We start from the raw sequence: 120,376 nt of genomic DNA on the forward strand, positions 1-120,376 counted from the left end.
AGAACATAACAAGATTCTTCTTAAATCAAAAGCAATGTCGATTGTTCTACCTTCAATCACCCACTTGAGTGAACGGGAATCTGCGAAATGTATTCAACTTGGACAATCAGCAATATTCCACACAGATATGGATAGATGCATGATACACAGTAATGATATGGCAAGACAGTTTGCAGGTGGTAATAATCGACTATTTTCTACAACAGTTGCTGAAACATTTGCTTTCTGAATGAAAGTGTTTTGAATAGTTCCAGAAATGAACATGGAAATTACCGTTAACATTTAAGCTCTAGAACATTTTAATGTGGAAGGCAAAAAAAGTGGACGTACTTTCTGTACTTACTTTGATTCTGCCATTGAGAAGAACGTTGGAAAATATCAGTATAACATGTCAAGGAAAGAAAAATGCAAAGGAAACGTGAAAGTGAGGACAAAAAGAGCTAGTTCATGCTATGCATGCAGTACCACAATTCCTTAACACAGGGGATAACACTGAAACATTTATTTTTCATGAAAAAAACATTAGATCTATTTTTTTAGTTATGAGTTACTGGTGTAAATAGTAATATTAAACAGTTTAAATGCACATCTGATTATTTTCTATTTATGTTGAATTTCTAAGGCATGATACTACCACTGTATGTGTCACCTTATACTTATATGTTTTAAATGTATTGCAATACTTCTGTCAAAATCTCGTTAAAGAAAAAGGGAGAATGTTTGGTACCATAAAAATGTTTAATTCCGCAGCAAATGTTTGCATCTGTCATAATTCAGGAATCTGATGTGCAGTAGTTGTCGTTTGTTTATGTAATTTTATATACGTGTTTCTCGTTTCTCGTTTTTTTATAGATTATACCGTTGGTTTTACCGTTTGAATGGTTTTAAACGAGTAATTTGGGGGCTCTTTATAACCTGTTGTTCGGTGTGAGCTAAGGCTCCGTGTTGAAAGCCGTATATTGACCTGTAATGGTTTACTTTTATAAATTGTTACTTGGATTGAGAGTTGTCTCATTTACACTCATACCAGAATCTTCCTATATCTACTGACATTTTTGGGTAAAAAATGTCCACAATAAGGGTACATAAGTCACTGCTGTATAATCTTAATCGGTATAAAACAAACAGATATGTTAACAAAGAAAAGCAACATGGCATATAGGCAAACACATTAGCAAAAAAAATATACACACATGCATACAAAAATTTACCACAGCACTATAACACAATGATTGGAACTACAGAGAAACGTCAAATAAATATTACCGAAATAGACTAAAAAGTAAAACAAATAATTTAAAAGCAAAAGAAAAGAATAACATAACATAACATAACAAGTTAGTATATGATAAACAAAGTCCGTATATAGAATTTATACTTCAAGATCATCGTGTATTATTTATAAAGTTGATACGGATTATTTATCAACAAGGTATTTGTATCTTCCGAAAAAATTATCTAAAAAAAAGAACGAGACGCTTTTTTTGGCAGACCCTTGGTTCATTTAAAACTTTCTACTCAGACACTGGTGACGTTTTACAAAGTATGAGTAGGAGCTGCAAGCTGTTGGATACAAAATATATTGTGAAATGTAAATTCCCTATACAGGTGAAGATGTTATATTCCTAATAAGAGGGGGAATTGATATTTTCAAATTAAAATCGTCTCTTTCGTCATAGATTTTGGTACTGAGATGACTGTGTAGGTCAAATTTGAGATAGAAGTCTAAAATAAGGCGGATGCAGCCGTGTCTGTTGTTTCTATAATCTAGTTCTGGAGGATATTCTAATTGAACCCGATCTGAAAATGTCGGCTTGTTAATGGAAAGAACATCATCAATATATCTGAATGTGAAATTTAAAAACCTGACTTCTTTGATATATTTTTTTTACAAACGTCTAAATGAACTTTATTTCATATGAAAATAAGAAGAGGTCGGCAAGAGATATGAGTCACTCTTTGAAAGGAAACTTTCAACCACTGTGTGTCTTTTCAGTTTTAAGTGAAGATATTCATAATCAAATTTGCAGTAAAACAAATGATTAATCTTTCTGTTTTGTATTCAAAAAGGAATATGAGCAGACAAGATTAAACCAAAAATGTGTTCATTTAGTCCAGTCTAGTGGCCATTACATAGTCTCTAATTTGTAAGTATTTTGATAATAACTAATTTATATGACTCTTTTACCTGGCTTAAATATACTCACAATACCGTTGCAACGAATACAAATATATCAGTTTCTCCCTCTACCTTCTTTTTCATGTACGTTTCCTCAAAATAATGGAAAGGCAATAGGAAAATAATTACTTTTGAAAGTAAAAGTTTAATCTGATTCCCGAGGCTGATCTTGATCATTAAATGTGGTCATTTGTATAATGTTTAATGACTATATTTTTATTGATCAACATGTTATGATTTCTCTAATAAAGATTAACATTTAGAATAAGAACACATTTCATTATGCAGAATAAATTCATATAAATGTCAAGTTTTTTTAGGCATAGCTAAAGTCAATATGATATAAGTGAGAAACAAACAAGTATTGTGAGTCTTTATGAAAATGTTAAAAGTTCACTAATACATTAATTGTATTTGACACTACTCCTCAATAAATACAGCGGTACGTGTGTTGACTACTCTTTCTTGAACATAATAAAGTAATTTTGTAAAAACTGATATTCTGTAAAAATAAAACTGAGAAATAATTGTATTTACTATGTATGTTTTGTTTGGTATCAAAACTTCTTGTATGTCGAATATTCGTTGGTGTATAGTCAATGTACTTTCTGTTTAATAATGAATCAATAAATCAATTATCTAATGGTTGACAATTGAATTATTCATGTACAAAATGTTGAACCGTTTGAAGTAAATGTCGTAGTTTCTGTAACAATTGAATCGTGTTAGTTCAAATTGATTTGAATTTCTCCATTTTGTATCAAATAGGAAATTTGATAGTACTTTTTGTTTGTTGGTGACATTTATATGTCTTCAATAAGTTTCTAAAGATTACTCTTTTTGTTAAACCTGAGGAGCAGTTTACCAATAAATCTTTGTCCTAATTAAGGAATGACTGTAATGTTTTTTCTGTCTTTAAAGAAATAACATCAAAAATGTGGTGCACGCTGAAAAAAACGCATATGGGCTTATTTTAAAGTATGCACCAATGTTTGTATGTTATTTCGAATAGACGTACTAAATTTGCAATGATGACATTCCTGGATGCTTTAACTTTATGTCACACAACATACAAGGTAAAATTTAAAAAGAAGATGTGGTATGATGCCAATGAAACAAGAGACCAAATGACAAGGAAGTTGACAACTATAGGTCACAATAATACCTGCAACAGTGAGCAAAACCCATACAACAAAGACTGATATGAAAGATCCTGAAGTGACAATATTATTGTTAAACTATTCAAACAAGACAACTAAGGGCATAAGTTGTGCACCAAACAAACGAATATGTAAAATACAACAAACGGCAACCACACGGAAATGATGAAAACGGAATATCATGTTTCATATAAGTTTACACTTTATTTTGTCCAATTAAATCATTTCTGGAGATTTTACTTCTTTGAAAAGAATTATCTGGATATCTGAATTAATACTTCACGGTGTTTATATATCACAACTCGCTCGCTATGTAAATCATATAATAAATCCACTATTTAAACTCAATATTGGTGAATTATATTCGAATTTTGGTCATTGGTATCTACCCTTATCTCCGGAAATATCATTTCCACACGTTTTCAACATTCATTTAAACTATTTTAAAGTATGCTCACAATATGCCTGGAAAAGTTTGACGCTATAACTTGGTGTTCAGATAATAGAATATTTTAAACCTGTAACAGCAGATACCGACCAAGTTGCATCAAATTTAAATGCACATTTGGCCACGTTTCATGCTGACTGTAAATTTTCTAAAAACGGTTGTTATTTTTTTTCCAAAATGTACATGTACTACTATAAAATGCAAAGGGAGAGAGATACATAAGGGCATGATTTTTTGTTTTTTATGGTGGAAAGTCGGAATTTATCGAAATCGTAAATAAACTGACAACGCCGGGCTAAAAATGAAAATGACAAACAGACAAATAATAGAACACACGACACAACATAGAAAACTAAAGAATAAGCAACACCAACCCCACCAAAAAATAGGGGTGATCTCAAGTGCTCCGGAAGAGTAAGCAGATCCTGCTCTACATGTGTCACCCATCGTTTAGCTTATGTGATAGCAAATCCGATACAATCATCAAAGGGAAGGGGGTTGTAGCTACGACAAAAGGAACATATCCGATATCATTTGTTAAACGGTTATTGCATAACGGTCAACCAACTTGTGATGGCGTCCGTAAAATTTACGATGTGAGGATTTTAATTTCACAATTTGGAACTCTTGGTTTAATAGCTTCCTTGTTAGCAACAACCCTGTATCAAGAAAATCATGATAGGCAATGCAACCATTGGAATATCTTTACAATTGGGAGATATATACACCGAATGCAGGTGCTGCTGGAATGTTGCTTTTTAGAAATGGATAGTCTACAATTTGAAAGCTAAAAATCATCTCTTTTGTCGTAAAGTTTTGTTTTAACCGACGCTCATTGTCAATTTTAAGATGTAAGTCAAGATATGAGACCGACTTAACTGTATCGGTTGTATCCTTTTTTTCTAGTTCGATGGGATAGATGCGTTCAACATAGTCACCAGATTTTGAAATATTTAGTGAAAGAACGTCATCTATATAGCGGAAAGTAGAGTTAACCTATGAATAACTATATTTTATATTGGACAAACCGGTTATGATTTTTCTTATCAAAACATTTTGAATTAGAACACCTTTTTTCATAGAGAATGCATCTATGTTAATGTCAATTTTCTTTTAGCATACCTAAAGCCATTGTGACATAAGTGAGAAACAAACAATCTTTAAATGTTAAAAGTTCACTATTACATTAATTTTATTTGACACTAATTTCAATATTTATAAGAGTACGAGTGTTGACTCTTCTTTTTAGAAAATAAATAACTTATTTTGTAACAACAGCTATTCAGTAAAAACAAAACTGCGAATTTTTTGGTTTACGATTAATGTCCTGTTAGGTATCAATACTTTAATGTATGTCGAATATTCGTTAGTGTACTATCAATAATGAAGCAACCAATTAGTTTTCCAATGCTCAACATTGAAAATAATCATATATTAAATTTTTCAGTCAATTAAAACAAATGAACACTTTTGTAACTATTGAATCGTGCTCTTCAAATTTATCTGAATTTCTACATTTTGAATCAATTGTTCAATTGGATGTCATTTATTTGTCTGCTGGTGATATTTAAATGTCTACTATAACTTTCTTCTTGCTAAAGTTTTCTATCCTTTTTTCAAATATGAGAACATTGAGGACCAAACATTCCTAAATGTTTTGCAAAATACGTGTATGTGAAATTTAGGAGAAAAAATTCAACATTCCAATCAAACAAATGAAATACAAAATACTTAAAAAAAAACTCATTGCTGTCCATTTTGTTTAATGTGTTAAACAATACACGATGAATTACAGCAACAACTTAAGGGAAATTTATGAATTTTATGAATTATTTTCTGAAAGAGGAGCGAAAGATACCAGAGGAACTCATTAATCAAAAAATAAACTGACAACTACATGGCTAGAAATGAAAAAGACAAACAGAAAAATAAAAGTACACATGACGGTCACACAACATAAATAAACTAAAGATTGAGCACCAAAAACTGGGATGATATCAGGTGCTCTGGAAGGGTAAGCAGATCATAAAAATATACACAATTTGCAGAAACAGTTTACCAGTAGGAACGCAACTATGTTAAGTATTATAATTGGATCGGTATTTCTTTGTAAATGACTAAACATCATTCACATTATCTATTATATCTTTTAATTTATTGTTATCTTTAATATTTTTGTTCTAATATAAATGTTAAAACCGTAATTTCCTGAAAACTAGTTAGTTCGTAAATTTGACGGTAGCTTTTGTTAAAAGTTGTATAATTTCCTGTCTAAATTTGGTAGAGGAATAAGCGTCGTGAGTCGAAATCATTGTTTTATTTGGGTGTGACATCATTGTATGGAAATTTCAAATACAAAAATATGGATAATATGGTTATTGTGTTGTATTTGTAGAAACGTTATTTCAAACTGTAATTATAAACTGTCATCGCCATTTTAACGTCTATTTAACTTACATATTCAAATGTCACTTTGAAAACAGCTGAAAGTATTGAGTGTCCTTTTCGTTAGGAGTACATAAATACTTCTACGTTCAAACATTGATTAAACAGTTTTCACTGCTCCAGTTCATAATTTCTCCTCTTCTCTAAAGCAGACAATCAGATAAACAATAAAAACTCATGCAGTTATGTTGATACCCTGTTAAACTTGTTGGCATTTATTTTCAGGCAGGTGACATCTTCGGAAAAGACCCATCTACGCTGTTACATGTGTACGATATTGTAATCATACGAATAGTCTTTGTTTATGTATACAAAATGAATCTGGGTAGATTATTTATTACTATTGTCATGAACGGAAATAGTTAATAGTATTCACTATACTACTAAATAGTCAGTATTTCGGTACTGACATTATTAAACAAACTTTACTTAAATTGTTCGTTTATAAATTATTTAGAAATTAAAAGATTTCAACTCCCTCAGGCAAAGTTGACTTTAAATGAATTTGACTATTTATTTAGGTATTTTTGACATATAGCTCTTCAACGGTTTCGGTACTTATACATCTTCGGATTTCAAATGTTTGGCTTTGAGCGTTCCTGATGAAGGTAAATCCAGAAAAGCGATTCGAATCTTTGAAACAGCTATTTTAGTTTTTTTACGAATATCCGTTAGTTTTCAGCACCGTTAGGCCAAAGCATCCATAAGTAGTCCGGGCTGGGTTTTTATATTTCAAATATAAATAACAAGTGAAACTGCGAGCTACTGCTCACTGATGATACCCCCGCCGCAAGTGGATAATATTAATAGTGTAAAAATATGCAAGTGTTCGGTAAACAGGAAGTTGACGAGTGATGAATCTGAAAACGCATCATACGGTATAGCTAACTTACATAAATCCTGAAACCAATTTCAAAAATCCTTGTATTGTAGTTCCTGAGAAAAATGTGACGAAAATTTTCAACTTGGCTATCATGTGTTAAATCATACAAGTGTTCGGTAAACAGGAAGTTGTCAAGTGGTCAATCTGAAAACGCATCACACGGTATAGCTGACTTAGTTGAACCCTGAAACCAAATTTCAGAAATCCTTGTATTGTAGTTCCTGAAAAAAAAAAAGGCGACGAAAAATGTTCATGGGACGGACGGACTGACTGACGGACTGACGGAAGGAAAGACAGAAGTAAAACAGTATATACCCCCCCCCCCCCATTTTTTAAAGCGGGGGTATAATAATAATTTATAATTCAACTTGCACAACATACTAAGGTTTTCATTTCATAACATTAATCACGTTGAAAATATTATAAATTATTTGAAGATACACGGCTTGATGTACTAGTGTAAACGCTGCATTTTAAAGTAATGATATATAAGTTTTTAATTTGATACACTATTAGCTTAATATGTTTACAGTTCTATTCCATTCAATCATTAAGTTAGTTGATAGAGGTTTGGCCCCCGCAAACATGTCTAACTCTGCCATATTCTGTATGTGTCTCTCCCAAGTAAGAAGCCTATAATGCTATGGCTGTCGTTTGTTGATGTATATCACATTTATTTTTCGTTCATTGTTTTGTACATGAGGGTCATAAGGTTTTTTATTAGAAATGTTTTACATTTGTCATTTCGGAGGTTAATAGCTGACTACTATGCAGTATAAGTTTTACTAATTGGTGATGGCCGTATGGGAACCTTTTTGTGATAACTTCTATGCATGTAGTCTCTGGTGGAGAGTTGTGTCATTGGCAATCATACCACATTTTACGTGAATTATAGATATACAGTCAAGAAATGTAAGCTCTTCTGTTCTCATGTCTAATGACTGTTTCCAAAAATATCCGATTAGTTTCATACATAAAATACCATATCATTTGTCCGTTTATAAGAACTTGTCCTCTTTTGAACGATAGAGTTGTTTTTTTATAGTTATTTGGGGGCGCTGCATATAATTTATCACATAATGGTAATGGTCTATCATTATGTTTAAATCAGTCAATCTTTTATCCTTTCTTTCCTGTTTTCAATCTTTGGTAACCATATAACCTGAATTTTCCATAATCTTTTATAGGAACACCAAATAAAATACAGAATGATGCACTAAAACACCAAAGATGAGTAAATGATTCAGGAATATGTTTCCTGCAATCAGGGCAATATTGGTTCTACCCACATTCGTATTCAACCGGTTGTGATTTACTATGATTTGGTAGTATTACACTAAAAAGAAAAATCACAAAAATTATGAACTCTGAGAAAAATTCAAAAAGGAAAGTCCCTAATCAAATAACAAAATCGGAAGCGCAAAAACATGAAACGAATTGATACCAACTGTCATATTCTCGACAGGGTACAGACATTTTCCTATGTTGAAAATAGTGGATTAAACCTGGTTGAGCAAATTATATCTGATAGAAATTAATATAACATACTTCTAAAGTATAACGTAAGATACAATTCTTTGCTAATACATTTTAAATTAATACACCAACTTAAATAATGGCAAATAGTTTTCTTCATAAACTAAGAAAGATTACATATGTGTTGGTACTCCAAACTGCGATGATGACGCTGTAGTGCGATGGTGCACGCTGTAGTGCGATGGGGCACGCTGAAGTGCATTGGTTTACACGCTGAAGTGTGGTGGTGACATTGTGACGCTAACTTATTGATAGCTACGCTGAAAATCGTTGGTGATTACGCTGAAGTGCGATGAAATTGATTTGTAGGAAAAAATGCAAGGGTTTTGACTAGCGAATTGCCATTTCGTATATATTAAAGTGATGATGAGTGCTTCGCGTGGTACACTCGCATTTGGAGGTTTATTTTAATTTGTGGTTGGCTGAAACCAAATACTTTGAAATTTAAATTTTCTTATTCTAGTTATAATCATTTTTTATAATGGATTCAAGTGCGAGTACATGTCTTTATAGAAAGTGTTCAAGAGCGATTAAAAGGGAACCGTGTCGGTCTAAAAAGTTATAAACACGATCCATCTCGTTTATCAAATGTAACCTTTTCTGTTCATGTCATAACAGTTTTCATAGGGAGAACATTTATGCTTGAATTATGATGAGAAGTGAAACAAATATTAAAATATCTGAGTTATGCTCAACAGGAGAAATTATGAATAATAAGTAGGGACCAGTCGAGTTTATATATTTAAGTGTAACCACAATAAAATTAGGCAAAAATTTCAGTGTTCTTACAAAGCAGAGTTTATCTCAGGCATAAACTAGAATAATATCAACTTGATAGAAAAAAAAACCATTACAAATGATAATTTTGATGTTTGATTGTTCCATGACATTTTGTGGTGCATACTCGAAATTAAGTCAAAATTAATATTTAGATCAATATATTTTATTTGTAGCACAAACAGTTTGCCGCATACATCAGAACACTGGTTAGCCCATATGCGACCAAGTTAATCTGTCAGCCACTTGGCACCCCTCGATTTGATGCCAGACTTGGTTTTACAGTTTTTGTAACCTTTATCGACATTGTTAAACACTGGTCGGAACTTGAATCGTTAGTTGTTATCTTTTACCTTTTTTTAACTTTCATTTATTAGCATGTAACCTCCCATCACAAAATTGTATCGTCCTGCCCACGAATTTATTTACAGTAACATCGTATTTGTGTGTGTATGCCTACATATCTAAGCGACATGCAAAACCATCGCACTTTAGCGCTAACCATCGAACTTTAGCGTCCCCATTGCACATTGAGTCCTACATATTTAAAATTTTTAAAAAAATATCTGAAAAAAACAACTTAGACAAAAGCACTATAAAGTAAAAGAAACAGTTTTCTGTTCCAATTATTTTATTGGTGAATATGTTGATACAAAGAATGTATTTTACACTTTTCAACAAAATAAGGTCATTACTGTTATTTTATCATTCAATTATATTCTTCTATGAAAAAAAAAAAAAGTATGTGGTGTAAAGTCTAGCTACCGTTAGATAATGCATTTAAACAAGTTTGGTCCTAATTTATGAATCTGACAGTCAAATGCATTGTTCTTTGAATATGCCATCACAGTATGAAAATGTCATCTAATAGCAGTGATTATATGGTTATTTTCAAGAACTTGTTTAATTTAAACTTCCATTTTTAATCAGTTTCGTTATTTACATTAGAAATAACAATTTTTGCCAAAGGCCACTTATCACTTACCTCTATTGAAAAACATAAGTGTTATGCGAAAATAGCGATAACATTACTGAAATCAAAGGTACAGGCTTATATTTTGATTTATAATTTGAATAACATACTTTTAAAACTGCTAAAATATCCATTATTATTCCTTTGTCTGCTCTAAAAAGGAGAGTGATAGATATTTATATAAAATAAAAAAAAACAATTACTGGGTAGTTATTGTGTATAAACGATGATCCTGGTACTATATTCGTTCCATCAAGTACTTTGTAATAAAATTTCCTCTTATTATGTATTCGGGTTGATTTTTTTTTTTTTTGGTTAGTTTTCCACTTCAGCCTTATATTAAATATCAAGATGTTGTAACAATGGAAATAGATAATAAATTAGAATGCTGTGCATAAGGTAAAATAAACAATTACTGATAAAAAAAAAAGTAGAATTTAGTCAATGTATCTTCGCCAAAAAGTAAGCTTCAATATTCATTTGTTATCACAAAGTAAATGTAGTCTAAGAGTCATGGTTGTATTAGCAGTCTGGTTTAAAAGAGGGACGAAAGATACCAGAGGGACAGTCAAACTCATAAATTGAAAATAAACTGACAACGCTATGGCTAAAAATGAAAGAAAACAAATATCGGGGCCTTTTAAAGCTGACTATGCGGTATGTGTTTTGCTCATTGTTGAAGGCCGTACGGTTACCTATAGTTGTTTATGTTTGTGTCATGTTGATCTTTTGTGGATAGTTGTCTCATTGGCAATAATACCACATCTTCTTTTTTATAATTCGGTATGTCACATTCATGAAAGGGAAGGGGATTGTAGATACGACGTAAGGAACAATTTAAACTATGTGATAACTAATGTATCATGTATGGTATTATTTCAAATTTAACAGCAACGCCTGAAAGAAACTCAGGGAAGCCGATTTTCTATTTAGTGAACAATCAATATCCTGATATCAGTGATTACGAACCCCTTGTTTGACAATATAACAACGGTGAATTCCCTGGACTTTTCAAAAGAGGTGAAATATACAAAATGGAAGTTCCGTTGTCGACAATAAACTGATAACACCATGTAAAATACGAAAAACAACAAAACGACAAACAACAGAAGGCAAAACACAATACAGAACAGTGACTGATTAACAAATAGCCCGCCGAGGACCATGACAACAATCATAAAACAATTTTAAAGTGTACTTACAGTCATTCTGCATGATAACTTAACGATCGCTATTCTAAAATATTTCAATTTATAAAACCTGATGTCAACAAAACAATTAACATCGAATCTATGCGAAGCAATATATATTCAGATGGCATTTCTTTTATAAACAATCTCGATAATTTTACTTGACTGTGAGTTTCTTTCGAAATTTCTTCCTCATCAACATTAAGCAAATTGTTCTGTTGTGGGCAGCAAAACTTGTAACAAATTACTCCTCTCGATCCCTTCTTATTTTAATATATTCATATTGTACAAAAAATAGAAATACCTCTGTAGTAAAACATCAATAATGATTGTAACAATTTACCCCCTAGACCCCTCCCTATTTTAATATCTTCACATTGAACAGAAAATAGGAAGACCTCTGCAGTAAAAATCAATAATAATTTCAATCGAAATTCAATTAAAATAGATATAATATAACTTTGGCAGTTCTAAAAATGTTTTCAACATTTGCACTTTGTCAAAGTATATTATGCAATTAAAGTCACTTAACACTGTAAGTATTTTTCCAAAGTGACATTTCAACGTATTACTTTTAAAATTAAACAGTCGATATCAGTTGGTAATTGCTGTTTGAAATGACATTTCTGTAAATAATCATGTTATCGTTTCTTTTAAATGTCATTTTCATGCCATGATCTTATTCCCAAAAAGATATTCTTCCGACTGCATGAAGATTGCTACGCTTCAAAACTTTTGCGGAAAATAACAAATCAACGGAAGCCTTCTATATCTTTGGAACATGTACGACATCAATGAAAAAAATACCGGTAATTCCATTAAAAACGCTACGTACATACAAAATAAGGCCAGTTTCACAAACATTAACACAAATATATAAATGATTTAAAATAACTAAATGATAGAATATTTAATGAAATAGCGTAATGTCGTTTCAAAAAATTAAAACGGTAACATGTACACATACCGATGTTGCGTTGCTACTTGGAATCTATTTCTGCAAATAGCGTACATTATTCAGACTATAATTATTGTATTCATGTACGAATAATCTAAATATGTTCTTAATGGAATATTGCATTTTGTTTTTGCATATTAAAGTTTTTTACCCTCTAAATTTCATATTTTAAAATTGGTTAATTTTTACATCATGTTTATCAGGTTAACCATGTGTAATCCACCATTTTATGCAGAAATGGATGTCTGTACCAAGTCAGGAACATTCACATAAAGTGTACCTTATACAAAAATCAATCTTGAGATTGTAACCTCTCGTCAATCCATATAATAATATTAGTTCACTGTAATTGTTACAGTTATATCAAATTACAGTCTAAAAAAGTCGGCATTTCTAACCTGTTTCCAATGCATTCTTTCGATTGAACCTGTGATAAGATTTTAAAATCGTACCAACAGAAAATATTGACCTGTTGTCGACATTTGGACATAATATACTTGTATGATCTAAGTCATAACGTTGATAATGTAACTTCATCTCAAAAGAGAAAGTGTAAGGATGTGTTTCTTTTCTAGAAATAAATAACCATAGCTTTATTGGTCAACACCTTTTAAACGTTTTGTTCTTTAACGCTCTTCAATTCTGTAATTTATTTGATCCTGTTTTACTAATATTTGTTTGAGCGTCAGTGACGAGTCTTTGAAAGACAAAACGTGCGTATAACGTACACATACTAGTATGTTATTGTGTGATAAATGGTGTATATATTTACAATACTGATTTAATACTGGTACAAAACATTTGCTAATTATTGTCTCTTCAAATTGATTGATTTATTGTTATGATAACCTTTATATGTTGTACATAGTTATCAAAAGTACCAGGATTATAATTTAGTATGACAGACGCGCGTTTCGTCTACATAAGACTCATCAGTGATGCTCAAATCGAAATATTTATAAAGCCAAACAAGTACAAAGTTGAAGAGCATTGATGATCCAAAATTCCAAAACGTTGTGCCAAATACGGCTAAGGTAATCTATGCCAGAAATAATCAAATCCTTAGATTTTCGAAAATTGTACATTTTGAATTATACTCTCTTTTGCATTGCAACGAGTGGTCACTAATGGTACAGACCTTAATGGTGTTATAGACCAACTTATTATCGTTTTATCATTTTTGAGAATATAATTTGATTTAGCTAGCTTAGTTTGCAATTATTTATGATAGTGTGTCATATCATTGGAGATTCATTTTATACGATGGATACATATCTCTTAAAATCAACATAAATATACGAAATCAATTTGGTGGTTAAATATTTTATTATTATTATTTACATCAGTTAATCATAACTCATTGTACACATCATGCTGTTGTTTTTCATTTAAACGTTCTAGTTACATTATATTTCTAATGTTACTGCTCATACATCCTAGCAAAACGATTGCTTTTGCTTTGTGTCCGTCCTTTCCTTTCCGTTCACAATACATTGAACTTTCCTTTACTAAAGTCATCCAATATTACTAATATTTATCCACTTTCTTATCAATAGAAAAGTCGACTTGGCTTACAAAATACGTCTAATATTTTGCCTTTCAGATAAATGTTCAAGATAATACCAATATTTTGCTGTTGTCTGGTTCATTTTCAGAAATATTCAAAATGCATTCGATCCGAGAAAACAGAACTCAGCAAATAAGACATCATAGCCACCATCAAAATGTCCTTCCATATATTGACTGTGTTCCACACATATATCTCTGTGTATTCCTTTTGGTTGATTATACTGCATACACTTCTCAACTTCACGTTCACTCAAGTGAAGGCATGAAGGTAGAACGATTGACATTACTACTACTTTGATAATAAGCTTGTTATGTTCTTGAATCAAATACAATGTGTTTGATAACTTGTCTACCACAGAGATCTTTTATACGAAACGCCAAGAAGTGTTAATTGTATTGCTGCCCTTTTTTTTCGGAATGAACCAATCGAAACAATTCAAAATGAAATAAATTAGGTTTCTTTATTGTTTCAAACTTTATTGGCCAGAAAATATTTAACAGGAGTCGTCTTGAACTTGCATTGAAATGTGATAATTTGCTATGTTTTGAAGGTCAAATTACGGATTTACGACAATCGCTGTGTGAAAGATTCTTTGTCATAAATTGGCGTTTTTTCATTGCAATAATCATGTATGTTATAACCTAGCCTGATCAGATCCTTTTGTATAAAAAAAATAAAGATTATTCATAAAAAAGCACACAATTATATAGTGAGTGCTATATTACTTATTAAGTTTAAAGTGTCTTTGTGCACCTGCTTGAGAATAAAAACTTATGTTTTGAAAATATTTTATCGAAAATTCCGACCTTCATGGTGAATTTATATGCGAGATCTCTATAAAATCTGACCAAATCAAACGTTCTACTATATCAACCAATGAAAACAGCTGTCCAGACATAGGTATATGCATTTGCCGAACAAAACATTGTGAAAAATCATATAAACGGTCATTTCATGTAAATTAACTGTTGATTTATGTTTAGAGCTATTCGAAAAACTAACATTTTACGACTCCTGGTATATTGCCTTGGCTGTATTTGGCATAACGTTTTGAAGTTTTGATAGAAGTATTCATTGATATTAAAACCTATTTGGCCTTATAACAATTTTGATTTGAGTGCTACTGATGAGTGCTCCTGATCCGTCTTTATAATGACGACACGCGCAACGACTTTCTTTATCCCACATTATGATTCTTCGTCGGTGTTTAGTAAATGGTTGTTTATGAATCAATTTTTAAGGGTGTTATTACTATGAGGCACTTGATTTTCTTGTTTTTTTGTTTTCTGGTTACTCCAGCCAAGTTATTATAATTTAGTAGTAACTCAGTTGTTATGCATGATAGTGCGAAGAGGAGTGACACTTTCTGTTCAAGACCGTACTTTTACCAATAATTATTCTTTTTAATTAATTGATTGTACTATGCATTGTGACTTGGAGAGTTGTCTCATAGGCAATCATACAAAATCTTCTTATAGTGTGTGCACCTCTAGATGGATATTATGACAAAACGTTGTTCCCCTAGATTAAAATAGATGCAAAAGATACTAAAGTGACATTAAAAATTATAAGTCGAAAACAATTTGACAACGTTATGGTGAAAACAAACGGAAAAAAGAAGAACAACAGTTTAGAAGCAATCCACCATATAACTTTGGCAGTTATTAAAACGGTTTCAACATTTGCACTTTTGATACTTGTCAAAATATATTAATCATGTTATCTTAACGAAGAGGACACTTAACACTTTTATCTGTTTTCAAAGTGACATTTTAAAATATTAGCTATATAAAGTTAAACTGGCGATAACAGTTCTTTTAATTGCATTTTGAAATGATAGTTCTACAAATAACCATATTTTCATTTCTTTCAAATGCCATTTTAATGCAATGATGTCATAGCCAACCAAAAAAGGATTTCGACTGCATGAAACTTATTTATCGATAAAACTTATTAAGGAAAATGTAACATCTAAGTGAAAAAAAAACATCTTCAGGTACATCAGAAAAGCGCTTATGAAGCACAAAATGATAAAGTATTATCTTTATCAACAACATCACCAACCTATAGGTGACCAAATATTATCAAATGGTATAATAGTAAATAAAATCCTGTAAATTCATTTCAAAAACGAACCTTACACAACAGTGAATCATAACACTGATACGTTTCTATATGGAAAATATTTCTTCAAATTTTGTACATTCTCAAGAATATAATTGATGTATAAGTTGTACGAACAACCTGAATAAGTTCTTTTTTACTGTCCTTGTTATATCAAACTAGAGGCTAAATTGTCGATAGCGAAACCCTGCTTGCTATGCATTCTATCGATTGAAATTGTAATACTATTTGAAATCATATCAAAGAAAAGAAATTTGCCTCAGAGAAATTTGCTTTAGTTCATTTTTTCCCCAGACAATAGTATTTAATACTCTGAAACTGAAAAATGACTCCAACATCAGGAAATTTGTGATTAGAAGACGTTAAAGGTACTCAATTTACAATGCTATGTTGTCAAACTTAAACGATAATACATAATTGCATGATCTAAGAGGCAATATTAAAAGAAAGAAATCTTATCAACAGAGATAATTTTTAAAAAAATATTTAAAAGTAGTCAACACTTCTGCGTTTACATAAATTCTCATTGATATGGACAATCTTATAACATGTATAAATTAAGTGTTGAGTTTATAATTTTGAATATTTATTAATTTTAGGAATTTCATTCAGCCCCAGAAATAAATGATCTTAGTTGTATTTTGCAATACCTTTCGAAATTTTGTATCCTGAATGCTTTATCTTCATACATTATTTGACCTTTTTAATTTTTTTTGTATTATCGTTACTGATGAGTGTTTGGAAGAAAAAAACGCGCGTCGAAGGTACACAATTTTAACTTGATACCAAAGATGCATTCATTTATTATTATTATTTTAGTATCCAATGTTTATTTTACGAGTTAACCCCCATGTAATAGCGAAGTCGAAATTGATTCTTAAAAACACAACTATTTATTATTTGATCAAACATATTGGGTAATGCAATACATCATTCATGTTTTCTCTAAAAAAATATAACTGTCTTACATATAAGTAACATTTTTGCCTCAAAATTTGCTGATTTCGGCAAAGCCTTAGAGTGATAGTGTACCGCTATTGCACAATCCAAGATGGCGGTTTACTGTTATTCTACCTTAAAAGTCAGTTGTAACTGAACTATCTTTATTTGAATTTACCAATGAAAACACTTTTAGGGGACGGGGTTTGCCTGCGCATGAGTAAACAGTCATATTTTGACATGCATAAAAGCACTTTTAATTAAAATAACCATATTAAGAAATAACACTTACAAAAATCTTGTCGTTCGCTTAAATTTGACAGCCGTTTTTTGCTAGCCTTTTATTTGGTAGATCTTTTAACTTCTGTTTAGGTCAAATGAAAAATGTTGATGTTTATGTAATCTAATTTCAAATATACCAATTTTCCATTAGAACGAATAAGTATTGGTTCAGAAAATGTGGTGTTCAACTTAGTTGAAAATAATTAATTGGGAAGTACACGTAGGGACCAGTCATGTTAATTCCGGTTAGTTTGCGGTATAATTCCGAACACTGGTTCGCCCATTTGCTGATCAAATTTTTCTTTCAAACGCCTCTTTGCTCCAAGTGAATTGCCTACACATGTAAGGCAAAAAAAACTTTGCGTGACTTGAAGTCCTTACTTTCTTTTTCCCTACCTTTCCTCATTTAGCATGACACATTTATTTACAACCCTATGGCCCTGTCTCTCGGGGTCCACTTCCTATATACAAGGTGATCGGACGTGCCGCTTGTATCTCACCTTTTCAAGCTTGGGAATATGTGAATAGGTCGGGAAAATTATCAGAACAAAATAAGATCAATAAAGTTCCCATAGCCTGTCATATATATGTCTTGGTGTTCCCGTCTTTGTTTTATCAAGTAATCTTATATTTTTGGCCTTTTTGTATTCAATTGAAACATAACACACAAAATAAAAACCAAATAATATGGGAAAAGGTAACATTTTTACCTACACAATATATGAAAAGGTATACATTTTCCAAATCTAAATTATATGAAAAGGATGGGGTAACAGAAACCAAGCGGCACCCCTATTAATTTAGTATTGTAGTGGCCCAAGAGTCGCCTTCGAATACATGTTGTATGTCAAAATATATTCAAACGTCATGCTAAACAATCGCACCGCAGCGTACGGACCATCGTACTTCGACGTGGACCATCGCACTTCGGCGTGACTATCGCACTTCAGCGTCCCCATCGCACCTACATATAAAATAATATATATATATAATATAATTCCAGTTGGTCGTGTGGTCTAGCGGGACAGCTGCAGTGCAGGCGATTTGGTGTCACGATATCACAGTAGCATGGTTTCGCATCCCGGCGAGGGAAGAACCAAAAATTGGCGAAAGCAAATATACAGATCTGACATTGTTGGGCTGATGTTTAGACGAGTTGTATATAATATAATTCCTACATATATATCAGTGGCGGGTCCAGCTATTTTGAAAAGAGGGGGTCCCAATCATCGTTAAATCGGGGTACAACCATGGGTCCCCATTCAAAAAAGGGGGGTTGGAAACCTCCATGGATCTGCCAAATATATATACTAGGTATAACATGAATCCCGAGAAAACCGGTATTAGAATCATTAATCAATTTAAATATGTGTTGGTAATCTTTCTGCAAACAAACGTATGAAAGTCTAAGATCCCGTCATTAAAATGTTTCAAGCAAATAACACAAAATTAACAAAGAGTCAACAATGAAGGTAGATATAAAGCATCATTTCTTCAGATGCTCTTTTTTATAAACACTCAATAAACGTCGGTGTAACTAGGATTTGTAGGTGAAATATTTTTGACTTGTCATGTTGTTTTCATTCGAAATGTCTTCCGCATTTAAAAGTGGACTTTTTTGTCTATCTGATGAATTAAGCCTTTTTCAACTGATTTTTATAGTTCGTTCTTATGTTGTATTGTTATACCACTGTCCCAGGTAAGGGGAGGGTTGGGATCCCGCTAACATTTTCCCCGCCACATTATTTATGCATGTGCCTGTCCCAAGTCAGGAGCCTGTAATTCAGTGGTTGTCGTTTGTTTATGTGTTACATATTTGTTTTTCGTTCATTTTTTTTTTACATAAATAAGCCGTTAGTTTTCTCGTTTGAATTGTTTTACATTGTCTTATCGGGGTATTTTATAGCTGACTATGCGGTATGGGCTTTGCTCATTGTTGAAGGCCGTAAGGTGACCTATAGTTGCTAATGTTTGTGTCATTTTAGTCTTTTGGGGATAGTTTTCTCATTGGCAATCATACCACATCTTCTTTTTTATATTTTGATTTTTTTAAAGTGGGTTTTTATGTTGTGGTCAGCAAAACTTTTACAGTTCTTTTCTACATCGACCCCTCCCAATTTTATTATCTTCAAATTAAACAGAAAATAGAAAGCCCTTTGCAGTAAAAAAAATAATTTTCACCAAAATAGAAGCAATATAACTTTGGCATTCAAATTTGTTAACAATTGTATTTTTAATACCTGTCAACGTAAAGTATATACATAATCTTACCAAAAAAGACACTTAACACTTTCATCCCTTTTCAAAGTGACATTTCAACATATAAGTTATATAAAATAATAAAAGCGAAATCTCTTTATAATTGCTGTTTTAAATGATATTTCTACATATAACTATATTATCATATCTTCTAAATGGCATTTCCATGCAATGATGTCATAGCCAAACAGAAATGCTTTAGATTGCACGTAGCATATTTTCCTACCAAACTTATTTAGGAAACTTTACCAATTAACGTAGGAATTCTGTGTCTTTGAAAATTTAATACAAGTAATTCTTTACAGGAACAGGAACATCCAAAACTGAGCTACGGATGCACGAAAATTATATGAGTGTAATTTTCATCAACAACACCAAAATATTTTATTAGTGATAAAATATAATTAAATGTTATAATAGTAAATGAATTAGTGAAAAGTCATTTCGAAACTTAAAATACCTATCATACATAACAATGATGCGTTCCTATATGGAAAATGTTGCTGCAAATTGTGAACCTTATTTTGAATATGATTATTGTATTTATGACATAATGTACGAATAATCTAGATATGTTGCTCTTATTGACTATTTCATTCTTTAGTATTAATACAATTGATGAACGGGGGAAATTAATAAAAGGGAAAAATGCGTCACGGTCTTTCTGCCAAATATTTATTGCTTTAATTGTTCAAGTGAAATGTTCAAGTTTGTTCATCTGAGCTTCAGACACAAATCATATAAATGTTATTTGACTACAAGTCTCTTTAGTCTGATCAATATCTAATAGTTTAATTAAGATTGTAACCCCTTATGAATTTCTCCATATAATTTATTAAATTTACTGTGCGTTTTAAAGTTATATATATAACAAAAAAAAGTCTAAAACAATATAAAAAAGAAGATGTGGTATGTGATATCCACAAAAGACCAAAATGACACAAACATTAACAATTATAGGTCACCGTACGGCCTTCAACAATGAACAAAGCCCATACCGCATATAGTCAGCTATAAAGGGCCCCGATAAGACAATGCAAAACAATTCAAGCGAGAAAACTAACGGACTTATTTATGTAAAAAAAATGAACGAAAAACAAATATGTAACACATAAGCTGGTTTCCTATGTATTCTATCGATTATAGTTACTGAAAGATTTTTAATTTATAAAAAAAAAAAAAAAAACTGCATGTAAATTAAGCTTTGTATCGCTTTTTTTTTTGTCTGAAACTAAAATAAAAAGATATATATCAAAGTCAATACGTAACGATCGTACAGGTTCACAATACATGCAGGTACTTCCTTTCCTATCGTTAATTATCCATTTTAAGATGGTGACGTTCCCTCGTCACCATCTTACGGTGTTTATTTATCTCAACTTGTACGATTCGCTTGGGTATGTAACAATGTTTAAGATTTTAACGAGAGAAATTTATGTATTACTGAAAAATCATTGCACCAGGGTTTTTGATATCACAAACTAGTCAAAACATTTACTAAATTTTATTATCGGTATAGGGACATAATTCGTTAATATAGCTCAACATGCAGACTTCTTATACGTTTAGGTATTTCACATCCAATTTTTTATGAAAATATTCTTTATAAAGCAGAAAAATGTCAGTATTCACCGCAGAAACTAACAAAACCTTTAAATAGACTTATTAAAAGGGAATATAGTTACGATACTGTTGTCAGGTCATTAAAGATTGCATATTTTGGCGTTAATATTGATTCACTTATAGGGTCTTTGCAGCGGAACTAAACACGTTTATTCAAAAATAAGTTGGTGGCATGACACGGGTTATGTCCTTCTCATATATGTTATGCTGGTCTGATACTAAACCCCTAACGGGAAGGATTGTGCCTGATATTCATATTATGAAATCATAATCTTTCAATCAGCTTACTTAGTAATTGGAGTCTGGAGCTGGCATGTCAGTTAACTTTTAGTAGTCTGTTGTTATTTGTGTATAATTGTCATTTTGTTTATTTTCTTTGGTGTCATCTTCTGACTTCAGACTCGGACTTCTATTGAATTGAATTTTAAATGTACGTATTGTTATGCGTTTACTTTTCTACATTGGCTAGAGGTATAGGGGGAGGGTTGAGATCTCATAAACATGTTTAACCCCGCCGCATTTGTGCGTCTGTCCCAACTCAGGAGCATCTGGTCTTTGTTAGTCTTGTAATTTTAATTTTAGTTTCTTGTGTACAATTTGGAAATTAGTATGGCGTTCATTATCACTGAACTAGTATATATTTGTTTAGGAGCCAGTTGAAGGACGCCTCCGGGTGCGGGAATTTCTCGTTACATTGAAGACCTGTTGGTGACCTTCTGCTGTTTTTTCTATGGTCGGGTTGTTGTGTCTTTGATACATTCCCCATTTCCATTCCTAATTTTACTTTATCATATAACAGGGCCACTATGAGGGAAATCGACTGAAATCGACAATTCATACGTTTACAGTGATTATCACGAATTTGTTGATGAATATAGTGTATCAACTATCTTGTGAGTTGAACAAACAAAAAATTGAAAACAACACGTTAAATAATGTTTTGCGTCCGAAGCGCTTTTCTGGATTTACCTTCATCAGGAACGCTCAAAGCCAACAGTTGAAATCCGAAGATATGCAAATTCGGCGGCGAAATCTCAAAAGGCACCTAACACTACAGGGAGATAACTCTGTAAAATCAGCTAAACGTTTTAATTACGTTGTGTTGTTAAAGGGATATTAAGCTTCTCAACGATCAAAATGAGTGTTTATCAAAATGCTATATAACCAGTGTAATTTTTCTGATACAACGGTTGGTTCAAAAAATTTTAAATTTCTATATTTTTTTCAAAGGGTCAAAGTAAATACTTTGTCAAAATTTTAAGAAAATTAAACGAGCCAAATTAATTTTAGTTCAAGTGTTGGGTACCACCTTAATGCCCAAAAAAACTCTGATCTGGAAGTGTTTGAAAATAAAAGAATAATGTTATACTTATTTTTTAAACAAGCCATAAGAAACTGTATGGAGTGATGACCAGCGACAGCCGTTCGGAAAGCTTCTGGATAAAGGAACAATTAAAAAGGAGGACGAAGGATACCAGAGGGACAGTCAAACTCATAAATCGAAAATAAACTGACAATGATATGGCTAAAAATGAAAAAGACAAACTGACAAACAAAAGTACACATGACACAACATAGAAAACTAAAGAATTAGCAACACGAACCCCACCTTAAACTAGGGGTGATCCCAGGTGCTCCTGAAGGGTAAGCAGATCCTGCTCCACATGTGGCACCCGTCGTGTTGCTCTAAATGTACTTTATCCTTACGATATCAACAGGAAGTTAAAGCAGTTTGACAAATAGCTATAACTAGGGCTCTTCTATTACTTTGTATTTTCTTTATATAAAATACTGCATCCTGACAATTTGGAATGTGTAGATACACAGCTGCGTTTATACTTTATTATAGTATTCCAATTTGTTGTGTTTTATGAATTCAAGATTTTGCATTTGGTATTTATAGTCGCACATCCCTTGTCGTAGTTTCCCTGTCGTACCAAACCGGTTTATATCAAATTTTAAATCTGATTCGTACTAGCTATGATCATCTATTTTACACAGATTGAGTTTTTTAAATAACACCACTTGTTGTTTAGTAGAAATAGTTTGATATCAGTTATAATAATTTGTCTGAATTCCCAATCCACTAAATAAATAAATGATATACAGCTCACTCATGAGATCTGCTGGAGGAACTGCCCTTCCAGTTATCAACCAAACTTGCAAACTGACCCAATAGCATTTCTTCCCTCATCTTATTTAGAAATTCGTTCCAGAGTTTGGCTCCCGATATCTTAATGAGTGTAGCTCATGGGTAGTTGTCCTAAACCCTTGGATGATCTGCTATGTTGTTATTTCTAAAAGAGTAATTACATTTTTTTTTTTAATTTCAATAAGTTCATGAACAGTCTATGAAAGAAGCGAATCGATAAAAGCGTTTCTTATATCACATAGCGATATTGTCTAATCTCAATTGTAAATATGGAGACATTCTACGCGGAAAATGTTGTGCTCGGCAACGAAAAATTAAGAAAATACTAACTTTAAAACGTATTGTTCAAATATAAACAACAATTGAGTCTAAATATACATTTAGAAGTTAGTTAGAAGCAAAGGTTTAAGTCCGTGTAAAATTTGAAGTGCTGTGTGTTTCTTATTTACATAAATAAACAAATGCTATTAACTCTAATATCAATGTGATACTTTTAAAATATCATAGCAGTGTTTTTGATATATCAATATTAGTACGTATTAGTATTAATATTACACTGCTGTACCCATGTGTTGACAATTTACCTATTATGTCTGTTTAGTTCACGCAACGTTGTAAATATGACAGAATTTGATAAGACTGTCATACACATGAGAGGTTTGTTGTTCATTCGTTTTGGTGTGCGCATGTTTTATTAGTGATTTAGTCCAGTCAAAAAAGGTGAAATTTTATTACGTCTGAAGCTGTCAAACTGAATTTTACACCCCCTTAACACAGAATTGTCAATATTTTGAGTTGGAGCTAATAGAAGTTTCTATAATTTTTATATATTATTTGTTCCACCAGTAGTACACTACACTGTAAAAATCTTTTTGAGATAGAGAATGTGCGATGTTTCTAATTTGAATTTATTGTTTGAAAGAAATTCACTACGAAATAACTGTGTTCTCGGGCGATAAAGGAAGAAGTTTATTTGCAAGTCCTCTGAAAATTAAATAAAATTGAGAATGCAAAAAAACGTTATAGAGTACTGAACATCGGATGACCGTAAGTTCTTTTGGATGGTCACATGCACTTGTTTTAGAAAATAGCCATATATTACCTGAAAGTATCTGAATTTGTTCAATTTATAGTCTGAGGCTACTCAGTTGGTATCTTCAAAGTTCGGGACATCAACATTTGTAAATTTTAATTTGTTTGAAATATTTATTTTACCATTTGAATATTTTTTGTTAAGTGTAATTGGAAACTGTATTGGATTGGATTGTTTGAATGAATGCTTTTCTTATCCTTTTAAGTAATGATATGTTTTGTCTATTTCGATATTACCCATGTGAATAGGCTATAGCAGTGTCATCTATTACAATCTAATAGGTCGGTAGACTATATACATCCGTATTTAAATTACGCCATTGCATCATCACTTCCATTAGAATTAGTCGGTTAAATCGTGTGGTTGAATACAATGGACTGAACAGGTTGTTAACACTGTCAACTATCAATAAGGTCCGTGAAGCATCATTTTTGAAATGATAAGCGTTAATTTTGTTACAGGTACGAACTTTTAGTGATATTGATCCTCACACATTAAAGCGGTCATGTACTAAGTTTGTGAACTATGTTGGCAGTTTTCTTGACATGCATTATTATCGTGTTATCGTATTCATTTTATATTAGAAAACTATAGCCGTTACGCATTAATATTTTTTTTTTATATTAAAAACATATCGCTATTATATTAGACAAACATCGCATTGGTATAACAAAATATTGCAGTATCTTTGACTTAAAGGTGATTTTGGCTTAGTAAACAATTGAATTTATCTCAAATGCATTCCACTGGATTTGCTACATGATATTTATTGAATGTGTACATCTACAATTGATAAATCGTGCATTTATTCAACAATTCAATGTTCTCGTTTTCGAAATGTCACGGTGGGTATGGTTGTCCTGCGAGAGAACGTACTGTGCTGGTGATTTGGTCCTGACGGGTGCTGGTGGGGTCCTGATTCTGTGCTGGTGGGTTTGTTTACATTGTATCAGAACGGCAATAAAACGACTGTTTTGTTGCTTAATTTTTCTCAGATGTGTCATAAGTACCATGCAAAGTATATTACAACAATATTATATTGCAAAAGTCGTGCAAGTTCGTTAAACGGAATTGTCCTGACGCTGTGCTGGTGATAAGAAAAACGGTCCTGGTTCTGTGCTCCTATGTCCTGGTTCTGTGCTTTTATATTTTAGTTAAAAGTGGCATATATTCAAGATCATTGATGCTGTACTGTTATTGACTTATTGGCTGTTGTCTGCTTTCTTGAAATTGACATTGTTGTGAATCTGTTTACTGTTATTATGAGAGAAAAAATACCCCTATTTTTTTTTTTTTTTTTAAATTAACTGTAATCTTATTTATTGGCCTGTTAATGGAACCCTTCTTGCCCCCTTTTAAGATAAGAAAATATGTTTACGATTTTCGGGATTACGATCATTTTGCAACATCACCAAAATACGTTGTAATTTATACAATACTTATATAAAGTAGATGATGTGGTATGTTTGTTGTCAATGGACAAATTTCCATAAGAAACCAAAGGAAGTATGTGTTAACAACCATACGTCATCGTACGACCTTCAACAATAACCCATAAAATAAAAATGTAAAAGGTTTTGCATAAAGGGATGGGGATAAGTTAGAGCGAGGTTACAGTGAAAGCTTGGAATAGTTTCCCGTAAGATTTAAAAGTTGTATTGTAAAAGATAAATGTATCTTATAGCTATTAAGAATCACTTGCTGTAAGATTTTTCCAACATTTTTTTTTTGTCTAAACGGTTATCAGGTATTTTTTTTTTCGAAAGTTCGATAGAACACTAAAACAAATCACTATTTTATGAAAGGGCAGGCTAGAATATGTCAGAGAATGTAGACGAGATAACCTAGAGAACACTAATAAAATTAAGATTTCTTAGCTTTTGTCATTTCAAAATAAATATTTTTGATAAAGAATTACGGGGGAGGAAGTGAACAATGTGTCCTTCTTTTCTATATATAAATATTTTTCATGAATAAAAATAAAATGTGCCTTGATTATAATTGAAAATGAGTAAATGGAAAAAATACCCAACTAAAATACACTTTTATTTTGATATTGGTAATATCACTAAGCTTTTAAGTTTGTGTGTCAAACACACCATCTCTGTACTAATGACTCCTTACTAAGATATTTCACTTCATTCATTTTTTTTCTGCATTTTTTTATATTGTGAATTCATAGAATTATTATATTAATTTTTTTAATTTATATTTAAAAATAAAATGAATCTAAAGCCATTTATATTAAACATTTTTGTTTCCATCTATCCGTTTTCAGGACTTTAACAATTAACAATAACACGCCTGGAAAGTAAAATGCGTACTCGGTTGTCTGTAATCGACCATTTTTAGACACTCCAGGCTCCTAAAAAAAACAAGCCGGGGTGGGAGTTCAAAGATGCAAATTAAGTACTTATATCAATATTTTATCTTTTCGTGTACGGTTTATGACCCCTCCTGTGGCCTGTCAATTCCGAAATGTGCAAACTGCAATAGTGTCAAATGACAATGAATAATAGAGATATAATTTTGTACATATATCAAGGGGAAACTTCATGCAAAGCATTATTATTTATAGTTCATTATTATATTTAGTAGAAAAGGAGAATTTAGTGAAAATAAAATCACTATATTTGTAGAAAATTCACAGACCTTTGTACAGAGATTTTTGTTATGTTTAGCATGGGATCAACACAATGGTTCATTACCGAGTAAAAAAAATCAAAATGTCTATCTACCTTGCACATTTCAGAAAATTCAGATCAGATAACGAAACTGGTTCCAGCAACATTTATAAGCAATTTAAAATTGTGACCCTCACAGTTTCCATTCACCACATATATTCTCGTTACAACGAATCATTTTAAATACAAAAAAACGTGTTGCATGCAGCCTTTTGTTTATCTATTAATATATGTATACGGATAAAGTTATGAAAGGCAACAGGGTCATCAGGGTGAGGAGTCCATGTCATCTGAAATAAATGCTAAGCATAGATCTAGAAAGCGACATATAATCATGACATTAAAAAAAGTCTCTTCTTTTCGACTTTTTTCAAACAAATTGACACATAAAATGAATTATATAGTATTGTGGAATTTTTAACTTATTTTAGATACTATATATTGTTATCTGATATTTGACGAAAGATGTTGCCCTTTTATGTTATTATGTAATACAAGTTCAGATCATTTGAAAACACATATTAAACAGCCAAATGGATGCACAAGAGCTAAAATATGAGTCATAGATCCTAGTGGCAACAATTATCTGGCTAATTTTATTGATTTTGTAACATTTGTTTCAAATATGACCAACTTCTTATCCAAAATCACCAGCACCGTATCAGGACCCACCAGCACAATGACAGGACCAACCAGCACAGTATCAGGACATGAATAAATTGAGAAAATGCTAAATTTTAATAAATAGCAATGTTTTTTTCACAAAATTGTTTTGTCGTGTGGATTGCGGTATAGAAAGCGGACTCTATGAGCATTTTTGTTTTATTTTTTCAGTTCGAGATTTTCTGAAAATGAGCATTTTTGTGTTACGCTTACTGAAACAGTTTAGAGGGTCATTTTTTTAATGGTTTATATATGAACCCATAAGAAACGAAATTGAAAAATCTCAACTGTTTTCTTCCATTTTTTATGAGTGAAAACGTCAAAAATCATCATTTTCGTCTTTGTTTACATTTTTCCATTGATCACCAGCACCCGTCAGGACCGAATCACCAACACAGTACGTTCTCTCGCAGGACAACCATACCCACCGTGAATGTGAGACCAAAGGCTGCAAAACTTGTACAATTTGAATGACAGATGTCGTCTACGGATTAGAGTGCTACCTTTGCGGATTGGTATACATCGGTGAAACGAAAGGAAGGCTAAACAAACGTATGTGCGGTCATATATCAGACATTAACCTCAATGCTAACGATACATTATATACCAGCATTTCGAAAAGATATACCATAGCTCTAACAATCCTAATCTTTCAACGACTCTCCGTAGACAAAAAGAGGACTACTCGATTAGACAATTGGGAACTGCGACACCTTATGGTTGCAATGACAAAATTGATGGTATAGGTATTCTATCTAGTCCTTCGTGTAACTGGGTGAATGTGATGAATATTTTCAACTCGACTCCTCGACGTAGACGAAGTCATCGTCATCGTCATTATACATCACCTTCTCTGTATGATGTGTCTATTAATGACTTGCTGCCATTTATACAAAAGCCGTTGGGTATTCATCGCATTCGGACGAAACGTTATTCGTTACCTCTTTCAAACCTTCATTCTCTGTTCAAAGTATGTTTGGAATCCACTGTTACAAACCTTCATTCAAACCAATACAAACTTGAAGCTATAATTTCGGATATTGCAAGTCACAGACTTTTCAAGTTAGTCCGCACTGGAAAAGATGAAAAAAAGAAAAGATCTTTCCTTAATCTTTCCTTTGCCAACAAAGGTCACGATGGCGTCAACTTAGGCAATATCCTTAATTAGTTCAATCGAAAATACCTCCTTATTCCAAAGACCAGTCTGTACCAATCATTTCTTATACCTATACCAAACCTATTGCAACTAAAATTTTCAATTACAAACACGTTTTGCAGGATCTCGATATTGACGACTTCAAGTCTAAACCTCCTGAATGCACTTGTGCTATTTCCCAATATTCACATATATAATCATGCTGGCCACGTTATTACCTGTGACCTCAACATTGTTAATAACACGTCTCTACAAAATGTGTTATCGAAAGGTCCTAAATATCGTGAGCCTAAATCCATCAATTGGAAATTTAACTTTAAAATTTTGATGGATTCAGTCGAGGATTATGCCAGGCAATGGGCTAAGCGCGAGAAGGAAGACGCAGACACTCTTTCCGAATGGATTAAGGCAGTTAGGTCGTTGATACAAATCAGAATTAAGAAACTGAATGGGTCTATCCATGCCCATACTACGTCAATCTTAAAAGACCCAAATGTTAATTGCAAAACATCTATCCTACCTCCATGACAAATATGTTGTTGTCCCCGCAGACAAAGCCCCAAACAACATTACATTAACTGCTTGATAAACGAATTAGGTATTGACAATTCACTTGGAAACTCAACATATACCCTCACGACACTTACCAAAGAGGAAATCCAGGATAATCATAGGTCTGTTCTATGTTCCTTTGGAATTTCAACCAAAGATGAAGAACTGGATCTTCCATCACTGTATTGGATACCTAAACTACATAAGTGTCCTTACAAAGAACGGTATAAAGCTGGGTCTTCCAAGTGCTCCACGAAACCTCTTTCTAAATTATTTACATCTATGTCATCAGCAATCAAAGACGGGCTTCAAAGTTATTGTGAAACTGCCTATTCTAGAGGTGGCGTGAATCAGATGTGGATACTTAAAAATTCCAAAGATCTTTTAGAGTACATACAATCTAACTCTCTTTCATCTTGTAACAGTATTAAAACATTTGACTTTCTACTCTTTACACAAGTATTACACATTCCAAACTAAAAGACAAATTGAAAGCCTGAGTTGGTTTTGCCGTTTGCTTCATAAAAAAGACTGGCCAACGTTGACACAAGTATCTTGTCTTAGGGAGGGATAAATCATACTTTGTAAAGGATCACTCTGATTCAAACAAAAAAATAAAATGTTTCGGACTTTTATTCAGTTTGTGAGTTAACCGTCCCGGTTTACACATCAATAACCTCTAGAAAAAATGTGTTTAATCCTATAATGTAGATATAATGGACATTGTTTATTCATGATACATTTCATACACCTCTATTGCTATCATAACGTAATTCTTCTGATTTATAAACCTGGTAATTTTGATTTAATTAACAGTTGTTGATAAGTACTACAATAGTCTTCATACAAATGTATATAAATCTTAGGGCACGATCTTGTATTTTCTCTATTTTTCTGGTATTACAATCACCAAAGAAGTGCCATATTACAGGACAATAATTAAATTTTGACATGATAAATGAACAATATATAGATAGTCTACCTATTAGCTCTAAGCTTTCTTTTTTCTAAAATACAGTGTCTAATTATCAGAATGTGAATGTGACAAAGTAGGCCGAAACTTGTCGAGGCCGAAACTTCTTCCTTCTATTTTAGAGTTATTATTCTTGTTTCTACTACTGGTTCCTCATTGACAATAAGATCATGATGTTCATAACATAACAGAAATATTTTGTTTTTTGGGAACCAGTCATCTTCATGCAAATGGCCACGGGCCAACATCAAATCAAAATTATCTTCCTAAATCCTCAAATACTACACAATAGAGAAAGAACATGATAATGTCAAATTATAAAAGAATATACTACGAATTGGTAATTTAATTTTTTTTAAAATAATTTGTAACCTGTGGCTGTGCGTATGGCATCAAGGGCAAGGGACATGAAGGATCTATCAGTTTATAATTTTATTTACTTAACAGAATATTATCCTTGGCTGTATAACCCAGTCACAGGCACATGTTTTCTATTCATGGCAAGATCTACTATACCTATATATGTCGGGGCATACCCGTAGTCAGGGGGTTCTCAATTCCAAATTGAAAATGAATATCACACCTTTTTAACTAAATTAACAGACATTATGTTCATGTATAATAATATGATCCTGAGAAATCAGTGGCGCTGCATGCTGCAAGTGTTGCAATATATACACAAATTAGAAGATTGACAAACCAGTACATGCATAGGCATAAGAAATTTAAATTCAGATAATTATTGAAATGATATAAGGCCAATTAAAATTAATTGCTAGATTTTCATCCCCGCCCGCACCTCTGAAATCGTCCCGCCCCGATTTTTTTTATTTAACAAAAATACGATGTCCGGATTTTGTTCATGAGAACCATCGATAACTTCTTTTCATTCAAAACTTCCTGTTTGAAATTTCGTTTTGTATTTCTTTGAGTAATCTAACGAAAATGATTAAGTCGACATATTCTGCTGCTCTATAATGACAACATCATCTACCAAGAATAGAGATTGATAACGAGAAGGGCATGAGATATTCGAGTTACGAGTAAAACGCCTTGTCCTTGAATGCAAATTGCGGCAGAAGTCACAAGTGAATTGAAAACCGTGTTTCTTCTTTATTTATACAATGACTTTGTGTCAGGAAATTTGGACTGTGAATGATATCCAAAGCGCAAGAATCATAGAACAAATTGGTACAAAAAACATGACTAGATTAAAGAATTGACACAAGCACGAACTTCATGAACTTGTTTGATTTATGACTGTATATCATGGTATATTGAGAAAAAAAGTCGACAAACACGCATTTGAATTATAATACCCATGGCTATTGTTTTTGTTGAAAAACAGCAAACACCCTCTGTAACTGTCCCAATACCCTCAATTTAGTCATTAAACAACAACTACTTTTTTGTTAAGTTCGTGTTTACAACGCTGAGTTTACATTTCATTCTGTACTCATAATATACTTGAGTTGTATACATTTTATTGATTTTATGGGGACAACAAACCATTGCTTAGAAAACAAAATAAATTTGGTGTAGGTATAGTCCAACTTAAGAGATAATTTCTCTTCTTTTTGATGTATACTATAAATAGTTTTCTAAAGCGGCAATTACATGTATAACAATGGTTGCCAAACAGGGATTTTTATTTAAGAGTTTGAAAAATAGTGTAGGATTCCTTATACAGCATGTATATACATTATACAAGCTTGTTTTCCACTAGTTTATACCCCGCGGTATGAAGAACTTGAGACGATGGTTTTATTTGAAATAAAATTTTAAAAATAAAATCCTCCCACCCGCCCCATTTTTTTCAAAAATTTGGATGAAAATCTACTAATTAATTTTAGTTGGCCTAAAAACAAAACAATCTGTCATAACATGTTTAAAGCTGCTGAAGTTATCATGGTCATGTACAAATGATGTAAGTATTGATACACATGATACAAGGCTACTTATTAAATCCCTTTCATGGAACTAACTTTTTTTAAATTGGCTTATTAATTTTAATTTTTAGCTAGATGTACATTTTTTATACAACTACAAATGTTGTGTTATTCCTTTTGTTAAGTTTAAAAATTTAATGTCATGAATGTTAAGCATCAAACAATAAAATTACAATATTTAAATTCAAAATTTGTCAAACACATTTATTTACCTTGGACACATGTACATTATCCTGATTATACACACCTTAATATTTTTATCTTAAAATTACAATCAGTACTCTCCATTTGGGACATTAATATATAAAGTATTCGGAATTTCCCTCTCTTCAATTTTAACAAATTATACCTGGATTACATGTAACCATGGTAACCTTGATAAATTAGTTATGTGCTGTTACAAGATACATAATCCAACATTTGTTCTATGTATACACAATAATTATGGGAACTCCAACATGAATTTCTTAATATTTTACCTATAAACATGATAACCTTCAGAATGTTGAATTAGCCAGAATAAACCGGTTTATTCCTTTAATGCATTTTATTTTATTGTTAAGGAAAATCAGGTTTACAAACATGTTCTTGGTTTTAAGGAATAGTGTATGTCTTAATAAAATTCATTGTTTTTAAAAAGAAACCAGTAATTTGACTTAGGCAGGTAAGTGGAGTCTTCTAATTTCCCTAAATATTAAGATAATATCATGGGATTGCCATTTTTCTGTTTATGAATAATATTTTTCAAGTAATAACTCTTTTAAAAGGGGTCAAAATCATTTATTTTTTTTGAATATAGGATTTCGCTATATTTTTCTATAAATGAACTTTATTTTATACTCAGTAGAAAAATGAAATAAAAAATTGGGGTCACTGTTTATTTATGCTCACAATCTGCCTCGAAAGAAGCATCATTTTTGTTTTAAACTGTCCTTTTTTTTCTGTTGAACTAATAGGAGAAAAAGCGTTAATATCGAAATTAAAAAAGAACTAAATTACAGAAATCGCTTAAATTTTACAATTATTCAGTTTATGAACAGCTTATTCGAAAACAACAATAAGAAATATAGGTCACCAATGATTTAAAAAAGATAATTTAATTTGATGTCAAAAAATGGCATTTTTGCACTAAAGGGAGATAATTTGAAGCTTTTTCAATGATATCTACATTTTAAAAGTCACCTGGGGCCAACACAAATTGATTTTTTGGAACGATTTTTTCTACAATATGTTAAAGTAACAACTACTGAAGGTTATTAATAAAATTTGTAATGAAAAGTAAATGTTTGATTTTTTTCTGAAAATTGTATACCTGCGCAGGATGCAAATTATCATGTAATGCAGAACATGGACATGAAAGATTTAGACCTCAAAAACATGCATATCATGTACTCAAAATCACATATATAAATGTGTTGGTTTTGCCTATTTTTATGCCCCATTTATGGGCATAATGTTTTCTTGGTCTGCGCTTCCGTTTCGTCTGTTTGTTAGCTTGTCTGTCTGTTCTGCTCCAGGTAAAAGTGTTTTGTCGAGTTGTTTTTTGATCAAGTTGAAGTCCAATCAACTTGAAACTTACAATACATGTTCCTTATAGTATAACCTTTCTAATTTTAATGCCAAATTAACTTTTTGACCCCAATTTCATGGTCCACTGAACATATAAAATAATAGTGCGATTGGGGCATCAGTGTTCTATGGACACATTCTTGTTACTTACTTAATTAATTTAAGTCCATGAGAATGATGAGATGAAGGGGAGACATAAGTTTTAGACTATTTTAAACAGGTTTTCTGTCCTGCTAGCTATATACATGTTTAGTAAAACCCAAAATGTATACTAAGAATTAATAGTACAAATTTAAACATGTACATGCAGTCACAAAATTAACACATGATTAAGATAGGTGTAAGTGTTTTATCCTGTTACATTGTAATTACTTAATCATGAATAATGTCATGTTTTTTTTTCTCGTTTTAGGTACATTTACAATATGCAAACATTCCTGTTCTGGTATGGATTTAAATAACAGACGCTTATTTTAGGAAAGGATAAAATTATAGATATATAAACCTACCTGCTTTTATTTGAAATCAACTACCATACATTGTCAGCATGCAGATGTCCGTGACTTTTGAGGTGACATTTTGTGTGCGAGCTGACACACATCCAGGAGAAACAGTATGTATCATTGGTGATTGTGACATGCTGGGGAACTGGAATCCCCACCGAGCTGTAAAACTAACTAGAGTTTCAAGTCCTAGACCTTCCAGGAAAGCTGATAGCAATGATAAAAATAACACCAATGGAATGTAAGTATATGAGAGGAGAACCTGTACAAATATACATGCAGTGTATATCTGAAATATTCTAGTTTTTAGTGTTTTTCCACTATATTGTATATAGATTTACATAAATGTATTTCAATTTCTTTATTATGCACTGATTTACTTCCTGTTGTACATGTTGTATGGATATGTGAGCAAAATTATCCCTGATATCATAAGGTGTGAAAAATTTAAACAAGAAAACCAACATGACCAAAGGCCTGATTTAATATGTATTGGTGTATATTTCATAATAACCTTATTTGAAATTTAGGCAAACAATGTTAGATCTGCAAATTTACATCAGCAAATGTTTGTCCTTCTCTCAGCTGGATTTCAATCTGCTTCTATGACGTTGTCATGTTTGTGGCAGAGATCTACCCTTATAGGTGATTGTAAATTCACTGCAACATATATACTATGTATTCCATGCATATTCATAACTTTTATTAATATGTTTATCTAGGGTAGAATACACAAATACATGTAAGCCCTAAACAGTTAATTTTACTGGTTTCTGACTTTATTTGAAAACTTTTGCTCTCTTACATTTTTATTTTATTAATATGCATTTTTATGTTTACAATTGCAGGAATATATGGAAAAGAAAAGTTAGATTGACAAATGGGATGCATGATTATAAATACCGGTACTTTATTGCAAGAATTGTTGAATCTGATAGTGAGGACTGTGAAACAACAGTAGATGTCAGTAAATGGGAAACTAATATAAGACAAAGAGTTTTCTCTCCTAGAGGTACATATATATTGTATGTTCATGCTGCGTTGTGCATAATTTAATGTTCTTAGATTTAAAATACATGTACATTGTCCTTATATTATCATGTCTATTGAAAAAACATTTTAGAAGTTGAAGCGAAAAAATGAAAAAAAATAACACTACATTTTACTCATCTTAATCATTTTCTGGATAAACCTTTATCAGGAACACTGAAAGCAATATTTTTTAAAGCTTAGGTTGTAAAAGTACCAAAACATGTGAAAGCTGTTTGACCAAAAGTGACCTGAAAATAAGTTTGCAACAGTAGAAATATATTTTCATTTACTCTCAGTTTTTGTAATTAAATTCTAATTCGTAAACTTAAACGAACATAAAATATTTATCAAATAACCACAAACTCTTACATGGGAGATACCACTTGCAGAGACAAGTGCACATTTTATTATAAATATAAGTATAATATTGTTGAAAGTTCATATAAATATATAGCTATTAACATGATTAATCAGCTTGTTCTGGTTTCTCCATACTTGTGGTCCACAAATCTGAAAATAAATAATATGATTAATAATATTATTTATTTTGCAAAATGCTACTGTACACTATGACTGCAATGACTTGAATGACTTTAGACCACCTGAGTTCACTCGTGCATGAACTCAATATCCAAATCGAACCGACCTTACTATATTTAACCAAACACATGTTAACTATAAACAAACAACATTTGACATGTTTTCGATTTTGTACAACTTTGATAAATACATATATTAAAAAAGAAGGTGTGATATGAACCTTGTGTATTCAGCAACTGACCACTCAGTTGGTCAGATTTTTATTATTATTTTGCATATGAACAAAATTGAAAAAAATAACATGTTTTCTCTTGTGTGAACATGTTTTACTCTTTTGGATAACATAATTTTTCCATGTGTCGATAGGCTAACAATTTTCAGAGTTTTGAATCTTAACTCAAATTTGAGTAAATCAAAATGTCTCATCAATTGATGGCAAATTTTATTTTTTGCATCCTTACAGTGAAGATTTTGACATTCATATGGTATCTGCATGTCAATAATATGACTACAGACTCAGTAAGGGAGGACATCGAATGTTCAATGTAGGATAAAAAAAACTTAACTCAGATAGTTTTTTTTTACTGACCCCCTACCCCCCTCTTAACTTAATTTGGGAAAAATTGATTGACCCATATGGATATATGTAAAAATTGATGGAGGATAAACAAAACTTGCAGCAAGTTTAACCTCCCACCCCAAACTATTTGAATTAAGTTTTTTATCCTTCATTGATATTTTTATGTCGTCCCTAACTGACCACACTTGATAATGTAATATAATGTCTTCCTATTTATGTCTGTTTTAAATTTTATTACTGCAGTTGACACAAAATGCTTACATTTCTTCCTATTTTTAGCGTACATGGATGAACCTACAAAATATGAAAATACGATTGATACCTTTGGAGAATATGGTATTTATAGTTATAATATTCTGAAGTACATAGTGCATTAGATAAAGCTTTAGGTTAAGGAACAACATAAACATGATAAATCACTCAATTGTATAAAGAAAGGTCTTTCCTTCTTTTACACCTCTCTCTAAAAAATTTGTTCTGATCCACAACTTAAAATCTTTGTTTAAGAAAACTAAACTGACGGACACATTTTCAGTATCATTATTCATCATCATGTGCCTCATTTCGAGTCAGTATCTGATGCTTGACCATTCTAAGCTACTAAGACTCGAGGAAATAAAATAAATTCAATTAGGTTAAATACAATGTATAGAACAGTATGCATATTTCATAGAAATTGAAAAATGAACAAATAAAGAAAGGAAACCTCTGGTACAATTGGAATGTGTTAAAGAGACAACAACCTGACCAAAGAGCAGAAAATAGCTGATAGTTCATGTTAGTTGCATTTGAAGGCAACTACAATGTATATAAAAAAGAAGATGTGGAATGATTGCCAATGAGACAACTGTCCACAATAGACCAAAATGACACAGACATTAACAACTATAGCTCAGCGTACGGCCTTCAACAATAAGCAAAGCCCATACCACATAGTCAGCTATAAAAGTCTGGAAACCTTTTATCTTATTTTATTTTTACTTGCAGGACAGAATAAGTATGTGACAAATGGCTGGCTGATTGACAAGACAGAAATACACATACGACTACACAGCAACCCAATATATATGTGGAAAGCTCGTCACAGAACACAGTGCTACAGTATCAAATGTACTCCTTTAGACCATCGATTTAGAGATGTATGTTAAACTAAAATGATATGTGTTGTGCAGTTTATATTCTATATTTAGTCTACAAAATTTATATGATTTTTCATAACAGTTACTATGATTACAAAAATACATTTTTCCTGTAAAGTTGTGTAAATTTTTAGTATGACTCTTGATGATCATGCATTCAGGAATTAAAATATGAAGATGATCTTGATAGTACCAATTTTATTTTTAGACAATAGATGAAGATGAAGAAGATGATTACCAACCACATACTATGCCTCCACAGACTTTTACTAAAGTGTTAGTTTCTGTAAGTATTTAGGTCATTTGAATACAAATTTTTGTTTTTGTTTCTGTAAGTATATAGGCATATTTGTTCACTATATTTAAGGGCTGATAATCCAATGTTTATAGTATTTACCTTTATTTACAAAAACCCACTCATATACATTTATGTTTAAAAAACAAGTTACAAAGATGTTCATAATAAAACACTAGCTACATTGATGTAGTGAAGAATTAAGTTTTTATCCTACATTGAACTTTTAATGTCGTAAATTGCTTTCTTGATGAAAGAAATAAATAAGCTATCAAAGTACAGTATATATTAATTTTTTAGCATACTCATATTGATTTTTTTTCAATGTTTTTTTTTTAAAGACTTTGAAAAATGAAAAGGAAAAACCTCGTGCACAAGAGTCTCATGGAGAAATATACTGTCCCAGTGACTTCATGATATTTTCAGCCAGAACAATAGACCCAGAATACTTGGTATGTTATAACTTTGGTTTGACATAGGTTTATTTATAATTCATGTTTAAAAGAATTAAGGAACATTATACAACATTAGTTATACATGTCAAGAAAATTAAATAACTTTTGAAAGTTGCAGGAATCTAATATCTGTTCGAAAAATATCAATAAAAAAAAATGGAACTATCTTTCTTTGTCCAGAAATGTAGCTGAATCAACTACAACCAATGCTTTATACAATACAATATTTAATTTTACTTCTTACTTATAAATCAAAGCAATCTTGACCCTTCAGTGATTACAACCTCTTTTATTTATATTTTATAAACCTTTCCTGTTGCAGTAATAATAAAAACATTGCAAAAGTTTATAAATTAATGATAACTACTTTGAATTAGGTATCACAGATATAATTGATTGAAAGCATGCTTCATTTATGTTGAACATGTAAATTTCTTTCATGATTCTGTAAATTAAGAAATTATTGCATGCATTTTTTATTGTGATTTTGTCAAGAATGGATAATAATGTGATTTTAATTATTCGATTTTAAAAACATCTGCATACAGGGGTAGAAGGGGCGCAATTCATTTGCGCCAATTTTTAAAAAATCCAATCTTTCATTTGTGCCACAAGGTTATATTTTATTTGCACCAAAATATGAAAATTTCATTTGCATCATTTCACAGATGATACAGGTAACATAGACGGGAAAAATTAAATATTCATTGCTGTATCGTGGATCAAATTAGTTTCTACATTATTTCTATTATGTATTTGTTCATAATTATTTTTGATACAAAACTGAGATTTTTAGAATTATAAAGTGTTCTCATGTTTGAGGTGTAAAGATGGACATTGTCAGTTCAGTGACAAACAGAGGAAATAAGCCTGTTTTTCTATGATCACACATATGGTATATAGCTTATCATATTCATCATATTTAAAACCATTTATGCAAACAACAACTGTCTTTATCATTAAATAGATATATGAAGATGTGGTATCATGAGTGCCAATGAGACAACTCTCCGTCCAAGGCATGATTATAAAAGTAAACCATTATAGAAAAAGTCTGTTTTGAAAATCATTTTTTTATACCATTTTCGTGTATTTACCTGTATTATTAGCGCAAATGAAAGGTTTTATTTTTGGTGCAAATGAAAGATTTTTATGGCGCAAATGCAATGCCAATTGGCACAAAAGCAAAGCACCAGGTTGAAGTCATGAAACTTTGCTTAGTGCTCGGAACACAAAAATCATGACCCAACTTGGAAGTTTTCAAAGTGTTATAATTTTGTTTATAAATTTTAACCATAAAGGAAGTCATATTTATATTTTTAAGCAAAATGTGATGATGGCGTAATATTTTTACTTCTATTTTAATTTCAGGGATTTCAGTTTGATTTCTATGTGCAATTCCCTGACAAGGAACCAAAGCATGTTGGTTACAGTTATTTGTTGCCCATGGAAATGAAACACTCCAATGATATTAAAAACTTACCAATCACAGGTCTTAAGCATAAACCTATTGGCCAGATTAAAGGTATTATAATAAGCATATTAAATAAATGTTGCTATGGAAACCAACATACCACTAATACCATGGATACAGATAATTAAAACACTCTGGTCCTTTATTGTGACGGTACTCTACTCTCATATATTTTTTCCTCTGATGTCTGAAATCATCTTTATATTATAGATGGGTACTAATCGACATTTTAATCTGGGAGAATATGGTTAATATGTAACATAACTACGTAAAACTTGTTTCATATGACTTAAGATAAGTGGTTCACAAAATTCCATAAAAAAATCCATCAAATTTGGCACCATATGAAAAATAATACATCCACTTTATTCAAATTTTGTATATTAAATCTTATTTGCATGTTCTATCATTTGTAGTGGATTACTTATTTATTAAACCACTGGTTGGTCTACCTATGACAATGGAAGTGTCATACCAGAATTACTGGAAGTTTGAAAGAGCTGCACTAGATATAGGACATAAGGGAATGGGATCCTCATATAAGCATAAAAAGTAATTATATTAGAAAAAAAAAACAGATTTTAATAAGATATTTATATCAAGTGGAAAAAATAGACTTTTAACACTGTTATTTTATTTAATCTTGCACACCTCCCAAGATCTCCATGTAGGAACTTCCAGAGAACGAAATTAATTATGTTCAATAGAAATTATTTTATTCTTCTCATTCTAAAGAATGGTGAAAAGACTGATATTGTTCAGTTTATTAATTCCATTATAGAAAAAAAATATATTTTCTTTAATTTTCATTTGTAACAATGCCAATATGAAGCCTGATTCATATAAGTCGAGGATAACCATAATTCAGCTGTCCTGTTACCATCAGAATAGAATAAATAAAAAAAGAACCAGACATGATGTTTCAGTCTAGCCAAAGCAGGAATCATATTCATATTTTAAAAAATGTTTTTATTTTTGGAAATATTTGATAGATTGTCCCTTCACTGAAATTTATTTATTTATTTGAATACCATAATGTTATTTATTTATTTGAATACCATAATGTTATTTATTTATTTGAATACCATAATGTTTGCTTTTTTATGAGACTATTGAAAACCTTAGATTGTTTGTTTGTTTTGACAGATCAGATGCCATCAGAGAAAATACTATAACATCCTTACAATCAGCTGGCAGTCATGTAAGTTTACTGTATGTGTCAGTATATTCTAGTCTTGTGTGTACATTTTCTGTAGTTTGATATTAACAATGAAATAAAATTCAACAATAACATTTTTTAAACCAAAACAAATTCTGAAGCTCCACAGCCCACAATGGCCAATGTTAATTGTGGGTTAGACAGTCTCTGGTATGAAGATATTTTAAATTTTACATTAAGATTGAAAATGAACCTAATTATTTGTTTCCATAATGGCTGCTACTGGCAATTAATTTCCCTCACCTTTTGTTTTACAAATTTTTCCTAATAAATAATGTTACCTGTCTTAGCAATAACAAAAAAGACCCATATCCATATCTTAACTAAAATTATTAACAAATTCTAACTGCAACAAAATAATTTGTTTCCTAGCTTTTTTACTTGCTAAACAAACTTATTTGGTATTTATATCTAAGCCTTATAAAAAATTTCAGTTTATTTTAAATAGGTATTTTTTTGTTTAACTAAAAGAGTAATAGTTTATTTTCTTCATAGTTCTAATTTGGCAAGATGTCCAACTACTGAGCCAATATTAGTTTTAAATGCCTTGGGTCAGTTTAGAGATTAAAGTAAACCTACACTGGCAGACCCATTTGGAAAATCACCGCGATTTTTGTAAAATATTCGGTGTTTTTTGGCCAATCTCCGCGGAACGGATAAAAAATAGAGGTTCATCGTAGATTTTCCGTTTTACAGAATATTTTGCGGTTCTCCGGAGATTTTCCGTGTCTCAGGGAATTATCCGTTTGTCCGATAAAACGGGTGTGTATTGAGTCATTGATAGAACCAGTGATGCGTGAGCGACGGTTATTAAAAGGTCGGTTGTATAATCCGTTATGCGTGAGCGACGTTCAATCATTAATTGATCGTTGTATTATCCGTTAAGTGTGAGGGACGGTTGTATTGAGGTACAGATTGTAATATATGTAGAAGTTTACAGAACTATCATAAATCGATTGAGATATACGGAATTTTCAAAAATTTATCACATAATGTTTCTGTAAATTTAGAGAGAAACAGATTATATATTTCTCGGGGTTAAAGGTTTACTTTTATGATTGAAAAATACATGTGTATGTCTGAGGCCGAAGATCATTTAAACTTCATTGGCAAATATGAATTTTTAAAACGATCTTGATCACCTGCTGATCCATAATGATTAATCTTTCAGAATGAAATGCACATGGTTGAAGGCATATATTAGCAACATTAACAATATGCTACGATGAGATAATGACAAGTTGCGAATTTTAGTCCGAATGTGTATATATATGAGCATATGGACATACATTCATCTTTATAATTAATCAGTTCATCTGTCATTTGTTTTATTAAATTACTTTTCAATTGTGGTATACATACAATTTAATCATTGTGTAAGACGATTTGAGAATAATGCTTTCATCGTAAATACTTCAGAAATTATAATTGATTCAAGAACCGTTTATTGGAACAAAAATAAAATGAACGGCCTATAGGAAGTTCTAACCTTAGTTGATATCAGGGGTCAATTGGTATAGCAGTATGTAACGTAATACAACGATCGTCGATGCATAATATGCATATGTAAGTATACAGTATGCATGCAACTGGATTTCGACAACTCGTGGGTTGTCTTTTAGACAAAGAAGTTCCATTTTAAAGATATGAAAGTACGTCAATGCACGTCTTGTAAACTAATCTGTTACTTTTTGAAATATAAATAAGTTATATTTAAAAGATTGGATGGTTATTTCACACGTATTAAAGTTCTTCTGTCATCATTACTGTTTTTCGATTATTTTTTGAGAGTTCGATCTTAAGACATTTATGGAATATTTGCCACTGGAAGTTAAACAACCAACAATCAATCATCTTATTACAAAATTTAAAATATGCCTGAGCGATAATATTCTTTTAAATTTTAATGTGAAAGACAGTTTCTCCATTTATAAGAAGGCACTTCCAGGTCTAATTTTAAGTGTATCTACATTCCGGGACTGAGATTTATTTACTATACTAGCAAAAAAAGAAAAGAAAAGAAAAGAAATGATGATACGTTTTGTTTTTTTAATAATTAAATAATTGACGTTAAAAATATATGTAATTAACTTGATCTAAAACTTGACCTCGCTCATGATAGAGAATGTTAAACATCAATTGTGTCGACTGCACGGGATTTTCCAACGGCGGGAAATACCCTGTAACTATAAACACAGGTGATGTTATATACTGACCGATTGTGGAATGTCAATTCAGGGTTAAAGTGATGTGTAATGATTGACATTATCGTGCGCTTAATAGTTGAGGCTCTAGTAGGTTCATTTCAATTGATAATCGAAAATCTAAAATCTTTTTTTTTTTCAAATCAACGATGAAGTTTTGGATATTATGGAAGGGATTTTTTAAAGACAACGGAGGTACCTTAAAAGTCTATAGGAAAATATACAAATAAAATAATATAAAACAATTTCGAAGGTCACAACTTGTATCTTATAAATCAATGATAAAGCGACTTCATCAGTATTAACAGTTATAAGATTGCAATCAGATGACTTTTAATTTTGTTTGTGTTTCAGGACTGGGAGTGTATACGATTACCTTATATTACATTGTATTTACAAATGTTTGTTTATATTGCTTGACCCTTATGGGTGTAATTTTGCAATAAAGATTAAAAATATATACTTAGGATGTTCCATTCTCAGCATTGTTTCTTGTCTGTCTGTTCGTTTGTTCGTTCGTCCGTCTGTCCCGCGTCAGGTTGAAGTTTTTGGTCGAGGTAGTGTTTGATGAAGTTGATATTCAATCAATTTTAAACTTAGTACACATGTTCACAATGATATGATCTTTCTAAATTTAATTTTTATGTTAAACATAGAAAATGATAGTGCGGATTGGGCATCTGTGTATACTAGTGACACATTCTTTTTTTTAATTTATAAAACTTGTTCTCAGTGGCAGATCCAGATTTTTTTATATATAAGGAGAGGGAAGACTAACTGATAATGTCATGAGAGGACCAGCTCCAATCATTCTCAAGTGATTCCCTACATAATCAATATTTATTTTTCAACAAAAGGGGCGGACACCGTGTCATTCCCCCTTTATAGCCGACTGAGAAACTCAAAGGTCTGTTTAGGCAGTCAATGTCGTCAAAAACTTCTATGTGTTGTATAGCCAGTCATTGTGTCAGTGTAAAACTTCCATGTATATCAATCAATCAAATCAAGACTATTAAAAACTCCCATCAACGCCATTCCCCACTAAATCCGGCTCTGGTTCTATTAATTTCATTACTTCTTCAGCATACTAGTATCGGTAGCATGTGAGTATGGTAGCACTCCGTATATAGGTCTGTAGTTTTGCATGTATGACACTAACAGTTGGCCTAACGTATTAGAAGGCCAGGGTTGGAAGGTCATTCAACATTATGTGGCTCAATTGCAACTATATTTTCTGTGAAGTGTTACCTAAGCCGTGGCCAGGTGAACCCTACCCATTTTTTTCAAAGGATTTTCCAATAGCACATCGAAACACTTCCAGCATTCTATATTTTTTTCACCAAAAAAATTGTACCTCAGCATAATACAGGTCATGAGGTACATTTGTTTGAGGAGGGGGTTTCAATTACGGTTCTTAAGTTTAATTTCCTGTTACTACGAATTTTCGGGATTTTTTTTTTATCAGATTTGCCCTGTTGTCTTTTCTTTTAACTCCGTGTAAACCCTCACACGCGATGTTTACAAAATTATTTAATTGTTTCAAAAATTAAATTTGTTGTATTACCTCTTTTAACAAAATAATATTTAGTTAGCTTTATTTGCGCCTTTTCAAAGTCCAAGCATTGAACATTGCAAACACATATAGATATTTTCAAATGAATTAGAAAATATCTTCCCAAATCGACAGAACGTACACAGAGATATTTGCCACTGGTCTTTACCCAGTTAACGATTTTGGATAAACAGCCAGGGACATTTCCAGACATGAATATAACTGCATGGACCATCGCTTACAAGTTTTGTGACAGAACAGACTTACAACTTTACTATAGTACATGTACAGTGCTTAGAATTGTCTCATAATTTTACTCCAGTTTACATAGTGCATTCTTTTATGTTTTATGATAACAGAACTGTGTTTTATCAAGGTTTATCATAACTTCTATGGTTTTATGATAACTGATTTCTGAGGAATATGTTTAATAATGCAAACTTTATTTAAAGATACGTTTTTTTCCAATAGGCGCTAAAGAAAAGCACCATATGAATATTCATGAACCTACAACGATTGCTCAAAATCGTTATTTAAAAATCCTGTTTGTGAGATGTAGATTCATTTCAATACCGAAATTTCGTCTATATATTAAGTTTCACAAGTGTATAACACGGACAAGCTATCAGAAGGTACATTACTCCCATTTTGTTTTGGTGTGAACCATCGATGTTTACAGCAATATCAAAGAATAAGATGATGATGGTAGAAAGAACTATGGGCGTCATGTGGCAAATATTACATGCATATCGGACCATGAGTTGTCAATCTGTATGAAAAGATTTCCAATACAACCATATTATTGAGAAGGAATGTTTACATGCTATACTCTCGTACTAGTATTGCAGGGTTCTTGTGTCGTTCACCTTAAACACACATCTTTTTAACAATGTATAAAAAAAAGACAGAACCAATTTAATGTCATATATCCCTATTTTTTAATATAACTATAACAAGAATACCCCTATTTAGCGGACAAACTGTTTATTCTTTTTTCTGTTATTGAATATTGAATACCAAGAAGGAAAAAAAATCCCGAAATTAATTTGAAACTTTGATACACAATAGTTTTCCAGCAAAATATTCACATCCCTTGGGGATAATTAGTGTTTGTCCAGTGGCATATATAACATGCATGTCGGAACAGAAAATTTGGCATAATGTACTTTCAGAACCATGTTCACATCATTATACATTATAGCCAACAATTGTGATGACGAACTCCTTCCTTTGTTCGAGAACAATCTTGTTGAAATAGAAATCTGTGATTTTACTATGTCCATAACTTCGATGAACCCAAAGCAAGTTAAATATCGACCTGTATTTAGTTCAAATAAGTTCTCTTCTTCTTCTTCGTCCATCGACATCCCATGATAACATACTGTTGTCATACGAGGACTAGTTTATTTACAAAACTTTTAACCCAAATAAACAAAATGTATGTTTCTTTCTTATGTTCAATGTAAAAATGTATATTATTTTGAATTGCAACTATCTATAGTTCCTTAACTTTCTATCAAGGCGTATAAAAGAATGGTCGATTAGTGCGTATATTTTTGTTAAATCAACATTTCTTGTATGTTTCAAACTGTCCTTCACTTTTGAGAACGAGTACTTTCATTTCCCCAAATTTACCCTAAAAAATGTGAAAACAGATTTTTATTTTATCAAATCTTTTTTTATGGGGGGAATTATTTAGATTTTTATAAACAATATTCTTTACACCAGAAATGTAATTTATAAACAAGCTTATGCGTTTAGTAATGACTAGTATATCAGACACGCAAGACAGAGATTTATACTACATGTACTATACACCTGATTGTTCAAAATGGAAAGTTTCAAGTTATCGGTCGTATACACTGATCAATACCCTTAGAAGTGAAGCGATGCATGAACTTGCAAGTCCGACAGGAAATCGCTTAAATACCTGAACGTGTCACCTCACAATACATTTGGGAGTAATACCTTTAGCCATGCTGGTGATCAGACAAGGGAAGGTACGAATTTATTAAAATAAGTTTATTACATAAAAGAATTGTGAACAAATTAGATTTTCGAAAAAAAATTTCACGGAACACTTATTATCGCTCATTTATGACTTTGAACTATGACTTTTTTACCAATTCCCATATAAACAGTTAAAAACGACAGACCTTGGTTACTTTTAAAAAAAAAACACCATTTTCCGTATCAAGTTAGTTAGTCGGACAAAACAACCGTACGATTGACACGATATCGACACGCGATTACGACTACATAAGGCTACTATGGTTTTGGTCCTTTGTTGTTCATAGACATGGCGACACGCAGAGAATTGATACTCTAAATTTAAAATCGATGGTGATCTCTTGTCCAGCAGAATAAAACTTTAATACCTATGATTTTTAGCATTTTTATACAGAATGCAGGACACAGATCCTCCTTTGCTGGAAAAGAAAATTGGTTGATTATAGAGGGAATAACTGAAGCGGCCGCCCCGCCCCCTCTTATGCATTTAGTGCATATGAAATTTTCTGGATCCGCCACTGGTGTGCTAGCTAATAAATTATATATTTTCACTACTTTACATTCTTAGCCCGTCTGTGTGAAATGCTCTGAGCTTCATCAGGGCCACGCGCGGAGAAATAGCTGGTATCCCTCGATCGTTTAATAAATTGAATATTCATGTGTGCCTAAATGGTCATAAATATATTTCATTTTACAAATTAAATGATTATTCATCAACCTATGATCACCTATGGTCCGGTAATAACTTTTATTTTTTTTATTTTCTTTTTGTTTAAATTACAATTTGCCGTTCGTTTTTTGAAAAAAAATTACACGGCTAATCATTATAAGACAAAACCTCGGACCAAACACTTCGACTAAGCTATTATACTGACTAACTTGGAAAAATAAACCCAGATAAATGAGATTTCTATGGAATTTTTAATTCACCAGTTAATCAGAAATGTCCATCTCTAATATTTCTTTTGCATTTGATGTTGGTTTATATAAAACAAGTGAAACTGCGAGCTACTGCTCACTGATGATACCCCCGCCGCAAGTGGATAATATTAATTGTGTAAAAATATGCACGTGTTCGGTAAACAGGAAGTTTTCGAGTGATAAATCGGAAAACGCATCACACGGTATAGCTGACTTATATTAACCCTTAAACCAAATTTCAGAAATCCTTGTATTGTAGTTCCTGAAAAAAATGTGACGAAAAATTTTCAACTTGGCTATTATGTGTAAAATCAAACAAGTGTTCGGTAAACAGGAAGTTTTCGAGTGATGAATCTGAAAACGCGTCACACGGTATAGCTGACTTATATCAAGCCTGAAACCAAATTTCAGAAATCCTGGTAGTGTAGTTTCTGACAAAAATGTGACGAAAAATATTCATGGGACGGACGGACTGACTGACTGACAGACTGACGGACTGATGGACTGACGGAAGGACAGACAGAGGTTAAACAGTATACCCCCCTTTTTTCAAAGCGGGGGTATAATTAAATATCTTACAATGTAAAGCTAGTTGTTTGCGATGATGCGTAGCTGCATGGTAGATTACTACGTGAATTAGATCATTTTGATTATCTTTGAATTCACTAACACGTGGCTGTTGACACATTACACACAATCATGATACTTAAAATACCTGGGGCAATTTACACTTCTGGTTTATTGTCCCTTTAACCAGCCAGTGTATCTGTGTATGGTGTATTTATCTACCGTGCAAGGGTTGTGTAGCCAGTCAAGGTCGTTAAATGTATCTCTGGCTCCATTGACAGACTACCATAATATATTCGAAAGCGGATCCCGGATTTTGAAAAAAAAAGAATGTGGAAGGACGTAAAGACAACATTACAAATTGGACTAGTGTACATGCAACATTCAATCTATTTCTTGTGTGACAGTTTACTGACTGTCAAACCCGTGTTCAATTTATTATTTTGATAGTGCCTTGAAGATAGCTGAGTAAAATAAATATTTTTTTAAACAAGATATATACATGTAGGGAGCTCTATTTTTACCAACCCGCTCATGAACAGATTCATTTTTTCTTATATTTACTTCCTGAATGACACGACTCTAGAAATGTTTGCCACTGGACATCAATTTAAAAATTAAATAGAATCAGACAGTCATGCTCGAGCAAATATCATTGAGAACGGAACTTTATAGCAAGATATATACTATAGTGTATACAGATTGTATTTGAACACATACGAGGGTCTTGAATATAGTCTTATAGTTGTAAGTAATTTTTCTGTAGTCTTCATATTTTTCCCCATTATTCTATATTCTTTGTTTTCTTGGTGTCTATTTTATTTACTTTTTTGGCCCTTTGTTGTGCACTTTTTGTCCATATATATTCTCTCTTCTTCTATATAAATCCTATTCAAACCCAAATAAACATACACAATCAAAATGTTCAACTCAAAACCCCAGTTGACTTGTCATCCATGGAGTTTTTCTCAACCGTTGAGAATATAACAAATGCTAAACGAGTCCGTTTAAAAAAAAGATGTGGTTTGATTGCCAATGAGAAAACTCTCGATAAGAAACCATATGACACAGAAATTAACAACTATACATGTATGTCACCGTACGGCCTTCAACAATGAGCACAGCCCATACTGCATAGTCGGCTATAAAAGGAGAAAAAGTCTAGGAGTCCATTGCTGATATTACATATATATAAGATTAATGTATCACGTATACGTCTGATGCTTAATTGTTGGGGCTCTGCTGGAAGGCAAAATATTTAGCTCTTTACTGACTAGTATTTAACAACTGAAACTAGATAAGTTAAAGTCTAAGTTATGAAATTCAAGGAATCTATACATGCTATAACAGCAAATTTGAACGGAACCAAAACGAAAATTAGTAAAATAATAAGTATACAACTTGCATTTCAGCATTTTAATATTGGTAATTATTAATGATGTAATGCGTAAATAAGTTATCCTACACAGTGGAACAAATGGGAAGCCAAAGTACGTTAATGTCTGAATTAATCTTCTGCAAAAACAATGTCATTTTGTTTATTTTATCTGGTTAAATCTTCTGACATCAGACTCGGACTTCTTTAGAACTGAATTTTAAATGTGCGTATTGTTGTGCGTTTACTTTTCTACATTGGCTAGAGGTATAGGGGGAGGGTTGAGATCTCATAAACATGTTTAACCCCGCCGCATTTTTGCACCTGTCCCAAGTCAGGAGCCTCTGGTCTTTGTTAGTCTTGTATTATTTTAATTTTAGTCTCTTGTGTACAATTTGGAAATTAGTATGGCGTTCATTATCACTGAACTAGTATATATTTGTTTAGGGGCCAGCTGAAGGACGCCTTCGGGTGCGGGAGTTTCCTCGCTTCATTGAAGACCTGTTGGTGACCTTCTGCTGCAATTTTTCTATGGTCGGGTTGCTATCTCTTTGACACATTCCCCATTTCCATTTTCAATTTTATTTCAATAAACTGACTTAAATAAAATTCAAGCAAGTTAAACTGTAAGCTTGCCGCCGTTGATACCCCCGTCGAAATATTTCGGTTCACAGGAAGTTGTTGAGAAATGAATCTGAAAACGCACCACACGGTACAACTTACTTGCATGAACTCTGTAACCAAATTGATAGATACGAAAAAGATAGATATGGAAAAAAAAATACTTAAATAAATGTTTAATTTACATGTAATGCATCTTTGTGTAAAAAAACGTTTGAATTGGCTGATCTTTTTGTAAAGCATGCTATTTTGACGGTTACGGATTCAGACTCATTAAGGATGCATTTCTTTCTAACACAAACGATGCAAACGGCTAAGCTCGCACATGTTTTGATCATTTCTTTTAAACATACGTTTGCAAATTTTTCAGAAACTTTGACAAACTATGCAAACGCTAAAAATACGTCTACAGTTTGTCGTTTGTTAGTACAAACGCTGCATTTGTTTCTAACTTCAACCTGATTAAACAAAGTATTTGTTTCTACGTTTGTAAAAAAGTCTGGTTACCAACAACATTTGCATGCATTACTGAAAATTCAAACAGGGTCATTAAAGATTTATCAAAAGATGTATTTGTTTCTACTCGTGTAGCGTTTAGAAAACAGTAACACACGCGACGTTTACAAAATTCTTGTTAGAAAGAAATGCGGCCTAAGAAAAATCTTTTTAGAATCACAAGAAGTTCTGATAGGTCGTAAAATAAACTTCCCATCACTTTATTCTTTTCACATGTCAATTTAAAAAAAAAAAATTCTCAACGATGTCATAATTGAAAGCACGAGGAAGGCTGACCATAATGTTCAACTTGCGGCTAGTGATTGACAGGTATGATTATATCTTGGGGCTCTTGTGGGGAGCGTGGTGTCGGACGGAAAAAAAGATTTCCAGTATTCATATATATATAAATGTCGATCTGATGTGGAAAATTGTGAGTTTTTTTAATAGCACAAAGAAAAAGACGTCAGAAGAGTTAGAAGAGTTAGAAGAGTAACAATGTGTAACTATAAACGTATTACTCGTTTATAATCTACGAGACTGATCAGATCGAAGTTTGATAAAAAAAAAACCCAAAAAACATTCAATATCAAACCTTCTTGTTTGGAATAAACATGTTCAATGTATACCTGCAAATATGTCTTAATAAATTAAATTGTGTATTTAAATTATCTCTGTTGAATACAATACAATTTATTACATGTATCTATGATATCCTCCATAAATAAATATCTGCACAGGTAAAGTTAAATTCGGATCAACAGATTGATTTACGACCTTCCGCTTGTCCATGTTGTATTGCAAAAATATCACAGCAGGTGTTACTCACACTAGACAAGTGTCAAATCAGTATGACATTATGTCGGATTACGGCATCTGCAGTAATTAAGACCCTGTTTTTACTGTTTTTACAGGAACTGATTTATCTTAACATGACAATAAAGAAGAATTTTGTAAGGTGAACATATTTGTAGTACTGCAAAGTTACCACGTGCATTTTCCTGTTCATTGGTCACATTTAAATAGATTATTCTTTATTGAACTAAATTCGATATTTAAATTGCAAGTAACTTTAATATCAAAACCACCGATTTTTATTTCTCGACTGAAAAGGGTAATAAGACGGTTATTTTTATCTGACTGTAAACAGTGTATATAATCACAACGATCTATTAATAACCGCTGCTCACAGATAACGGATTATACAACGATCTATTAATAACCGTCGCTCACGCATCACTGGTTCTATCACTGACTCAATACACACCAGTTTAATCGGACAAACGGATAATTCCCTGAGACACGGAAAATCTCCGGAGAACCGCAATATATTCTATAAAACGGAAAATTTACGATAAACCTCTATTTAGTATCCGTTCCGCGGAGATTTGCCAAAAATCGCGGTCATTTGCCAAATAGGTCTACCAGTGCTAGAAGGCATGTAGATTCATATTTTGATTTATGTTGTAGGGTGCTGACTTTGTGGAGTTTGATGTAATGTTAAGTAAAGACCTGATACCAGTTGTTTATCATGACTTCCATGTTCTTATTACATATAGAAAGGTAGGATATTATTATATATACTGCAGCTGTGCTATTTGAGCAGTCAAATTGCATTGACTGTATATTCATATGTGATATACAGTCACTGACCGTATATCACCTTGTTAATATGACGTTGACAATGGGTTTCCGTAGAGTTTTATTTATGACGTCAATAAACATATTGGTTCGCAGAAATTTAATGTTGTCCGCACCAAATAAATTATCTATGGTTTTACCCTTAATAGTTTATTTAGAACAGTTATAAGAGTTGCAGTATATAAAGAATAACCATACATTGTCTTGAAATATCAATGTTATTTGTATTTGGCTTGTAACAGGTAGAAATGCTCGACACAGCCTTGCTTTCTACCTGTTTCTAAGCCTTGTACAAATAAAATTGATATTTCGAGACAATGTATGGTTATTCTATATATACATGTACATGTTTGTTTAGGGGCTAGCTGAAGGACGCCTCCGTGTGCGGGAATTTCTCGCTACATTGAAGACCTGTTGGTGACCTTCTGCTGTTGTTTTTAATTTGGTCAGGGTTGTTGTCTCTTTGACACATTCCCCATTTCCATTCTCAATTTTCATAGAGTATTGCTTAAATCAATGCTACGGGAGATCTAGTTTCAAGGTTCAAGCTGCACGCTGCAAAGTTTACCGCTGAACATAGATATAGAAAGATGTGGTGTGAGTGCCAATGAGACAACTCTCCAACCAAGTAACAATTTATAAAAGTAAACCATTAAAGGTCAAGGCCTTCAACACAGAGCCTTGGCTCACACCGATACCTCATGCTATAAAGGGCCCCAAAAATTACTAGTGTAGAACCGTTCAAATGGGAAAACCAACGGTCTAATCTTTATAAAAAGGAGAAATGTACATCTGCCAGATCAGTTGTAACTATATCACGTATATGGATGTTGGGAATATTCTGCCAATCTTAAAATCAAAGAAGCAAAGACTTCAAAGATACATTATAATATATTAGCATTGTATAAATCATATCAAATTTTATAAATATCCAGTTTTGAGACTATATTTGTCGTAAGTGGCATTACAGAAAAAAATTCAAATAGTGTATATATGTAGTGCCAGCTGAACCTTTGTCTGATGCAAGATAAAAAAAATTCTACTTATAATTATAAACCTATTGAATTCATATTTTTTTTATATTTTTTTTTTTTAGAAAAAGAGAGATGAACTTGAAAACTTTAAGATATCTGTAAAAGATTTGTCTTTAGCTGACCTCCATTCTATGCAGGTTAGTATCTACAGTAAAACCTAGTACTATTCTATTCTTGGTCTCAAAAGCCTGTCTTTATTCCTGACTCAGGTCAAAATCTGCAATGTATATGTTGCTTTATAGACTTCTTTGGTATAAAGTTAGAACATCATACATGACAATATTTGTTCATGATAAAGTGCATGTATTTATAACTTCCATTTTCTATTTAAAATACATTTTGACAAAACACCTAAAATTAATAATAGCCTTAAAGTTGTATATTTTATTACATTGAAGAAAGGGAAACCATTATAAGCAGAAAATAAGTAAAATCTGACTGAGTGTGAGTTTCCATGGTTATATCTGTTAATGTCAACAGTTGGCTTGCCAATTAATATTAGAATGATGGAAATACTGGTTAGAATTATTGCAAATTATATGAGTCTGTCAGAATAACCTTGACCTTGACCTCATTTCATGTATTAGTTATCAACATTAGGTTGTGTAGTTAGGTCTATATGGACCATAATTTGCTATTGGGCTCCGTTTCCTATAACTATAGAAAAGTGATAAAATGTGAATTACTGTAAGAAAAGTTGCAACTACATCTAAAGATGCCATTATTTTTATCAACATACAAGTGTATGCTACTCTTCCCTAGAAAAAAAATTAAAATATACGAATTTCAAAGATTCTACAACCGTAATTTTGTGTCGTTTCTCGCGTTACTTTTTGCTTCCGAAGAGCATAACGCTGACTGATTTATAGATAATCGTCACCGGCAAATTCATTACTTTTGCTTTCAAATAACAAAGAACATCGACCAATAAGAATAGTGAGAAGAAAATGCGGTGATCTATAAGTATTTATGTAGCAGATGTAAGAACAGTGGCGTGATTTTTGTGTCCGATTTCGTAACGCAATTTTTAGATGATGTAATCTGCTTTGTTGTAATAGAATTCTTAAAAACAATATGCAAATATGAACTCTCGCGAGATGTTCAAACAGGTAAATCCGAGATGATTTACATTCTTGTTTTGATCTTCGTAATAATTAAGTAAGAAAATTACGTTATCGTTATGCGTTACATTTCACACGAAACAGAAGTCCAGTTATTTATTAAAAAAAATTTTGTCCTTAAGTTCTAATCATTTCCGGTCATACGTGAAACATGTGACTAACATGTGATAACGCCATTATGGCCGGATGTACGAAATACTAGGTCTAAACATTGTTTTTGTTTCCAACGGGATGTTAGCAAACATAATCTGTAGACTTGTTTCGTCTTGTTTAAAAGAGGAAAATACAATTGTCAAAGAGATTGCGCCGGTGGTCTGTTATTTTTCCTATGTGCATAATGTTGCATACGATCCTGTGTGCAAATAAATGCCTCATGACTTGACAAAATCGATTTCATATTTGACAGACGTTAGAACACACTTCGTTTCCCGATAATGACGTGAAGAGTCCTTGGAAAAATTAATCGAAATTACGTCTCTTATCATTGTACCAAAGCTCGTTGGATTGATTTAACTTCAGCAGTAAATATTACTGGATATTTTAGGTGAATAAATATAATTTAATAAAAAATACATGTTAATATACCGTTACACTTGGAATGTACAAAGTTGGAATCTTTGTCACAGTTTTTAATTAATATTTTTTATTCATGTTCTGCGAACACTTATCAGAAACGCAATAAACTTGTCAAAGGAGAAGTAAACTTTAACCATGCATGACTTGAAAGGAAGTACTTTATTGATTTTAGCCCACTAAAGTAGGTTAAAATGTGGAAACCATGTAGATGGTGTACAGGTCACAAGTATCACATTGTGCCTATTTTAAAGATTTTAATTCCAAGTTAAAAGTTTTTTTTCTTTACTGGATTTAAAGAATGTTACATTGCCAATGATTTGGAATAAATTGTATATAACTGGAATATCAAAACCAAATATAAATAATTTTTTTTGGCTTAAACATCAAGATACAACGATTATGGTATCCTGTATCAATGAAGAAAATATGGAAAATTCTGAATAAATTGTACTAATTGTTTTCAAAACAAGCACATATTTAGGAGTTTTATAATACTGTTACATTTAAGATGGATTTTAAGAAAAAGTATACTGTTCAGATTATTTTAAGCAGATTTTGAAATAAAATAAAACTAAAAAAATGCTTTCGGTTTCTTATGGTTTCCTGTCAGGTTTTAAAAAAACTTTAATATAACATTGAAAATAGATTTTAAATATTAACATGAAGCAAGTAACACTAGTAATGGTGTTTATTTATGCCTTTTGAATTATATTGTGCAAAATAAAGAAAATAAAGATTGGTTTCCTGTTTGGTTTCATGTCACGTAAACGGTGAATCAAAATGTATTAATTTTTTCTCGAAAAACACAATTGTTCCATTCATACTATTCTAACACCAACACAACCCACCAAATAAAAGTTAAAATTTTAGAACTTATAAAAAAGGATACAAAAAGAAACCAAAGGCCGAATACCAAATTATGGTCCATATTTCAAATACTCTAAGCATAGTCAATGGTCCACCATTTTTGGTGTATGGGGGTGATGATAAGGTGAAGATTTCAGACAGGATTCAACTGAAAATTTTCGTCACATTTTTCTCAGGAACTACAATACAAGGATTTCTGAAATTTGGTTTCAGGGTTTATCTAAGTCAGCTATACCGTGTGATGTGTTTTCAGATTGATCACTTGACAACTTCCTGTTTACCGAACACTTGTATGATTTTACACATGATAGCCAAGTTGAAAATTTTCGTCATATTTTTCTCAGGAACTACAATACAAGGATTTCTGAAATTTGGTTTCAGGATTTATATAAGTCAGCTATACATTGTGATGCGTTTTCAGATTCATCACTGGACAACTTCCTGTTTACCGAACACTTGCATATTTTTACACCATCCACTTGCGGTGGGGGTATCATCAGTGAGCAGTAGCTCGAAGTTTCACTTGTTTGTTTATTTTTACTTAATGGTGATAATTTAACAATACCTAGTAGAATTATTTCATAAAACAACTGCAATAGGTTTGACACTATGCCATGTTTTATACCACCTAATGTGAAGGATTTTGTATTAAAGCTAAAATCATGACTTTTAACTTAATCTTTGATATACAATTCAATTGCTTGTATAATTTTAATGCATAATAGTAAATTTGCTTCATCTCACAAATTTAACACATTGATTTAACTCCTTCAAACAATGTGATATCTTTATGTAAAAAGAGTGGGATCAAACAATGTGATATCTTTATGTAAAAAGAGTGGGATCAAACAATGTGATATCTTTATGTAAAAAGAGTGGGATCAAACAATGTGATATCCATATGTAAGAAGGGTGAGAAAGGGGGAGTTTTATGTGAAGATGCTATTCCCAGTTCTCTTTTTTAGTTGTCGTCTGCTGAGCATAAGAAGGAAGACCATGATGCCGGTGAGTGGTGCACAATTGTTGACATGCTGATTTGGATGTCAGCATATATAACATTTGATAATATCAGTGTATATAAACCGATATCAAACATTCCTTTTTCATCCTGGAACTCTGTTCATGAAAGCCAGTTTGACTACATCTCTCTTTTTTGCTTTAATGTATATTTTGTAAATAAGTTTACACTAAAATAATCATGTATGTACATTCAAGGTTAATTCACCCATCTATAGATTTACGTCTAGTTAACCATAAGTAGTTGTTTCTGGTAAATTTTAAAAAATAAATCTAAATATTCAATCTGATAAGTACTCTAAATGTTTGACAATAGATTCCTAAAATTCTGTAAAAAAACTTCTGGGTCAATGAACTTAAAAATTTTAGTTTAAAAACTTTGGGTCACAGACCTTGTTTTTGTTAGACTTATATAGGTTATATAAGGGAAACTTTATTTTTCCATATTGAAGAAGCATTAATCAATTGAATTGGTTAAAATTCAAATAGAGAATGGGATTTCATAGATCTTTCAAAACATTAAAAAAAAATATAGGGTCACATGCCTTATTTTCTGGAAGAAAAAAAACACACACAAATTGTCCATGTCACATTAAAAGTAAAAGATTATTATCTCCCCTTCATTCTAAAAGGATTTTTCCAGAATTTGTTTGTTTTTACACTGATGGAAATAGTTTTTATTTCCCTATGCATGCACCCTTTAAATGTGCTCATGCTTGTAACAAAATTATCTTTGTCAATCCTTTCCAAATCCTACCATGCATGTCAAACTTGTCAAATTCTTGTCAAATTCACATCAACTTTTATTACTTATTATTTGGAAAGGATACTTAAAATTTAGTTTTTGTAAAGTTCTGAATTTCCACTTTATCATTGAGTAACATTATGGTGGAAAACTTTCTTTGGTATCTTTTAAAAGTTGGTAGCATGTTATTGACAGTTATAGAAAAGTAATGTAAATACTTTTGATATTAGTCCAATAACTACACACCATAATCCAATTAATTTCAAGTATTAAACTATTTCACTAAATATCTTCATGAAATGGTTTACCCATCCCTGTTTGAGGTTCAGTTTAACATGTTGGCAACTATAATGAGGATATTTTATTGCAACCAAAACTGATCTCAATCTAAAATCATTGTTTTGTTACTTTGTTTATACTGGTACAAACTTTGTTTATACTGGTACAAAATACTTAAGAAATTTTCTTGTCTCATTGTAGATGATAAATATGAAGACCAACTTGACCACTTTGATTTACAGCCATTCCCTACACTAGAACGATGTTTTGATGCTGTGGACGAGCATGTAGGATTCAATGTGGAAGTAAAATACCCAATGGAACAGCTGGTTAGATATTTTAAACAAAAGTCATGTGATAGTAATATGAGTCATGTGATAAAAGTATCCAATGATATTATAGGGTTATTGATTGGTCAAATGATATTAGATTCTATTACAAGTGAAACAAATGGAAGGTAAGTTAGGTTAATAAAGGAATTCCTTAAATATGTTGTTGAGAAAAAAAGTAAATTAACAAAAATACCAAAATTTGAGGAAAATTCTGAACAGAAAGTCTGTAATAAAATGACAAAACCAAAAGCACAAACACTTCAAACAAATGGAAATCTACTGTCAGGTACTGTGGCTTCTTGACCATTCATAGGGTATAGGTTTCAATGATTTCATTTGTGAAGGGGAAAACCTGAATTCAAATGTTCAATGAAAAACAAAGATAGCAAATACCCATGAAAATATCCTTTTCTCAATCGATGAATTTTGAAACACATGAAAATAGACGATTCCACAGTATTGTAAATATATTGGTAATATGTTCACTTTAAGCATTGGCTAGATCAAATAAACAAAATTACAAAATTGTCATTTACAGCTTTTTTGATAAACACACAGGATTTTGAAGTAAGAGCAAAAACAATGCCCATGTGTCAGAATGATGTGTCCAGGTAGTGCCATATTTCTTTCTGCAAATTGCTACCTCTTGTGTTATAAACAAAAATCATACTCATTGCATCAGTCTTGTAAAAAGAAGAAAGGAAAATATATGTTTTATGTCCTATTTACATGATAAACCACTGAATAGGCATTTAATATTGGCCACTGGACTCATTAATTATTCTTCCATGAGTACATGAATATGATGTAGCAACATAAGCATCGAAGAGTATGAATTCCTAGGGAGGCACGGTTATAGAAATATGGCCACTTGGCATACACATTAAAGAACCCTTGAAACAACTCTTTGAGGGGTTATATATGGCTGTTGGGCGCCAAATATCTGTCCCTATTAAACATACATTGCTTAACAGTAACAGTCCAAATTCCACACCATTCATCTCTGCTGTCCCACCTTGGAGAATCTACCTATTATATTAATTGTTTTAACTTGCTAGTCCTGGATATGCATGAAATAGTTACATTTTGATGTTAAGCATGCAACAACCAATCAACCAAGGAATATGTTGTATTTGAAGGTTTAATATTTTATTTTCCAGGATGGAACTTTTGAGGAGATCAACTTCTTCGACAGAAACAAATATGTGGACACAATCTTGAGATGTGTTTTTCAAAATGCTAAGTGTCGAAGGATAGTTTTCTCAAGTTTTGATCCAGACACATGTGTTTTGTAAGTATTAAATTAGATTTGTATTCACTAAAGACATGGAGGGGCTGTTCCATTGAAACAAAAGTGACGCAGTGAAGGCACTTAACTAAGGATGTTTTAAGATCTTAACTAAGGATGGTTGAAGACAAAAACAACCACCATGGCAAAAAAAACACTAAAATACTAACAGAGTACAAAAAAAACCCAGAGAACTAAAGACTGAGCAACACAAATCCCGCCAAAAACTGTTGTGATCTCAAGTGCTCTGGAAGGGTAATACAGTCCTGCTCCACATGTGGCTTGATATTTTAATAGAATTTAAAACTTTCAGAACATCATTTCTTTGGTGCTACTGTATAAAAGACTATATATTTAATCAGCCACTTGGTAATGATTACTTCCTTATAAAGTGTAGGTGTTTTTTTCAAATCTGCCAAGCCACCTACTTAAATGCTTAAAGTGGTCTCTTTTTCCACAGTTTGACTTATGAGTTAGGGTATGCCTAGCATGATAATTGTTGGTTCTTTTAAACTTTTATTTGAATTTTGAATTTTCAGAAATGTTGATAAAATATATTTTAAACAGAATTGTACTTCAAGAAAAGGAAGATTTTAAAATTTGCATTGATTCATTTTAATATTTATTTTGTTTCAAGGTTGAGATTAAAACAGAATAAATATCCAGTTTTATTCCTGACATCGGGAGAATCCTTACTTCCAAATGATTACTCAGATCCTAGGGCAAGCAAAGCCGCAATGGGCATCAGCTTTGTAAACTTTGCAGATTTATTGGTGAGCTATGTGTCAAGTAGAAGTAGCCTGTTTTTGTTGAATCTTGATGCAAACTTGTAGTCTACTGTCGTCTAAGATATACTGAACAATTGAGCAAATTGTTGAAACAATAGACAAATATTTGGATATGGTTAATGCACTTAATTCTATTTCTTAAAAGAGGTGAAAATGAGGAACATAATCCCAAAAAAAACCATTTATCTTGGTAAATTGAAATATTAAATACCCTAAAATAAGTGTTGCAAAATAATTCCCACTGTATGGTTTCGGAGGCGTTGCAGCTCATTGAAATCTGTCTCTTCCTTTAGTAGTATAGATACAGTTATGTTTTGTTCACTAGTGAAGGCTTCATTTTACATCTGCATTCTATTGTTTCTTGTAGATATTTGTCTTAAGTATAAGAAGTTAAACCACATCTTATATTTAGATAAATTACATTTTTTGTACTTGAATTATACAGGGTATAGATATTGGTTCAAAGTTCATATTACAACATCCTGAATTAATTAAAGATATCAAGAAATCTGGACAAGTGTTGTTTTGCTGGGGTGAAGATAACAATGATTCTAATGTGATCAATCAGCTGAGACAGTCTGGAGTTGATGGAATTATTTATGACAGGTAAGAGTGATTCAGGAAATACACAACAAAATTGGATTCACTTTTTGGCATGTTTAGTTTATATTTAATTATGTATTATGTTGACAGGTATCTTTGTGGTAAATCTTAATATGTTTTCCTTTGGGAGGAGATAATCTTAATTTTGGAGTTGATGGTTGGTATATTTAATGAGCATCCTAGCATGCAGCATTTCATAGTGAGCAAAGAATTGTTTGATGAAAGTCAGATAAATGTACTATAAAGTACAAAACAGGATATTTTCGGACACGTTATGACATAAGTTGCAGTGAAATACAGTGATTTCCCACTTGAATAAAAATGCCACTCCTTTGATGTTGTATATTGTTGACGATGTGGAAAAAGAAAATGTTCCTTGTAATTTCTACCTTAGTTACAATAAAAAGCCTACTGTCAAAGTATATAAAAAATAACTAAACGAAGAACTCAAGTATTGAAAAATATTCAACTTGTTACCAAACTTCCTTCATGTTAAACTGCTTTGATTATTTAATGTGTTGTTTGTTCACTTCTTGAATAGATTTGTTTATTTGAATTCTGCAATTAGTTATTTTATATATATTAACATACTAACATCATTATTATCTTCAAAATGCATGTATACATCTATGAATCAATCACTTAAAAACAATATTAGAAGGATAAAATAATTATAATCTCATACTTTTGTTTATTGTTTCTCATGGATATACTCTTTATACTCACAATTATTATCAGCTGGAACACTTTAGATGCTTCCAGATATATTTGTCTGTGAAATGTTTAAAGGAATTGGTCAGAATCATGTAAACTTATGAAAATATATGTCAAATTATGGTTTTTGACCAGAGTTATTATATAGTTCACTGAACATGGAAGTGTGAAAGTGTGAGCATGGCATGGTGTACTATGGACACATATTCTTGTTGTGATTAAAACCTCCACAAAATGGCAAAAGAGAGGCGAAAGATGCCAGAGGGATACTCAAACTCATAACTTATAAACAAACTGACAACGCTGTGGCTAAATAAGAAAATAACAAACAGACAAACAACAGTACAGAGAAAAAAAAGACCAAGAATGAGCAACACAAATCCCTGCCAAACTATGGGTGATCTCAGGGGCAGACCCTGCCAAAATATGGGTGATCTCAGGGGCAGACCCTGCAAAACTAAGGGTGATCTCAGGGGCAGACCCTGCAAAACTATGGGTGATCTCAGGGGCAGACCCTGCAAAATTATGGGTGATCTCAGGGGCAGACCCTGCTCCAAATGTGGTAAATTATAATTTGTTCTGCCTCAGTAAGATGAGGCTTTATTCTTTTAATGAGACACTTAAATTGCAGATGGATGGTGCATAAGGACGTATCAGAATTGTGGATTATTAGTGATGATAAGCAAATAATTGGGTAACTTGTTTGCACATTGCCGTAGATTTATATGATTTAACTAATTTATTTGCTTTTTATCGCATATTTGGTTTATGCATAATATATAATGTCAAAGTATATTGACTGATTTGCACTTTTTTATTTAACATGTAAAATTTTGTAAATCCTTGCCCTGGTTGCTAATGTGATTATTGCATATACATAATTGAATGTCTTTTTTAAATCTTTTTCTTTGAAACCATTATAAAACCACTCAATTTTGGGGTTCTTCATCCTGAATTATTGCAAATGATTTGTTTACCAAACAATATTAAAAAAAAACATTAATGAGTCCTACAAATCATGTAAATGAAAGTTTGATAGATGCAAAACATCTGTGGTTTTGGTTGTCTTTTGGTACACACACTCCAAGCCAACTACAATGTCTATTAGGAGAAACAAAATGACTTCAATGATTTCATCCATTTAACAAATGTGCACTAAGGATAAAATTGACACTTTTAATCTCATTTACAAAATGTCTTTTATGTTTTTATTTGTCATGGTTGTGGTGGGTACACTTTAAGAAATATAAATAGAAATTTAAAAGAATATAGTATTTGATATTGCAATGTCTGAATTCTATGCTGTGTAATTGATTATTTTGTTTAACCCTTATTCATAGAATTACACTTGCTTGCCATAACAACATTTCTTGTCAAGAAAATTACATAACTTTTGTAAGGTGCAGAAAATATAAATTAAATGATACCATTGTTAGTCATCTTTAAAAATTAGAGTTATCTTCCTTTAACTAAAATTTCTGTTCAATCAACTACAACCAATGCAATATTTAATTATATTTCCAACTGATAAATTTAAGCAATCTTTTCCCCTCAGTGCTTACAAGCACTTTGATTTACTTTTGAACATGGATCTAACCTGTAAATAGTTAGTTGTGTGAACATATTGAACCAAACTTGGTTAGAATTAATATAATGATTAAACAATGCAAGCTTTTAGTACATGGTATAGATAGATATATAATAACATATTACAGCATCTGCAATACGATTGCAAGTTCATTATCTAATGTGTGTTATAATTTTTCCTAGTTATTCCCAGATATGATAAACAAAGTTTCTAGGGTTTTCAATGGAATGCTAGATGCTGTTATGCCCTGCCAACAAAAGTATAGCAGCATTATGTCTATTTATTTATTAGTTTTATGGTCCTTTATGATTGCAAAGATGAGTTTGTCAACCTCAGGATATTTTTATCTGTTATTAGGACTGTGTTTAAATGAATATTTATAGGCAAAGAACAAGCCAGACAATTTCCCCCATCTCCTTCAAAATAAAAGTTAACCCCATATGACTACCCTTAAACAATAGATCCGTTTAGTAAAAGTGTGGTTCATAGTGAGCAATTGCAATTACTTTATACTGAATAGATTGTAATAAATTTATATTTCACCCATCTTTTTATTATATTTTCAGAATTGATAGATTCAAGGGTACAAAGGAGAATGTATTCAAGATTGAAAAACGCCTGAAAGATAGCACAGTTCTCCAGCCTGTAGATGGGGAAGTTAATGTTGATGAAGTTAATAATTGCTCAACAAGCTTAAGTGAATCAGACTTCAGTGAACCAAACACGTAACACAAAGACATAGTCATGATAATCAGAGCAGATGTGTATGTCTCTTTAGTTTATTGAAATGTTCTGATAACTTATTCTATCTTAATTTTTTATTTTCTGTGCCTTGAAGACATAGAAAAATATCATTATAGCTACATAAAATTGTTTTATTATGATTTTTGTATTTTTTCAAATTTTGTGAAGTAGCAGTCTTTTTTTTGCCAAGCTAGCAACATTTTTTGACTATAAATTTGACAGAAAATAACTAACAGGGAGACAGACAGTAATTTTTTTTATGGCAGTATGTTTAACCTAGTCCAAATAATTATGACCTCTTGAAAGGCTATTATATTTTTTTTCTTTGACGCCTTACATCGACGTCATAATGCTGAAGCCGCCATTTTCGGTTGGACTTTGAGAGCATATTTTGCTCTCAACTTTGAGACCCAATTTAGCTATCAAATTTTTATTGAAGGCTAAAACAAAATGCATATATAAAAATTCTTACCTTTTATGTGTTTGTTTGTGCAAAATATTTCCAATTAATCCCTACAGAAATAATAATATAAGGAACAATTCCATCCGAGGCGGGAACATGTCGACTGCATTTTTTAAAACGTTTGTCTGATTTCCTTTAAGGAGATTATAAAATAATTTTTACACCAAATTCGGTAAAACCCGAATTTCCGGAACCATTGTTTTACATTATCCGGAAATTAAGGTCAGTAAAAATGTACCGAGTTTGGTTCAAAAATATATTTTATACACCGAAAATGAAGTATCTTTAGGAGAAATCAGCTAAACGTTTTAATAAAGCAGCAAATTCCTTCTCAAAGTCCAACTGAATATATGAGTTTGGCGTTATGACGTCAATGTAAGGCGTCAAAGAAAAAAAATATAATAGCCTTTCAAAACGTCATAATTATTTGGACTATGTTTAACCATGAAATTAGAATAAATTCTCAAAATGTAATCAGTTCATTTCATATATCTGTATTACTGTGCAGCTAATTCTTTAAAATTACGGTTTTAACGGTTATATTGACCATGTCAGTATAGAGTAGTTAGAGTAGATAGAAACATTTTGTTTATCATAACAATTGAAATCACTTTGTTAATCATGAGAATTGAAATCACAATACCGTGGATAATTAGTTGAGTCTTTGTTTTTAAGCAGTTAAGCTGCTTTATGCGAGCACCCTAGATTTATGTTCTACCCAATAAATGCTGAAATATGTGCCACTTTTATTATGTGGCTGGCTTTCATGTTATTTATAACTAATTGGACACTTTTTTCATACTTTTTATTCTTGAATATAAAAAATATTACCATAAAAACGTTAACTGGTCGTCGATTTTCCCCAAAGTTTTGAAGTTGCACATAGGAAGTAGTACTCGACAGAAATCCTTCTATAGTTTATTATCACCTGTGCTGTTGGCTAAGATGTCAAAGATCAATTGTATGAAATATTTGATCGCCGAAAATCTATAAAGATGAAACGTTTACATTTCATATATGGCAAAAGTCGTAGGAATATTGTTGGTCATTGATACGTATTACATACGTCAGCAGTCTATTAATCAGCTAGTATAAGTTGGCGGCAATTTCAAACTACATAGAAGACGAAATTTACGTACCTTTTAAATTAAAATTGAGAGAATTCTGATGATACATACATACATCTGAACATCCCGACGGGAGTACAAAACTCCCGTTTTCAGGGGTCCCCTCCCGTCCTCCCGTCGAAGAGGATAAACTCCTGTGCAGAAAAATTTCATGAATGAAAATTTTCAGTCGCCACTTTTACTATTTTGTTTACAATATTTTTCATTGAGATAGTAAAAACCCGAGGTTTATCGAACGTATCCGGTGTAAACTGATTACGCAACATGTGGAAATTTTAATCCTTGCTTAAGGCTAATTTACAAGTGACAATAGTTTGATTGAACAATCAAAATGTGTTGGATTATCAATTACTCTATGTGGCTTCTGTTTATGGCACACGCCAAGGATTGTTAAATACCGATAAATACCGGCATTGATAGAAAATGGAATGTTGTTGTCTAAACATTTATCAGCTGTTTATCGGAAGTGTTGATGCCGAGAAAAACATTTATTGTAAATGAAAATACTGGAAAAAGGAATGTTTTCAGCTCAATGTGAGCTGTTTGCTACACAAGCTGACTGAAAAATTATATAAACAAAATGATTATTTTGAATGAATGAATGAATGAATACTTTATTGCAAAAAGCATATATATGCTATAGCAACGAAAAACATATTTACAACATGACAAATGATAAACAGCAGAGAACAACACATATAAATCATTACAAGAAAGCAAATAACATTAAGTAACAATATGTGATCTGATTGACCACACAGATTTTATGTAGTTACACAATTTTTTAATATGTAAAACAGACTTTGATTTAAATAGATACTGTAATTTAGTAAGGTTTGGCTAAGAACAATAGAATTTTGGCAAATATATAGGCCTAATTGATCTATAGGCAGGGCAGTATGTGTTCAAAATGCCAAAACGACAAATATCTCCGTCTTTAAAGACACCAGGTTCAAAACATAAGAAATATTTGACAAAGTTCAACAATGCCTGGAAAGCTGACTTCAAATGGTGCCTGCCCAGTTCCAAGGGCAAAGACCAGGCATACTGCACCACTTGCAAAGTAGACTGCATACCCATTGTTATTGATTGCCGAAATTTGTCATAGAGACAATAACCAGATCTTAGAGCAGACAACAGTCGAAGGTTACCAATAAATCTTTAATGCAGGGAGAAAATCCTACACCCAAAGGATTGCTTTTGCTGGCCCTTTACCATAATAACAAAAATGTAAACTATTTCAACTAGTCACTTGTTCCAGTGGAACTTTTAAACCAGAGGAAGAACAAAGTAACTACAATGTACTGGAGAACTTTTCGGCTAGTTAGTTCTTTCCGCCTGGAACTTTCCAACGTTGCAACAAAACAGCATTTACAATAACTTAAACATCATACTAAAATCAAAAGTATACACAAGAAATTAAATTTAAAAAAATGTACAAAACAATTATGAAAAATTTATATGATATACAGCTTCAATCACCACATTAGTGGGTCCTCACTATGGACAGGTACATACAGAATGTGGCGGCTTAAACATCTTAACTGGCACAAAACTCTCCCCTAAAAAAGGACAGTGTATGTGTATAATCTCAGACATTGAATCTTTATAAATATAAATTGGAAATAACTTTTGAAAGTTGAAGGATTGCATAACATGAACATTACTGTACAAACATTATTTGTCACTTTAGAAATAGCTGTGAACAATGCCCAAGATAAATATTTTGACTAATTCTTTACACTATTCATCTGAACGTTGCCAAGTTTGCCTTTGGGTTTTTGATTAACTGCCTATAGCACCCTTTGGTGCTTTGATTTATTATTTTTACAGAACAGGTGGTTAGATGTAAGAGGGCTGTCCATGGTCAGTAGGATTTTACAGAAAAATCAGGGGATAAATATCAGATGCCCATGGAAAGGAGGTTGTAATGGCAAAACCTCTCCTCAACTGTAGTGTATAGATGACGATTGTCTATCCCATCACTCCCCAGTCATATTTTTTTAAATCCATTCTCTGTTTCTTTAATGCAAAGGAAAAAAAATACATCTCTTGAAAAAGACTCTTTGTTCTGGTACACAATTATTAATGCTCCTCTAATTCATAGAATATTTCATTTTGTAATTCTATCTGAATGGCTGTTACATGTTTGTAATTTGTTTCTATCTACTGGTATGTATTTTGTCCTTGTTTGTAAAAGGTAAGACTTGAGATTCCGTATTAAACATAAAGATAAAGAGATTATACATTATGAAATTAATATACAATATTTTGTGAAGTATATATAAATCATTATATTTTGCCTAATAGATATTTTAATGCTTTTACAAAAACGGAATCTCAAAATTGAGCTATTTGCCATTGTGCGTCTCTTTTTTAGTATTAAAAAAGAATTAAACATTGTAGTTATAAACAAATTTCTCTGCAAAGTTTAAATTTGTCCTAACTATTGTTTGAGATTTCAATATAGCTATTTTGATATCAACAGATCAAGTGCTGGTCTCAATTTAGGAAATTAGTTATTGTCTTTGATTATGTAGACTTTGGTAGTAAGTTATCAACAGTTTAATTATTAGTAATGTTTATTGCCCTTATTTTTAGAGAATTGAATGTTAATGGTATATTTTTTATAGTATGTTAAATTAATTTAGTAATGTTATTGTCCTTATATTAGGGAATTTAACGTTGATGACTTAACTTTGATTTATGTTAAATTTCTGTTCAATAATTTTGTAAAAGTAATTGTTGAGATTTGACAATATTTTATTTTAAAATATGTAAAATTATGCAAAATTATTATGGACATCATCAAAAGTATGACTTGGTGATTGATGATTTTCTGTGTTATTGTGGGCATTGCTATGTATGTGTTTTACCAAATATTTAGTGTATTGCTATAACTGTAGATTCATTTACTCCTCTTCCCTCTTTGGTGACTGCAGAAAGGTTTATTTCCTTTTTACAAAATTTAAGACAGACAGCTAGATACCATAAACATACTACGTATACACAAGCCAGAGTCTGAGCTTGATTTGCTATATGATATAAAAACTAAACTGACGAAAAAAGGTCATTTATTCAAAATCATAAAATGCAAAAAATACATTTTGCAAATAAAACATTTGACATAAAAGTTCATATTTAATATGAAATAATAATATAATACATAATTACTACGAAATTACATCAACTAATATCATGTCAATTGAATAAATGACAAAGAATAGCAAAGGTGGGGAGAAAAACCTGCCCCATAAATAAACATATTTACATATCTACTTCAAAAGATAATATAAAGGGCGGTATGTGGGTGGGAATTTTGAACAAATTGTTTGATAAAAATCACAAGTTAACACATCAAATGCTGATGATAAAAGAAAGTGACCACAATGCACTTACACGTGAACTCGTGCTGACCCACAATGCCATTGACTAATAAGAAAGATGATATCCGGTCATGCATTGGTCATATAAGAAATTTCTCTGCACGTGAAAACAAGTTATCTAATTTCAACAATTTATCGTTTAATTAATTAGGACACTCTGATCCTTTGACCAGACTAGAGACATTATACATTTACAGTAATAATAGCTCACTCTTTTATTAAGTCGGTTAGTAATAACTAATTAAACAGAATTATCTTCTCTGCTGTCTTAAATTATTTTATTCCGCTTAATTTTCAATTAGCAAATAAAACTGGTTATATTATTACAAAACAATATGCATTTTTAAGGATTCATTATTGATGGAGGCAAATGGAAACTACTTTAATCCATGAAAATTTCATTTTGACCAATTTATATAGTTCTAGTATTACATATTAGATTTATTGAGGGTTTCTAATTTAAGTATTTTGGATTCATTTATTTTTGTTTTAGAAGAAAAATGATATTTTGTGTATATTTTATATCATGGTTTTGACAAAATCTGAATACAAGCTCATAAAAACATATTTCTTGATGGACATTGAAATTAGTGGTTCATCTTTACCCATGGAATCCACTAAAATTGGTATCCTATATATAGTAAGGAACCCGCAATATCACAGTTGATTCAATTAGAAAATCTCCTGTGGTAAATAATGTTTACACTGTATGTATGTGGTTGTTAGTCATGTTAGCAATTTTAAACTATTGATAAAAAAACACATCTTTCTATTGATACTCAATACATGTGGATATATATATGACAATGTCATCAGAGTGTTACCTATGGGAACTCTTGGAAGCCTCATATTGAGATTATATAGTTATGCATGTACATAAATTTTATTTTATTAAAAAAACAAACACTTTTTATCTTGAATATTGTATGGTTCATTATTGTGGCAGCATCTGTGATGTTGAATTGTTTTGTTAATGATGTATAAAAAAAAAACTGTATTATAGCAGTTATGAAGTATTTTCTGTCTTGAGAATATGCCATACTGAAAGACCAAAAATCTTTACTCATTTGTTATTTATATATGCAACAATGGCAGTTGGCTCAACAGAACATGATTTAAAGCTATTTATGAATAAAATAGTTAAAAAAAACAAGTGCTTTGATAATTTGCAAGGTGAAAAAGTATAGAGTGATCCAAGTATTCAAACTACAGTATCACTAATATGTAAACATTGAGGTTGTGGGTTCAAATCCCAACCTTGGCACATGCACTCAACTCGAATGTATACTAACTTACTAGGATTATCAACTTTTATACAACCGCAAAAAGTTTTGCAGTTGTATATTGCTATCACATCGTCGTCCCAAGGCATTTGGTTTCTAGACGATAACTTTAGTATATTAGATCAAAATCTATGAAGTTTAAAGACATGGTTTATAACCACAAAATGAAGGTCGGGATTGATTTGGGGGTTAAGGTCCCAACAGTTTAGGAATTAGGGGCCTAAATGAGCATTTTTCTATTTTCAAAACAAAAACTTTTGGAATATCTGAAATTATACCACAAGTTTCTATACCACAAAGGGATAGTTATGATTAGCTTTGGGGGTTATGGCTCAAACTGTTGAGGAATTAGGGGAAAACAAGGGTGTCCTAGTAAATGGACAATTACTTAGGTACAATACATAATTTAATAAAAGCAATGTAAGGTAGGTAATATTTAATTCAAACATGAAGTTTTGACTATAATATTGTGTCCATTTTTGCCCCAACTGTTCAGGGCTGGACTTCTGCAGTTGTATCCAGTTGCGCTCCACAAATGCAGTTTATTTAATAAAAGGTCTGTGGTTCTCTCTGGGCACTCTGACTTCCTCTACCAATAAAAACTGACCGCAAATAAAAAGCATATTAGTGCTGAATGTGAAACACTAATCAATCAATATATACTTTTAAGTACTGACAACAAGTAAACAATTTAACATATTAGGAAATTGTCACACATATAACTTAACATTGAGCAAAAAACACCAAAAAAGTTAGCTAGCAATTAATCAGATTTTCAAGCCCTTAGACATGGATTAATAATCAGCAGTACATACAATCATTTAGTAAACTTATCTCTCTTTTTGATATAGATAATTTATTTAGGATGGAAATGAAACTGGTTTCTCACAGCAATAAGTTTACTTATAAGATAACTTACGTCTATACATTAACTCTTAATGGACAGACAAAAGAAAATTGCTATCTTCGTTGAAGTTGCAAGCCAAAATTAAACTAGAGGCTCCACGGAGCATGTGTTGCTCACCTGATATTTTTATTTACTATTGATGAATTAAATAATTTCAGGAGAAGACTTTATATATAAAAGATTACAAAAAGTTACGGAAATTGTTTTTTTTTTTATTTTGTCTTTGAAGGCCAATTACTCCTTATGATGCCAATTGAACATTTTGGTCATGTTTGAGTAATTGTGGATCTTACTTTGCTGATCATTATTGCTGTTTACAATTTATCTCTATCTAAAATAATAGCAACAGATTGTGTGATTTGTCTGAAATTTACCGGAAAGATAGATTTTGACCAGATGAACAATTTTAGATACTATTGCTGTATATGCTTTGAAACGTCGCACGCTACTGGTGTTACTTTGGTGAAATCACGGACAAGACACATTCATCTTGTTAATTTTTAAACATGAAAAAATATCTTATAAAGTGTTGTGTATCATTTTAAAGCTTTTAAACTCTTCTTTCAGATTATTGCAATTTTATATATGTAACAGACCATTTTCATTAATTAAAACTCAATAAAACCTTTAGTTTGCTATAAGATTTCCTTGTCCCGCATTACACTTTTAGTTTTGTGAAATTCTGAATACCGTAAAAACTATATAATTTCTTTACCAAACGATATAAAACTTTGTCTAGAACAAGCAATTTATAAGTGGGCGACGACGTAATGTCGATATGTCTCTTTCGAAAAGACGGAAATATTAAAAAAAGGGTTCAAGATGATACAAAATATGTGTCCCAGGCACGAAAGGTTGCCGTAATTTTTTTTTAATTGTCCCAAAAAGGGAATTCCAGAGCAATCCCCATGTCGAAAGTGTATAATTCTTATACTAGTAATATGTACAAAGATCACACTTTCGCCTCATGCAATAATCAGGATTTTTTTTTAACAAATTCTTTTTATTGGAGTTGATTACCAATGTCCGACATTTTGTCCCCTTCAAACTAAATTCAACGTAGGATTACGTTTTCTGTTTTTCATGATGTGTATTTAATACAGTGCCATTCGTTACATAAAGAACATTATAATAGATAAAAGTACAAAAAATTATCTCTATTTTGATATTAAATTCCCATAGATTAAATCTAGTATACGAGATATCAGATAAAACTAAAATGTCCGATACAATGTCCCCACATACGATTTTGACGTTATTTAATAAAATATGCTTCTTATGCTTCTTATGCGGGTTTCACAGACGATTTGGAATACGGCTATTTTATTTTGTTGCTGAGAAAACTTTTTAAATTAACGTTTTATATTGAAGCTCTACCGATTCATAAAGGAGGGGTGGGGAGAGAGATTTTTTCGCGGAACTGAAGTGTTTTCCGGACTATAATAGTCGGATCCACTATAATACAAATTAATTGAAAAAAAAACCAGCTATACACAGCTATAATAATTGTTCCGGCTAATTCCCTTGCATATATTTATGCTGAATGCCATAGTCCTTTCGCCTTGACATTCTAGAGTGCAAAAATGAATGCATTTGCAGTGCATAGTTTATCCATAAAAAAAAAATCGATTGCGTTTATAATCAAAATGTATATGATTAAATGGTTTCAATTCAAGTTATTTTTTATTCTTAATTTGTTAATAAAACTAAAGCTTTCTTAGGAATTTTTTTCCATCCTTTAAAATTTATTGTAAACAGCCATCTGAACAACATGCATTCGCACGTTTTTATTTTGTCTTACGTCTTTGAATGTGTAATGTTAGGTGACACCAGTATAGTGCGACGTTTCTTTAGTTCCACAGATATTGGAAAAAAATGCATTTTCCCCCAATGTTCTATTTTAATCCATGTCGGCCATGTTGGTAAGCAGGTGAGGTCATGGGACACATTTTTTAAACTAGATTCCCAAATAATGATTGTGACCAAGTTTGGTTGAATTTGTCTCAGTAGTTTCAGAGGAGAAAATTTTTGTTAGATTACAAAAATTTGTTAAAAATTTACTATAAAGGACAATAACTCGGTCAATTGTTCATTTTGGTCATGTGACTTATTTGTAGATCTTGCTTTGCTGAACATTATTGCTGTTTACAGTAACCTGTTTATCTCTATGTATAATAAAGTTCAAGAAAATAACACTGCGAAATTTTCACGGGGGCTCAACCCAACAACGGGTTGTGAAAATTGTCTGAAAATTTTAGCGCAGATAGATTTTGACCTGATAATCAGTTTTATTCTATGTCAGATAAGCTCTAAATGGTAAGGTTGTAGAGATAATCCAAAGTAAAAATCTACATTGACCCCTATGTTAATTTTTTAGCCATATTCGTTGGTTGGCCGGGTCATCGAACACATTTTTAACTAGATATACCCATGATGATTGTGGCCAAATTTGGTTAAATTTGGCCCAGTAGTTTCAGTGGAGAAGATTCTTGTAAAAGTAAACGCCGACGGACGCCAAGTGATGAGAAAAGCTCACTTGGCCCTTTGGGCAAGGTGTGCTAAAAAAGGAGCATTTAATTCATAAATACAGTGTTAAATAAATAGTCGTTCTACGACCAGTCGACCAGTGGAGCAATTTACATTTCAACATCATATGGCAAACAGTGTAAAGAGTTTTGAGAGGAATAATGTTTAAGGCAACCATTTGCAACGTAGGGCCTTTAAATTTAGCAAAGCCCATACTAAATGGTAGTTTTAAAAGAACCTTGCACAGCAACATGTTGAACAACTCAAAGAAGAAAACTAATCTCATTATATCAAATAAACAATGAAGGATAGCAAGTATGGTAGATAGCCATCAATGACAATCACTGAATTACAGACTCTGGGCCTTTGATAGACACATTTTTAATGTTGCAAGATAAAATATGTTTCTCAGTGCTGAAACCTGTCTCTAAACTGGGACAGTGGTGTAACAGCACAGCATAAGTCAACATAAAAATCAGTTGAAAATGCCAAAATATACGGTGAACAGACCGATGCAGGACCGTGGATGTTCCAAATGTATTTAAGAATTGAATGCTTCTTTTTGTAACTTTATTGGGGTGTAAAAGCGTTGACCGAAGTACATTTTGTATGAAGCGCGATGATTGGTTTCGTCTGGTTTTACGAACTTACCCGTTTTGAACCCTATAGTTTGATATTTTTGTTAATACTCTCTACTGCAAAGATCTTTTTCTACCATTATGTTCTGAGGGGGGCAGGTGCGTTTCTATGATATTTGAAAGAGGGTGCATAGCATTCAACGGGACCTTTTTTCTGCAAAAAAACATAAAATAATTGTGAAAATGCACTTATGAAACTGGTCTTGAATTGGAGCATGCATGTTTTAAAGCAAGTTAAATTGTCTCAGGGGTATCGGGAAATGCAATTTTTGTGTTCCATTTTGGGCGAGCAGAAAGTGATTCTTCTGAGTCCCTCAGTGAATATGAATAATCTGACCGCGTTTATGCAGAAAATATTAGTAGTCTTCCCTCATAAAAATTCCCGTCCCACTTTAGTACCATGAGAAGTATGTGGTCGTCATTTAAAGTCGGGTAAAAGCTCAATATAGACGACTAGCCTAGCTTATACAATTAGAATCTTGTCTAAAGCTTATTTATTTAATATTATTTGTAAAAATTTAAATTAAATGTTTGACAAAATTGATATGATGATTAGAAGATATATCTGAAAAAAATCAGAAGTCGACATTTAGGGCAAACATGACTTTATATAGTTAATGCATATGCATATAGCTGTTTGCATGTCAACTCGGATCTAGTTATGTTGTGAATTCTTCTTCCGAATACGGGAGTCGACTAGTCTAGCTCCTATGTAGGCCGACTGTAAAAGTTAAACTTCCCGGAACTTGTGTGCTATGCATGGACTTAATTAATTAAAATTAATATAATAAGGAAACATAGTTAACAATAACTTTGACTTGGTAGTTTTATAAGTTGTCACAAGTTGTGGGTCCTTCAAATAACAAGTCATAGACGGCGCCCCGCCTCTTTTTCAAAATATTGGATCCCTAACTGAAGTATACATAGCCAAATATATTTGTATTTTTCTTTTTATTTATACGTATGAAACTTTTGGTTAATTTGGTACTCGATGATTCAGTTTGTACTGCTCATGCATCGCTGCCTAAAACAGGTTACAAAATCCTTCCATCCCGGAAAAAGCTAGGAAGCCTTTTTTAAAGCTCAAATCGAATAAAATAGAATGAGATAGATTAGAATAGAAGATCGACTTTAATCCAATTTAATGACCACAAGGGCAACATGAGATTTTAACAAGCAACAAACGATTAAACAAATTTAAAAGAACAATCACTGAAGGAAAGAATGTACTTTTATTTACCAACAGTCATGAATTTCGGTATTTCAAATAAAACTTGTAACATATTTCATTTTAAAATCGCCGCTCAACGGTAGTGACGTACTTTGTATATGATTTATAATTATATAACTTCCGTGCACGTTTGTCTAGTGTTTTTAGGGGAAAAAATGTGTATTTCTTTTTAACGTGAGTTTGTTTATTCAGTTTATGGTCAGTTTATAGGTAGGCGTAACGTTACGTTACAGTTCATATAAATATCATCATGAGTAAAAGATAATGTTTGGTTTCTTTGTAATATATAAATAATCAAATAAGTTAATATATTTTCTTATATTCATGCGTTCTTATTGATCTTTAAACCTGTCATGCTATTTAAAACATGTGTTTGTGTAACTGGTCAAATCCGGTTTATATTTATGTTCTCAAGAGATCACCATGACATTTATGTCATTTACTACATAAAATAATCAATAACCCCCTAATTAACATGTAATTATAAGGTATTTATATTGAGAATTATCATGTAGATATAATTAGCAACAAATTTGACCTTGTTTTATACATATTGTATATAGAGAGAATCTAAAAATAAACAAGGTTCGATAAGTTATTAAATATTGCTTACCGGTCAGCATGTATCTGATTTTTTTTAAAGTAATAATTGCCATGTTAAATTGGTAGGGATATTTCTATTGACGCATGGATAGACTTGATATATATAGACAAAACTTCATCAATACTTAAACTAGTGTGCCTACAATTACCTCTATACAGATAAAAATGACTTTTGAGGTGACCTTTTGTGTGCGAGCGGAGACAGACACCGGTGATTCTGTGTGTCTTGTAGGAGATTGTGAGAAGATTGGAAATTGGAATCCACACCATGCTGTCATTTTAATTAGAGTTTCAAGTCCTGCGCCATCCAAGACAGCGAATAACACTAGCAATGGCATGTAAGTCTTTTGATATAGTATCGTTGTTAATTTAACTAAGCCAAGTTAAATGTATGCCCTCGTCAGAGGTCTCAAATAAATATCGTGATAGTAATTTTTGATTTTTTTTTACGTGATTCTTCAAAATCAGTCGATGTGTTATCGCTAGAACAGAAATTGCACAATTAATCGACATGCACCAACCTGAGGCACCAAAAAATACCGCAAGAACATTAACCGTTATTCGTTATACCCTATTACGACCCTCATATGGAATAGAATAGAATAGAATATTTTTATTTCCCAAATTACAGGGCCCATAAAGGGCATAAAATCAGATACAATTGATTTACATAATTAGCAACAACATATATATATGATAATCCAGATCCAGTGACCACTTTACCACCCTCTTCATTATAATAATATTTGTGCAGACAAAAGATCTGAACATGTGTTGTCCAAGACTTTTTTCAGTAATGATTAAAATCGAACGGCGTTAATGAATATTGAAGACCCCCCCTTTTGAACGATATCGTAAATGTTTTAAAAAACGTGCAACAAATATCTGTTTATCCTGCACCATATGATAATGCATTTGCAACACAGACGACCACATAATTAAATCCATTGTTCATAATCCACGATCTACTACATGCGATGGCGATACATCGGCGGTGGTACAATTGAGTAGGCGATAAATGTCTCTGACAAAACGAACTCTTACATACGTTAGATATCAGGAAGGCAAGACAAATAATTCACCACTTTCAAAGTATGAAACACGTACGCAATGATGATGATTGTTTTACGTCCAGTGACAAATATTTCTTTACGCCGTCCCAACACAAAATAAGTTATTTATAATCCCACGCGTGGTGTATAAATAATTTCCCACGTCCGGTCTAAATGGGGACGAAAATTCCAATTCATCATGCAGGGAGAGTACATGACCCAACCTTTCTAACAACTCCCTAGTGAGTGCTTAGTTGGCTTGTTGCAGGTCAGAATTTCTGTCCACATCAGCCATACCCTCATTTTCTTTTTGCAGCCAGCCTTTAATTCCTTACGATTTTGCAGCGTTCACCTATATATAAGATTGACTCTTGATTCAATCGTTCTTGTCCTAAATATACTTGAAATATTTGTTACTTAATATTGTCGAGTGATTATCGGACACTTTTTGAGATTTGATGAAGATAAATTAATTGTTACACGATTTAACGCCGGGCTGTGCATGCTACGCTTCTCGAGTCGACGTACACTTCAAATAACAAAAATGTGTCCATCAGTCCATTGTACACGGATGCTCAACTCGTCCCATCCTTTTGTATGATCAGTATAAACGTTGAAATTGAGGTCAAAACTCTAATTGGGCATTAAAATTAGAAAGATCATGTTATTGAGAACATGTGTACTTAGACTCAAATTTATTAGACTTCAACGAACAAAAAACATAATGCTCCTAGGTGGGGCATTAAATGAGTTCTTTGAATAATCGTTAAGTAGAAAGTAAAATCACAAAAATACTGAACTCCGAGGAAATTTCAAAACGGAAAGTCCATAATGAAATGACAAAATCAAAAGATAAACACATTAAACAAATGGACAACAACTGTCATATTCCTGACTTGGTACAGGCATTTTCAAATGGTGGATTTTAATAGCGCTTAACCTCTCACGTATAGGACAGTCGCATCGAATTCCGTTATTTTTACAACGATGCGTGAACAAAACCGACATAATCGGTTAAATAGTCAAAATATGGTTACAGCAGTCATCACTGTGTTACGATCTCAAGACAAACAAACATTTACAAAAATCTATCAAATTAAAATACACATTCATTGTTTCGCGTGTATGGCGTCAGAAAATCCAAACGTTGCATAGGAAGAAATTTTGTCATTCAATGTCTATTCAAAACAATTATAATTTCACATGGGGAATGGTGATATGGAGGGTTATAAAATCAAAAGTTATGTTAGAATTAATTTCAGAAACAGTCAGAGATTTAAAATTATCCAGAAGTTTTTAAAATTTTTTAAAGAAACCAAATATAGTTAATACAACTACGCGAGTAAAATAATTTTGTCATTTGTACACCCCACCAAGAAGAGGGTCTGGATGGGGTGTACAGAATAGGCAATAGTTGGGGGGGGGGGGGACAGTGATTAAGAACTCTAATATTAAAGAATATATACCAAAAATATACCAAAAATACAAACTAGCACGATAATATTAGAGCGCTTAAAAAAAGATTAATCGGCCATCAAATAATAGAATACAGATATGACACCCCCTTTTGTCTAATTTAGACGTACTTGATGAAAATAAGAAGATGTGATATGATTTCCAATGAGACCACTCTCCAGTAGAGATCAATGTGCGTAATTGTTGGCAGATATTGGTCACTATATACGACTTTCAACAATGAACAAAACCGATACGACATATATATAGCAAGCTGTAAAAAACCCAAATATAGTCCAGCAGCTAAATCCATTTTTCCATCAGAATTCTGCAAAATGTGGTAAAAGCATCAAACTTGTTATATAAGTCTTAACACCATTATATAAGAAAAAAGATATGGAACCAACCTGAAAAAAGCAACTTCCGTTTTTTCCAAGATGGCGGGAAAAAATTGCAAAAATTATAAACTAAATATCAAAGAAGCCGTACATAAAGTGGCAAGACAATGAAATTTTGTATATTATCTCTTGCAATTTAAGATATGAAACCAATATGAAAAACTATCAACTTCCAGGTTTTGTTTCCAAGATGAAGGTGGAAATAACCAAAAATGATAAAACAAGAGACGTTGCAATATTTACAAAAATAAATATCAGATGAGTACAATTGAAAATAAGATACATATACAGTAGCTGTTATATGCAATAAGACGTTCATTCATTCTGTTTGTGTCGGTAAACCCTAAACTCTTCAATCCATCAGGCACAATCTCCATCACCCTTGCATAAGGCTGTACACGAAAGGGCGGATTTGAAACCCTTGTTAACTGTCCTCGATAACCTTTCTTGCATCCAGAGTGAACAAGCTCATGCAGTGAAGAGTCTGTCTTTGTCAATATTGTATAGAACAGGTTCTTATATGCCGTTGTCTTGCTTCTTCTAACCATACAAGTCTGGGGATGACAGAAGAAGCTATAAAAGCAAAAACTGAATCCAAATCAATCCAGATTGGTACACAAAACGTTTGACATGTTGGTAAAGTGCCTCTCGTGTTGGTGGTACAGACCATATTGATCTACCTTTAGGTGCAAAGAGTACTTTTCTAGCTTATTTAAACTGTTGGATTCACTTGTCCGATGGTACAAAAGAAGAACATATCCATCCAGCAATGGTAAAATTGAATCACGGCATATTGTACTTGGTTGGTCTATCATGCTGTTTCTCGTTCTGCAAATGAAGATACAGTGTCGCAACTTGTAAAGGCGTGGACTTTTGGTAAACGCGTAGATTTGATGAGGACCCAAAGATTGTGCAATATCATGAATATTAGGAATGTCACGGAAATATTTTCCGGTTTGCAAATGCTATCCATATCTCATCAGCTTCTGTGTCCTTTTAAAAATACATAAATAAAGACCACAATTACATCTGTATCCACAGTTTTAATGCTGATCTTGTTAAAACCATCCGACTGCACCTGCAACGTGAATCATAACTCTCGTATCTGCTCCCTCGTGTTTGCACGGTTGTAGTTTAGACTTGTCTAGTATATGTGTGCCTGATTTGAAATCACATTCTCTCCAACGTTTACTGTACATATAATTTTCTTTTCAGTATTAATTAGCTACTTCTGTCAACGTTTCCGATAGAAACTGAAACAGCTTATTTTGAGCTTAAACTCGTCTTCGAATTCCCCGATAGACTGAAAAGAAAGTTATCTGTACAGTTGGAGAGAATGTGATTTCAAATTCCACGCCTTTACAGGTTGCGACACTGTATCTTCATTTGCAGGAGAAGGAAAGAAAACAGAATGGGATATATGGAATGCTTTCTCCGAGGTATCAGCTGCTGTTAGACCAACCAAGTACAATATGCCATGATTATCCTTTATGCAAGTGTGGTGGAGATTGTTCCTGATGCAATGAAGAGTATAGGGTTAACCGACACAAACAGGAAGAATGAAAGTCTTATTGCATTTAACAGCTGCTGTACATATATTACTTTCAACTGTACTGATAATTTTTTTTGTAAACATTGCAACGTCCTATTGATTTGTTTTATCGTTTTTGTTATTTCGACCGCCATCTTGGAAAAAAACGGAAGTTGATAGTTTTTCTTATTGGTTTCATATCTTTATTTGTTAAGAAGGGTATAAAGAGATAATATACAAAGTTTCAGTGTTTTACCTTTGTGTCCGATGTCTTTGATATTTAGCTCCATATCTTATTTTGCTTAGAATGGTTTTAGGAGCTTATATACCAAATTTCATGCTTTTACCACATTGTGCAGGTTTCCTGGACTAATATGTTTGCTGAACGAAACGATGCAGATAGATGAACTGTCGTACCAATGATGTGCTAAGGTGTAGTTTTTAGACTATGGAAACGTTTATGAAAGTTGTAACCGTTGCTATTGGCAAATGTAGAAGATATATCTAAATGTTTTATAGATTTTTTTCCGAGGTGATTTTATTTTAAACTTATTTCCAAATGAATCAAATGATATGCTAAATTTTCTAATTTAGGAATATTTGGAAAAAGACGATCACTTTATCAGATGATGCGAAGGATTGTAGATATCGTTACTTCATTGCTAGAATTGTAGAATCTGATAGTGAAGATTCTGAGAGAGTCGTGGATGTTATGAGATGGGAAACAAACATAAAACCAAGAATTTTCTCTCCAAAAGGTACGTTGTCTACTTATTCCATGTCACTTAGAAACTATAACATGCGTGATTAAAAAGAGACTTGTTACCTAATGTGTAAAATTTGGAACGTTTTTTCCACTGAAATTGGTATCACAGCGTTTGTATCTAGCGTCATAAAGTATATAGACCAATTGCTTTAGGTTAAATTTCACAAGTTTTCGTTTTCAGATTACCTGAAAGATCCTGCGATGTACGAGAATACGATAGACACATTTGGAGAATATGGTAATTTTTATAATATGATTATTATCTGTGTGATATTCTTAAAATATGAAATAGATAAAATGAACAAAAACAATAGTCTACACGTATAAAAAAAATGTCTTTTAGTATAAAACAGGTTGTTATGTTTTAATATTTACGTTGATTTTGTCATCTAGGGACTCTTTATATCATACTTCTAGTTTATATGGTACAAGTGTTGATAATTTGTGAAGACATTTTTGTGAAGACACTATGGTGATCTGTATTTGTTCACCGATATCCTTCAAATCATTGCTTTTTTGTCTTTGATGCATGGATAGTTGTAACCTTAATTTTTTATTCATGGTTGCAACGGCCTATATTTGCAATACGTTATGACGTGCGCACAAAATATTTCAAGTATCTTGAGTTAAGAATTAGGTCATTTGAGGTCGTTGCTGACCGATTTTCTAACTCTCCTATTAGATTCTTGATTTTTGGTACCGCGCTTCTTATTGATAAGCTCTTTCGTGTTTAAATTTTTCATTTTCGTTATACTTTTCTTTTTTTTATGCCATATATACCTGTATGTTCTTAACACTGGTTAATGTGGCATTAAGCAACCGACAATCAATCAATCTTAACACTGGCCAACAAATAATGTTGTCCACACTGGAATATTCTACATATTATAGTTTATTTTACAATTAATGAAATTGAGAATAGAATTTGGGAATATGTCAAAGAGTCAAGAATCCAAACAAAGAGCAGACAACAGCCGAAGTACTCCATTGGCTCTTCAACGCAGCGAGAAAATCCCGCACATGGAGTTGTCCTCATCTGACCCCTTAATATAACTGTGTACTAATCAGTGAAAATGGACGTCACACTAAACTCTAAAACATATAAATGAACTAAAATTACATATCATAAAATTTGTTTTATACTTATTCATCATATGGATACACTTTCTATATAACTATTCCAATGTCGATGATATTTCGAGAAATGTTCTGTGGTATTAGTTCGTCGTTGATATTAATATAATTATTTCAGGTCAGAAGAAGCATGTATCAACAGGATGGTTAACTGATGAAACAGAGATTCACCTAAGACTGCATAGTAACCCAATATATATGTGGAAATCGAGACATAGAACGCAGACATACAGCGTTAAATGTACACCTTTAGATCTAAGATTTAGAGATGTAAGGTTCTTTGTTCAACCCTGCCAACGTCGGAATTTAAATAAATTGGTTAGGTAGAAAGAACAAAAAAATAAGAGCCTTTAGTGTACTTCAGACTTGAAAATGAAGTGACATACGGAGAACCTACTTCTACTTATCAAGCCAGGAATTAAATGACACCAATTAAGCCAACAGTAGTTTGATTATCCCAGTTCCATGTGTAAAACTAAAAATACATTTATTATTTGTTTGAATGCTATTCTATTAATTTTAAAGAGGTGCAGATCAACAATGTTTGTTGTTAAATGATCAGAGATGTTGTAACAGATTGAAAAATTAACACAATCATCAATTAATTTGATTTTGTTTTAACATCGATTGTTAAGTACCATTGTTAGTTTTGATATCCCATCTTCTTTTCTAAAACCACAATTTGAACAGCAAGTTAGCCTGGTTAAAAGATTGGTTAATAAAAGAAAATCTTATAGAGTTTTTACAATTATAACAGTCTTAGTTTACAAGAACTTTGTGTGTTAAACATACATTTTTACCTTTGTCCCTTCATGGCAAGGTCCCGAGGCACTAGCCGGGGATCCTGACTCACTGATCGAATGTCGCTAAAGCGCTACTGATATAGAAGTAAAGAAACTGTAAACAATACAGGAAAGATAATAAACCACACAAGTGCCGTGGCAGATTTGTATAAATTGTGCAATTATTTATATCCCGTTTTACCCTTATTGCTTGAAACGTAAATATCTGCATTTTTTAAAAAATATGAAATTAAAAAAATGATCACGAAAAATGCAAAATCGGATTTATTTTCCAGTAATCGATGAATTACACTTTACAATGGTAACCATTATGACAATTTGCATTTCGAAATGGCTAATGATTATTTATTTCGATTAAGCTTAAAGTGATTCAAACGTTGTATGTTACAGAAAAGAATAGCTTTATTTGTAGATGTTACATGTAAACATTCTGCAAATATAAAAATATACCATTGTTTTCTAAATAGACAATGGATGGGGACGAGGAAGATGATTATCAACCAGATACAATCCCAACAGCGACTTATACGAAAGTGCTTGTCTCTGTAAGTACATATTTTGTAAACTATTTAAGTAAAATCTAGGTTGCATCCGAAAAGGACAAATATATATAGTATAAAACGTAGTATCTTGGAAGAAACACAGTATACCTTATCAAACCATGTGACTAAACTCTTCATAGATACCAGGATTACATTTTGTATTTACGGTACAAAAGACTCATCAGTGACGCTCGAATCTAAAAAAAAGTTAAAAGGGCCAAATAAAGTACGAATTTGAAGAGCATTGAGGATCAACATTCAAAAACGTTTTGTCAAACACGCTACGGTAATCTTTTCCTGAGGTAGAAAAGCCTTAGTTTTTTTAAATTCAAAAGTTTTGTAAACAGATATTTTATAAATATAATACTTTCAATGATAATTCATTTCAGTACAGAAGTGACATAATGAAGCATTTTTTCAAAATATGATACTACATTGTAGTACACTATATACAAAAATACTGCATTTTTTTGTCAGTTACATCATAAAAATTTACAAACGATCAAAGATGTGTTCTCCACTGAGGGTCATATTGTACATCTAGTTTTCAATGGACAGTCCCAACTTTGTATTGGTGGATGTATCTAAACGTTATAAACAAACGTTTGGATTTAGACATTCCAGTAACAGATGAGGAACTCTATTACAAGATGTACAAAAAAATACAATTTAGAATGGAAATGGGGAATATGTCAAAGAGAAAAAAAGAATTGATTTACGTTTCATACTGTTAATTTGCCTGTTTTGAACTATGATATTTTTTACAAACCCACAATGCGATAGAGAAAGATCATTTCTTTTAGACATTGAAAAGTGGCCAAGAGAAACCACATATACAAAAGACGTATGGAGAGGTGTACAATCCTGATGACTTCATGATATTTTCAGCAAGAACAATCGATCCTGAATATTTAGTAAGTTTCAAATTAATTTCATTATCCTGTATAAAAGTTCTAGAACAGGCCAATAACAATATGTTAATGATATGCTCAAATGTTTGTGCCTTACATATCAAATTTATAAAAGGTTGAAAAAAAACTTCCACCAAACTAATTTCAATCTGTACTTCTTTTTTTTTTTAACATTTTTACCTATTATGTCTGTTTGTTTTATTTTCACTTTGTTGTCAATATAATGGAATTTTATGCGACATTTCATACACGTGAGAGGTTTAGCTAGCTATAAAACAAGGTTTTAATCCCACATGTTCTACATAAGAAAATACCTGTACTAAGTCAGCAATATGACAGTTGTTATCACTTCGTTTGATGTGTTTGAGCTTTTTCCATATGATTAGATAGTTTACGTTTTGTATTTTCCTCGGAGTTTGATATTTTTCTTATATTTCTTTTCCAAGGTAAATTGAAAAAGTACACGAAGCTGTGCAGTTTTATTAAGATTGAAACATATTTTGAAATGTTATATTATTTTGGCTGAAATTGGTCCCATTTCTTGTTATTTAGAATTACTCTTTACACTTACTTGCTTTGAATTGCATTTTTGATTTCCTCAAATGCATGATGGCTTTTTTTATAATTGCATTTGATTTATAGGGCTTTCAGTTTAACTTCTTCGTACATTTTCCTGACAAGGACCCCAAAATTATTGGATATAATTACATTTTACCAATGGAAATGAAGCATACGAACGATGTTAAGACTATACCAATAACAGGCCTTACACATAAACCTTTTGGACAAGTAAAAGGTAGGTCATTGTTAATATTGAAGCAAATGTACAACAAATGTATCTGATTGACACATAAATCATGTTTATATTTTCCTTCCAGTTACTATATAACATCAATCATTGTCTTAAAATATTGGAAGAAACAGCAAATTTCGAAGACTAGAAAATATCACGGAATCTGTATTATGATTAGATTGACAAAATGAATGCGACCAGCTGACATTGATCATTGCTATATACACATGTATATATATTTATATAACTATCTATAAACAGGTTTAAATTGAACACAACGTTTTAACCTAGGATTGCAATGGATAAAAACCGCAATTTTTATACATGTTCATGCAACAAATTTCGTTGCAGAGGGATCTAAATACAGCGAAAACAATATTTTCAAAAATACCAAAAGAGTTAAAAGGCATTTGACTAACTATCTATAGATTAAGTTAATTCTGCCTGATATCTTAACTTACATCTAGAAAGTGACAATGAGGGTCTGTTGAAAACAAAGCTTTAGAATAAAAGAGATGATTTCAGCTGCCCAATTGTGAACATTCCATTTCTATGTAGTTACATTTCTGCAGCGCCTGCATACGGAGATATACTCCGTATGCAGGCGCTGTAGAAATGTTACTACATAGAAATGGAATGTTCACAATTGGGCAGCTGAAATCATCTCTTTTATACGATATTCTCGGGCTTGTGTATCCAGCATGATTTCCTTGATAAAGGATTGCTGTTCACACGGAAGCTTTTAAACCAAGAGTTCCAAATGGTGAGGTTGAAATCTAAATTTTACGGACGCCATCACGAGTTGGTTGACCATTATTGAATAACCGTTTCACAGATGATATCGGATATGTTCCTCATGTCGTAACTACAATACCCATCCCTTTTCACGAATGTGACCTACCGAATTATATTATACCGGATTTGTAATAACATAAGCAAAACGACGGGGCTACATGTGGAACAGGATCTGCTTACCCTTCTGGAGCACCTGAGACCATCCCCAGTATTTGGTTGTGTTCGTGTTGCTTAGTCTTTATTTCTTTATGTTGTGTCTTCTGTACTATTATTTGTCCGTCTGGTTTTTTTTTAGTTTTAGCCATGGCGTTGTCAGATTATTTCGATCTATGAGTTTGACTGTCCATCTGGTATCTTTCGTCCCTCTTTTATCTTCGTAAATTTTACGGACGCCATCACGAGTTGGTTGACCGTTATGGAATAACCGTTTCACAGATGATATCGGATATTCTCTAATGTCGTTTCTCCAATAACCTTTCCTTTCCACGATTGTGACCTACCGAATTAGTCTTTTTACCGGATTTGTAATATCATAAGCAACACGACGGGTGCCACATGTGGAGTAGGATCTGCTTACCCTTCCGGAGCACATGCGATCACCCCCAGTTTGTGGTGGGGTTTGTGTTGCTTAGTCTTTAGTTTTCTATGTTTTGTCTTTTGTACTATTATTTGTCTGTGTCTTTTTATTTTTACCCATGGCGTTGTCAGATTATTTTCAATCTATAAGTGTGTCCCTCTGGTATTTTTCATCCTTCTTTTAAACTAAGGATTTTTTTATCCCAGGAATAGATATCTTAGTCGTAGTTGGCACAACTTTTCTTGGAATTTTGGGTCCTCAATGCTTTTCAACATTGTTCTTGTTTGGCTTTATAACTACGTTGATATGAGCGTCACTGATGCGTCATATGTAGACTAAAAAGATTGGCCCCTTTTTTCATTAGACCAAAAAAACATTGCTTTGTTAATACATCATTTTCTTACTTTTTTTTTCTTTTTTTTATGTCTGAGCGTTCATTATGAAGGTAAATTCGTTAAATAAACTCATCATAGGTACCAGGACTAAATTTAGAATATACGCCAGACGCGCGTTTCGTCTACAAAAGACTCATCAGTGACGCTCGAATTCAAAATGTTAAAAAGGCCAAATAAAGTACGAAGTTGAAGAGCATTGAGAACCAACATTCCTAAAAGTTTTTCCAAATACAGCTAAGGTAATCTATGCCTGAGGTAGAAAAGACTTAGTATTTAAAAAAAATCAAAAACTTGTAAACAGTAAATTTATAAATATAACCATATCAATGACAATTCATGTCAGCACAAAAAGTGCTGACTACTGGGCTTGTGAAAAAGACCTTTTGGACGCACGAAATGTATTAAATCTTCATTTACTACGAGTGATTGTGGACGCGTATGGGGTCCCCGATGATATACGCTCAGTATTCAGTATTTTGTACATTTATAATTTATAACATACGTTTTTTTTCCTTTTTAATTACACCTTATATAGGAAAGCCATCTTCCCGCCAAATTTTTATGGATATGACGTTACATAAAAAGCGAGCTAACGCGTATTAGTTAGTGCATGTATAATTACCACGGTTCTATGATAATATTCTTTAAATCTTCAATATTTTTCATAAACATGTTTAATGAATTACCGCTTTCCAGTAAAAGAAAATAACTTCACCTGTACAGAGAGTTTCAATCCAAATCTATTTGGTGTTATTAAACAGATATATCATGTTATGGAGGGGTATTTGCGAAAAATACCAGTCTCAAGGGACTGTAAATTTCCCCAGCCGCTAGACGAACGAAATTCGGTTCCTAGACTGGTATTTTTCGACAATATTTAATGTTTTCCCCTCAGTTTTAGTTTGTCACCCGATTTTCTTTTCTCGATCGATTTGTGAATTTCGAACAACGGAATACTACTGTTGCCCTTATTTTAGTTGGTGACAAGGATTTGTTTTCTCTCAATCGATTTATGACTTATGACAGCATTATACTACTGTTGCCTATATTTAACGTTTCATTTATTCATTCAGTCATGCTGTTTGTTGTTTTCATTAATGACCAGACACACACGCGGTCTTCTACCGTGTTGGTGTGTCTATGTATCGTGCTAACCTCAATCGCAGGAGGTCTTGGGTTCGACCCCTAGTCCGGGTTTAACTAACGACTTGAACATCGACTTTTATAAATTGCTGATTCTCAAATTGGCACGCGGCATTAGTGAGTTAAAGCAAAGAGGTGTCGATAAGGAATCAGAATAATGTGTGCAGGTATTCGTGCAGTCTGTTATTTACAGTGTAAACTAGCATGCTACAAAATCTCGTAACATGTGTCAGTCTTGTACAAATCAGGGTCTGTTTTCATAACACATTATCATTTTCTCGTCTTTAATATGCGTTTTATTTGTTATTTATAATGTCCAATGTATAATTATATATTTAAATAAAATGCTTATATGTTATGGTATCGTCTCTTACAGTTATATTTTTACCAATTATTGCAGTTGCAGGAAAAGAATTTGTTATAATCAAACATTGGTACCCATGTTTTGGACTAATATTTTACTTTATTTTCTAGTGGATTATCTTCTGATAAAACCTTTGGTTGGTCTACCTATGACAATGGAGGTATCTTATCAGAATTACTGGAAGTTTGAAAGAGCTGCACTAGATATAGGACACAAAGGAATGGGCTCGGCACATTCCCCAAAAGAGTAAATGTTTTTTTTATATATATATTATACAAATCCAAATACATGTTATGAATATGAATGGGATGATTAGGTGGCAGTTCGTGTTGCTAAGTCTTTAGTTTTCTATGTTGTGTCTTTAGTACTCAAATTTGTCTGTTTGTTTTTTTAATTTTTAACCATTGCGTTGTCTGCATATTTTCAATCTATAAACAAGAAAATTGATAGGACGATACACGATAAAGATAACTGAATACAGGTAAAACTATACAACGAGATTCAGCCTAATATCAATAGCCAATGATTGCATGTACTACTGTTTAGTTATGTCAGTATATTTCTGTGTTTTAAACGTTTTTCAATATTTTAGATCAGTGAGAGAAAATACGATTGCATCTTTACAGTCAGCAGGTATTCATGTAAGTTTCCAATGGAAAAGACATCTGTTCTTTTTTTATAGATATAATGTATATCATGTATATCAATCTGTATAGAGTAACATGTAAAATTATATTATATTCAGTTGAACTTCAAGCTATGAGATTGCTTAAACAATTTTAACTCTCAATTCACATTTCGATCCATCAGTCTTTAGTTTTACACATGTACGATATTGTTACTTTCAAAAATGTTTCGTTTTGCTTGCATTTTTTAACTGCTATGTTAAACAATATAGGAAAAAAAGTTTGAGTAAATAATGACTGATTTGTGACATGACATCTTGATAATCTAAACAAACTCAATGATTGTATATACCACACACATATATGTATTTCAAATAAACATATGAAATAGAATATTATAAATTGTAGGGTGCCGACTTTGTTGAATTTGACGTCATGTTGAGTAAAGACCTGGTACCAGTAATTTATCACGATTTTCACGCGTTTGCAACATACAGAAAGGTAGGGAGATTGTTTATCTTTTAATTTATTCATACATTATTTAAATAAACTGTAAGGTATTTTTATTTTGTAATTTCAGACAGTTGTATACTGTACTAAATAAAACAAGGAAATAATATGCAAGTAATAAATGTTAAAATACATATGGGCCGTATAATCTAGGATTTTGCCTGTTTATGAGCGCATACTGTGTTTCTATTATTTCAAAGTATTTCATATTGAGTCTCGTATTGGTAAAATTAAATGCAAACTGCAGCATGGAGATAACAGTCAACGAAAAGTGAATGAATTCTACGCTTTACACTAGACAGTCGTACAACTTATGAAGATAGAACTTGTCATAACAAAGTTTAGAAGGAAAGAAGTAACATTAATAAGTTTTATGATGAGTCTTTTGAAGACGAAAACGCGTGTCAGGCGAAAATACAAAATTTAATGCTGGTATCTATGATGAATCTTTTGAAGACGAAAACGCGTGTCAGGCCAAAATACAAAATTTAATCCTGGTATCTATGATGAGTTTATTTCTAACTACAACCACAAAATGTTGACAATGAAAAGTAATGCAAAGTTTTTTGCAGATGATTATCAATTGAAAGTATTTCCTTTCATGTAACATTCGAAGATAAGTTTTACTTGAGATAAATATTTGACAGAATAAATCCAAATTTTCATAATCATACTAATTCTTTATTTAATTTTAGAAAAGGCGAGATGAACTTGAAAACTTCAGGGTATCAGTGAAGGATCTTACTGTTGCTGAGCTTCAATCTATGCAGGTGTTTATTATTTTTTTAATTATTGCATAAAAAGTTATTTCAAAACAAAGAAATCGCCTAATAGCGACTTTAAATGTTACATTTTACTCAGATGATGACGCACGAAGACGATTTAACAAAGAAATCACCAAAAATCGATTTTAAATGTTACATTTAAAAGTTGATTCTAAAAAAAAATGGAATCAGTGTTGCCTGGATTCTGATCTTGTGCAATTGAACTATTTATCTATTATAATTATTCTGTTATTTTTAATTGCAGTCAAAACAGAATTGCAGTAAGCTCTTCGCTCATACGAGTACAACCCATTTCAAAATGAAACACCTATTCTGATATATATTTCTTTACCAAGAAACTGTTATGTAATATTTAGCTGCTATGGTATATTGTAGACATCTTTTTTTAAGGTTCAAGGTTGTCTAAATGTGGCCGTTAATTTCAACTTCACCATAATATATTATAAAAATCATTATGTGATTCATAAATTGAGAAAACCGCTTCGGATGCATGAAAATTATAAAAAAAAAATTCCATTCATTTTTGTACTATTTTAAAGTCGATATTATAGCTTCTTTATGGGTTAATAGTTTCCAATGTCAGCAGATGTTGCTTATATTATCAAAATACGACAATTGTGAGTTTTTAAGCCGACTGAAATCTTACGGAACGCAAGCAGCAGACTACTTTCCAAAATGTTCCGTTTGCTAAAGGAGCCTGTAGTTCTAATGAATCCTTTGACAGAAAACTGTACTGTTTCACGGATTAAGTCCAAATTTAATTGTACAAGTCATTGTTATAGTTTTGAAAAATGGGGCTTTACTTCGAGCATGGGAGACAACCATAACAAATGTATAGAAAGTCATTTGTGCATTTTTATAGCTTAGCAGTTATTGAAACAGTTATCAAGCATTTGTGTGGTTTGCTTCTGTCTATTAGAAGGATCCTGCAGGGATATTATTCACCCTGATTAAAAGCATTAAAATGTTAGGATCAAATTAAAGACATGTGAAACCTCAAAAACCCGATATATTTTTCGTTTGCAAAATGACCACAGCGTGACCCTCTCGTAAAAATCCGGTGATCGCAATACGCATGGATCTGTCCTTAAAATAAACTATTATCTGATTATACATGTTAAACACGTGCTCAATGTCCACGTTTACTTGTTGATTGTTTACTGTAAGGTGTTATTCGGTAAACTTCGACCTTTAAGTAGCTGCCATATTTTCACTTTATAACAGACAGAGAGAGAAAGCAAATTGACGATTATACGATATGATTGCGTAAAAAAGATAAAATCGTGCACACAAGACTACGTTTAAATTCACATTGCGATAAGACGTGTCACGGTACTTGTCTATCCCAAATTCATGTATTTGGTTTTGATGTTATATTTGTTATTCTCGTGGGATTTTGTCTGATTCTTGGTCCGTTTCTGTGTGCGTTACATTTTAGTGTTGTGTCGTTGTTCTCCTCTTATATTTGATGCGTTTTCATCGACTTTAGATTGTTACCCCGCTTTTGTTTTTTGTCCATGCATTTATGAGTTTTGAACAGCGGTATACTACTGTTGCCTTTATTTATGATATATATACATGCGTTGGATCAATAATTGGATAAACATTATTTTTCACCAGTCACTCGTTTCTTGTGACTTTAAACTTCTCCCAGTTGAATACCTAGTTTTAAATTCAAATGATTTGAAATACATTTTATAATCTTAATTTAAACTTAATCATGTTTAACTTAATTCTTTCATAGCTACAAAAAAACAAATAGATAAGTTATTTTGACTGTACCTGTAGAAAATGAATGGTTTAAAACTAGTCATGTTTTGAGCCCTTTTTAGCTTGCTATTGGATGTGAACCAATGCTCTGTGTGAAAGACCTTACTTTGACGTATAATGGTTTACTTTTACAAATTGTGACTTGGATGGAGAGTTGTCTCATTGACAATCATACCAAATCTTCTTATATATATTTAGTAACTAGCAGAATTAGATGTTGTTCAGTAGTCCTGTTGTACATTGAGACATCGTCATTTAGTTATGCAGATGAATTTCAAATCTCTTTTGTAGTTGTCATCTGTTCATGCTGCACACGAGAAGGACGCGCATGCGTCTGGTGAGTAGTTTATTGTATCTTTGTTTTTACGACAGCTTTGATAATAGATAAGAAAGATAAGAGAGAACAACACGATTCATACTCTATTTAAATGGTGAGAACAAACTACACTTTAAAAATCCACAAATAAACCATGCAATTGTTTACTACCTACAAATTTATCAGACCACTCATACTGTTTGTTGATCATTATTTTATTCGAGCTAGCAAGGAAGCTCTGTCTATTGGGTACATTGTACTCGTTTGGACTGATAGTCCAAATGCAATATGTACCGACCCAGTGGTAGTCAAACAAATGGGGTTTTCGTATTTTTAACTTATAATTGATTTTGACAAATGATTGAGTATTATAAGGTACTGTAAAGAACACATTACAAAATATATTGAAAACTGAATCGTTTTAATTTTGATATTGTATTGTAGATGAGAGATATGAAGACAACGTTGATCCAAAAGAAACACAACCGTTCCCTACCTTGAAACAATGTTTTGAAGATGTTGATGAGCATGTAGGATTTAATGTGGAAGTTAAATATCCGATGCTTAGGATGGTCAGTTTTACATAATTATAAGCCTAGTATCTTACGTTACTCTAAGAGTATAAACAACCACTGTGTATATGATAATGCTGGTGAACGTTTAATACCAAGCATTGTTAGTAGTCGTCATGTTCAAGTTGAGATGAGAGATAATTGATTTGGTTATCATCTGTTTAGTCCTGAATTACATGACCAAAATATTTGCCACTGGGCAAAATCAATCTAGTAATCATTATCTATAAGTTTACTGTTAATGAGTTATAAATTAAATTATTCAAACCACTATGGTGTTCCTCCCATAGTCATATAATTGCCTTAGCCGTATATGACATTAGTTTTCGGATTTTCAGTTATAACTATCTTCAACTTTATATTGAATGTGGCCTTCCTATCGTGTTCGAGGTCCACTGGTGAGATTTGATTGTATGTAACTCCTATATGACATACAAGATTTTTTCCCTGGTATATTTGATGAGTATTTACACTAGTTATATGCAATTCATTTTGCAAAAGAGAAAATATTAAAATCGGGGTCAATTTGAAACCACTTATGAAACTTGAGCACTTGTTTTTCGACAATTAAACATGTTCTGAATATTTGACAATGTGATATATGGAGATGGGATTTAAATGCCAAGGAGACCAGTATCTACTAAAGACTTTTGAATATCAGATTTAAACAATTACAGTTCGCTGAACATCATTAAATAATGAAAAAAAACATATTCTTAATGCTTTGAATGTAAGGAAATTGGAATACAAATATTAGTTTTATGTGGTATGAAATAAAATTAACACTTACGAATTCCGATTTTCCGAATTTCTTATTATTGATTAACCTTCAGCAGAAATAATGAGCCTAAACATCTAAATGCCAGGAATGAACATATCTGTAAAACCATTTGAGCTTTATCATCTTTGTGGCAAAAATGAACCTAAATGAAATATCAAAATTTCTTTTTTCCTGAAGGAATTAAAACATTACTTTCCTAATAGTTTCTTAAATATTTTTTGTTTTTTTTTTATGTATCAGTGCCCAAATATAAGCGGTTACTCATGACAAAAAATGATGACCCATAACACTAACCCTTAACATATTATAATGCAAACATTTTTTTAAGCGTTAGAGCTAAAAAGTAATCCAGCGTCCGTATTGGTTGAAGATATTATTTTCATAAAATTAAGATATTCATAAATAAAGGCAACAGTAGTACTGTAAACCAACTAATTTTCGCGACCGATTTATTTTCGCGAGTAGAAAAAAAACGCGAATATAAATAGTCGAGAACATGTCAAATTTAGATATTTCCATACTAAACTACTTACAGTAGATAGAAAATCGCGAAATTAAATAGCCGCGAAATAGACTAGAAAGGGTAAAACGCGAAATAAAGTATCCGCGAAAATAAGTTGGTTTACAGTATACCGCTGTTCCAAAGTCATAAATCGATTGAGAGGAAACAAATTCGGGTTACAAACTAAAACCAATGGAAACACAGCAACTATGAGAGGAAAAAACGAAATAACTGACCATATATAAAGTGCAATATAAAACAAACAACAATGCAACATACATTAGAAATGAACTATTAGTGCTATAACAACTGCCAAATTCCAGACATGGTATAGGATTTCTTTTAATCACATTGAAATGATGATTTTTGTAAATGATGAAAGATGTGCTTTGTATTTATTTCGTTTCACATACTCAACTAAGGTTTCAATATATATTTTCTAGTACAGTGAACCGTAGATGTTTCATTTTGTTGTGTTACAAGAAATCATGATGGGCGTAATCAAGTGCAGCATTTATTTCTAAATTTCATTTTCAAGATGTTATTTATTTCGTTTCACATACTTTTCTGTTTTTATACTGCAACTAGTTGTGTTTATTTCCTTGATATAGTAACATAGCTATATTTTGTATAATGTCAATTTCATCATGGAACATTTTCTTCACAATCAGGAGTCCATTAGGGGATGAACACAAGTTTGAATAAAGGCAACAGTAGTATACCGATGTTCAAAACTCCACGGACAAAAAACAAAATCCGTGTAACAAACTAGAACTCAGAGAAACGCATTAAATATAAGAGTAGAACAACGACACAACTTACATAAAAATGACATTTGTGTTACGATTTAAAAAGCTATCAGTGTATTAATTTAAGTTGCAGTATAAAAACAATATTAAGTCAATGTCATAAAAATATAAACTTTTTTTGTACTCGGCGCAAAACTTGGGAAGGGCTCGGTAGAACCTCACCCTTCCCCAGTTTATCAGCCTTATACAAAAAAAATATATTTTCCTGGCATTGACCCAATATTGTATATTTCCCTTAATGAAATAAGAATTTCCAAATTAAATTTATGTCAAAAACGAGATGTGATATTTTGATGTATTTTTAGCTTGTGATGGAAACGATCTTTTTAAAGAGTATGTGACAAAAATGTATCTATTGAAAATAAACGTGACACTATAGACAATACACATTTTGTAGACTTTTTTTCTTTTCTTTTTTTCACAGAATGGATTTATTGAAGAGTCTAGTTATTTTGACAGAAACAAATTTGTTGATATAATTTTAAAATCAGTATTTGAAAACGCAAAACATCGACGAATAGTTTTCTCAAGTTTTGATCCTGATATATGCACATTGTAAGTATGTATTAATTTGTGAAAAAATCTGAATATTTCCAATCATTACATTCGAAACCTGTACATTAAAAAAAAACGAGTTGGGAAAAGTTAAAAAAAAACTAAGTACTGAATAAGTACAGAGAAGAAAATAATATCCTATAATAATTTTTTTTTATGTAAGGCATCTGACTGACAGTGTGTTGTCTATCAGCTCATAGACGTAATGTTGTCATGTGACCGTGACGTCAGCAACGTTTTACACGATCTTTTCCAGCTAAAATAGAATTTGAAATTATTTTATGCTGAATAACTGTAATATTTTTTCTGTCTATTCGAAATAACATAAATAAACTGGTGAAAGCTTTAAAATAACCCGCTACAAAGTTATTCAGTGTGCACATATGTTCATTTCGTTCATTTTAATTTTTTAATTTTTTGCTTTGTTGTTTGTTTGTCTATTTTAGTCTTAAGATTTAAATCTTTTTTTTAATTACCTATCCAAAAGATACACTATTAATTTTCGCTTATTAATAAATTAATCATTTTAGTAACTGTGAGTACTCGCAGATCTGTACTTTGTGTCTATAGTGTTTCTGTTTGTTATAGTTGTGTTTTGTGCTGTGTATTGATCTTATGCGTTAATCCCCATTTAACTGATATTTCTAGTTTTTTTATTGTGCTGTTGCCCAATCGTCTCAGGTTAAGAGGCGGATGTGGGAAACCACACACATGTTTAAGCCCTCCGCATTATCTGTTTGCCTTTCTTGTGTCAGGAGCGTAATTCAGTGGTTTGTCTTGTTGCTGTTTATCACATTTATTTTAGGTCATTGTTTTGTGAATAAATAAGGCCGCTAGTTTTCCCATTGAATTTATTTTGGAGCTTCTTATATCTTTCATATGTGGTATTAAGATTACTCATCATTGAAAGCTGTCTCATTGGCAAATGTACCTCATGCACTTGAATTAACATGGGATATATATGTATTTATTAGAATTAAAATAGTAATGATAGCACCATGTCAGTTAACCCAGAATAGGTCATAACTATTTAAGAAATGTAATTCTTTATGTCTTTCCCTTTAGACTGCGATTAAAACAGAATAAATATCCTGTTTTATTGCTTACCGTTGGACGCATACGGCATGATGAAGAGAGGGCAGATCCTAGATGTGTATATGTTCCGATTGGCGTCAAATTTGTCAATTTTGCAAATATATTGGTAAATATTAAATATACTTGTCTGTCTGAATCACATATCTTTTATTCAACGAAGTATTAATTTCTTGCTTTTAAAGAAAGTATCATGTAATTAATTTGCAGCATTATTGTTTGTATGAATTATAAGATTTGTCAATTTAATAACAGTTTTGAATAACACTATCAGGTTAAAATACAGATGACTTTTGTTTTCAAATCCTGTTAAAATTTTGCTTAACATATATTTCTTTTTATGGTGTTCTATTTAAAGGGGATAAATGTAAATTCAAAAACAATACTTGAAAACCATGAACTTATCAAAGAAGTTAAAAAATCAGGACAAGTGCTGTTCTGTTGGGGAGAGGAAACCAATGATTCAAATGTGATCAACAAGTTACGAGAATTAGGTGTAGATGGCATTATATATGATAGGTAAGTAAACAATTCATATCAACAATATATAATACTTTATATGAGAGTATTGTCTTTCACTATACGTATTCGATCCTTTAAATCCTTTATTGCGTGGTTTATTTAAAATCATCTTTTCGCATGATTGTTCAATTACATTGCATTTCATAAATATAAGGTAAGTTTTGCTATTAACTGGTGCACTTGTTCCCTAATTGTTATGTTAATTTCACTATTAACTGGCTCTTTTGTTTCCCTTAATGTGTCAAAATTCAATGAAGTAAAGATTTTATAAATTTCATGAGTCATTTATTTGCCATGGCCATGCAGGAGCTATCATATAAGATAACAAAAATACCGAACACCAGGAAATTTCATAGAGGAAAGTTCCTAAACACATTGCAAAATCGAAAGCTCAAACATACCAAACGAATGGAAACAAATGCCATACTGCTGAAAATTAGTATTTCTTCGTAACGCTCTTTTTAACATACGGATTGTGCTGATTATCTTGATGTGAAGTCGACCAATACCATTTTCCTGTTATTGGTAAATATACAACTACAAACAGAATTTCGTAGAAATACTCGCGCATGATTTATTTCCTGAAGGTTATGTTGGATTTATGACATAAACATAGCTAATGAAAATATTAAATGAACTGTTATTGATCTTATTTTGTATTCAATTATGATGTAAAATACTTAAATTTTAGATGGATGGTACATGAGGATGTTACAGATTTGTGGATTGTAAATGACGCTAACAACATCATTGGGTAACTTTCAGCATTAGACTTTATTTAACTTGAATTGATTACAAATATTATATGAAATGATACATTGCACTTTATATATGATAAATGCATTTACTTTGGAAATTAATTAATTGTATTAACGATGAAGGATGTAAAAGAGGGGCGAAAGATACCAGAGGAACATTCAAACTCATAGATCGAAAATGAACGCCATGGCTCAAAATGAAAAAGACAGACAGACAAACAATAGTACACAAGACACAACCAAGAAAACTAAAGACTAAGCAATACAAACCCCACCAAAAGTAGGAGTGATCTCAGGTGCTCTGGAGTGTTAGTCGATCCTGCTCCACACGTGGTACCCGTCATGTTGCTTATGTTATTACAAACCCGGTAAATAATATAATTCTGTAAGTCACATTCATGAAAAGGGAGGGGTATTGTAGTTACGACATTAGGAACATATACGCTATCATCTGCGAAACTGGCTATATCGCTTCACAGAGTATAACAAAAACTATATATTATGAGTTATTTAATAATAATTTGAGATAAAAAAGAAAAGTTGATGTGAAAACACAAGTCCTTAATCCATGACTACGTTAATGAAAATAGTTCGGTGTTAATAATGTCTGAAAACAATTTATGTACCGACACTGACAGCCGCAGTAGTCACAACATTAAAAGTAAAGAAAGGGAAAATCATCATCACCGGAACTTGTGATTGCAAGATATAACACATTTTTGTATAGCCTATATCAATGAGATTATTCACATTTATGTGTCAGGCATTGTTCTTAAAAAAGTGTGTGTCCCGTTATTTTTTCCAGAATTGATCAATTGAAAAGCACGAAAGAGAATGTATTCAAGATGGAAAAGAGATTGAAAGAAAAACCTGTAGATAAAGACAGCACGTGATACACAATAACGTAGGATGTTCAATACTAGTGGTCTTAATAAGACATAAAGCCATCATATAATAAGTTCATGCTTATATGTTGTAAAAGAAAACAACATTCCAATACTTTGCTTATCGGACAATATATTCGACTATCTTTTTCCCTGAAGTAAGGGCAATGGTAGTTCTTGACTTGTTTGATGTTTAGTTATAGTTATTGTGTTAAGCTTTCAAGATCTAATATTTTGCATTGATAGATAATTAAGATGCGATGATTTAGTTTTTTTAAATGCTAGAAACATGTGACATACAGCTTACTGTGTTCCTTAATTGTTAAAGGTTTAAAAACGAAAACATATAATCAATGGCAATGAATTTCGTCACTTTGATTTACTTCAGTTATAAGTGTAGAAAGTATGGCTTACTCTCTTTATATATTATATTTTAAATTGATTTACTTGCCTATATCAACATAAATACATAATTTCTATGTAGCAAAGTAACAAAATTCACCGCATATATGTCCAAATGGCTGTATTCAGAATCTCGTGTTCTATTATTTATGGTTTATGTTGAGTTGTTATGTTTTGTTTTGATTTTAACAAAAGTGTATTTTTTACGTTGCAGTCTCATTATGTTATGTAATTATACTTCTTTCTTTCAATAGTGTTTGTATATAATATATTATATGATGCAACATATTGCAACTGTGTACCTAACATTATTTTTACACAATCACAATGGCATAATTATTCTTTTTATCATGTGATACAGTATAGTTTTATGTTTATGAAAAATTCATTATTGAATAGCAGTGTCATCAGTGTATATTTTTATATAGTATCGAAATGCTAGACAAATAATAAAAGTTTCATTTAAAAATTATTCATTAGGAGTGCCATAGTCTAAAATTCATTCAATTTTGATGTGTTTGTGTTCCAAAAATAGTTTTTTTTTGTTGGATAAAAAGCTCCTGCGAATTTGTCACGTTTTAATTTGTTTATTTGTTTCTAAATGCCGAAAATTGAAAGAACTCAAAAATTAGTAGTTTGTTGTAAAACTGGTACACACCGTCTTGTATTTGAAAATTCCAGAATATTATTTTGAATAATTGAACTCTGATTACATTGCAGTTTTTGCAAAGTATTACATATTTGCATGATGTACATTTCCTATGCATTAAGATCTAGCACTCTATCAGATAAATACTCAGAATATTTTTAATATATGTTTAGTGACATGTTCAAAAATTGTCCATGTTTTTTTTATATTAGATATGAAGGCATCAATAAAAATGGCGAATCTCGTTTTAATTTTTTTTTATATATTAGTCAATCAAATGTGTTTTTCTTTGTGATAAAGCAACAAACGAATATTTGAGGTAAATGTGAACATGTGTTTTAGTTTTTGAATTCCTATATCGAATTAAATTAAACACTCTACATAGTTTTTCGTTAAAATTGTTTTTTTATCAAGCAAAATGTATTCTATTCCATAAGTAATAGCCCTGTTACAAAAAGAACACGTAACATAACCGTCAACCATCCTTCTGTTTTATTCTGTTTTAATATTCATCTCTTTTTTTAATTTCATTTTTATGTGTAATGGGCACAAAAGTCATTGCTTAGTCCGTACATGGGTTCAAATCATTTTTTTTTCCAAATGAAGTCTTGAGGATCATGTTCGTAATTTAAACTGAAGGAACAAAGGAAGTATAAGAAGCATTGTTTTTTCTGACCTAGTATGATTGATTTTACAAAACATAGATTTGGGGCTGAAATATCTTATTTTCTATATAGATGAAAGATTAAGGGAAGCGAAAGTAGTTAATTGAAGTTATGATCATTTTAATATCTGCTAGACATAGGTTGTTGATCTCAACATATGAGATGATGTTTGATGTTTCTGAAGTGTACACATGATGGATTTTATGAAACTTTACAATAGTGATACAAGATTGATTTATCCAACTCAGTCTTTGTGTATGTTGAAACATGAAATTTTATCAATATTTATTTTATTTACAATATGAGTATCATGTCGAAATGTCTTTTTATAAACAGACTTAATTAAATTACTGTATTTATTTATATTACTTTTGTTTTTCTTCCACCTCCTAAAATCATATTTGTAATGGAGGGACTAATTCACATATATATCCATATAGATTGGTCCCTCTTACATCGTACATTTTTGCATAGTCTGCAGTCCAGAGAATAACATTATTTTCATTTGCAGATACTGAGGCTGGTTCGCCTGATCCCCATATAAAGTACGTCATTACGTAACCATCATCTAACTTCCACACTCCAGTTCCATCTTTCGTCCCTTGAATGTAATAGTAGCTGTTACCGGTCGTACCTACAAATTACCAATTTGATATGTAAAGCAACAGTTCTTTCATTTTTTGCTAAATCTGCTATTGTTTACAATGTCATATAAGTAGATTGATATTGTCGTGTTAACGACTAACATTATATGAATTCTAAATATATAATAAAGGAACTTGTATGCATTTCATTTATGTATTACATAATGAAGGAAAGATGTCATAAACAGAACACCATTGTATTAAAGTATAATGCAGAAGAACTACGCCACATCTAAATCTTGCTTCGACTCAACAAACTTTGTTCGCTTCATAAACGTCATTACAGTATAAAGCTACGTGTGAGTTACATATATAAAAAAAGAAGATGTGGTATGATTGCCGATGAGACAACTCTCCACAAGATACCAAATGACACAGAAATTAACATCTATAGGTCAACGCATGGCCTTCAACAATGTACAAAGTCCATACCGCATAGTCGGCTATAAAGGGTCCCGAAATAACTATGTAAATACAAGCTCTTTTTCACTGGTATTTTCAGCTTGATCTTTAACAGTGCTGATGCACCACTGTTCTATTTTCGGAGAGGGTTTGCTCCCTACAAACATGTAATCCAACTATATTATGGATATTACTGTCCAAAATCAGAAGCCAGTATATCATACTTGTTTTTCGTTCTTTGTTTTGTACATAAATCAGGATCCAGGATTTCTCGTTTGAATTGTTTTACATTTGGTCATTTTTGCATTCGTGATGGAGCTTAATTTCTGGTAATAATTGGGTTTATTCCGAGATCGGATATCCTTTTTGTCACCATTGTAAATATTGAAAGAACAAAAACTACACGCAAATAATATGTATCATCTTAACATATTGCCAAGTTTAAGATAAAAATAAAAATGAAATGTTATAAAATATATCAAACACTTACATTTTATCTAGTTAAAATATACTTACCAATAATCGTGCTGACAAACTGCCATTTGTAGAAGTTTGTTATACTAACTAGCTCTTTTCCTTCCTGTTGACACTTTGTTGTCGCAACAGAAAGCTTTACTGGGTTACTGTTGTATGCTTTAATACAAGAATCCGTAAACAAATGATAAGTGTATCCAGTTCCTATCGGACAATTAACTACAATAAAAATTTAACGCAAACGTTTTTATTTGTCATCATTTAATGTTATTAAGTTTCATTCATACTTGCATCCGATCGCATTGCATGTGTAGGTAAAGGTTATATCTTTGGTTAGCTTGCTAGCTGAACCGTGAAGTCAATATTAGGTCGGATAAACTACCCTCCCTTAAGAGTAGACTAGTCCGACAGATAGCTAATCTATCTGTCTGTAGGACTAGACTACTTTGAAAAGTAGTCGACCTTACTTTATAATGATTCACAGTTCAGCTAGCTATTAAGGGCATATGATACAGTTTTGATCCCATATTGAAAATTTGCATTTAAGCTATTTTTGCCTGATTACATCAAATATGTATTAAAAAATAGACCTTCATGCGCTACTTTCTGAGTAAAATGAGGTCGAAATTTTATATTTTTGCACAAAATTCGGATTTGTTGATGTATTTTCTTTTCGACAGAAATACGTTAACTTTTTTGTTATAAAAAATAAACACAAGCTGTTTTTGTTAATTATTTGTAACTTCTGTTTTATATAAATGTTCTTTAAATTTGTGCATTTAATTTTTTGAAATAACTCATATAAATCAAATGTTGATGAATGCAGAAAAAACATCATTTTTTGCTGTATATTTATCAATGAAAATTAGGACACATAATCTTCTTACTTATTCAAACCAAATGTCATTTTAAAAAAGAGGGGTCCATGAACTCGTTTTCAAGTTAAATAAGTTCGAATGATAAAAATCTGTTCCCGATATTAAAGTCATAGTTTGACGTCGCGATTATGACCAGTGTTTGTTGGATGATTATGTATTGCTTATTTAGTTTTGGAATATATTAGTGTTTTCGTGATATAAATGGTATATTTGATACGAGATCATTATGCATTATGCAGTTCCAAAAAAAATGAAAAATGTTTAATGAAAGCAGATCAATACCTTCAACATATGATGGTACACGAGGTGTTTCAGATGTTACACGAGTTGTTTCAGATGGTACAGGGGTTGTTTCAGATGGACTTGTCGTATCAATAAGATCAATACCTACAAAAGAAAAGGATAGTGAGAGGAACAAAATAATCTTAGCTGTGATAATCTGTGATAAAAATGCTCTGACTAGAACTTGAGTTGACCTTGTAGACGAATTTGACAATTCTATGTATGTCCCTTTTAGGTCGAATAATTCCTTCAAATATTCAACTATTAAAAAATCCTTGAACATTTCAACTTTATGCATCCTTGGTTTTTAATTTTTGGTTTTGAACTTCCCATGCTAATAAAATTGAGGTAAATTTGGAAATGAGCGTTGCACGTTTCAAAATTATAAAGCGCTTTTTATATGCTTTCTAGAAAAATACCAACATTAGATTAGATTTTCTTATTTCAATTCTTTTTAGGTGGTGATGTTGAACAGACAACATGTATAGAGACGGAATGTACACAATGTATTTCTTTCGTCATTGTCGGAAATTACATTTTGATCACAGTTCACCAGCAGTGCATGATTTCGATTTAATTGATCCGGTGTACCTTTAAAACACGTTTAATGATTATTTTCTTATAATGTACATTTTTCCGCACCAGTTTGTAACACTGATTAGTATTTCAATCTAGGAGCGGACATTATTTTCATATTTACTATTTTTAATTCTGGCGGAGATGTATCCATATTATTTGGAAGTAAACTCATCTTGTTGCTTATACTTTATAAGTAATTGTATTCAATTGAATATATCGTGTAACAGACAATTGAAACTCATAGATTAATCATCGAATGCAATGAAACAGTAAAATATAATGCTTTGCATCAAGTTTCCCCTTGGAATATGTACTAAATGGCCTATCTCTATTATTCATTATATCTGTAGTTTTGATACAATTGAGGTTTATAAAATTCGGACAAAAATGGCTACAGAAGGGTACATAAACCTTAATACTACTACTAATAAAACACTGATAGCATATTTACCTGGATACTTTGTGTAAAACCTCCATCCTATTTCGTCCACACAATCGGTTACCTTGTATGTCGGAGCGCTATGTAATTGGCATCGCCTGCTTTCTTTATCATAAAATAAAGATTTACAGTTACTTGTATCCAAACATAGTCGAGTACACCGAACAAGAGAAGCCATGTTGTCATTAAGCAATGCAGATTGATTAAATAATTTATCTGATAAATTTCTATCATTTGACATCAACAGTTCCTCAATTGCTTCATGACAGAAAATATGATTTGAAAATCCTGCAAAGGTAATTACAATTTTTAAATAGTGTGACATGGTTAACAATCTTTAACACCAAACTTAAACAGCTAGTTATCTTCTTCAAATGAATTGTAAAATTGAGAATGGAAATGGGGAATGTGTCAAATGTATTTTTATATAATTTGGTATTCATATTTGAAACAAACATAATGATATTCGTCTGATATGTACTGTTATAAAAGATGTCAACTCCCGTCTGGCTAGTTTAATAATAACAGAAGTGTATAGGGCACAGCAGGAAATGGCAAAACAAAAGGAATTATTGCTGATAACCTTTTGACCAGAAAAAGAATAATGCTTAAACTGCTGGATGTAAAATATCACATCTTTCGTTGAAATATGACAAATCACAAGTTTTCTTTTTAAAACCAAAGACATCGACCTTGATTGAAATCAATACTCGTTATACTATACTCAATACGAACTGTAGCAAATTTTGTTACAAGATGAATACATTTTGATTAATTCGTTCTGGATACTTTTCGAAGTTGTTTTTATTTTCATCACCTCAGATATATTTTTTTGATCTGAGAGCAGGTTTTCGGATATTCGTGAAATATTCTCTGGCTGTATTTAGAATTAATTAATCTATATCTGAACATCAAATCTTTTTAAACAATGTGGATTTAAAAAATTCTAGAGATGTACTATCAATTAACTGAATATTTGTAAAAATAAATATATATGAATGTATGAAATGGCACTCTTGTTCGTCAAACGTTTCCTTTCGAGAATACTGTATCTTTAAATTTCTATTTCTCCTGATTTTCGGATCATAATTTTGCTAATTACTAACTAACAATTCTAACAGGTAAATAGTTCACGGCCGAAATATGCACATAATTAGGATAGCTTTATGAGTGTGCTTATAAAAATGAAGATGGGTTATGTTCTTTCATTTATTCATTGGAACACCAGTGATTGGCTCTCCCAATTTGGGTATACTAAGGCCAAAAATACATTTTACATATTCTGTCTATATGTTTGTTCTTTTTGGAAGGAAAATACATATGGAAAAAGCCTTGACAGAACATTAATTTACTTGTCAAGCTTATGATAACAAGCATATTCATTTTGTTCAAATGGCTTTTTAAACAGATCTTACCAGATGAGTTTCATGCTAAAATTAATTAAAAATATCTACAAGGGGTAGAAACTAGGAGCGATTATACAAATTTGTCAATTTCCCATTCTGTTTTTGCATCATATTCATATGCAAATAAAGATAAATTGAAAGGAGTTTTTATAATATGTTTGCGCTACATGACTTTGTTTTATATATGTTAGCGGCAATAAGAGAAATTAGGCATTAAGCTTAAATCCTAGGCAATAAGCTAACGCCTATGCATTAAGTTATTGCCTGAAATTTTCAGGCATTAAGCTTATTTCCTGAAATCTAATGATGATTACTCATTCTATTGCCGAACATAATTTTATGCAATGAGTAAACTCTCGAATTTGAGGATATCAGGCGATTTATTCTTGATATAAAGTCGTTTCTTAATTATATTTATAATATTACATGTAGAAACACACATTCATTTGACAGATCTTCAAAAGTAAGTTTATTTAGTAATTTTAACAGAATTAACTCATTTTTTTTTTAAAGATATTGAGGTATTACAAAATATTAAAAAAATTTTGTTTTAAAAGTGAGTGTATCCAATCAAAAAAAGGCGGGGGGGGGGGAGGGGGGGGGGGGAGATTCTATAGATTTATTATAATATTTATTTTAAAATGTGTACACTTCACTAGTCGAGCTGGTTTGCACTGCCTTCTAATCCCTTCCGCAACTTTTGTTAAAAAAAAATTTTTAACACAAATTTCTATCAAGTTTTAATTATATTTGATGCGTTTTAATATAATCTAAAATAACATATTTCATTAGTGATTTGATTTCCGATCTTTTTAGGATGAAACTAGAACCTGTAGTTTTGCATCGGTAAAATTAGATTTTTTTCATATGCTCATTTTCAAACATATGTTAATTGCAGTAATAAAATAAAATATTTGAAGTACTCAGTATTTAAATGAAACATTGTGAAAGATGCACCATTATATATTTAATTTAAACTATTTACAACTCGTTTGTTCAATTCTAATATGAAACACAGTTATATTTTTTTACTTATATTTTGTTTCAAAAAGTTTAAATTTTCATTATAATATCAAACTTATTTATTACCCTCAGATTGAAAACTAATGTTTATTTTTTTTTAAATTCGTCTTTTTTTTTTAATCAAAGTTGTTTGTTAAATTTGATGCAATATTTCATTTTTTTCATTTGCTATTTTCTTTTATGCCAATACTTAGAACAGTATGGCAAGCCAAAGTGGACAAAAAGATCTATTTTCTAATATTAGAAAATCATTTTCTAATATTAAAAAATCATTTTCTAATATTAAAAAATCATTTTCTAATATTAAAAAAGAAAAAGTGTATTTATTAATATTAAAAAATGATTTTCTAATATTAAAAATGATTTCTTAATATTAAAAAATGATTTCTTAATATTAAAAAATGAATTTCTAATATTAAAAAATCATTTATTAATATTAGAAAATCATTTTTTAATATTAGAAATTCATTTTCTAATATTAGAAATTCATTTTCTAATATTAGAAAATCAAAAGTAATTTCTTATATTAGAAATTCATTTTCTAATATTAATAAATGATTTTTTAATGTTAGAAATTCATTTTTTAATATTAGAAATTCATTTTTTAATATTAAGAAATGATTTTTTAATATTAGAAAATCATTTTTTAATATTAAGAAATCATTTTCTAATATTAGAAAATCATTTCTTAATATTAAAAATTAAAATCTTCATCATCAAAACGTTTTGACTTGTTTGTTTTATATTCAATAACCCCACACTGTTTACAGGCGGAATTAAGAAAATAATGTCCGAATGAACTGAAACAGATTTTGCTAAATGATACAAATGACAATAAATTTAAAAACCAAATATCATTGATCATTAGCTGTTAATCTTCAGTGGCGGATACAGAACTTTTTATAAAAGAGGGGCGCTGACTGACCTAAGGGGGACCCACGCCAGTCATACTTCAGTGATTTCCTATATAAGCAACCAAATTTTTCCCACAAAATGGGGGGGGGGGGGGCTCGGACCCCCAAAGCCCCCCTGGATCTGCCTATGATCTTAAACTGATCTAATCACAAACTTATAGAAATATGTATATGTTAACTTATACAATAGCATAACAAATACCATTGAACTACAAATGTATCACTAATGGTGTTGGGCGCAGGACATTTAAGCGAAAATTTTAAAACTACATGACATTTTAGTGTCAACATTAGTGCCTATTTTAGAGCAGAATTAATTCGTTCACATGTTTCATTAGCCCATTTTAGTGAAAACTGACCTGGTTGAATAATACTCGCCTCAATATAACCATAAACCGTAATTTATACTGGTTTAATGACCTTTAATGTTAAAGCTGTTTATATGTTCATCATGGAAACACATAAGAGATGTGTCAAATTCGCTGATTATCTGACCGGATACTATGTAGCTGAAGATCCTATGTTCCCACTGAAGCTTTGGGTAGAAATTTCGTGTAATTCTTAGCAAACAATTAAAGGAACAGAGTCGTTCCATGCCATGTATAATAAGCAATTTTATATTTGTCACCCTGGTTCATTCCCTCTATTCCCACTTTTTATAAATCTTGTAAGAAAAGGTAAAATTTCATGTGGGAATAGGAGGAAAACTTGTTCAAACAAAGGATTATACTGTACAAACATTTTTTAATCAACTGTTAATTGACCAGTGTTTTTTGTTGTTATAACAGGTAGTAAGTTATTTTGCATCTATGAATTCTGGTTGGTTTTTTTAAACAAATAAATATGAAAGAAATTAAAACAAATATAAGTAAATTCACAAATTCATCTTTAGATTCAAGCAAGTATAATTTAATGCAAATTATACAACAGCACTAAATCAAATCACACATTGTAGCACAAACATTAGACAATCATTGTATACAAGTCTATGAAAGTTTATCAATCTATTCCACGTGAAGAAGGTGGGAGGCTGCATCCCCAAACTCTACTGTTGGGACTTCTGTTCAACTAAGTATGTTGTTACACGTAGTATAGTGATATATTTGATTATAGGTCCAAGTATTTATATTTTAGAGTATACTTTTATTCCACATCTTAAGATTATACTTGGTTATAATATTATTTATATTATGATTACAGCAGTCAATTTTTTAAGGTTACAAATTCAATTTTGTTTTAATAAATCTAACTCCAATCTATTTATCATAAAATAACACTCATTTCCATTTTCTGTTCTGGTAATAGAAGATACAATTTGGTTGAAATGCACTAGAAATTAACGAATAAGGGGAGATAACTCTGTAATTTGTTATCATTCTTACCAATTTTCTAACCAAGTTATTTGATATTAACATACACACACAAACGAAAGACTAATAATTTTTAACTCAGGATGATGGTTAGTTTTAAAAAGCATGATAATATCGGTGGTTTTTTTCTAATCATGTTTTAGTTTTTATCTAAATTGCCTGATTCTTACAAAGACTGGCACTTGAGTACAATATCATTTTTTTTTAAATAAATCTTAACTAGTCAGCACTTCGGTGTTGACATGAATATCAATTATATGGTCATTTTTATAAATTTTCTGTTTACAAAACTTTGAATTTTTCGAAAAACTAAGGATTTTCTTACCCCAGGAGTAGATTACCTTAGCCGTATTAGGCACAACTTTTTGGAATTTTGGATCCTCAATGCTCTTCAACTTTGTATTTATTTGGCTGTTTAACTATTTTGATCTGAGCGTCACTGATGAGTCTTATGTAGACGAAACGCGCGTCTGGCGTATAAAATTATAATCCTGGTACTTTTGATAACTATTAACTACAATCTATTTATCATATTTTTTCTTTATTTTTAAGTATTTCTTTGATGAAAAAAGAAACATATTACAAATAAACAAGGAATTATACCTAAATAGTGTACAAAATATGTTATGCTTTGCAATAAATACAGGTAAATCTTAGGTGACATTCTAATTAACCTTGATTGTTATAAAAACAAATTATTTATCAAAACATCTATTGTTATTTGCAAGTGGGAATAGAAGGAATAGTATTTTTAAAAAGTGGGAATAGGAGGAAGACACCGTCACCCTCACCCAGCTATTCGCGCTTTCTTGATAATTAACAAATTGCAAACAACAACATATATAAAGGTGCAAATGATAAAAGACGAATTTGCACCACAATCTAGACAAGATAAAGAGAAAGAACCGTACCTAATGCAATTCTATGTACAGTACTGTACAGGAGGTATATCCAGAGCCCTTTAAAATTACGTTCTCTAAGACATAAATTCTAGACTAGAACTTACTTTTAACAATTGATTCAACCTTTTAGACTTTTTGTGCTGTATTTTATCTGGGATATATATTCGACTAGAACGGACTTTTAACATTTGATTTAATCAGTGCTGTATTTTTTAATGAACATGGTATGTTTTATATTGTGCTGTCTTGAGTTTATTAAACCTTTTTTTTTATTTGTATGCCCCATTTAAGAACAGTATGTTTTCAGGTCTGTGCGTCCGTTAGTCCCGCTTCAGGTTAAAGTTTTTGGTCGAGGTAGTTCTTGATGAAGTTGAAGTCCAATCCACTTGAAACTTAGGAAACATGTTCCCTATGATATGATCTTTCTACTTTTAATGCCAAATTTGAAATTTTATCCCATTTTCACGGTCCACTGAACAAAGAAAATGATAGTGCAGATGTGGCATCCGTGTACTGGGGACACATTCTTGTTTGAATATTATTTGTTAGAATGGGTTAAAAATGTTTCTCTAAAATGGGCATTGACAAATTGAATTTTCTCTTGAATGGGATAAAAATCTGGCCCTAAATTGTGTTTTATTTTGGCGCTAAAATGTCATTTTTTTCTCTCGCTAAAATGTCCTCTGCCGAATGGTTCCCCCTAATCTGAACTAATCACAAGCTTATACATTTAAAATAAGCAAAAGTTTCAAAGTCAGTAGACATGACTGAGGGGATAGGGCCAAATAATCTCCATTTTTTTAAGGACATTTTAAACCAAAAAAATGTATGCAATGGATGTATTAAAGTCTTCGAACTATTGGCTGAAAGGAAAGGAAACAACAAATTCATTTTAGTGGAAAAAAATACAGTTACGCTAGTAGGAATCTGACCTAACTAGTATTGTAGGCATATTAAGTTTACCGTAGATGACCGTAAGTGACAGGGCTTTGAGAGGACAGAGAGGAACTTTTTTATCCAGTTGTTATCCATTGGTCCGACACCCCATTACCCATTTGTCCGACACCCCATTACCCATTGGTCCGACAACCCAAAATTGTATATAGGGGGTTCTTCGATATGCTGAATCTAACCATATATTTAGATTTATGATATTTGGGCCCGGTTATCAAATTGGTCCACAGTGAGATCTAAAGGGTCCAAAATTGAACTTTATTTGATTTCAGCAAAAATTGAATTATTGGGGTTCTTTGATGTGCTGAGTCTAACCATGTATTTATATTTTGGATATTGGAATACTACAAAGGGAAGGAAAGAATTGTCTTTGGGAGTTATGGCTCAAACCGTTAAGGAATAAGGTGCATAAAATGGGGAAAAGGGTTTCGAGGTTAATGGACAATCACCTAAGTACAAAACATAATTTAAAAGCAGTGTAAAGTTGGTAATTGAAACTCTTTTGAATATTTCACCTAAGTGCATTTAAAGTATGTATATTGGAAATCGGCCAAAAACTTTATTATTTTAACAATTTAATAAAAATTAAGGTATATGATGTACTGCATCATGACACATCTTGTACAACCTTGGAAAACAAATAGCACTTTTCTTGCAGTTCTTCATCTCAATAACACATGCAGTAACTAGTGTTTCGGCTTGAAGCATAAAACAACAACCACATAACAATACTGTGATATATTATTAAAGTGACGTAGCCAGGGTATAAATGATGTGGATGCGAAACCGTCGACGACCGTTTTAAGAAGACAATTATTTTTTATGGGGACCATTTTATGCAGAAAATTATTTTTTTCCGGACATTTTCCCTGTGTGCATGTGAACTCGCCTAGAATCCGACACTTGTTAGATTTTTGTTTGATTTCAAAATACTAAGTACCCAGCAATATATATTCCAATAGAATTTCATTGTTTTTCTCGAAACTACAATCATTCAATTCAGAAATGTTTGATGTAAAAGTGTCACACCCAGTCTTATATTTGACATCTCAAAAACAAACCAATTACAGCGGCAATTCTGTATATGGAACTTCTGAATATAGGAATCGAAGTGACCCTACTTTCTCGGAATTTACGTCGGTTTGTCTGGTCTTATTAGCGCTAAGTGTCATGTGATCAATTCTTTACCGGTGGAAGAACAGTCGCCGCCACCGCCGCCACCGCCGCCCGTGCCTGCGGTGGGAGAACAGCCGCCGTCCGGTCCGTTCCTGTTTCGACACCAGTTTACCATGATCGTTTCGGGTCCGACGTCTTGCGGCAAGACGCATTTCGTGGCGAAAGTCCTCCGAGAAGCGGAAGCGATGTGCGAACCGGCGCTGCAGAGAATCGTCTGGTTGTACAAGAGGTGGCAACCCCTCTACGACGTCGTACGAGACGGTGTGCACCCGCCAGTGGAGTTTGTGAGAGGCATCCCCGCCGACCTGGAGAGCGACGACTTCTTCGATCCGAGAGTGCGCAACGTGGTGGTCCTGGACGATCTGATGACCCTCGCCAGCAAAGACACCCGCATCAACGATCTCTTCACCGAAGGAAGTCACCATCGAAATCTTTCCGTGATCGCCATCTACCAGAACCTGTATTTTGGAAAGGACCCCACCCAGAGAAGAAACTGTCATTACATGGTCCTCTTTGACAATCCGATCGATCGACAGCCCGTGGCCACCCTGGCACGACAGATGTACCCGGGTCGATCCGAACATTTCCTGCGACTATTCGACAAGGCCACGAGAAGACAACACGGTTATCTCCTCGTCGACGTCAAACCGGAGACCCCCGAGATGGAGAGACTGTGCACGAACGTCCTGACGGGGTGGGAGAGGAGGAGACGACCCAAACGGAAGAAACGACCACGAACGATCTGATCGTCTGCGAAGAATGCGGACTGGTCTTTGTACACCGCCGCGGACTGGAGGAGCATGCGTGTGGCAGCGAGGAGGAGGAAAGGGTCTCCAAGGCGAGGAGGCTCGACAGTAGCGAGGATACCTCCGAATACGACACGGACGAAGACGCACTTCCCATGAGCGACGCGGAACTAGAAGAAGCGTTGGAAGGGTTACCGGTGGACGTACGTTGTGCCGAAGAGTTACCCGCAGACATCTCGCACCGACCGATGACCTATGTCGTCAACACGGATACCTGCGATGGACCGGGAAAGCATTGGGTGGCGTTTCACTTCCCATCCACGGGACCGGCAGAATTCTTCGATTCACTCGGACGTTCTCCGGAGTATTACCATCGTCGCTTCAGGAACGTGCTCATCGCCAATGGACCTCAATACAGATTCAGTACGACTCAAGTGCAACCGGGATCATCCGATACGTGCGGACTCTATTGTGTACATTTCGTGAAGATGAGATATAGAAACATTATATACCATGGAAGACATTGTGAAAGATTTTTCCCCTAGAGACTTGATGAGTAACGACGACAAACTGCTTGCATTGTACGAATGAATGTAATAAATATATATGAAACTGACATCTGCGTTGGTATTTTTTTTACTATTTGCCCCGAACACGATACGATTAATCGGTGATTGACGTTCACACCATGAAGAGTTGCCTCCCTTTTTTGTACCAGAGGTCTTCGATACTATCACGTGACCTTGCCTCGAACGTTGAATTGTCACTCCACGAGAGAGATATATACAGAGTTGCTTCCCTTGTTTTGTACCAGAGTTAACGTTCCTCGATACGATCACGTCACCTGCTGTCCATATATGGTCATATATGTTTATTTTGATTTTTGAGTGAAAATATTTTTTTCCCCATATTTGGTCATGATTTCCAAATAAGTTCATATGGTGTTTTGTCGATTCCATATACGATCATGTATGTTTATTTAGATTTTTGAGTGAACATAAGGTTTTTACCAAATTTGGTCATAATTTCCATATATGGTCATAGGGTATTGTGGTCGCTTTCCATATATGGGATTCATCATATTGTTGTCCAAGAGTTATAATCCGACATCAAGTGCTTCCGTTTTGATATATAGCCCTTCAATTTCCTCGTTTCCTATATGGCCGGCGTGCATTCGGTATGACTCATGGTATTATCATGTAGTGAGTCATGCCCTGATCTTGCATCCTGATGATTCATGGTCGCACCACGTCATGACCAAATATGGCCGGCGTGCATTCGGTATGACTCATGAAATTGGCATAGTTCTACGTGAGTCATACTGTCCATATGACGTCAGCGCCTTAGCGCCTTGCGTTTTTAGGGTGCCTCAAACGTCCCTCTCTCTACTACTAACATCAAAGAAATAAACTTTGGAAATGCAAGTTTAGCCGCATGTTGACAAATCAAAATACTCATGTAGACTATAAACCGTCTTTAGTACAGTGGCGTCACTTGGCGTACTGTATTCAATGACGTCATAAAACGCTATTACTTTTCATTCAGACGCTTTGAAAAATGATTTTTTAATATTAGAAAATGATTTTCTAATATTAAAAAAGGATTTTTAATATTAAAAAAGGATTTTCTAATATTAAGAAATGATTTTTAATATTAAAAAAGTATTTTCTAATATTAAAAAGTACCTTATTTTTTAATATTAGAAAATTATTTTTTTAATATTAGAAAATGGTTTTTTAATATTAGAAAATGATTTTTTATTAAAACATTGTTGTGACGTCATTCTATTGTTTTACCTGTTCTTTATTTCAGTGATTGGACTACTAGTATCATTTACCTGTAAGAAACCATTATGTCACCTTTAGCTGTCCAATATTTTAAAGAATAGCCCTCCTCTTTCTTAAAAATATTAGACAGCTAAAGGTAGCATAACTGATTCTTACAGGTAAATGATAGTTAAATCACTGAAATAAAAAACCTATTAATTATCCTAATTGTTTTCATCTTGTAAACATTAAATACAACCAAAGAACAAATGACAATTAAATAAAACATTTTATTAAAGTCACTTTCCAATACAATAACTTTGTCACTCATCAAAACGGTTTCTTGAGGAAAAGAAATCACTTTCAAATTGATTTTTAACACATCCAATACTTATATCACAGCCATTTTCTCATGTTTTGGGGTTGTCTCTTTTAAGACTAATTCAATAGGTTGATTATGCTCGTTGAAAGTCTTGTTCTTTGGATTTTATGAATTTATTTCTTTTTTCAAAAGAGTTATCCTCATCCGTCTTTAGGCTATCAAAATTGATCTCTGGTGTTGCTCTTATTCTTCCTAACATCAGTTGCAACTACAATTAAAAATGAATAAAGCAATGAAGTAATTATTTTTAAATTTGACAGATCATGCTACAATACAAGGGCCATGAACAAACTAAACCTTATCCTGTGTAGAAAGTGCGAATCTTGAACTTCCTTCATGAACTAGGGGACTATAATAGTTTTAATAATATTCAAGTTTCTAAATTGATTAAGAAGTATTGTTTTTTTTAAGTCTGATATTATTGCTTAAATATGAATATAATGCTACACTTCGCTCATGAACCACGATGAATATATATGGAAAGAAGAATAAAGGAACACATTACCGCATTTTATCTGTCACACAAACCAATCGTGTTTCCGATTCGCACTTTTTTGCAGTGATCGTTTTATGAGAGATTTTTTTTTTCAAAAGAAAATCGAGACAAGAATATATTTCGGTAACATTTATAAAACACAAAGGACTCAATAAACAAATAAACGAAAAAGAGCGACACGACCTTGCAGAAAGAAAGAAAAACCAGAATAGGGGGGATGTATTCAGGTGGTACCATTTGGGTACAGTCTCTTGAAAATTCCAATAAAAGAATATAACTGATTGCATGTTGCTTTTTCTTCATTTGTTCATATTAATTAATATGTATTTGTAATAAAATCGACTGCGGTGAACTCGATATGGTTCGACAAGAACCTGTTTTCACATCCTATTCTTTTTCTTTTCTCATTCACTTAGTAAAAATAAAGCCCAAGAAGGAACAAGAAACTAACAGAGGAGGACTACATTTTGAAATATAATAAGATAAGATAAGATAAGATATTTTATTTTCCAATTATGGGCCCCAAAGGGCATAAACATTACAACATCAATATTTTTTTCATAATACAATACAAACAATGAGATAAAAAAAAAAAAGTTAAACGAGAACTATTTAAGTTCTTAAAGAATACGTAGATAAAGAATCTATAGTATAGTTTTTTTTTTAATACTAATGCATTTTATTGCAAGTGTGGTTGATATAGATAACAAACAAGCAGCCCAAAAAGAAAAAAAGAAAAAAGAAAAATAGATATCCACATATGTATAGTACACAAAAAGTTGGATCAATTAAATATATAATAATTAGCCAAAAAGAAAGTAGAAATTAACATGTCCATGACTCATCCTGTGTCAGCAGCAAATAGGAAAGCATTATGGTTTCCTAAAGGCAGCTGACACCAGGGGGCGATACCTTATGGGCCATAGGCATGTAAAATGTGTGTAAATGTCTCTTTCCTACCTGTATCAAAAGCAAACAAGGAAGCATGATAGGTAACTTGAATGCAGTTGATACCAGGGGACGATGCCTCAAGGATATAAGAGAACATTTGAATAAATAATATATCTTAACAATTATTTTTTTTTTTTAATCGGCTAGTATGTTTGTGATATTCAGATGAATATAATTTTCTATGTCCAATCAAATGTATATACACACATAGATTTCCTTTAACTAATCTTCACTAAGGAAGATGTTTGTATATAAAATTACATATTATTTTAAGTAACTCAACATTTTCTACACTAAATAACCAGATAATTTTGCTTTGACTGTTCATATGATTAAAATAAGAATTATATTGTGCAATACTAGCTAACATACAATTTCTATCATCCTCAAATTTGTTACAATCAAATAGAAAATGAGCCTCATCTTCGACAGTATTGGAAGAACATTTATTACATATTCTGTTAATTCGGGGAATACCCTGATATCTACCTAATTCTATTTGTAATCCATGAGAAGATACACGTAATTTAGTAAAACTTCTTCTAAGTTCAAAATTCTTGATCAATGTTAGATATTTTTCAAAACCAAAATTTGTTTTATATAAAAGGTAGGTTTTCAGTTTACTGTCTGAAAATTTATCTATTTGTTTTTTCCAACAGCTAATAAACAATATTGATAGCTTGGTTTGTATATATTTCTTAAATTTGTATAAGGATTCACAAAATAGAGCATTTATGGCATTTGTATAGTCAATACCAAGTATTTTAAAAACAACATTTATTGAACCATACCATGATGTTATATTCATGTGATGTAGTGTCTTTGATTGTGTATATGCCTCTTTTAATAGAGGAAAATTATTACCTAAATTCTCTAATCTATACCAGTACAATAACATTCCTTTTATAATATTAAAATATATTGGAAATCTTCCAAGTTCAGATAACACTGCAGCATTTGTTATATAAAACTAACCATTGTTAGCTGCTTTGTCTATATCCTCTTTGTAATCCACACTGAATACTGTATCTGAATAGATTCCAATTACACATTTGATTTTAATCCAAAGTTTGAAACAACACAATCAGTAATACATGCAACGACATCTTTTTCTTCGTTTTTGCATTTAAAATATACTTTCATCACTTTTTTCACATTTTGAAACACAAACCGTATGTAATGGTATTCACGGAAACTATGAGCAAAAAAATGTGAGTAGTCCTTGCGCACGTAAAAATCATGATACACATACCCTGTGTCTTATTCTTCATGTAGCAATACAAAGTGTTGTTTACCTTCAGCTGTACTTTCTTTTTGTCTATTTGTTTTAAGTTTAGTTATTGTTTAAAGGGGCCAATATGTAGGATATATTTTAATATAAAGAAAGTTTATTCACAAAACAATTTTCATACTTGATGAAAATAAATCTTTGCTGGCTTTTCTTTTATTTTAACTTTTATCGACGTGTTAAACAATGTTTTAAGTAAGATATAAGCCTCTAACAGTCCATTCTGTAAAATATTGAACAGGTCTTCGGCCTGCGGCCTCAGACCTGTCCAATATTTTACAGAATGGACTTTTATCGGCTTATATCCCTTACATATTAGAAAATGATTTTTTAATATTAGAAAGTGATTTTTTAATATTAGAAAATATCTCTTTTTGTCCACTTTGGCTTGCCATAGAACAGCGGTTAGGACATCCTAGCTAAGATGATCCTAAGTTAGCCTCGATGTCCATGCTGAGACATGTCGCGGGTCCTAATTTTATCATTATTTCTGTCCTCAGAATATCTAATAGAACCGATCTTAGAACATGCAGTCTTGATAAACAGGCCCTAGTTGTCATAATGTTATTATGTACCACATATTTTTTTATTTAAATGAATAAATGTCATTTATTTACTGGCATTTATATTTTAGGCATTAAGCTTAATGCCTGCACACATATTTCAGGATTTAAGCTTAAATCCTAGGATTTAATACTAATGCCTAACATCATTTAGGTAATAGACTTACTGCCTAGGCGTTAGCTTATTGCCTAGGATTTAAGCTTACTGCCTAATTTCACTTATTGCCGCTAACATATATATGTTCCGGACCATGAATATTTGGATCATACGTGCATTTGGTCATGATCATATGCATACAACCATTCCTTATGAGTTGTAAACTCGGAAGAATGGGATCATTTATATAATCACATTAACTTGATTAAATAATTGAAAATAATTTGAAATGTTTAGGAAATTTTTAGTTGATATAGTAAATAAAACACCAAAATAGAACAAAAATATAGAGTGCGCAATGCCCATCGTTCGTGTGAATTAAACAGTTGACTTCTGGATTGACGATTCATTCAGACATTTCTTGAAGTTATATTTCAAATTCGAAATTTTCATGTTGAGGAATAGATATATATAATGACCAAAGACCACTAAGTTAACACCACTGTCCCAGGTTAGGAGGAGGGTTGGGTACTGCTAACATGTTCAACCCCGCTACATTCTGTATGTATATGCCTGTCCCAAGTCAGGAGCCTGTAATTCAGTTGTTGTCGTTTGTTTATGTGTTACATATTTATTTTTCGTTCATTTTTGTACACAAATAAGGCCGTTATACAGTTTTCTCGTTTGAATTGTTTTACATAATCTTTGTCATTTCATGGCCTTTTATAACTTACTATATATATATGCAGTTTGTGCATTGCTCATTGTTGAATGCACGGTACGGTGACCTATATTTGTGAAGTATTTCTGTGTCACTGATTTGGCATCTTGTCACCGGGAGAGATGTCTCATTGGCAATCATACCACATCTTCTTTTTTCTATGTACATTTATGATTATTGCTTTTTACATTAATTTCAACTTGTCAGAAAAAAATCACTTTATTTCTTCAATTATGTTACAATGATTACCAATTTTATTATAAGTCACAATTTCAATTTATAACCTGTTAATTTATGACACATTAACGATTTTGAAGGGTCATACAATTTCATAACAAGGATTTATATTTACATGTCTTGCTATACAAATCCTTCTTTATAGCAAGGAATTGTATGTTCATAGCAATAAGGCAGCAACCATTTGATTTTTTTTTTGGGGGGGGGGG

The 120,376-nt window shown here is 31.9% G+C and overlaps 3 protein-coding genes across 8 annotated transcripts; 2 read left to right on the forward strand and 1 right to left on the reverse strand.

Annotated features, from left to right (window-relative positions):
* The first annotated feature begins 30,782 nt into the window (after nucleotides 1–30,782).
* LOC134708372 (glycerophosphocholine phosphodiesterase GPCPD1-like) lies at nucleotides 30,783–70,311 on the forward strand. Of its 4 annotated transcripts, XM_063568849.1 has the most exons (20): nucleotides 30,783–30,959; nucleotides 34,550–34,881; nucleotides 35,489–35,652; nucleotides 37,072–37,128; nucleotides 37,780–37,931; nucleotides 38,140–38,217; nucleotides 38,568–38,678; nucleotides 40,053–40,206; nucleotides 40,572–40,707; nucleotides 41,302–41,356; nucleotides 52,590–52,682; nucleotides 53,857–53,931; nucleotides 57,324–57,363; nucleotides 58,601–58,728; nucleotides 59,892–60,022; nucleotides 60,657–60,792; nucleotides 61,253–61,413; nucleotides 62,756–62,818; nucleotides 64,279–64,476; nucleotides 67,880–70,311. In XM_063568849.1, the coding sequence occupies exons 2-19, from the start codon at nucleotides 34,685–34,687 to the stop codon at nucleotides 64,439–64,441; spliced, it is 2,094 nt and encodes a 697-aa protein (XP_063424919.1). In that variant the 5' UTR covers nucleotides 30,783–30,959; nucleotides 34,550–34,684; the 3' UTR covers nucleotides 64,442–64,476; nucleotides 67,880–70,311. The 4 variants fall into 4 exon arrangements, with proteins under 4 accessions (XP_063424919.1, XP_063424921.1, XP_063424918.1 ...); XM_063568851.1 differs by lacking the exon at nucleotides 62,756–62,818; XM_063568848.1 differs by lacking the exon at nucleotides 67,880–70,311 and having other exon boundaries at nucleotides 64,279–64,596.
* A 5,781-nt stretch (nucleotides 70,312–76,092) lies between these two features.
* On the forward strand, nucleotides 76,093–101,840 carry LOC134708374 (glycerophosphocholine phosphodiesterase GPCPD1-like). Of its 3 annotated transcripts, none has more exons than XM_063568852.1 (19): nucleotides 76,093–76,191; nucleotides 76,780–76,958; nucleotides 81,651–81,814; nucleotides 82,004–82,060; nucleotides 83,075–83,226; nucleotides 84,227–84,304; nucleotides 85,105–85,215; nucleotides 85,855–86,008; nucleotides 89,390–89,525; nucleotides 89,872–89,920; nucleotides 90,314–90,406; nucleotides 91,111–91,185; nucleotides 93,262–93,307; nucleotides 93,731–93,858; nucleotides 96,375–96,505; nucleotides 97,571–97,706; nucleotides 97,956–98,116; nucleotides 98,811–98,873; nucleotides 99,683–101,840. In XM_063568852.1, exons 2-19 carry the CDS (start codon nucleotides 76,786–76,788, stop codon nucleotides 99,768–99,770), a joined length of 1,995 nt encoding a protein of 664 aa, XP_063424922.1. In that variant the 5' UTR covers nucleotides 76,093–76,191; nucleotides 76,780–76,785; the 3' UTR covers nucleotides 99,771–101,840. The 3 variants fall into 3 exon arrangements, with proteins under 3 accessions (XP_063424922.1, XP_063424924.1, XP_063424925.1); XM_063568854.1 differs by having other exon boundaries at nucleotides 76,125–76,191; nucleotides 76,687–76,958; XM_063568855.1 differs by lacking the exon at nucleotides 76,093–76,191 and adding an exon at nucleotides 76,209–76,227.
* Nucleotides 101,841–101,872: 32 nt separating this feature from the next.
* LOC134706097 (uncharacterized) lies at nucleotides 101,873–105,353 on the reverse strand. Its single transcript, XM_063564806.1, has 4 exons — nucleotides 105,188–105,353; nucleotides 104,158–104,262; nucleotides 103,040–103,216; nucleotides 101,873–102,111 (listed from the first exon to the last, which is right to left on the reverse strand). Exons 1-4 carry the CDS (start codon nucleotides 105,351–105,353, stop codon nucleotides 101,873–101,875), a joined length of 687 nt encoding a protein of 228 aa, XP_063420876.1.
* Nucleotides 105,354–120,376: the final 15,023 nt, after the last annotated feature.

The sequence above is a fragment of the Mytilus trossulus genome, chromosome 2, assembly GCF_036588685.1.
Source record: "Mytilus trossulus isolate FHL-02 chromosome 2, PNRI_Mtr1.1.1.hap1, whole genome shotgun sequence".
NCBI classification, from domain to species: Eukaryota; Metazoa; Mollusca; class Bivalvia; order Mytilida; family Mytilidae; genus Mytilus; species Mytilus trossulus.

What these genes read in the sequence shown, in the direction of transcription:
- LOC134708372 (XM_063568849.1), top strand. Translation starts at nt 34,685, where the DNA reads ATGCAGATGTCCGTGACTTTTGAGGTGACATTTTGTGTGCGAGCTGAC. An exon ending in TACAATCAGCTGGCAGTCAT is followed by an intron (nt 41,357 to 52,589) that starts GTAAGTTTACTG and finishes TTTATGTTGTAG; the next exon opens with GGTGCTGACTTTGTGGAGTT. An exon ending in GATGGAATTATTTATGACAG is followed by an intron (nt 61,414 to 62,755) that starts GTAAGAGTGATT and finishes CTTAAATTGCAG; the next exon opens with ATGGATGGTGCATAAGGACG.
- LOC134706097 (XM_063564806.1), bottom strand. Translation starts at nt 105,353, where the DNA reads ATGGCTTCTCTTGTTCGGTGTACTCGACTATGTTTGGATACAAGTAAC. An exon ending in TGTACCATCATATGTTGAAG is followed by an intron (nt 103,217 to 104,157) that starts GTATTGATCTGC and finishes TTTTTATTGTAG; the next exon opens with TTAATTGTCCGATAGGAACT. An exon ending in GTTTGTCAGCACGATTATTG is followed by an intron (nt 102,112 to 103,039) that starts GTAAGTATATTT and finishes GGTAATTTGTAG; the next exon opens with GTACGACCGGTAACAGCTAC.
- LOC134708374 (XM_063568852.1), top strand. Translation starts at nt 76,786, where the DNA reads ATGACTTTTGAGGTGACCTTTTGTGTGCGAGCGGAGACAGACACCGGT. An exon ending in CTGAGCTTCAATCTATGCAG is followed by an intron (nt 91,186 to 93,261) that starts GTGTTTATTATT and finishes TCTCTTTTGTAG; the next exon opens with TTGTCATCTGTTCATGCTGC. An exon ending in GAAGGACGCGCATGCGTCTG is followed by an intron (nt 93,308 to 93,730) that starts GTGAGTAGTTTA and finishes ATTGTATTGTAG; the next exon opens with ATGAGAGATATGAAGACAAC.